The sequence below is a fragment of the Podarcis raffonei genome, chromosome 15 (assembly GCF_027172205.1).
Source record: "Podarcis raffonei isolate rPodRaf1 chromosome 15, rPodRaf1.pri, whole genome shotgun sequence".
Lineage (NCBI taxonomy): Eukaryota > Metazoa > Chordata > Lepidosauria > Squamata > Lacertidae > Podarcis > Podarcis raffonei.
The window spans coordinates 38102211-38246389 of record NC_070616.1 but is presented as its reverse complement, the minus strand read 5'-3'; the positions used below and the strand labels follow the sequence as shown (position 1 = coordinate 38246389).

The 144179-nt window shown below is 46.1% G+C and overlaps 3 protein-coding genes and 1 long non-coding RNA gene across 4 annotated transcripts; all 4 read left to right on the top strand.

Moving 5' to 3' along the window:
• Positions 1-7111: 7111 nt before the first annotated feature.
• On the top strand, positions 7112-11977 carry LOC128402858 (neuropeptide FF receptor 1-like). Its single transcript, XM_053367261.1, has 3 exons — positions 7112-7428; positions 8583-8682; positions 10325-11977. The coding sequence occupies exons 1-3, from the start codon at positions 7131-7133 to the stop codon at positions 11214-11216; spliced, it is 1290 nt and encodes a 429-aa protein (XP_053223236.1). The 5' UTR covers positions 7112-7130; the 3' UTR covers positions 11217-11977.
• Positions 11978-73841: 61864 nt separating this feature from the next.
• On the top strand, positions 73842-95577 carry ADRB3 (adrenoceptor beta 3). The gene is made up of 3 exons (XM_053367276.1): positions 73842-75489; positions 86676-86742; positions 91137-95577. Exons 1-2 carry the CDS (start codon positions 73856-73858, stop codon positions 86713-86715), a joined length of 1674 nt encoding a protein of 557 aa, XP_053223251.1. The 5' UTR covers positions 73842-73855; the 3' UTR covers positions 86716-86742; positions 91137-95577.
• Positions 95578-99766: 4189 nt separating this feature from the next.
• Positions 99767-109013, top strand: LOC128402873 (uncharacterized). The gene is made up of 2 exons (XR_008327794.1): positions 99767-100169; positions 108853-109013. It is a non-coding gene; the product is annotated as an uncharacterized LOC128402873 (long non-coding RNA).
• A 2450-nt stretch (positions 109014-111463) lies between these two features.
• On the top strand, positions 111464-125834 carry GOT1L1 (glutamic-oxaloacetic transaminase 1 like 1). Its single transcript, XM_053367278.1, has 9 exons — positions 111464-111741; positions 114009-114190; positions 114462-114588; positions 116921-117033; positions 118254-118346; positions 119807-119957; positions 122020-122185; positions 123283-123425; positions 125306-125834. The coding sequence occupies exons 1-9, from the start codon at positions 111630-111632 to the stop codon at positions 125509-125511; spliced, it is 1293 nt and encodes a 430-aa protein (XP_053223253.1). The 5' UTR covers positions 111464-111629; the 3' UTR covers positions 125512-125834.
• The last annotated feature ends 18345 nt before the right edge of the window (positions 125835-144179 follow it).

Genomic DNA, 144179 nt, shown 5'->3' with positions numbered 1-144179 from the left:
ATAAAGGGACTGTATATTCTCTTGTATTCAGTTGGAGCTGAGGTGGATTAGATAGGCATGGGAGCTGGGAGCACAGCACCTCCTTCTGTCTCCAGACTGTTCTTCTCTTGACTAAAACAGACTAGGCATGATTAGATCCCTCCTGCTGCTGCTGCTGCTGCTGCTGTTTAAACCTATCTGTTGTTCCTGTGATGGAAGCATAGAATGTTAGAAGCAAAGTTGATTCCTCTCTCTGCCAGCCACAAAGGAAGATCCCTAGATCACTGCAGGATGCAGGTAAGGGGGGAAATGTTGTGGAAATAAATTCTAAATTTTACATTTCATGTCAGGAAAATTGGATCTGTCTTGTAAATGAGTAGTTATTGAAAGTGATGCAAAATTAACAGTTGTCTCTCCAGAAGCAAAGAAGAAGGAAAGGGGACAAACCTTGTATTATTTATATACAGGGAGTGTATGGTATATTCCTTGGCTTCATTAACTGTTTTTGCCTGCTCTCATACCTTTGGGACATAACAGCCAGTCTTTAGTTTCTACAATTCCCTTCTTCCCCCAGCCTTGGGTAAATCCCATTCCATGGACCATGAAACACATTTTCAGATCAATGTAGGGCTGCTTTAGATCAATTTGTGGGTTGGATAGAGAACACAATCTAATGGTCATTTTCTTTTTTAAAAGAGAGCTCACTTATATTGTTTATTTGTTTATGGCTGAATCCAGGGCTCTGTTACAGCATCAGCACCATCCCTGTTATTGTCGTACTCTAGCCATGTGAATGGTGCTTTACAGAATATAAGAGGATAGGTGGTGATCAAGGAGCTTACAGTCTGAAATGGAACATGGAAGGATCAATGGAGGAAATGAAGGAGTAGCTGGGGTTAAAAGCGGAATGGATCTGCCAAGTAAGCCCCATTTTTAATATTGGATGTATGGGACTATGCTGGACTTACTCGGTAAGAAGGAAAATTAACTCTGCACACTTATTCATAGTGCTTTACAATCATCGTCTTAACAATCTTTACAACACCCCTATAAGACAGATGAGCATTAGAATCCTCATATTGCAGATGGGCAGAGACTTTCAGACTGTCGCTCTTTCAGGGTGAGATTCAATCACATACCAGCAAATGCAATTAAAGTTGGCTTGGTGCTCTTGTGCAACAAACCACACCCCCGCATGGGAAAATAAACTAGAAAATGTGGAATAACACTTGCCTTATGCAAAATCATATAACTTCAACACAAACAAATCAGCTTGAATGCTCAGCAAATATCTGACGGTTGCCTGCCATCCCTGCAAACTTTGTGCAAACAATTAAGCGTAAATCACCCATCAACACATCATATGGATGTAGCCTTAGTGGCTGATCTATTGCAGCAGTGGCCTATTCTAGGAAATCTGGTACTTGCAGAAGGGCAAATAAATGAGCAGAAAGGAAATTTCGACCCATACTGATGATCACTCAAGAACGCCAATGGAGTGAGGCAGAAGCCTCAGTCAGAACTGCAAGGGTGCAGTCTCTGACTGCCTAGCCACTGTGTCAACATCAGCAGCCTGCACCTGGATCATCTAGCCAGTCAACAACACTGAGCTTCCATGGTACTTACTTGCGAGAATGGCCTCTGCCTGCATCTCTGCATCCTGGGCAGTTGCTGTTAGTTAGTTCATGGCTAGGGGATAGGAGAGATTTCAGTCAAGGGCTCCCCACCCTGCCTGACAACTTACCTTTATCCACTATATCAGAGATGAGGCACCTGTGACCCTCCAGATGTTGCTGGGACTCCAACTCCCATTGGCCCCAGCCTGCATTGCCAGTGGTAAGGGACGATGGGAGATGGAGTCCAAAAGCACATGGAGGACTCCTGATCCCTGACCCCTGCACTGCTGCCTTATGCCTGCTCTCAGACTTTTATACCACTTAGTGGTTTGGCAAAAGGAACTTTGCACCCACCCACTGGAACCATTTAAAAAAATTAATATTCCTGATTCTTCACACTGGAGAGCTGGCAGCAAATACAAATTCAGGGCCTGGGTCCCCAATAGCTCAGTTTCTGCCTTGTATGACATCTGATTGCTTTTAGCACTTGTTTCCTCCCCCCCCCCCTTGAATTAATGCCCTGGCAGCTTTGGTTCGGTGCTTTATCTGCTATTTTGTTGTTGTTTACGGGGCTTCCAATCCTGCTGTTGCTTTGTTTCATGTTTTTAAAATATTTATATCTTTGTTAGCTACCCTGAGGCTTCAGTGATTAGTCGCAATATAAATCTTGACACAAATAAAAATAAATCAATGGAATAAAATGTGCTCCAAATGATGAGTCGCTGTTAAGACTTTTGCAGCTGCCTTTTGGGGCCAGGCAGGGTTTCTGGAGGCTCTTCAAAGGGTGCAATGCGGAGACCTCATCTGGACACTGCCAAGGCATGTGTGAATGTGGCCAGGTTGGAGTGAGGATAAGGTACCAACCTAAAGTCAGGAAACCCATTTCAAGCCATCTGCAAAATTACTTTACCAAAGGTGCCTCCAGACCATTGCTATTGTTCAGGAAGGATTACAGGACATACCTGAAATTTTGTTCTTTAGTCGTCTTAGTCGTGTTCAACTCTCCGTGACCCCATGAACCAGAGCATGCCTTGGAAACTCTCACTTTCTTCTCAAAGCTTTTCCTTTTTTATGTCCATGGAGTTTTCCTGGCAAAATACTGGAGTGGTTTGCCAGTTCCTTCTCCAGGTGGATCACATTTAGTCTAATTATTATTATTATTATTATTATTATTATTATTATTATTATTATTACTATTATTATTTATTATTTATACCCCACCCTCCCCGGCCAGAGCCATGCTCAGGGCAGCTAACAACAGTAAAAATTACAATAAAAACATAATGGGGCGGGGGAACCCAATTTAAAACACAGGTTAAAATGCAATTTAAAATGCAGCCTCATTTTAAAAGTAGCCCATAGATCAAAACCATAAGGGGAGGGAAATATAAGGGTCAGACTGAGTCCAAACCAAAGGCCAGGCAGAACAGCTCTGTCTTGCAGGCCCTGCGGAACGATGTTAAGTCTCGCAGGGCCCTAGTCTCTTGTGACAGAGTGTTCCACCACGTCGGGGCCAGTACTGAAAAGGCCCTGGTTCTAGTTGAGACCAATCTAACCACCTTGTGACTTTGGACCTCTAAACTCTCTGCTATGACCTGTCTGTCTTGGGTGGCCCTGCACGGAATAGCTCATAGTTTCTTGGAGTTATTCAAGCCCCTTCGCCACAACAAGGCAGTGATTCATGAAGGGGACCAGAAATTTAGGTTTGCACAATTGAAGTGGAATAAAGGGCTCTGTTGTCCTAGTGCAGGGGAAGTGAGCATGAGGTCAACAGGCCAATGTTGACCTGCCAGTGGTTCCATTTAGGCCCATGAGCCCGTTTTCCTGAAACCACACCCGGCTATTAATCAGCAGACATTACCCAAACCAGACAGAAAGCAGGATTGACATCCCTGGATGCCAATCCTGTCCTGTTTGGGTGCACAAGGTTCCCAGCTGGATTTTGGGTGCTTGGGAATCATTGCACAAGGGATTTTGGCAGGTGGGTGGGATAAGCTGTATCTGAGGTTGTCTTTTTCTGCACCTGCTCCAGTTTGACAATATTCATGTCTATTTGCTGTAACCAGAAACGTGTACCACATTCCATGTGGTGTTGCACTATGGAGTCAGAAAAAACCCCAATTTCCTTCCCACTGGAAACATAGGTAAAGGGTAAAGGGACCCCTGACCATTAGGTCCAGTCGTGGCCGACTCTGGGGTTGCGGCACTTATCTCGCTTTATTGGCTGAGGGAGCTGGCGTACAGCTTCCGGGTCATGTGGCCAGCAGGACTAAGCCGCTTCTGGCGAACCAGAGCAGCACATGGAAACGCTGTTTACCTTCCCGCCGGAGCAGTACCTATTTATCTACTTGTACTTTGACGTGCTTTCGAACTGCTAGGTTGGCAGGAGCAGGGACCGAGCAACGGGAGCTCACCCCGTCACAGGGATTCGAACTGCTGACCTTCTGATCGGCAAGTCCTAAAACAAACATATCGTGTCATGAGGAGCAGACTGCATGCTCTCACCCCAAAATTCCAGGCATACTCTTAGAGTTCCTTGGAACGCAGAGATCAATGATCTGGTGCATCATTCAGAGGTGTGCTAAAGGGTCATTGGCAATGTTGCAGAAGATCGTGTAGAATAGTTGTTTGGGTTTATGGCTGTCACTAAGCCATGGGTACATGCACGTAAAATGTTGCCATCAGTTTCCTCAGTGCGATTGTGAGGGGCCTGGGGTCTGCCTTTTAGAGTCTGTGATGGAACTGCCTGCATTTACAAAATGTCTAGGTTTGCTGCAACATCTTACTTGCTTACAAGAAATACAGAGATCACACAGAAAAGCACTGACTTTGCTTAAAGAGCAGTCAATGCATTTCAAAAATCTAAGGCAAAACATGGAATTGATTGGGGTTTATTATTATGGGTTGCATCCAACACTAGTCATATTCAGAGTAGACTCACTGAGATGAAATAGAGATGACTAAATGATATCCATCAATTTCAATAGGTTTACTCTGAGTCAGTCTTAACTGACTACAACTCTATAATACTTCTATCTCTAAAGCCTTCCTTCTATTTCATTCTATCCTATCACACAAAATATTGGAGTAATTAAATGCTTGTTTGGTTGGTTTTAAAGATCTGTACCTTGCAATTCAATCAAACTGATGCCTTGATGGTTTATAATAGATTCAAGAGTACAGTACAAAGCAATTAAGAGACGATTCAAATCAGCTCAGCAAGACATTTGCTTAATAAACAACATAGCTATATTCCATTTAAACAGCCTGAGCAAAACAACATTATGTTAAATAACCAAATCTATCCATGCTTAATCATTTTCTGATCTCAGAACATGCACTTCCTTGACATGGAATTCAGGTTTTTAGGTTCAAAATCTGGAGTGGGGGCAGCAGCTGGCATGCAGACAGCCCTATCTGAATAGAATATCTGGTCTTTCCACCTTGCCCTATAGGTCGCAGAAGTACAGGCTTCTTGATAAATGCTTATATTGCCAGAAGAGCAAGGCTTTTGATTCTTCCATATGCTCTTGCTTCATCTCAGCCACCTGTGTTCAGACTTGAGGAAAAGGAAAGTGCACTTGGTTGCTGGAGAAAAGCTTTTGTGCACTTTCAAAAATTAGTTTCCCTTGAAATACTAAGAAAGTGACCGACCGCTGAGAAAGAACACTCCTTTGACAAAGATGTGTTTTTCTAGACCTGGGAAATGTGATGGGGAGATCTGATCTTCCTTCCTTCCTTCCTTCCTTCCTTCCTTCCTTCCTTCCTTCCTTCCTTCCTTTCGACACCTGCTTATTAAACAGGAGAATAATTACAAGGCTGAATGGCACCCACCCCCAGATAATTGTAGACCGGTTGCTTTCATTAGGTACTTAAGCTAATTAGACAAATAGAGCAGCAATGGAATGCCAGTTGTGGTGGGCATTAAGTCTTCACTCCTGGGTGCATTTCCTCTTGTTCTTGTTCTTCTCATTAAAATCTTGCCTGGTGATTAAAAAGCTGTTTACCTCATTTCAATGCATTCCAAATTAAGCTGTCCATATCGTGGCAGGTTTCCTGCAAGTGCCTCAGAGTATGCAGTCTCTGTCTTCAGGAACCATTTAAACATCACAGCAGTAGAAGCTCTCAGAAAAACCACTGCCCCATTTGCACTGCTTCATGGGTCAGGGTCAGCAGTGGGGTCAGCACCTTGGACAGCTGCCATGGCTCAACTTGCTGAAGCAGGGCCATTTGCTCACATTTGCTCTGGGGGCTGGCTCTCGCTATATGGCCTAATCCTCAGAGTGTCTGGGTGCCATGTTGATTTCCAAGAATGACCCCAATGTAGCATTACTTTGGAGGAATTATGGGAAATTATAATGGCAGCTCCCAACCACTCAGTGCTGCTTGGAGTGCTACTGTGCCCATGGCTACTACCCGGTAAGCTTGTGAAGACCCACGAACAGAGTAAGGGGTTCACCAGAGGATGCTTTGCCCACTGCACTGTTAAACCTAGAGCCAGTCCTGGGTGGTGTAAAAATGAAAACCTATTACCAAAAACATTAGGCCTATTTACGTTTTTGTTTGCTTTTAATTATTCATTAAAATGTTTAAATATTGACTTCCATCAATACGTGGGCTGGTTACAATTAGCAATTAAATGAATGCCATAGTTTAATATGTAATAATAAAAAATAGAGGTGCACAGTAGATCCGGATGGATTCAGGGGGAATTAGGGGCTTGTCAGAGGTGATGCAGGATTGGTATGGAGCAGTATGAGTTGAATGCTTTAATCCAGAAAGTGAATCCCTTTTAGGTCTTCCCACCCAAACATCAACTTTAAAGGTGCCTAGTACAAAAGTCCCTGGGCCTATTTGTCTGCAATCTGGCAGGGGCACCTCTCTCATGTCTGCAGTTTTCAGATGCATTGCTGACAGAATGACAAGGTGGATTTGGGCACAATGTTGCTGTGTTTGTCTGTTTGTTTTTAGCTGCAACAAGGCCATTCTTCTTCGAGATGGCACACAGGCTGCGGAGAAGATGGCGCTTCCCTGCAGCAATCGCAGTAGAAGACCTGCAACTGATCTGCATGCCTGCAAGCACCCAGAAAGCACTGCTCTGCAGTTATTCCCTCTGGAGAAAGAGAAGGAGCCTCATCAGGTGTTGGATGGGATGGGCAAAACAAGAAGTGACGTAATGGGTTCCCTACGTATGTGTATGTCTCTGGGGCAGCCTTTTCAACATCAGTTGTGAAAAGCCTAAGGCAACTGATGTTCTGCTCTGCAGGGGTCAGCCAAACAAGGGGAGGTTTAGGCTGGAAACAAGGTAAAATGGGACAATGTACAGTTTGGCCCCAGGGCAGGACGTTGCCTATGCTCTGGGAAACACAGTTGTTTCAGCAATGAAAAAGCTGAAGCGGAGCCCTTTCATAATAGTAGCACAAGCAGGTGCATCCCAATTTTGTACCTGCAAGGCTCCCCTTATTCAAACCATCCACGTTAACTTGTGATTTCTCTTTCATGTTTCCCAGGTGAGAGCCAAATTCTTGCCACACTATGGAGACCCCTGAAGGCAGCACTAACCAAACAACCTACTCCTTGGGAAATCCCAAAAGGAACATGACTTATTCCCCATACTACTCGCACTCACCACCTGTTGCCGCCATCTACATTGTCGCTTACCTGTTCATCTTTGCCTTGTGCATGGCTGGGAACAGCCTGGTTTGTTTCATTGTACTGAAAAATAGCCGGATGAGGACAGTCACCAACCTCTTCATTCTCAACCTGGCCATCAGTGATCTGCTGGTGGGCATCTTCTGTATTCCTACCACACTAGTTGACAATTTGATCACAGGTAAGCGAAAAGGTGTGGGGGGCATAGGATGGCTAAGTGCAGCCCCTTGGTTTCTGGGGGAAAATTCACCTTCATGGCCCCTTGCAATCTTCCCAGAAGCACATGGTTTGCTGTGGGTTACATGGACCTTTGGCTTCTTATGTTCTTATGGGGAAAGAGGGAAATGTTCCCAGATCATGTGTTGGACCCAGGCTAAGTTGGTTGCACTTACCTCCCACTGGATTCAAGGGGGCAAGGTTAGTCAGGGCTTAAATTCAGCCCCATTTATTCCAAATGAAACTAATTTCAATGGGTAACTTTCAATAGTCATACTCAGAGAAGACCCACTGAAATCAATGCACATGACATAGGTTTAATGGGTCTACTCTACATAGAGCTTAGTTGGCTACAACCCAACTGGCCTTGATCCAACCCCACAACACAATGAAGGGTGGTTTAGAAATGTAATTATTATTAATGATGGTGATGATGATGATGATGGTGTAAGAGCTGATTCGTACAACCCTCACTTTCATGCTGAATGTTGACTTGACATCATGATAAAACAGAAAGCTGCTTGGAAGAGTGGGACTTTGAGTAGAGAATAATAGTAATTATTATTTATTAAATTTGCATATTGCCCTATACCCGCAGGTATAAAATCACAATATAAAAACACAAAATAACATAATCCTCTTTGAAAGGCACCAAAGTTAATGGCCATTGTGTGAGTGAATTTCCATAGTTTTTGGCTATGCACAGTGTGAAGAAGTCCTTATTTTTGCCTGCCATGAATGCTTCAACATTCAGCTGCATGGAGTCCACGAGGGTTATGAAAGGAGAAAAACTTTTCCCTTTCCACTTCTTGATGCCATGCATAATTTTTTACAACTCTACCATGTTAACTTTTGCCTGCCCTTTTTTCTAAATGGTCAGCAGGGAAAAGATTAAGCATCATTCTCTCCTGCTGCTGTGCAAATCATAACCTCCTCTAAACTGCTTCTCACTTTTTGAAAAGCAGCTGAGCCATGCTGGAGATGTATTGGTGATGAGATGTTCACAGTGGACAGAGACCACCTGCATGTTAAATAGATAGAATCAGCTGGTAAAACTAGTCTCTCTCTAATGTCTGATGAACTCTGTCTCATGGCCCCCAACTTCTTGCTTCCTCCTAGGATGGCCTTTCAGCAACAGCATCTGCAAGATGAGCGGACTGGTGCAGGGCATGTCTGTTTCGTCATCTGTCTTCACTCTGGTGGCAATCGCTGTGGAAAGGTAAGAAAAAGGTGAGGTCCTAAAGCAGGAATGGGGAGCAGGAAGCACTCCAGATGTTGGTCTCCAGCTCCCAACAGCCCCGGCCAGCACGGCCAGTAGAAAGGGATGATGGGAGTCAGAGTCTAGCAACATCTGGAGGGCCACCAGCTCCCCACCCTTGCCAGAAAGGGAGAACACACAGGTTTGCTGTGGGATCAAGCTCAGTTCCCATGCATGTTTTGGGGCCAAGGAAGGAGGAAAGTGATGCCCATCACCCTTCTTTCAAACAAATGAGCCAAGTTCCATAGGTCAGATGCTTAATGTGTTATGAGGTGTCTGTTCTCAGTTCAGTGGATAGGACTGGGTCAGCTCACCCATATGACCTGTCCATGGGGACTGTCACTTGTCCCATGCAATCACTGAATATGTCACCCACCCCAGCAGCAGTGACCCGACAATCTGTGAGCTGTGGTGAGGGAGGCTTAGCGGGTGGAGATGCTGAAGACCTTGAGTCCTGATAAAAGGGTATTTGCTTGGCCCCTTCCTGGTCAGAGTCCTATCCTGAGGCCAAATGATGCTAAGTGGAAACAATAAGAGATGGAGCACTTTATTAAAGGAAATACAGGCGTTTGGGACTGCCAAATTTATTGTGACAGCAGTCCTCCTGTGTTTTAAATAGTTGCATGACTGACAGCAAAGTAGTAGGTCTTCCCCACTTGCTCCATCCTCATGTTGGACACAGTGTCAAGGAGCTTATAAAGCTGCAGGACTGAGAATGAAATGCCAGTGACATGCTATGATGTGGGATGAGACCTTGTGGGATGGGACCTTGTGGTGGCACCCCATCTACGGAATACAATTTATTCACTCTTCTGTGCTAAAGGTCAAGGCATTCATTTTCCCAATCATCTGATCAACACCCCATGGTACCTCATTTCATTAACATGGTGCCCTCTGGCAGTTGTGAAGTTTCATTAGCCCCCAGCCAGCACAGATCTGGAGGGCATCAGATTGGTGAAGACTGGATTAGAGGATTCATCCACCATTTTAGAATGTTGTATCATTTTACTGTTGTTAGCCGCTCTGAGCCCGGCTTTGTTTGGGGAGGTCGGGATATAAATAAAATATTATTATTATTATTATTATTATTATTATTATTATTATTATTATTATTATTTCCTTTGCATGTAGGTTAATACTGTTGAGCATGAGCAGTTGGGGGATAGAGATAATGTTTGAGGTAGCGAATGAGTGTTGTGGTTGCACAGAATGGATGGTGAATGAGGCATGTGGGTTGGAATTTTACATTATGCTGCCTTGTAATGCTCTCCGATTTCATTGATATTAATAGTGTGTTTATGTATGAATATTTGTTTTGCAAAGTCTTTTCTGCATTTATATTTATTTACCTGGTGTAAATCTGCATTTATATTTATTTACCTAGTGTAAACCACTTTGATATCTCAGACAGGAGGCTGTCTATAAATGCAAATAATAAACAAATAATCTTAAATTATGGTGGTTGAGGCCAGCTTAGCCTCTTTATTTCCTTGCCCCTCAGAATGGCCCATTTGGGCCAGATAGAAGCGTCTTTTTTTGTTCCTCCCTTCTTGAATAGTAATCATTCCCCTACTTGTATTCTTCCTCCCTTTTTCCTCTGCAGGTTCCGCTGCATTGTCTACCCATTTAAATCCAAGCTCAGCCTCTTCCAGGCGCTCAATACCATTGCCATCATCTGGGTACTGGCCATTACCATCATGTGTCCCTCTGCTATCAAGCTCACAGTGGCTCAGCAGGAGGACAGCTACATGGTATACAATGGCAATCAGAGCATGACCTACCCCTTGTATTCATGCTACGAGGCTTGGCCCAATAGTGAAATGCGCAAAGTCTACACCACTGTGCTTTTTGCCCACATCTATGTTGTCCCGCTGACCCTCATCACATTCATGTATGGCCGAATTGGCCTCAAGCTGTACAGGTCCTCAGGCCCAGTGAGTCAGCACCAGGTAGTTCACGAAGGTCAGTGCAACATGGCGGTTTCTAGAAGGAAGGTGAAGGTCATCAAAATGCTTGTGCTCGTGGCTCTGCTCTTCATGCTCTCCTGGTTACCCTTGTGGACACTGATGCTGCTCACGGACTATGCCAAGCTGGATGAGCAGCACATAAATCTCCTTGCGAGTTACGTTTTCCCCTTTGCGCACTGGCTGGCATTCTCCAACAGTAGTGTCAACCCCATCATCTATGGCTACTTCAATGAGAACTTCAAGAAGGGCTTCCAGGCAGCCTTCAAACTCCAAACCTGCTCTGATGAAATGGTCCATCAAGGGGTCTATGCCGAGCGGACAACCGTCAGCACCAGTGGCTTTGGTACCCGGAATAAAATCTTCACTGATGGGGAGTCCTCCGATTCAATGTGCTTGAAGAACCTGCCCCCTCAAGCTCCTTGTGGCCCACAGGCTGGACATGGCCAGGGACAAGGACCAGGAATACTGCTGCAAGATGTCAACGACATCACACCCCTGAGCAAAGTTTGCAAAGCTTGGGATGCCTGAGGAGGGTTGAATCAGCAGAGATTTTTCTGGGATCATTTCCGTTCCTGCATTTGCCTCACATGAATGGATGGGAATATTTGGGTGGCCACTCATTCATAATTTCTGTGAACTGAGCATGCTGTGTGAGTTCTTTCTGCAATTATTAGAAAGACACATATGGAGGGAGTTTGTCTTCCCTTGCCTGCCCCCAAATCCTGTATTGGAAGCCCAAACAAATATGGATTTAAAAAGAGAACAGAATTTTTCATTTATTATTTCCCCTATTCAGCCTGTTGCTTTATTTTTCTTTCTACGTACATACCCTTAAAGCATATTCAAAGCACATTCTTTCTCTCAAAGAATTCCAGGCATTGTAGTTTTGAAGGGTTGCTGGGAATTGTCAATTCTGTGAGGGGTAAACAACAGTGCCCAGAACTCTTTGAGGGAAAGAAAGTGCTTTGAAAGTGCTTTAAAGGTACAATATGTACGCAGCCTTCTAGCTTCAAGTCTGGCATTCTTTTCTACTTTTCCTGGGTGCATATTGGGTGAAAAAGGAGGATTTGGATACAGAACATCCAAGCTCTTCTCATCTGCCTTGATATGCCCTGATTTGTCATTTTTTAAACCCCCTATGGAGCACTGCTGGTGGTACATCTGCACCGGTGGACTTTTTTGCCAGTGTGTGATGGGGGCTTCATTTGGCGTTCAAGTGCCACCCTAGTGGTGTGACAACATGTTTTAAAGATCCCATGACCCACCAGAGGCTGGCTGATGAGCTGCAGGATAGTTTCGTAAATATTTTTCTGCCCAGTTTTGGACATTCAGAACCCAAGTGTATAACACCAGAGATGTTGCTAGATATTGAAAGGATTTTGAGCAGGGGTCAACATAGCGCAAATTTGCAGAAAACAAACAAGTTATCATTTATATGCGCAGGTGTAAACCTCTGAGCAACTTTCAGAGAAAAACCAAGAACTTTTAATGGAGAGTATTCCAAAGAACGAAAGTGGCTATTGTTGTGTGAAGAAGTTAAGAGGTGCATGTTGTGGTCACCTTAGTGCCAATGCTTAGCAATGTCAAGAACAACACTGTGCTTTCATGTTTCCAAGGAAGAATCTCAGTTACTTGTACAGTCTATAACACAGGGAAGATAGAGTAAAGGGAACTGGAGGCTATGGCTGTCTGGAAGGGGCTGGGACCCTTGTACCACTGAAAACTGGTTGTTCAGCACCCCGTTCCCAGCTGGCATCCTGGGCTCTGTCTCAGCCTAGACATACGGTCTTCAGAGATAACTCCCTGATGCTGTCCTTGTAGGCTCATACTGGTTCAATGGGGATACTTGGATAGGTTTTGCATGAAATCTCTCCCCCCCCCCAATTTTTTAAAACTGATTTTCCAATATTATAACGAACACAACAACAACAACAACAACAAATTACAATATCAAAAAAGAAACAAACAAACAAGAAAAATATTTATCTTAACTGCTATAATCCCACTTTTGTTATCATTGTTGAGTGACTTCCTCAAATCCCCCTGGCTGAGTTTCCATATAGCTCATTGCAGCAGTTTTCCAACACTATTTTCATATAAACATTTACTTCTTCAATTAACATCTTTCTTTCTTTTTATTTTGACTTCTATCCATGATATTATACAATTTCACATGTTTAAATCCTAGGCCACTCTGTTACTCACAAGTAATTCTATTTAAGTTATCTTAACATATTTAGCTAAACAGTCTTTAAATTTCTTCCATTCCTCTTGATGCTCCTCCTCCTTCTGGTCGCAGACTCTTCCCGTCAGGTCGGCTAGCTCCCAAAAGTCCATCATCTTCATTTGCCATTCCTCTACTGTTGGTACTTCTTGCAAGGTTTTGCATGCAATCTTGCCAGCCCCAAATATGGTACCCACCAAATTATGTTTGTACAAACACACACACACACACACACACACACACACACTTGTGCAAAAGGAGTTGTGAAAATGCAAGGCACCACATTTTAACTCACACACTGAACTCGTGTCAAAACTACGCAAACTTCATTTTATCCTCCCAGATGGGAAGTCAGGGGGAACTTTCTCAAGACAGATCATAGAATCATAGAATGGTAGAGTTGGATGAGACCCCAAGGGAAATCTAGTCCAACCCCCTGCAATGCAGAAATCACAACTAGATCATACATGGCAGATGGCCATCCAACCTCTGCTTAAAAACCTCCAGTGAAGATAGTCCACTGCTTTTGTTATAATGCACATGCTCTGCCAATATTTTTATCTGATGCCATTTTGGGAAGTATATTGCTAGCTATTGTAGTGCATCGTTTAATAATTTTTCAGTATTCATTTGTACTGTGACTGTGACACAAAGGTGGGACATAAACAACTCATTTGTATAAATAAAAAAGTCATTCCTAGCAAGATGGGCTGATAATTACATGGAAATTGGACATTCTCATCTCATAGAATGGGGGGTGGCTCACACTTTGTCAACTGAAGGGTGTATATGTGTCTGTCTACAAGTCATGAAATAACTGTAGCTGGTAACTCATTAAAATAAGAGTACAAAATCTCATTGCATATTCTGCGTGTTTTGTTTGTGTTTGGCTAAAATAAGTAACACCTCTCTCTCCGCCCCCATTCCTTGTCTACAGATCCCTTTTAGACTTTCATTGCACTTTGATGATTTTCACTTGACCTCAGAAGATGATGTTTTTTATGGGCAAAGAGAAAGAAGATGGGATTTAGGGCTATGCAAACTATGGCTGCATACATACCATACAGTTAATGCACACTTAAAGCAGACTGTGCCCAAGAATCCTGGGAACTGTAGTGTGTTAAGGGTACTGGGAATTCTAGCTCTTTGAGGGGTAAACTACAGTTCCTAGGATTCTCCCCCCCCATTTGGCAAATGGAGCTTTAAATGTATGGTGTATATGCATCTACAGAAGCAAACATTTAGCTGTGCCAGTTCAACAGCAACAACAGTTCTGTATGCTCCTTGCCTTCTCTCCCCCCCCCCCCCAGTCTCAATGAGCAACAGTCGCCATTGATGGAGTGAAAACCAGAAAGGAGGGAGAGAGAATTGTGAGAGGGATTCAGAGATGCCTGTGAAGTGTGTGAGTGTGTGTGTGTGTGAGAGAGGGTGACAGCGAGAGAGAGCATTCTGGGATATACATGTTAGAATTCCTGCTCCATAATTGCAGTCATGGGATTTTTGTCTATCATATGATGGTATATGTTTTGACTCCACAGAGTGGGAAGTGACTGAGACAGGATGTTTGTGTTCCGTGAAGTGGGACTATTGCCTTTTGTTCTTTTTCTCTTTGCTGCTTGATGTTAGAGAGAGAGGGAGCCATGTTGCAGTGCTCCGTGTGTGTTTATATGTAAATAAAGTAGATTAGCCAAAATGCTGAGTTGCTGAGGTCTGTTACGCAAGCTGCGAAGACTCTGCAGATCCCTAAGTGTGCTGGTGTCAGTTGGCATCGGTCGCTGTGATGTTCAGGCAGAAGAAAGCTTTTGAAGCTCCCGAACGAAAGACCAGGAGGGAGATAACATGCCAGTCGGGCATGTGTCTCTGCCAGGGTCCTACTTGAGTGTAGGCTGAACTCCTGACAATACAGAGAAAATGTGGTTAACAGCTAAAAAGAAAACGGCGAGTTTAAATTGTAGCAGGCATGCTTTTCCGCAGCTAAAATGTGATTTGGCCTCTTGTTTTAAATACGAATGTCAGAGTGGTCCTCAGAGTGATTTGAGAGTTGCGTGCCTTTGCAATGCCTTAATCAGCTTGCATTAGTTACTCAAGTGAAAAGAAATTGGCTCCAGCCAGTTCCTAATCATGCCAGTGGTGCTTCAGACACACTGCAAATCAGTTCCTCCTCTGGGCTCCACTTCTTCCTTCTGCTGCCCACAGCTCTTCAGGGATGTGTCTGATTACCTTTTGTGCTGAGTCTTCTTGAAATTCACACCCTTGATCAACGAACTCTGAACAAGGGGAGGGAGGGAGGGAGGGAGGGAGATGGGTGTTGGGATCAGAGCCGTGGACATGTAAGAGACAGAAATAACTAGGAAAACACACAAACTCACTTTTTGGCCATGCAATTGTTAAATTCGGCTCAAGGGAAATATGCACTAATGTGGACTACAGTGGTACCTTGGGTTAAGTACTTAATTCATTCCGGAGGTCCATTCTTAACCTGAAACTGTTCTTAACCCGAAGCACCACTTTAGCTAATGGGGCCTCCTGCTGCTGCCGCTCCGCCAGAGCATGATTTCTGTTCTCATCCTGAAGCAAAGTTCTTAACCCGAGGTACTATTTCTGGGTTAGCGGAGTCTGTAAGCTGAAGCGTCTGTAACCTGAAGCGTCTGTAACCTGAAGCATATGTAACCCGAGGTACCACTGTATTAGGGGTGGGGGGTGGGGAGAAGTGACCTTAGGCTCAGGGTTCAAATGTGGCGATCCAGGGCCTCTCTATCTGCTTTCAGTCAGCGTAGGCAATACTTAGCTAGACCAATAATCTGAATCAGTGCAAGGGAGCTTCCTAAGTTCCTAAATTCTTTTTCATACAACACATAATGAATTGGTAGAAGTTGCTGCCTCCAGTGGTGGAGATGCCAACTGGCTTGGATGGCTTGAAAAGAGGTCTGACTCAGTATAAGACAGCTTCCCATGTTCCTAAGTATCAGCTTTGGAGATGGGCAAAAATGGCACTGGGACAAAAGGGTTGATCTCCTACCCCTCCAGCCCCAATCAGGAATGTGCTCTCTCCCTATGGCTGCTGTATGAAAGAGATTTGTGGCTGTCATGTCTAGTTCAGCCTTGAGCAAAGGGGGAGAGTGTGAGCCATACTACTTTCAGGACCTCAGTCATACTGCAGTCAGCAGGATTAAATTGTGTGGGCCTGCGCACACACCATGCATTTAAAGCAGACCCACCCAAGAACCCTGGGAACTGTCTCAACAGAGTGATACACACACTCTGATTATCTCCTGCTTGGGCTACTGCAATATGCTCTATTGAAGGTGACTTGGAAACTACAATTAATCCAGAATGTGGCTGCTAGACTGGGGACTGGGAGTGGCTGCCAGGACGATATAACACCAGTCATAAAAGATCTACTTTGGCTTCCAGTATGTTTCCAAGCACCATTCAAAGTGTTGGTGCAGACCTTCAAAGCCCTAAACAGCTTCGGTCCTGTATACCTGAAGGAACATCTCCACCCTCAACACTCAGCCCAGACACTGAGGTCCAGCTCCGAGGGCCTCCTGGCATTCCCCTCATTGTGAAAAGTGAAGATACAGGGAACCAGGCAGAGGGCCTACTAGGTTTTGGTGTCCGTCCTGTGGAACGCCCTCCTATCAGATGACAAAGAGAAAAACAATGGCTTGCACTGTGCTACTGTCAAAAGTCTATGTCAAAAATGCATGCAATTATTGACCTCATTTGCTGCTTGCAAACTGGCAGTAGGAGACATCAGAAGCCCCAGGCAGTGGGCAATGAGCACAAAAGCTTTGTGGAGCAGAGAGCCAGGAACTGGTTGCATTTAGGATGCTCCTGGAGGGCCACCCTAACCTCAGCATGAGTTGCATAAGCAGAATCTGCGCCTTTGCTGAAAACCTCCTTTATTTATTCCTGTTGACAAATTGGCAAATACAGGATTATGCTAGTGCCTAAGGAAAGGGAAGCATTAGCACCAGAAGCAAAGCAGGGGCATAGCGCTGTTTGCCAGTGGCCGGGGCAGGAAGGTGCTCTTCCCCTCTGCTCGCCAGTCCTTGCTTCTGCCAGGTGGTCGCCCGTGTGCTGGGCAGGGCATGATGGGCATGCGGTGGGGATCTTTGGGGGGGGTGCCTGGTTCACGCCCTCCTCGATTGTGCAGCCAGCACCCCCCAGGCTACACCACTGAAGCAAAGCACAAGGCAGGTGGTCAGTGGAAGATGCACTTGTGGCAAGGATGATTGGTTCTACTCTGATTGAGGTTCCGGTTTCTTTTTGAAAGTACACAGGTGTTCTAGTTCACTTTAAATGTTGCTTTTGGCATCGGTCTGTCTCGGGAGACAATGGAGGAAAGTGACTTTGTGGGTGAGGCCAAGCTGTTGGCAGGTTGCAGTGCCTGCAGAGGCTGATGTAGGAGAGATGCGTTTCGTTGCAGCTGGGGCAGATGAAGGCGTCCTGTTTTGCTGCTGCAAATGCCCCATGGTGTTTAATTGTACAAACCCAGTGCTTTTTCCCCTTGGGGGACACAGGGGGACACATACCCCTAGACATTTTGTGATTCTAAGTTTGGCCTCATTGAGGGGCAGTATTTCAATATGAGTAGGAAAATGAGAGTACCCCTAAACATTTTTAAAGAAAAAAAGCACTGTACTGTACAAACCAAAAAATCCAGGCATGTACACAAATCCCTCCCACGGTATGGAAGCACTCTAAGTAGGCACCCTAATAATATTGCCCATGCTGGAATGTGACCTTTGAGCACATAAGGTTCCCGACCCCTGGCCTAGTGATTGTCAGTTATCCTAGTGCCTGGGCATTCATTGGCCAGAACACTGGAAGGCGGAAGCAAGTTTTCTTCCAGTTAAGCCAACGGGTAGAAAGCTTCAACCATTTTATCCTCATAACATTCCTGTGAGGTAGATTAGGCCCTGAGGTGGTAACTGGCCTCAGGTCATACCATTAGCTTCATGGATGAGTGGGACTTGAATCTGGATCCTCCTCATAGCCTTAACCATAGCCTCTAACCACTACACCAAACTGCCTCTCATTTTACAATGCAAGCTGTAGCCCCCCCCCCCGGTGCCTACAGCCTTGGGTCAATTTTACATTTGCCAGTCTTATACTGATGAGTCACCAGACAAGCAATATTCAGCAGCTGATACTTTCAGATGCAGTGCAAGTTTTGAATATGGATTGGAGCTGGAAATAGCTCTTGCACAGTTAGAAGTATATGAACAATTGCTCATTCACAAATGCTGCTACCATTTTGGGAAATACATTATTGGGTGTTCTATAGATAGGAGAGCAGACCAGTAATGTGTTTAAACTTCCCTTGGAAGCCAGAAAATTGTGTCAGTTAAAACAAGGCAAAAGTGGGTCAGGTCCCACATCAGCCTGTTCACTTCAGGCTTTTTCCTGTACAAATGAGGTTGGGGCAGGTTCAGAGGTGATGTCTTGCTGGATCCCCTGCAGAACATTTTATGAACTAGCAACAGAGACGGCCCATCCATGAGGGAAAGTGAGGCAGCGGATTCAGCCTCCAAGGAATTCATTTCCTCCTGCTGCTGCTAAACAGTGCCGGATTTACGTATAAACTAAACAAGCTATAGCTTAGGGCCCCATTCTCTTGGAGACCCCCTGAAAATTTAAAGGAAAACAAAACTGGATGTACATTTCCAAAATATAAGATAAAAAACAAATAAAATAAAACCTACACACAGCAACAGTGTTTTAATGTACTTCTTCTTAATTGTATTTCAGTTCAACAATTACTTCGAGAAAATACATATTTTGTTATGTGCAAATGGCTTTAGATACCTATTAGGTCCATAAATTACCATATAGCATATATTCAACACAAAAAACAGAGACAATTTGTTGTTGACAAAGGACAGCTGGACATATAAAGGGCCCCATTACCTTCAGTAGCTTAGGGCCTCATCAAACCTAAATCCAGCCCTGCTGCTAAGACACACTCCTTGGAGCTGGGGTCCCCAAACTAAGGTCCGCAGGCCAGATAAGGCCCAAGGGACCCATTTATCCGGCCCGCGGTGGCCCCCGCTGCCTGCTGCCGCTGCCCGCTCTTACTGGCGCTGTGCTGTGGATGAAAGTGCTTTTGCACTTTTGAACAACATGCCCACTTAAAGATAAATTAGGGCTGCCAACGTCTGTGGTTCCTGCGAGTCAGCCAAATGTCCAGAAAAACCTGGATGTATGGCAACCCATTGGGGAAGTGTGTATTTTCCTGTAAATAAAAAAAATAAAATAAAAATTCTTGGCTCAACAACTTTGGCCAAAAATAAAAATAAAAAGCAACCCTAGATAAATAAACATAAAAACAGCCTTTTTTTGGTAAGTGAGAGGGAAATGCCGTAGAAAGTGCAGGATAAAGATTTTTTGACAGAAAGTCATATAAACCTCTGTGCAAAGAAATAAGGATGATATTGCTGCTGCCTCTCTCCATGGCATCTTCTGGGTCAGTGGCCTTTTATTGGCAGCAAATATTATTTATTGGTAATCTATAGGTAATCTTTACTAAAATGAAAGGACAAAAAGAAAGAGAAAAACAATGAAGGTAAATTTTCTTGCAGAAATACAAATGAACGTGTTTGCAATATTTTGCTAATATTCTCCACTCTGAAAATTATAATTGCACTGCAAACCAACAAGGGATTATAATCACCATTAGGTGTCATAGACCCTTCTTAAGTGACACAGCAATTAAAATTTATAATTGCCACAGTATATCTATAGGCCTTTAGTCACATCATTTTAATTATTTTAAGAGATGGAGGCTTTTGATTACACCGAGGTTACAAAAAGCTTGTGTCTTTAATTACCTGAGCACTGCCTCTGGCTCTGGAAACTGATGTCCAAAGGAAAACATTAATTTTCGTTTCAGATTTGGAAGAGAGAGGAGAGTTCACTTCTTGGATAGTTCACACCAAACACTACAAAAGAGAAGCAGGGGAAAGAATTGGAAAGGTCCATCAATAGCTATTAGCAACTACAGCTAAAAACAGAACTTCTATAGATAGAATAAAGGTCCCTTTCGGAGTGTGGGAGGCTGGAGGCTGCTACCAACCTGCTGTGCACTGGGTCCCTTGCCTGGAGCATTAGTTATGAATGAATGACAGAAACAGAGAACTGGGATAATGGGTGTCCTTCTGGGGGCTCACTCAGCATGGCAAGTCATGTTTTTCAAGCTAATATTACATCCTGTTTTTGTGGCACAGCAGCTGCGCAAAAACACTCCTGTGCTCAGATTCTCACGTCTCCTCAGTTATTTGTAAAGCACTGATTACGCGGTTGGATAGCACAGGAAGAAAAGAAGATGGGACATTTCAGGTCACCTAGCTCAGGGGCAGCCAATGCATGTAGCATCACAGAAGAGAATTGTATCATGAGGAGATAGGATGGCTGTGTCATCAGTTCTCCCTTGAAGGCCTAAAACGCCCAGACCTCGCACTGCTTGCTATTAGTATCCCAAACTTGTAGGAGTTAATGTGAATCTGTATATTCAAGCATTTATTCAATAGAAAATAGCAGTCTGTCACATGGTTGGTAAAGTATGAGAAACAATACACTAACTGGGAAGATCAAAGTTTGAAACCAGCTGGCCAGTTATCTTTCATAGATAAGGCATCAGTTTGGCCCACGCTATGAGAATATTTACAGTAGACCTCCCTTTCCCCCAGAAATGCATAGGGAATGTTACAGTGATGTATAGTCCATGTGGATGTGACAAATGTGCCAGGCAGCCTTGTCAGCATAGTGCAACACTATATAAGAGGGAGCCAGGGAGCTAGAGGGGAAAACACACCTCCAGCCAGCTGGAGGCAAGACCCAGAGCTGAGGGACCATGTCCTTTGCTGTCCAAGAGTCTGAACAATTGAAGGAACGTGAGCAGCAGGGTTTTGCTTGACAGCCCGTTGCTTGGCTCATAAGCTAAGCTGGCAGAGTGTGCTGCTTCGTGCATTTATAGAAGCCAGGTCTAGTAATTACGGTTTCCTAACGGCTAGCTTTGCCCCAGCCACACTGGGCAGCTTCCAACATATCTAATAATAATAATAATAAATAAATAGACAATAAAAACTTCACTATACAGGGCTGCCTTCAGATGTCCTCTAAAGGTTTTTAAGTTATCTCCTTGGCTTGGGGCTTGCATAACTCCATACCCTCCAACATTTCTTTGATGAAAATAGGGCTGTCCTAAGGAAAAGCGGGACATTCCAGGATCAAATCAGAAACTGGGATGGCTTCTGTAAATCTGGGGTTGTCCTTGGAAAATAGGGGCACTTGGAGGTTTGAGATACAACTTTCATTGACCCTCCATTGCACCCTCCTGGAGACTTTTTGCCTGTTTGAGCCTGCATTCTTGAACTCTGATAATGCCTTTTGGTTTCCTGAATAGAGGCCAGAGAGTGGTGGGCAGGCATCTGTAGAAGCTAGCCAGCTGAACCAAGGTAAGATTTACATGCATTGCTCTGTCCACTTTGGCCTCTGACACCAGCTACTACTGGAAAGCCCAGGAGGGAATGTCGCTCTCAGGCTGAAAAAAGGTTCTCTGTCCCTATCTATATAATCCCTTTTTGTCTGAAAATTCCATAAGTCACTGCAGGAAAGGGTGAAATGGAAACCAATGCATGCCATTTTCTCTGCTCAGAGATGGCTATGGAATATTTAGGGCTGGGCTAAGTTTTGAATGTGCAGGCCCATTTCCAAGAAGGAGGATGAAGATGAATCTAATGACTGACATAGCTAAGTTAAGATCAGATGCCAGCACAAGGTGTCACCATGACAATAAGAACCATTGCCTTTGGATTGCCTTAAACATGGGATTGACATGAATCACACCATCACCCGCGGTCTTGTATGGCTCCTACCATGTGGCTGCCAAGTGCAGAACTGAGGCAGGAGGGGGGTGGGGAGAGAATGTCACCCAGCCTTAGCTGTTCAGACTTCCACTGAGCATCTCCCTTGTCCTGGGCTCTCCTTTCATCCCAAAGTGAGAAGCTAATAAATGTCACCATGTCCAAGTTTAAGCTGATGAGTTCACTAAGGAAGTAAAATGCCAGGTATTGCTCATGGTACTGTCAATTAGCCCACAATATTGTGGGCTTAAGAAAAAAAAGTGCTTAGAACAGATATAGATCTATTTTATCCTCTTTCTTGATTTTGTCAAGGAAGGCCTTGGAGAAAGAGTCCTCCAGAAATTGTAGCTCCAAGGAGGAGGTGGATTTCCAAACTGGTCTGTCCCGTGGGAGTTCATCAGCACGTGAGCCTCTGCCACCAAACTCTGATGGCTGGGGCAAAAACTCTTTAGGGGACCAAGAGAACCCTGATGAGAGATCACCACAGCTGTAATACACTTGACCACTTCATTAGAGACAGCAAAACAAACCATGGTGCTGGGTTCACATGTGATGCCAAACCACAATTGAAGCAGACCAGCTATTAATGTGGAGTCAAGTCACAGTAATATACCATAACAGTTGTGGTCTCCAATTCCTGTCATGCAGCAGATCTGCCTGCCACCGTCAGTTCTCCTGAGAAAGGCATTCACCACCCTAAAATGTTTCCAAACATTCTAGAGATTCCAGCATGAATAAGCCATCTTCTAACAACTTGCTACCATATTGGTTACTGTAGCCATTAATGGACAGTAACATTTTTATCCAATGTCCAAACTCTAATGAAGGCCAAACAAACCATGGTGTTGGGCTTAATAATGCCAAACCATAGTTGAAACAAATCAAGCTAACAGCAGACCATGGTTTGTTAGGAGTAAACCAAAGAAACTGCTGGGCATGGTTGAAATACATCACTGGCCATGCCTTAATGAACCATGAATTAGCATTATGTGCAAACAAGGCCAGTAACAGAGCAGATGGATTCACAGGTGCAGTACAAAGCATCTCTTGTCTTCATTCTTATAGGACTTTTTAAAGTTGCAACCTGCCTATCTCACAGCAACAGACAGCATTAGACCAAACAGAAAGGAAACAAAGAATGCCAACTATCTGAAAGACATTCTTCTCCCAGGAGCCTTTTCCTTTCACACACACAAATCCTGCCTGAGCCTGTGATCTTGACTGGAAATCAGCGATAACTCCCCCTACCTCCCAAGGGAGCTGAAACTAGTATGATAGAGGCATTGTGGAATGTAGTAGGCAAGTGCCCTATTGGACCTGGCGGATTGCAGATTTGTGCAGTACTTCTGAAAGTTTGCAAAGCCTGTCTGATCAAAGAAAACAGTAGGAAAAAATGTGTGTGTGTACTCATCCTGGGGAACAGTAACTCCAATCATATATCATAACATTACTATAACATTTTTTTTACCGTAACATTTTTAAAGAAGCTATGGGCTAGTCAGCAGTCACTTTGAAGCTTGCTTTGGGGCTAAAACTTCAGTACTGTTTGAATTTCTGGAATTTTATTATCCACCCCCCCCTTTCTTTACTGTGTGTGTGTTTGTAACTGCCTTTAAGCCAACTCGAATTCCATACTGCATGCTAAAATTGTCCTTTTGGAACTTGAAAAGGATTTCATTCCTTACGCTGCAAGATTCAAGCAGCCTGGCCTGGAGGATTGGTATCTGCAGGGCCTGCAAATCTCAGTTCCCCCCCAAACCCTGCTTTGTGAGATGTGCAGCATGCTACCAGAAGGGCCAGTTCAGGGTTAGTGGGGTGAGGGGAACATATGCTGAGGTAAAAAGAATGCCAGATTTGCATAAAACGTGCATACAGTGGTAACTCTGGATGCGAACGGGATCTGTTCCGGAGCCCCGTTCGCATCCTGAAGCAAACGTAACACGCGACTGCACACCTGTGGGTTGCATTTTGCCGCTTCCGCACATGCGCGTTACATCATTTTGAGTGTCTGGACATGCACGAGTGGCGAAACCGGGAAGTAACATGTTCCGCTACGTCTGGGTCACCATGGAGCGCAACCCGAAAACACTCAACCTGAAGCATATTCATCCCGAGGTATGACTATGTTAATTGATATGTACAGTTGCAAATTTAGAACTACAACCTCACTGCAGTGGGGAAGACTATGGCCAGGTGGCCTGTGGCCCTGATCAGAGTGATGTCCAGGTGCTAAATGCTGAGGGGCAACTTCAAGGTCCCTCCTGCTCTTTGTTCTTGGGGGTCTTTATCTTTAAGCCAGACTTTGCTCTTCAAGCAAAGGTCAGCCTTTGATAAATAGTACACATGAACACACAACTAAAGACCCCTCTCTTCCAGAAAGCTGCTTCCCACAGAGGCCAACGTGATGCCTCTTGGAGGTCCACAAGTGGGACACAAAGGGAGCAACCTGCCCTACTATTTCCCTCCCTGCAACTGATATTTCATGGCACACTAAGGTGTTGTGTTGCATCCTTGTAAATACCCTGATGGTACTCCTGGTTTTGCACGTGTTAGTTACTGAATGAATTGCTGCTGTATAATACTAGATAAGAATCACCAGCTCCTATGGAGAAGGTACCATTGATGCAGGTGTAAACAAGGAGCAAAGCACACCTTGTGTTCATTAGGGTTTGTTTAAGCATGGGGTACCTGGAGGGGGGGATTTGTGCAGTTGGAAAATCTGCTTTTTAAAAACCCAGTGGCTTGCCCCTTCTGTACATCAAAATGCCATTTAGCCACCGTGACTAAAAGCCACTGACAGACTCCATGAATTAGTCTAATCTTATTTTAAAGCCATCTGATCAGATCTCCCAGCAGTGAATTTCATAAATTTCATAAATTAATTACACCAGATAACCCCAAGGGTTATTGTATGTGCATGTGTGTATATCTGCTACATATTTTGGAAAGTGCTTTGTCTGTCCATTTGTCTGTTTGTTGTCTATACATTTGAACACCTCTTCGGATAGGGTCACCAAACTTGGCATGTGGGTTCCCAAGGGGTGGGGGTGGCACTCTTCTTAAAGTTTGAGTTTTGGCTGCCATTTTGAATCAAGATGGTGGATTGAAATGTGACTTTGCCTACTTTTTGGGCATAGGGTCAGCAGCCTCTCCAGATATCATCACCAAACCTGGCATGAGGGTTTCCATTTTGAATCAAGATGGTGGACCAAAACAAGATTTTGGCATGACTTTGCCTGTTTTGGGACACATATATTTGAGGGTGGGGGAGAGCCTTCTAGCCAGCCAGCCATTTCCCCACAACCTGCAACAGGTCTGAGGAGCGTCTGGGCATCCCTATGTTACTGCACTGCAACTATTTCTACCATCCCAGACCGTTGGCAGTGTTGGCTGGGGTTGATGGGAGTTGGAGTCCAACAACGTCCGGAGGAGCACAAGTTCCCCATCTTCCCAGATAGTTCTACAAGGAAGCAATGTTGTGCCTGCTTCATCAGGTTTCCATCATGCAGTGTAAATACTATTCTGGTCATAAGAACACACTTCAGAATGTAAGGGAGAGAGGTTGGGTATGTGGCAATTTTGTCTTCTCTGGGCATGAATGTGCATGGGAGGAGGATGTCCCCAAAAGAGACAGATCTTCTGTGAAAGGGAAAATGATGTGAAATGTTCCAGTTTGACAATGTGTGGGTCATATGGATCAATTGCAATTTCCATGGGGAATTACTATCCTCCATTAGGGACCATCTTGTCAATTTCACATATTCCCATGGAACAGGGGTGGCCAACTCCAAAGAGACTGCGATCTACTCACAGAGTTAAAAACTGGCAGTGCTCTGCCCCCTTTTTAGGGGTTCAGGTCAAAGTTGTTGAGGTTTTTGGGGGGAGGAAGGAGGCCCAGTTTTGGAGGGGAGCCAAAGCTTTATAGCTTCCTTAGGGGGAGCCAGTGATCTACCAGTAGATCACAATCTACCTGTTGGGCATGCCTGCCATAGAATAAAAGCAGTGGGTGGATGTGTGGACTGTTATGAAAAATATGTGTATTGTTAACATTCTATTTTTCCAAGTTTCACTGCTATACTAATTGGAAGAGATGGGGAGTGTTAGGGGTGCTTTACAGATCACAAAGACAGTGGCGTAGCGTGGGTTGTCAGCACCCGGGGCAAGGCAAGTAATTTGCGCCCCCTAACCCGTGGATTTGCGCCTCCTAACCCGTGGATTTGCACCCCCTAACCCGTGGATTTGCCCTAACCCCAGATGTTGCGCCCGGTGCGGCCGGCCCCCCCTGCACCCCCCACGCTACGCCACTGCACAAAGAGAACAGGTCCTTTGCCTGATGAACTTACAACCTAACATTAAAAACAGAGAAAGGGAAGGCAAGTGGAGACAAGACCAAGCATGGAAAAAATGTGCTGAGGATTGGTTGCAGGCTTAGAGCCCCTCCAGACTGTTCTCCCTCCCGGATATTTTCTGCAACATTGATTGATTGATTGATTGATTGATTAAACTTATATCCCTTCCTTTCTGCCAAAGGAGCCCAGGACAGCGAACAACAAGCAAGAATACTCTGTTTAAAAACCACCCATGAAGGAGCGTCCACACCTTCTGAGGTATTCCTTTCCACTGCCAAACAGTCCTTACCATCGGAAAGTTCTTTCAAATGTTTAGTTGGAATCTCCTCTCTTGCATTTTGAATACAGTGGTTTGGGTCTTATGCTCTAGAGCAGGAGAAAACAAGCTTGCTCTCTCTTCCATGTGGCAGCCCTTCAGATATCTGAAGATGGCTCTCGTATTGCCTTCAACGGAGTTCCCTGCTATGTACACATAACAGTATCCTCAAGTTTTCATTTTGGCCAATAGATGGTGGTGGTTTGCTGCTTGTCTCAGGACAAGAGACTTTGAAGGTGGCACTATCTTTAGAGTTTGGCACTTGGGGTCAGTTTGTTAATGAAGTGGGAATAGTGTTAATGCTTTGGCAGTGGCAGAAGAAAGCATGGGGTGGGATGGCAGAGAGAGGGACAGAGAGCTTGAAAAAAACATTTGTAAAGAACTATGAAACAGTTCAAACATGCAAAATCACTGGAGATGTTGAAAGGAGGTCTTTGTAAAGGTAGAAACAGTTGGACATCACACTGTTAGATTATTATTAATGCAATAAATGAGTAAAAGGGGTGGAAAACAGGGTGGAAGGAGTTGCACAATATTTGTCTACATATTTTCTAACTTGCCTAATGCAAAACAATATTGTGATGAGCATGGCACTAGAGTTAGTGCTAAAAACAAATTAAGGCAGGGCACCTCTTGTGGGAGTGTTGATACACAGAAATAAGCCAACCCATATGTCTGTATGTGCCTGTGTTTTCTTCCTATGTGCACAAAAATGTATGGTTGGCACCACGCTGCCATTCACATGGTTACCAGAATGCAGCTAACCAACTCCACTGTGATGGAGTTGGGTCAGGTGGCTCAGGCAAGCTGTTTAACAAGGGCGGAGGGAGAGCTTCACAGAGCAATTGGGGCAACTGCTCTATGAAGCACCCCCTCCCCATGTAAAATGCAGTGTGGCTTAACAGAACACTGGGGGAACACTTCAGAAAACAACTCTCTGAAATGCTTTCCTTCTCCTTTAAAAGGTTGGGAGGGGGTGGAGAGCTGTGAGTGGAGGGGCTTTGGTTGAACCAGGAAGGGATAAGAAAAAGGTGGATGAGATGTAAAGGAAGGGTGATTTGATCAGGTGTAGAGTAAGGAAGGGTTGGCTAGTTGTAGGGAAGGGGGTTGACAAAGAGATTAGCAGGAAGGCAGGTTTGGTGAGCAGTAGTGGCATTCCCTAGTTTACATACACACTCGTGCGCGCGCGCGCGCACACACACACACACACACACACACATACACACACACACACACACAGAGCGTTATCACGCTAATGGTGGAATATATTAAAGGTAAAGGGACTCCTGACCATTAGGTCCAGTCTTGACCGACTCTGGGGATGCGGCACTCATCTCGCTTTATTGGCCGAGGGAGCCGGCTTACAGCTTCCGGGTCATGTGGCCAGCATGACTAAGCCGCTTCTGGCAAACCAGAGCAGCACACGGAAACACTGTTTACCTTCCCGCCGGAGCGGTACCTATTTACGGTATCTACTACCACTTTGACGTGCTTTCGAACTGCTAGGTTGGCAGGAGCAGGGACCAAGCAACGGGAGCTCACTCCGTTGCGGGACCTCGAACCGCCAACCTTCTGATCGGCAAGTCCAAGCGGCACAGTGGTTTAAACCACAGCGCCACCCATGTCCCTAGTCTATACAGTACTTGCCCCCAAAGAAGTAGACCATACCAGATAGCCATCAGCCTAGGGATAAACAAGATCTATTCAGAACAGTGAAGCATTGAATTGATGGAATGCCGATTCTAATCTGTGTCATTTGTTGTGCGAATAATGTCGCAGAGTTAATCTGGAACAGAAAAGGGATTAAGATATCTTTATACAATGAACAGGAAATAGTCACTGAAAATAAACCTTACCCTTTTCCTATCCTTTAGCCACCCTGGCTGTGTGAACAAGAGGAATTCTGATCAATGACCTTTAGGTTCAGATATATATGGGACAGGACAAGCTTTGGATGGAAGAGTGCTATGGGTCTCCCTCCTATCCTTTAGGAAAGGGAAGTGGCTCCATGGTCGAGCTACTGATGTGCATGTAGAAGACCCCAGGTTCAATCCAGATAGGAGAACCCTCTATGTCTAAAGTACTAGAGAGCAGCTGCAAGTCTCCGTAGACCAGAACTGGGGAACCAGTGGCCCCCCAGATGTTGTTGGACTCCAACTCCCATCAGCCCCAGCCAGCATGGCCAATAGTCAGAGAGGATGGGAGTTGGAGTTCAGCGACACCTGGAGGATGGGAACTGTATTTTCTTTAAACTCTTGAGAATTGTAACTCTGTGAGGGGTGGACGAATGTTCTTTAGGAGAATCCATGGGCTGTAAAGGTATACTCCGGATGTGGCCATTAAAAAATGAGTCCAAAAGTAAGAGGGTAACATTCTAATCTTTCCACTTCCAGTGTAACGATGTATAAAACGGAGGCTGAGAAAAAACAAAAACCCTAACGTAAGAGTCTTGGCTGAGCTACATGTTCCACAGAAATTGTATCTGCAAACCAAATCTGATCCTGCCTTTGGCATCCAAGTACCGTATTTTTTGCTCTATAAGACTCACTTTTTCCCTCCTAAAAAGTAAGGGGAAATGTGCATGCGTCTTATGGAGCGAATGCCGACTGTGCAGCTATCCTAGAAGCCAGAACAGCAAGAGAGATTGCTGCTTTCACTGCGCAGCGATCCCTCTTGCTGTTCTGGCTTCTGAGATTCAGAATATTTTTTTTCTTGTTTTCTTCCTCCAAAAACTAGGTGCATCTTATAGAGCGAAAAATACGGTAACTGCTCCTTTTCTTAATACAGAGCAATGAGTTCCTCTGTTTTCCAGTATTCTGAGAAGGGGGGCATCCAAGGGGAGCCAGCTTGGGGACGCTCCAAAGGAGGCCACCCCTCCAGCTCAGTGAGCATTGTGATGCCAAGAGGGACATTTCTTCAAGGCCCCAGATGGTGATGCAATTATCAGGGAGGGGATGGCACAGGAAACGAACACATCCTTCAAAAAGAGGATGACATCAGCCTTGATCCCTCAGCCCTTGAAAGCCACTGAGGCTATGAAACTAGAAAGGCCTGCCACCATTTCCTCCTCTCAGTAAATGGCCAATTAAGAGGTCAAGGAACCCTTTGAAAGGGTGAAGCCGGAAGTCAGTAGGAGCCTTGGCAAACCAGAGGATTTTCAAGTGCTGCGTATTTTCAAGGCTACACAAGGTCATACTCCTATAGATTTGTTGTGTTCCACAGCTAAGACAGCAGTTCAACAAAGATATTGAGGTGGTGTGAAATCTATCTATCTATCTATCTATCATCTATCTATCTATCTATCTATCTATCTATCTATCTATCATCTATCATCATCTATCATCTCAGTACTGCAAGGACTGGGCTGTGTGGGCAAGAGACTGTGGTCAGGAAGGAGCCATAGGCAAAGCCCATACATGAGACTACAGAGTAATTCATAACCAAAGAGCAATCCAGGAGGCAGGTTTGAGTAGCAAACCAGAAATGTTGGATGGAGTATGTGCCTCTGGCTACCACTTGCTAGTAGTCCCAAGTGGGGAAAACTGTTCTGCTTGCAGGTTTCTCTGGTTGGCCGGTGTGTGAAGAGCATGCTGAACTAGATGGACCATTTGCTTGATCCAGCAGGCTCTTCTTATGTTCTTAGTAATCGGGCTGAAAGAGTTGAGGATTCAGAAACACACAGGAACTCTGAGGGACTTTAGTGCCCAAGCCAGGCTCTACAGGAAGGCCTAGTCCTCCTTCTCCAGGATGATCCAGGTGGGCAAGGTACTTCACTGAAAAACTGCCAACTGCAGTTCACTGGCTCACCATAAGGAAAAGCTCTCCATAGCTCTGACACATATGCCTTTTATTTTGACTATTAAAGACTCAGTTGTTATTCATTTCTTTAAAAATGACATTCTTTTCAAGTCATTTGTTTAGATGTCAGTTATTTTGTCACTTTGCTGCTGCCTTAGATGACAGTAGTTATAGCAGTGCTGTATTCAGCAACTACTCCTTTATTCTTTTTATTGAAGTCTTCACAATACAATTAAAAGAACAAACTACTCTACAAGAAATAAAGGGGGGGGGAGAAACGGAAGAAAGAAGAAACAGAAAAATAAACTACAAAATCCTCTCTCACCATTTTCAGCAACTACCCTTGATGGCTGCCATTTTGTTTTCTAAGAATGCCTTAGATATTGCATCATGCTGTGACTTTTTGGGGTGGGTAGGAATGGCCGCTACCACAAAAAATGGTGGTTTGTGCTGGTGGTTGCCATCCCCCCCCCACCAATGTCCTGCTAGGATTTGCCGATCAGAAGGTCGGCGGTTGAAATCCCCGCAACGGGGTGAGCTCTCGTTGCTCGGTCCCTGCTCCAGCCAACCTAGCAGTTCAAAAGCACGTCAAAGTGCTAGTAGATACCGTAAATAGGTACCGCTCCGGTGGGAAGGTAAACAGTGTTTCCGTGTGCTGCTCTGGTTTGCCAGAAGCGACTTAGTCATGCTGGCCACATGACCCGGAAGCTGTAAGCCGGCTCCCTCGGCCAATAAAGCGAGATGAGCGCCGCAACCCCAGAGTCGTTTGCAACTGGACTTAACTGTCAGGGGTCCCTTTACCTTTACCCTTTTAAAGTCATATCATTAGATTTTAACTTTTGCTGGATCCAGGAATTAGAAGGGACTGAGGCATACAGCCTAACACAAAAACTACTCCACCACCCCACCCTGAAAAAAACCCCCACTCACTACAGAACGTTCCTATGTGAGGATTTATGCTGCTATATTCCCCAGATCACAGCTCTTTAACATGTACCACTGTTCTGTACTCCTAAAAGTATGTATGTTCAGAGACAGCTGAGAAACTTCTAGAGATGTTACGCCTGCTTCCTTACCCTCTGGCCTCCAGTTTTTACTATTTCCCCCCTCCAGCCAGCTTCTTTAAGACTCCTTTTGCCAAATGGCACCTTCTTCTGCCCTCCCTGTGTGTATATACAAAAGGGAGAATATTTGAAATACCTTTTCCCGTCTCTCTCCCTTACACAATGCCCTGTGCACAGTGATTTATTTCCACCCTCACATCAGCTCATGCCCCTGGCATCCTGGGCTTTTGTCTCCTGTGCCGGTGTGGGAAATTAAGGATGGAACCAACCCAAAAGGAAGAGCCATTGTTAAGGATCTTGGGTGTACCATTCCTGTACCAGCCTGGCTCTGCTCTGAGCTAAATTGGATCTGCAGAGATTTGGCATAAACAGGGCCAAGAAAGAAAACAGTTACCAGCCTTACAGGCAGAGTTCTCATGGAAGGAGTCAATCTGTGTACAGGTTGCAGCATAAAATTTCTGTTTCTCTCAGATTCTCATTCTTCCATTCTTAAGTTCACTTCTCCATATTTCCAAAACTGCTGGAAAATTCAGAGAAGTGCCCATTGAGAAAGGTGTCTGTGTTTTGGTTCGCAGATTGCTTTGGAAAGCATGACTTAGGTACATGAACTGAATCAAATGTATCTGCTATCCCTATGTACCACCTCAATGAAGTGGGGAGGAGAAGAGATGACTAGAGCAGAGACTTGCCTGCACTTTCCCCTTCTGCCTACAAACGTGTTCAATTATGGTCAGAACTTACTTAAAGTTTTGATGTTCTTTTGAGTCCCTCCTGCAAAATAATGACAGTCCAGTGGCTTGCACCATGACATATCTATATTGCTCAAATAATGTTAAAACCTGGAAGCATTCTTGCTAGGGACTGTTGGGAAAGACCTGCCAAGGAAATTTAAGAATATCTTTATGAATGCGACAACAGCGGCAAGAGTCTTAATAGCACAAGGATGGAAGAATGAGGAAACCCCGACTAAAGAACTGTGGCAAGAGAAACTGATGGATTAGGTGGAACTGGCGAAATTGACACACAAATTGCGGGACAAGGACAACTGTGACTTTAAAGAAGAATGGGAACCTTTTACAAAGTACTTAAAGAAACAACAAAATGAATTGGACTCCTTGGCAGGTTTTGAATAAACACTCACAAATTTATTAATAATAATACATAGACAGATGTTAAGGATCTTGACAATTTTACAATATGCAGAGAATTATAAGTATGGAAAAACCAGAGAGAGGAGCTGAGGGAAGTCCGGGGTGTGTGTTCTTTTTTGGAAAGGGGGGAAGGGAAAAATTAGGGAAAAATTTGTTTAGGACATGGGATTTTGGATCTTAAGTGAGCTTGGAAAGCCCTTGACACAACATGTTAAACTGAAAGATGAGTTGTTGTCAATTGCCTATTCCTTATATTCCAATCATGCTTCTTTATTTTTGGCAACCAGCAGTGTGTCGCAGTGTGCAAAAAGTGTGGTTCACGATCCCCTTTGATTCTCACATCCCAGCTGTCCCATGTTCTTATCTGCTTTTCCCATGGAAATGTGTTTATCTTCATTGGGACTAAAAAAGAAGGAATGCCAACAGGGAAGATTGACTTCGGGTCATTTTCATTTGTGTGTGTGTGTGAGTGCCCCTCAAAATATAAACTTATTTTTTTCATTACTAAGAATAGCCTGTTTCATTCTTTTACAAAGGCTGGCACTTCATGAAACAAATTCCATCCGGCATGATAAAGTCCAGCTCAACGTGTTACTGATGAGACAGACAAACAAGCTGAGGGAGAAATGCCTTCAGGGGCAACAACCACATATTTTAGTGGTTAATGTCCCAAAAGACAGGTACTTGGGCTCAAATGTACCTGGAAGCCACACACCCTAAACTACCTAAATCTGCCCCAAAACAAGTCAGATCAATGGGAGGTGGGGTGGGCATAGCTCAACATGCATTGTATGCACTGACACCCAGGTTCAATCCTTGGCATCTCACCAGGTAAAAGGATCAGGTTGCAGATTATGGGGAATGTCTCTGCTTTGAATTCCAGACAGCCGCTGCCAATCAGAGCAGACAATACTGTGAAAGATGGGCAAAGAGTTGAACCAGATATAAAATATTTTCTGATTGGCCATTAGTCATCTAGTCAGTATTATCTGCTCTGACTTTGACACCTCACCTTACGTCAGCTCCAGTGAGAACTCACTGCTGGTGTTTGAAGCCATGTACTCATGACATTAGCCCCAATCCATATCTACCTGTACATTCTTGAGAAATACTGCAGTTTAACTCATCATGAGAGGGTTCTAAGAGGGATTACAAAATGGGTCCATTTTGATGCTGTATGGCAGAGGTTTTCAACCTTTATGAGTCCATGGCTCCCTTAGCCAACTACATTCTTTCTGTGGCACCCCTGTGGGGCCCAGGAGCCCAGTTATGTCACCCCTTGCTTGCAGAGCTGGCAGCCTCTCACCCTTTTATGAACACCCTCCCTTGTGAACTGTTCCCTCAGCCTCTTCTCTCTACTTGGGAGTCCTCTGGGCAGCCGCCGCTGCCACTGCTGGTCTCTGAGCTGCCCCCCTGCCCCAAAGAGAGGTGCTGGCAGGGACTGGAGGAATGGCGGAGACCGCCTCCCCCTCCTGCCCCCCTCCAGGGAGGAGAAAGAGGAAGACAGTATAGATTTACAACAGGGGTTTGAGGGAGGTCGCAGCTCAGAGGCAGATGAGGGGGAAAGCTGGGGAATCTTGAGAGGGCCGGAACAACACCCAGCTGACACATTGTCATTAGAAAGCATTCCAGACCCTCCTTCTCCCAGAACCCGGAGAGCCTTAAAAGTAGGAGAGCAAAGAGTGCAAAGACAGAAGGCACAGAGCAGCACCTGTAGAAGTGACGAATGAGGAAGTGGGAGAGACCGGGGCGGTGTGTGTGTGTGGAGATCCACTTGGGACAATGCCATTATCCAAGAGGTTGGATTCTATAGCCTCTCTGTAAAGATTGAAATAAAAAAGGGCGGTAATAATAATAATAATAATAATAATAATAATAATAATAATAAATTTTATTTATATCCCTCCCTCCCCAGCTGAAGCTGGGCTCAGGGCGGCTAACAACAATAAAACAATACAAAAGTACAACACAAACAACACTCTAAAATCATTCATTATAAAATTAATTAAATTCAAGCCACTGGCCACCATTGGGCCAGAGCTCCGCGAAGATTGCCGAGGGAGGGAGTCAGGCTGTGCCCTGGCCAAAGGCCTGGCGGAACAGCTCTGACTTGCAGGCCCTGCGGAAAGATGTCAAGTCCCGCAGGGCCCTAGTCTCTTGTGACAGAGTGTTCCACCAGATCGGAGCCACGGCTGAAAAAGCCCTGGCTCTAGTTGAGGCCAGCCTAACTTCTCTGTGGCTTGGGACCTTCAAGATGTTTTTATTTGAAGACCGTAAGTTTCTCTGTGGGGCATACCAGGAGAGGCGGTCCCGTAGGTACTTTTCCTTGTCTTTATACTTTCCTTGTCTTTATACTTTCCTGGGTAACCAGCCAGGAGCTGCTGACAGCATCTTGACAGGTGCCTCCTCACACTGCTCCACAGGGGCCTGGGATTTGTCTATCCATTCCCAACAGCAAGGACCGGCAGACTGGCTGGCTGGGCTCCCTCTCCTGCCTGCTTGCTTACTTTGAGGCCACTTGGCAACCAGCACCCCCTGGCCAGCCCCAGAGGACCATTTGCCTAGGCTGCTGCAACAAACAGCTGTGCAAGCCTTTGGGCAGCAGACGCAAGAGGGCATTAGAAGAGGAAGGGAAGGAAAGAAAAGAGGGACAGTGTCCAGTGTTGCCCGTGGCACCCCTGGCCATCATTCAAGGCACCCCAGGATGCCATGGCACACTGGTAGAAAACGCCTGCTCTATAGGCACCATTTATATGCTTCATCAATAAAAATAGGATTCTGCATAGTGCCCCGGTGACACATGCCTTGATGTGGCCTTGCTACCTCATTGCTACATGACTCTTCCTTTCAAAATCTCCCTTTGTGGGATCTGTTTCATTATGATTTCTGCAAAAGTGTACTCGGCCTTCTGTTTATTTCATTTCAACTGCAATAATGTGCTCCGCACGGTCATCAAATTTTCGTTTCTTTTATTGTTCTGTTTGAATGTTGTTGTTTGTAAAAACATAATAAGCATACTTCCCCCACCCCTATCCCATTTGAAAGTGTAAGCCATGTTCACTTTGCATTTAAGATGAGGTGTGTACATTTGAGGCAGCCATTGCACATGTGCAGGTGGCGGCTTCATAAAAAGGGCGTTGGCAGAGAGTTTGCAGAAGTGGGAGTGCGCATCAAGTGTGTACAGCAACATGCAAATGTGACTTGAAACACGGGGGGGCGGCAACCTCCCTACATAACCTTAAGCAGCAGATTTCCCCATTACCTTCTCTGTCATCCTTTTATTCAAGGATGCCAGGGATTGAACATTAGATTTTCTGCATGCAAATCAAGTTCTCTACTGCATCTGGTATCAAATCAGCTGATCAAAGATGCAGCCAAAGAAAATCAGATGAGCTTTGCTGAATCAGACCAAAGAGCCAGCCAGGGCAGCTATTGCAGAGCTGAATTTTGCAGGTTTCAGGGGGACGGGGAGATAGGAGGAAAACCCACACACCATCTGAAGATTGTATTATTACAGAGGCTCTGTATTTTATTATAGAGGCTCTTATACAGTCTGTTAGGGCAAGAGGTGATCAGAAATTACATACTCTCTTCCCTGCTGATTTTATTTTACCAGATACTTTTAAACAACCAGTTGCTGGACAGGTGGATTTGCTTGGAATGCTGTTAGCAGCAACAAACACACAGACAAATGAACAGGAAGACGGCTGGTTGTACACTGGATGTACACTGACTTTGTGCCATATGCACTAGAATCTTTGAAAAATCTCCACGGGCATACTGTCATTTAATAAATAATCCACGCCCTTGTACCATTGCATGCTATGTACCATTGAATGCCACAGTGACTGAATGCTGTCAGATATCACATTGGAATGATTTCCCCACCCCCTTTCCTTTTCCCTGAAAAGCTGAAATGGTTGTGCAACCATCTTGATCTTAGAAGCCATCAATCACTTTGAATCATAGAATCATAGAGTTGGAAGAGACCACAAGGGCCATAGAGTCCAACCCCCTGCCAAGCAGGAAACACCATCAGAGCACTCCTGACATATGGTTGTCAAGCCTCTGCTTAAAGACCTCCAAAGAAGGAGACTCCACCACACTCCTTAGCAGCAAATTCCACTGTCGAACAGCTCTTACTGTCAGAAAGTTCTTCCTAATGTTTAGGTGGAATCTTCTTTCCTGCAGTTTGGATCCATTGCTCCGTGTCCGCTTCTCTGGAGCAGCAGGAAACAACCTTTCTCCCTCCTCTGTGTGACATCCTTTTATATATTTGAACATGGCTATCATATCACCCCTTAACCTCCTCTTCTCCAGGCTAAACATGCCCAGCTCCCTTAGCCATTCCTCATAAGGCATCGTTTCCAGGCCTTTGACCATTTTGGTTGCCCTCCTCTAGACACGTTCGAGTTTCTCAGTGTCCTTCTTGAACTGTGGTGCCCAGAACTGGACACAGTACTCCAGGTGAGGTCTGACCAGAGCAGAATACAGTGGCACTATTACTTCCCTTGATCTAGATGCTATACTCCTATTGATGCAGCCCAGAATTGCATTGGCTTTTTTAGCTGCCGCATCACACTGTTGGCTCATGTCAAGTTTGTGGTCAACCAAGACTCCTAGATCCTTTTCACATGTACTGCTCTCAAGCCAGGTGTCACCCATCTTGTATTTGTGCCTCTCATTTTTTTTGCCCAAGTGCAATACTTTACATTTCTCCCTGTTAAAATTCATCTTGTTTGTTTTGGCCCAGTTCTCCAATCTGTCAAGGTCATTTTGAAGTGTGATCCTGTCCTCTGGGGTGTTAGCCACCCCTCCCAGTTCGGTGTCATCTGCAAATTTGATCAGGATGCCCTTGAGTCCATCATCCAAGTTGTTGATAAAGATGTTGAATAAGACCGGGCCCAAGACAGAACCCTGTGGCACCCCACTAGTCACTCTTCTCCAGGATGAAGAGGAACTTGACCCCATCCATCAATCACTGGCTGCACCATTACGTGATTATGGAAATGGATTTGCAGGTTTATAAACCACTTTGCAGCCAAAGGCTACTGAAGTACTGTACAATAAGAGAAAATGCCAAAGATTGCAGAACAGGCCCTGTGATTGAGGGGAGCAGGACTTCACGACGTTACCATGCCATGTCCACGCACTTCATAGCATGATCATGTGCAGCTGCTGCCGAACATGCGGGGGGTCTGACCCCTGCATTGAAAATTTGGGGAGCCTTGGCCCCCCAACCACCTGTACTTGGCTAGTGTTGCAAACTCAATAAATGAAAAGCACTAAAACAATTTCTGCCATTGTCCAGTTAATATTCCCTCAGTTGACTGGGCTCCATTTCATAAAATGATCAGTGAGACTGAAAAAGTGAGAAGTTACCAGCTCGGTAACTTCTACTCGAAGTAGACCTGTTTAAATTAATGAGCCAAAGCTACTCATGTCCATTATTTTCAATGGGTCTACTCTGAGTAGGACAAACATTGGATACAATGCCTAGATTTTCAAAGGCAAGCTAAAAGCATCACTTTAGGAGTCAGTTTTAGAACATCTCCAGGTTTTCTCTTTCAGACTGATTTCCTCTCAGCAGCGGTGACAGATGAGTTGACAGATTTTTGGCAGGTATTTTAAGAGGCATTTTGCCACTGCACAAGTGACAGAAAAGAACTCTGTTATGGAAATACGGCCTCAAGGAAATGCCATGATGACAGTACTTGGTGATGTCTGAGATAACAGCTTTGGCAGAGATAAACACAGAAAAAGCCCTTTGTTTGGGATAGGACAGACCCAATGGGGTTAACCCATAGCTGCACTGTTTTTGTGGGACTTTGCCAAGTGCTTGGGGTCAGGGGAACAAAGCAGCCTGAGGTCAAAATGACCACTCTAAGCTCTGATGGCCACTCCAAACGGGTAACACCAATCTCTACATTTTCAGAGAGACAGGAGATATAGAAGGGGTGGGGGTGGGGGAGTGTATATGACGCCTTAGTTCCATGGTCACCAATGAGATCTTCCCCTGGTGTCCACAGAGCTTCCAAGTCCACTTCGCATACACTCCCTGCCCCTTTGGTCACCGAGGGGATGAGTGTGGTTACCCTTCTCTCCATTGAAAAGTACACAGAGCTGAAGGAGGGAGTAGCAAGAGTGACACTCTTTCCCACTTCGTCTTTCAGCTCTGGAAGTGCTTTGGAAGGCTCAGATGAATTCTAACTTGATCTGACTTTGAATAGAGAAGATGCTGCTGATGGTGCTAGCTCAAAAATCCATAAGTGCCCCTGGCCTATAAAGGTTGTCTACCTGTGTTTTAGCTTATAACTGTAGCATGTCTATAATCCTAGGGCAGGAATGACAGGGAGGCAGTGGCCCTCCAGACAGTGGTGTAGCATGGGGGACAGAGGAGCAGTAGCCCCGGGTGCAAAATTCTGAGGGTGGTGCAATCAGGTGCCCCCACGACAGGCTCTCTCACTGAGGCTGTGTGGCTGAGCTCCTGCAACCTTCCCAAGTTGCATGGAGGCAAGCTGTGCCCAGGCCTGGCCTTTGGGGCAGTGCCACTGCCGCCACCCACTGAGGAGGGGGGGGGGAGAGGAAGGCAGGAAAGCACTCAAGGGAAGAAGGGGCTGCCACTCTCCAAGTGGTGTTTCAAGTGCTGACTGCACTGCAGTTAGCTCCAAAATCCGAGACATGATGTTCCTGCTGATATAATCATCATCCCGGAACTTCAGGTGTCTTCTAAATGTCAGGTAGTAGTTTATTCCTTTGACATCTGGTGGGAGGGCGTTCCACAGGGCGGGTGCCACTACCGAGAAGGCCCTCTGCCTGGTTCCCTGTAGCGTTGCTTCTTGCAGTGAGGGAACTGCCAGAAGGCCCTCGGCCCAATGAAAGAGACAGTATCCAGTATCACATGGCCAGATCTTTCTTCTACGCCAAGCATGAGGAAGAATGAGATGTCCTCACTGTCTCTTCTTGTGTGGTGGTGATTTGGTGGACCTATGCTGAAGGGAGGAGCTTCTCTTCTCAGGCCATGCCCCTCACCAGGCCTCTTCCACCTTGTTTTCTCTGTTCATTTTTGCTCCTCACTGGGCTCCCCTCCTGGCCCAGCTTGCCTGTCAGTGAATGTTGGCCTTAGGCTTAGAATCGCTGAGTGAAATCTTAGGATGAGGAGCTGGAAAAGGGTAAATGTCTATTTTCTACTTGGCATGAGAGTCTCTGCTATTTATTTATTCATTTTATTTATAGAACTTATACAGGGCAAGCCAAAGACATTTTGCTGATTGAGGCAATGGACAAGATGGCATTGCCTTCTGCATTCCATGCACAGAAGCCAAACCAGCCTGCATGTTGAGTCTCCAACCACATCTGCGGCATACATTAAGGTTACCAGATTTTTTTTCAATGAATCCGCGGACACTTTTCAACTTCAATGGATTTTGTATGGGGACTGATTTGTAAATCCAAGGGCTGTCCCAGGGAAATGGGGACGTCTGGTAACCTTAGCATACATATAAATCTGTATAATACCATTTTAAACAGTAATGGCTCCCCCTACCCCACCCTCCGTTACAGAATCCTGAGAACTGGAGCTTGTTAAGGGTGCTGAGAGCTGCTAGGAGACACTTATTCTCCCCACAGAGCTACAGTTTCTAGAGTCGTCTAATAACCAGTTCCTCTTTGTAGGGAATTCTGGGAGTTGTGGCCCCAATCGTTCCCCTAACAGAATCTTCTCCCTGATCTACCAGGCACCATCCCTTTGCTTCTGGTGGAGCCTAAGGAGTTCCGGCAACCCTATCAGTTCTTCACTATCAATTGTTCTCCAGAGTCTCTCAATCAGTTTCCTAATGCCCAACCCATTTCCCTGCCAAGCTCCTTCCTGCTATTTGTACTGGTATCCTGATTCTTCCCAGTGGGGCAGATGCCATCGCTCTGTCTTGTGGGGACGGCTTTGCGTGACAAGATGCTCCCCCCATGACCACCACACTTTTCAGGGTGGGGGAGTGTTTATGGCCTCTTGTGAGTGCAAAGGGACTGAGCTTGGACTGCCACGGGCAGTGAGGGGGAGTTCCTGCTGGCCAATGCGCTATTATCTCCAGTACTTCCACCAATACTAACTGGTCTGCTAATTAAAAGTGAGTTCACCCGAGACAGGAAGAAAAAATAGTGAGGGGAGCATAAACATCCCCTGTTCCGTAAACAGCCAGCTACAAAGCAAAACAGAGATAGTGACGGCGAGGGAAGTGGGCACAGGAATTATCCTTTCCTTTTTGTGATGCAATTGGAATGTTGCTCCCTTTGTAGCTAAAGAGCCGGCTTCTCTTCTCAGGCACCAAAGGACCTGACCTTTGCTATGCAAGTTTGCCCCACCAACACCACCATCACCAGCTCAGGGCTTCTGAAGGCACACAGCAAACACCACCCCACAGAAATGTGTGCTGAGAGCCACATAGATAGTGTTGATTGCATGGCATTTCCTGCACACACACACACCCATTTTCTGTGTAGGGATTTTATTAAACTCTGTACTGTATGTTGAGATGCACATATGCTTCTTTTGCCTCTGCTTTGTCTTCTGACTCAAATAAACAACTCAAATAATTTAGATGCTGGAGTTAATGGACTTGAGGGGCACCCTTTAGCCCACGATGTTTTGCTGCTTAAGCCATGGTGGTTGGGACTGCTCCACCAATTTCAGTTTGCCCTTGCCAGCCAGAGTGTTGTGGCTGCCTCGACCATGGTCTCAGTTTTGCCCTCGTGGAACTCTGGAGGGAGAGGATGGGAGCAAAACTAGCATTGATTGATGCTGCCTGTCATTGGCTCTGACTCCATCTACTGTTGGTCTCCTGGTCTTTCACAGTGGCGTAGCGTGGCATAGTCCCAGGCACATTTTTAGGGGGTGAAATCAGGCGCTGCCATGACGGGTTCCCTCTTCGAGGGAAGCCACACCTGGGCCCTATCTTCAGGGCTGGGGTGGCAGCAGCAGCAGCTCTTTCTCCTTAGGGCCACCCTTGGGCCAGCCGAGAGGGATCAGGAGGGCACAGCTGCCAGCCGGCAGATGCTCCACTCCTGAGTCAGGCCATGCAACTCCCAAAAGAACTGCTGCCTGCCATTTAATACACTGCAGGTGCTGAAGCTCATCCTGAATGCTTGATAAACTAGCAATTGTGTCTGGGACCTTTTGCATGCAAGCTGCTGTCTTTTCCGAAGAACAGAGCTGCTGCAAGTACCTCTTCTGCAAAACCCACCTCCGCCCCATCCCAGTCCACTTCTTGCATCCCATTGCCTTCCAAATGCGACATCTCCAGTAATAGCTGATGATGACAGGATGATGCAGCAGGTGATTGTGGAAAAGCCTGGATTTTTAGTTTTATTTAATTTCTATATCTCTTCATAGATTTTAAAGTATCTCTATGCGGTATGCAAAAACAAACAAACTCCGAAGCAACAACAGACAACTTAAACGAAATTTTTTCAAAAATGCACAGTTACATATAAAAATGCTACATTAATGCATTTTAAATAATACATATCAATCAATATCCATTTGTTTTCCTTCTGATACATGCTCCCTCTCAGCCTTCTGAGTTCTCACTCAGGGCCCAAACAAACTCTCAGCTCACCCACGAAAGTTTCACAATGTTCCCGGAAACAGCAGACATCACCCTAGTCTCTCACTCCAGACTTCCTTTTTCATGGGCAGGCCCAAGGCAGATGGCGCTTCCTCAGGCTGCCCGCTGCTGTGCCCCATTCAGTTGCATGCTCCACACTCAGTTCCAGGTTTGTTGCCTTTCCAAGCAGGTCCAGAGGATGGGAAAAGGGACACACACACCCACTGACTGCCCTTTTTTTACCCTCTGTCCTCTCCTCCTGCTCCCGCTGCTCAAGGTGTTGGGAGCCCATGTTCCAACATGCCAGGGACTCCTCAGATCACACAGCAAGGCCCCTCAGAATAGCATTCAGTTTCTCTTCTTGACGTCAGCCTGATGAGACACTTCTGATCTGTGCCAAACTTACATTCCTCTCTGTTTGCCAGCCACAATAGCATCCAGTTTGCCTGCTTGCCAGCCCGTTTGGCACACAGATAAATGGTGCCCCAGTAAACAACCTCATCCTGCTCTCAGGAAGCTCCCACCCACTCAGCCAGCCTCCACCTGCGCTGCCAAGAAGTTAAAGGAAGTGAAGCATCCTTACCAGAGATGAGAGTTGCCAGCAGATGTCACTGGGCCTCAGCCTGACAAAGAATTATCTGCTCCAAGGTTGAATTGTAGCAGGAGTTGTAAACCGTCCCCACCAGACAATTTGCTGTGCAACAAGTGGAGAATACAGTGATACCTTGGATTAAGAACTTAATTCGTTCTGGAGGTCCGTTCTTAACCTGAAACTGTTCTTAACCTGAGGTACCACTTTAGCTAATGGGGTCTCCCACTGCCGCTGTGCCGCCGGAGCACGATTTCTGTTCTCATCCTGAAGCAAAGTTCTTAACCCGAGGTACTAATTCTGGGTTAGTGCAGTCTGTAACCTGAAGCGTATGTAACCTGAAGCATCTATAACCCAAGGTACCACTGTATCTGACTGCTGCATCTCAAGGTTATGGGGGAACAGCATTCATACATCTAGCCTAGAAACTCAAAACTCTTTAAGGATACAGATGGAATGATCTCCATCATTTTTAAAAATGGGAGAGGGCTGTTACAGAGCATCTGCTTTGCATGCAAATGGTCCCAAGTTCAGTCCTTTACCTATCCAGGGAAAGCCTGGGAATGTTCCCTGCCTGAAACCATGGAGAACCAGACAAAACTGGCCTAGACGAGCCAAGGAACCAGCTACACATATTGCAGCTTCCATCCTATAATCCTAGTAGTATCCCACCTTTTCTCCAACAAGTTCAGAGTGGCACACGTGGTTTGACTCCACCGCTGTCATCCTCATAAAAAACTCCTTAAGGGAGTCTCAAAGAGTGTCATTGGACCATGATCACCCAATCAACTCCATGACTGAGTGGATTTCAACACAGTACAGTGGTACCTCAGGTTAAGTACTTAATTCGTTCTGGAGGTCCGTACTTAACTTGAAACTGTTCTTAACCTGAGCTAATGGGGCCTCCCGCTGCCGCCGTGCTGCCTGAGTACAATTTCTGTTCTCACCCTGAAGCAAAGTTCTTAACCTGAGGTACTATTTCTGGGTTAGCGGAGTCTGTAACCTGAAGCGTATGTAACCTGAAGCGTATGTAACCCGAGGTACCATTGTACTAATATCTAGCCGTTACATGGCTGCTCTGAAGCCACCAAAACATCTCCCTGAATGTTGGTGTTCCTGATAATCTGCTAATATATCATTCTTCCAGATCCTTCTTTCGGAAAATTGCACAGTGTACATGTGCTGCTTTTTTTCTTCTAATTTTAACGTGTGTATCTAGCTATGTCTCCAGTTGATGACCTGGAATGCATCAAGAAGCAGGGGTGTAGTTAGGACAGGGGTCAGCAAACTTTTTCAGCAGCGGGCCGGTCCACTGTCCCTCAGACTGTTGGGGGGGGGGAGTGGACTATATTGGGGGAGAAATGAACAAATTCCTATGCCCCACAAATAGCCCAGAGATGCATTTTAAATAAAAGGACACATTCTACTCATGTGAAAACACGCTGATTCCTGGACTGTCCGTGGGCCGGATTGTGAAGGTGATTGGGTTGCATCCGGCCCCCAGGCCATAGGTTTCCTACCTCTGAGTTAGGAGATAGCCCTAGGTCTTTTGCACTGAGACTTCCTGAATCTCCTGCTCCACCCCCTTATTTTTAACCTTGAAAAGAAAAACAACACATTTATAGGGTGGTTCCCCCCCCCGAAAATCACTTCAATATGCAATTATATATCTATAAATTCGCATATTCAAATTTTATGCACACTTGTGTCCTGCACATGTGACCTGAGTCCTTAATGATCTAGCAGCAAGTCACAGAATACTGGATAGCACTTTATGAAGCCCACTGATTGGAGAACTGCAGCAGATTAGTGAGGAAATTGCAAATGGTGTTCAAGTTGACTAACAACAACACAAATAACAATAACACATATTATAACACTTTTTTAAAAGTCCAAATGGAAATAAAATGCAAAGTAATAGAGAAACATAAAACAAATGCAAGTTAACCAATTAAAAAACCGCAGTTAAAATCCATTGCATCCTGTTTTCTAAGTCAGCTCATGGATCAGAGGCCTGTCTAAATTTAAAAAAGGAACTGTCAGCGCTGCCCAAGGTCCCAGCTCACACAAGACCAACGCTGCTTCTTGCTCAAGTTTAAAAGTCTTTATTGAAGTTCAGTCTCATTTCCAGACGTGCAGCGCGCAACGCTACATCTATCCGTCAGACCGTAGAAGTCCCATCTGAATCTCCGCCCCCCTGACACCAGCTTAAGATTCTAGCTTTACTCCACCTTTTCCTCTGTTCCTTCTTTCTCTGGGTCCTTCTGCTAGTCGGAGTCTCTGCCCTCCGAGATTCTTCTGACGCTGATTCTCCCGACTCCTCCCCCCCCTCTTTCGGGCTTTAGGACCTGGCTCCCAATCCGGGTTTTCTGCTGTCCCGCGCTCCTCCACATTTGAACTTGGCGTGCGCGCGCAGCCTCCCACTTTCCTTCTGACCGTTACACTTGTGTCACTGCTCCCCCTTTCGGGGAGGCTAGCTGGACCTGGCCTTCCCTCCTTCTCCCCACTCCCCGATGGAGGAGAAGATGGTCCTGACTCACGTGACTCTTCCCCCCCACTGTGCTCTGGTGGGGAAACTGGCCCTACTCCTCCGCTACTCCTTTGGGACTCCCCTCTGGTTCCTTGTTTATGGATCGTCCCCTCTGGGATTCGCCTCGCCCTTACCATAGGCGCCCTCTCCTGGGAATCTTCTGATTCGCTGGAGAAGCTCATGGAATCTCTCGGTCCACTGTCATATTCCCCTACGCTCCCCTCTGATTCCTCTCCTCCGCTCTCTATCTGCTCTCTCCCCTGCTCTTCTGCTCCTGAGCCTCTGACAGGAACATAAGAAGAGCCCTGCTAGATCAGGCCAAGAACCCATCAGGTCTAATATCCTGTTCTCACAGTGCCTTGGGGAATCCCACGAGCAAGGCCTAAATGCAACAGCACTCTTCCCCACTTGTGAGTCCCAGCAACTAGTTTTCAGCATCATGCCGCCTCCAACAGTGGAAAATGTATTTGTCTGCTGGCAGAAGGTAAACAAAGACAGGACTAGTAGGACCTTCCTTGAGAAGGAATTCCAGAGCCTAGGAGCAGCCACCAAGAAGGCCCTCTCTGACGTTCCTGTCAAATAATAGAATGGAGCTGGGGAAATCAATTGGTTCCATATATATATCCATCCACCATTCCACTGCAGACCAACTGAGGATAATCCTAAGGCTGGTTGAGATGTTGACACTCCACTCCAGGCTTTTGAAAAATGTCTGTTTATCCCCCATCCTTTCCTCCATGCAAGAGAACAAGCACAAATTCACACACACACACACACACACTCTTAAAGTTAATCTCCATATGTGCAAGAACAACAAAATCATGAGGCATGTGGACAGGTTAAAAATAGACTCCTGGCATGGGAGGGCAATTGCCAATGGACAAGGAGTTTCACAACTGCTGGCCAAGCAGGAAGAGATATCAGAGATGTATTTCCCCCCCCATTTCATAAACAAAGCTTTGAGCCCAGGATAAACAGTTGAAACCCTGTTGTTCTCTCTTTCCTAACTTGGGGGCTTTAATGATGCGAAGAAGCAGAAAACACCCCTCCCCCTCCCATTCTATAGCATGGAAGCATTTCTTGCTTTTTTCCTCTGTCTCTAGCATCCAGAACATTCTGTGACGGAGGAATGTCACTTGCAGGAACAATTGCTCTGCCCCTCTTTGACTTAGTTCCAGCTGGAATGACCAGGCCATTCTGAAAGACAATTGACAGTGTTGAAGAGGTTTCTGCTGGAATTGCAATTTAGGTCTGAGGCACACTTGGACCGGCCCAACTGTTAGGTAGGGTAGGGTGGCTACACATCACCAAAAAGAGGAAATATATCACCAGAAGACAAAAGATGAGAATGACTTATATAACATTTGCATGCACTGATGACTATGAAGATTTGCACATTTGGAAAGAATTAGTATAGTTTAAACAGAAATACATATCCTAGTGTGTAAGACCTGTGTGCCTCTTTGGGTTGGCTGTGCGTGTCCTCATTGTTGATGGATAACTTCAAGGGCCATGCTGGTTTTCTTTCTAATGTTTCTTTTTCTGGACCAATTGGACTTGGACAAAACAGAGCTGTGGGATTACTCCAAGCTGCAGCTAAGCCTTGTTGTTGTTGTTTAGTCGTTTAGTTGTGTCTGACTCTTTGTGACCCCCTGGACCAGAGCACGCCAGGCACTTCTGTCTTCCACTGCCTCCCGCAGTTTGGTCAGACTCATGTTTGTAGCTTCGAGAACACTATCCAACCATCTCGTCCTCTGTCGTCCCCTTCCCTTGTGCCCTCCATCTTTCCCAACATCAGGGTCTTTTCCAGGGAGTCTTCTCTTCTCATGAGGTGGCCAAAGTTTTGGAGCCTCAGCTTCACGATCTGTCCTTCCAGTGAGCACTCAGGGCTGATTTCCTTCAGAATGGATAGGTTTGATATTCTTGCAGTCCATGGGACTCTCAAGAGTCTCCTCCAGCACCAGAATTCAAAAGCATCAATTCTTTGCCGATGAGCCTTCTTTATGGTCCAGCTTTCACTTCCATACATCACTACTGGGAAAATCATAGCTAAGCCTAGCTTAGCTAACCATAGCTAAGCCTAGCCACCATTTTAATTCCCCACTGCACTCCCAGCATAATGTAGTTGTGGTAGAGCGTCTGCTTTGCCTGAATAAGGGCCCAGGTCCAATCCCTGGTTTAGGAATGCTTCCCAGTGCAAGAATTTAGGGACCCAAGTCTATGGGCTCACCCCTGAGGAAGAAGACACAAATGATTTCAGCTTGGGATGCCAGGGCTATCACACACCTGCCAGGTAAAGATTTTTTTCCCCTACCAGAGAAAGGAAAAACAACCAGCCCAAGGTCATCCAAAATAAATAACTGTTGGCATGCCCTCAATTCTGATTCCAGCATTTCTGGATATCAGCTTAGTGCTTACACTAAACATGGCCTCTGCAGTTTTTCTTGTCCCCTCCCCCGCCACGCATTCTCTACATAGTATTTTGGATGTACAAAATACATGACAACCTTTATTTGGGGCTACCACTAGTCTTTCTCACAAGATGGGGATGCCACATTTCCAGATGTGCATATAATGGCAGTGCAGCACATGTGGATGGCTGTGAGAAATGTGGTTGCCATATTTCTTATGACTTCTAGTTTAAGCCTGGAAGGACAAATACCAACTGCCCATTATACAGTGATCTAAGGTTTCCACTGCCCTTGCTACACTTGAACGTATTTTTTTATATAAACACCAACTTCACATGGATATCTGTACGGACACCTGGTGGGCTTATATTGACTTATATGTCTAATTTAGATGGAAGTACTGATAGCTACTGTATTCTCAATGTGCGTTGACAGTGTGCATTGCTGCCTGTTTCTCTGTCCTTTTAAAAAGATTCCTTTGTTGTTGCTTTCCTCTGTTAAATTTGAAAGGTTTTCGCCTAGAATTCCGCCGAAGGAGCAGGATTTAAACCCCACGCATCAGCCAATGAGTGGGGATTAAGTCCCACACAATTTGTCTCTGTGCCCTTGTTCTATACTGCTAAGAGGTATGCGCAACCAACACAGCATAATCTGCACACCATTAGATGATGTCATGAAGCACACCAGCTGTTAGGCATGGCTTAGGGGGGAATGGCATTGTGGGCCAACTTGGACTCAAGGAGGTTCCCTACCCTGGTCTAGGTATTCACTTTCAGACTGCATAAAAACCAGTATGAGTTGCTTATGTGTAATACAGTGAAATAACTTTTTAAGACAATTAAATAAATGTAAACACACCAGGCTACCTCTGTTTATGTCCGGGCTTGTGCAATGATTTCTGCTCTGCACAATTTTTGGCTTCAGACTATTAGTCTGATCATGATTAATTTACCCCACTTTGGGGACTCTGGTACATACATTTTGCAGCTGTGTCTGGGAATTTCCTCAGCTCAGAAGGGTAATGCAGTGCTATTCGTTTCAGCCATTCCCATAGACGCCTTCGGGATTTCCCAATTCCTTGCATACAAAGCTCTGTGGGAACAGCCTACTGAACAGCAATAACATCAGGGCTCTGACCCTGAGCCAACAGCGCACTGAGCATGTGCCCTGATGCTGGCATCCCCAGTGCAATGCAATGCACCCTCATTCAGGGATACGAATTATAAAGTCTTCTCATGCAAGTCTGTGGAAAACAGGAAGTGTGTGTGAACTATGGAGGGAATGCCAGAGGCATTTATAGATTGTTATAGAGTGATGGCTGGGACTGAAAGAAGCTTCAAAAGGCTGACACCCTGGATGAAGGCATCTGGAGGGAACCACATAGCCCCCCCCATCCCCCCGGATGTCCTTTTTATTGCACATTCATGATGATTTGTGCTTATGGTGCTACTGGAAGTTTATACGTGAACCCACTTTCAATACTGTTTGTGCCTGCAAAAGTTTCAGGACAGACCTACTGCTTCATTTACAGTCAATGTGCGTCTCAAAGCTTCCTGCTAAAATCTTGTATACCACACTGACTATGTTCAACCTCTGTTGCCAGAGGCTTTATGCCACTGAATACCAGTTGCTAACAATCCCAGGTGGGTCAGAGTGCTGATGCTCTCAAATCCAGTTTGTGGGCTGCCCACAGCATCCGGTCAGCCATTATGTGACCAGGATGCTGGACCAGTTAGGTCACTGACCTGATCCAGCAGGCTTAGCTTATGTTTTTAAATGTTTCAGGGTTGAGCTTAGGAAAATGCTTCATAGCAACATGGGCTCAGTCATAACCATCGGAATTACAGCAGGGGCAGGGAGATTTAACCACCTGAGAAAGGGTTACACAGCGAAGAAAAGAGAGCTGGGAGAGAAAAAGACTGAAGTACCTTTTGCTGGCTTCTATACAGCCAGAGGGACGCGGGTGGCGCTGTGGGTTAAACCACAGAGCCTAGGACTTGCCGATCAGAAGGTCGGCAGTTCAAATCCCCGCAGTGGGGTGAGCTCCCATTGCTCGGTCCCTGCTCCTGCCAACCTAGCAGTTCAAAAGCACATCAAAGTGCAAGCAGATAAAAGGGTACCTCTCCGGCGGGAAGGTAAACGGCGTTTCCGTGTGCTGCTCAAGTTTGCCAGAAGCAGCTTAGTCATGCTGGCCACATGACCCGGAAGCTGTACGCTGGCTCCCTTGGCCAATAAAGCGAGATGAGCACCGCAACACCAGAGTCGGCCACGACTGGACCTAATGGTCCCTTTACCTTTATACAGCCAGAAGCCTGGAGGCAAGAGAAAGAAAAGGCAGGAATAGGGGACTAGTTATTTCCCATTTGCTACTGAGCTCCAACTCCCATCATCCCTTACAATTGGCTGTGCTGGTTTGGGCTGATAGGAGTTGGAGTCCAACAATATGTGGATGGAGACAGGTTCCCCACCCATGTCAGTGGTGGCTGGTAACATTTTGACCTGGCAAAGCTGCAATTTTAACCTTTCTGTTTTCACTGAAATAGGACTTGTACAGCACTTATTTAGGAAAACATGCCATTGTACACACGTCATTATCTCCTCAGTAAAAAAGAACACCTTAATTATTCTCTGCAAAGGTATAGACAAGGGAAGGACTTTCATGTAAGTACAATTTTCAGACACGATTGACTTCATACATCTTATTTAGAAATTAAACCTACATGAGCAGTGGTGAGGTGTGGGGGAGGGCAGGGGCAGTTGCCCCATGGGCAAAATTGTTTTTTTTTTAATTCATGTATTGTTTACACCTACACGTCCATTGCCAAAGAACTAAATAAGCATACAAAATCTGAGGAAAACTTGCTTCAGTTCCATGAAGTCTCCCCAAAATCAATTAAACTCCTCCCGTATCTGCTATAGTGTCTGTGCTGATGGAGTAAGAGCCATGCTAGCAGGACTGAATCTCCATCAGTCACGTGTGTTTTTTCTGCTTAGCTATACTTTTGTATTAGGATTGGCTGAGCGGTGCAGATAGCTGATTGGCCAGAGAACAGGAGATTAACAAATGCAGTACTTCTGTAAACCGAAGAAAGTATAAAATGTGTGCAGAAAGAGATTTGAGATTTTGAGGAGGAAGTGGTTAAAAACTCCTTGACCTTTTCAGTGGGAGGGCCACGCCCCAGTAGCCCCAGTGGATCAGCCTTCACTCATCCATGTCTTAAGATGTTGCCTTCTGTAGAGTAACCCTCAGTTGGTGGGTTACAGAAGGGCCAGTTGTTGTGGAGCCTGCAAGGAAAGTTGCATGGACAGGTTGTGGATGTAGGTAGGATGACAGAAACTGCTTCTTTACACCATGCATGGTTAAATTGTGGGATTTGCTCCCAAAAGCGGCAGTGATGGCCACCAAGTTGGGTGGCTTAAAAAGTGGAGTAGGCAAATTGATGGAGGACAAAGCTATAAATGACTACTAACACTGATGGCTATGTGCTGCCTACATTGTCAGAACTAATATCAGTGTACTGGAAGAAGCAAAGATCACCAGTGTTGAAGCAATGATTCTTCAACATCAACTTCGTTGGACTGGTCATGTTGTGTGGATGCCTGATGATTGTCTTCCAAAGCAACTACTCTATTCTGAACTTAAAAATGGAAAACGTAATGCTGGTGGTCAACAAAAGAGGTTTAAAGACTGTCTCAAGGCAAATCTTAAAAAATGTAGTATAAACACTGACAACTGGGAAACACTGGCCTGCGAGCGCTCCAGTTGGAGAACAGCCTTTACCAAAGGCGTCATGGGCTTTGAAGACACTCGAACTCAGGACGCAAGGGAGAAACGTGCTAGGAGGAAGGCATGCTTGGCAAATCCACACCACGATCAACTCCCGCCCGGAAACCAATGTCCCCACTGTGGAAGGACGTGTGGATCCAGAATTGGCCTCCACAGTCACTTATGGACTGATTGTTAAAACAGTGTTTATGGAAGATAATCTTACTCGGCTATGAGTGATTGCCAAAGAAGAAGAAGAAGACATTGTCAGAGGCAGTACATCTCTAAATACCAGTTGCTGGAAACTACAGGAGGGGAGAGTGCTGTTGCCCCCAGGTCCTGCTTGCAGACTTCCCATGGGCGTCTGGTTGGCCACTGTGAGAACAGAATGCTGGACTATACGGGCCACAGGTTTGATCCAGCCAGCTCTCCTTATATTTTTATGTTGAGATATATTGGATTTTTTCACTTTAATTGCAGTGATTATTTCTAAATAAACATATAAACTACCACATGCAAACCCTCTTTTATCCCTTTCCTCTGGCAATGTATAAGCAGTTGCCCTACCCACAGAATTGCTCCCATCTATGCAGTTGGGTGGCGCTGTGGGTAAAACCTCAGTGCCTAGGATTTGCTGATCGCAAGGTCGGTGGTTTGAATCCCCGCGGCGGGGTGAGCTCCCATCGTTCGGTCCCAGCTCCTGTCCACCTAGCAGTTCGAAAGCACCCCTAAGTGGAAGTAGATAAATAGGCACCGCTTTATAGTGGGAAGGTAAACGGCGTTTCCGTGTGCGGCGCTGGTGCTGGCTCACCAGATGCCGCTTAGTCACGCTAGCCACGTGACCCGGAAGTGTTTCCGGACAGCGCCGGCTCCCGGCCTCTTGAGCGAGATGAGCGCGCAACCCTAGAGTCGGAAACAACTGGCCCGTATGGGCAGGGGTACCTTTACCTTTTTATGCAGTTGGGCTGCTGAAACATCCCCCAGCAATGCAAGACTTTCTTAGGATAAACAGCACCAGTATCACTGGGGAACCAGTATCACATGTACAGAGCATCTTGTGGAGGTTTACTGGCTACAGCCTTCCTGGGAGAGACAGTACCCAGTGGGTTAAAGCTGCATGCAGTGTTTTTTATGTGCTGATGGGGAAATATGATGACAGATCATTCCAAACAACTTCAAAGCTAAATGCAATAGGCTAACATGGAAACTATTCCTAAGGGTCCAGCAGACGAAACCAGACTAATTAGCGCACACACACACACACACACACACACACACACACACACACAAAACCATTAAAAGAGGAAGCTCAATCCAATGCCAAAGGCCTAGGGTTTTGATTGGCTCTGAGCCCATCCACATCAAACCACATGGCTCAGCTATTCTCTCACCATCCATTTAACGTACCAAGCAGCCAAAGGGGATTTGGGGCTAAGTTTGTAAATTAGCATTTCTCTCCTTTTCTATTCCCCTCCACAAAAAAGGAACACAAATTGCTTTCTCTTCAGAGACCTCAAAGACCTACATCAGGCCTTGAGCTGACGTGAACTTTATAAGCTTCCATGTTGACTTTTGCTTGTCAGATCAAAGAAACTACAATGACACAAGTGGTGGCTGGTTCATTTCTCAGGCTGACCTCATGTCCAGGCGTATGATTCAGATGGATTTTTAGATCTGGACTTGAAATCAATGTTGCAGGGCATTCAGAAGGAATCTTCTTGGACTCAGTCTTGCAAAAACAGGGCAATGGCCCAGAATGAGCTGCCAGCCAAACATTCTGACCAGCTCACAAGGAGGGGCTTGCCACTTGTCATTCATATGTCACTCATATGCCACTCACATGGCGTCAAGTCTACCTTCCGTTCCCACTAGAAATGTTTTCCGTTGCTTGTTCTGGCTCACAAGTAGCTGTGAACAGATTTGCAGAAAAGCTATGAAGGCAGTCCTTTTATAATCTATTACTCACAGCATCAGTGGCACTGGCTTAGCATTTGGCATTTAAGAGTCCAAATGGACCTATTTGATCTTTACTGGCTCAACAGCCAGTGTGGTCTGGTGGACAGGAACATGGAAAGCTACCAAGTCCGATCACTGGTCCATCTAGCTCAGGATTGTCTACAATGATTGGCAGGGCCTTTGAAGGGTTTCTGAAAGGGAATATTCCCAGCCTTATCTGGAGATGTCAAGAATAGAATCTGAGACCCTCTGCATGCAAAGCAGATGCCAGACCCTCCAAGTGTCCCCATCTTCCAAGGATGTCCCTGATTTAGAGAAGCCGTCCCCATTTCTAATTTGATCCCAGAATGCCCCACTTTTCCTTAGGACGTCCCTATTTTCACTGGAGAAACGTTGGAGGGTATGGAGTTATTTGACCCCCAAGTCGTCTGTATAGGGAAGTCTTTTTAAATGTTTAATGTTTTATTATGTTTCTATATATGTTGGAAGCTGCCCAGAGTGGCTGGGGCAACCCAGTAAGATGTGTGGGGTATAAATAGTAAAATTCTCTTTATGGAGTGGGGCGTCCCTATTTTCATCGGAGAAATGTTGGAGGGCTCTACCACTGAGCTATGGCACTTCCCAAAGTGTCAAGTCAAACTTTCCCTGTCAATCAATATTGCTGTCAATGAATATTGACGCCATTCATTTATTCAGAATGCACACAATTCCCCCTGCCCCCAGACTGCAACATTCTTACATTTTCCAAGAAATCTTCTGTTGCTGGAGAGGAGGACACCATAAAGTGCAATAGCAAAGGGGGTTGCAGTGATTATTCACAGAACTGTATTTGGTAGTAATGTGGTAAGTGACTTGTCTTATAAGCAGAGATTGGAACTGGCCACGTGAGCAGGTGAGGAGAGAGTTAACATCCCCCCCCCTTGGTGATCAGCACTCCGTCCACCCACATCTGTTGCTATTTGCATTTTTAACTTAATGATCAGAGATATGGAACCTATGCACCTCCAGATGTTGTTGGACTACACCTCCCATCATCCCTGATCATTGACCTTGCTGGCTGAGGTTGTTGGGAGATTTAGTCCAATTACATCTGTTGCCAACCTAGCAGTTCGAAAGCACCCCTGGGTGCAAGTAGATAAATAGGGACCGCTTACCAGCAGGAAGGTAAACGGCGTTCCGTGTGCTGCGCTGGCTCGCCAGACGCAGCTTGTCACGCTTGCCACGTGACCCGGAAGTGTCTGTGGACAGCGCTGGCTCCCGGCCTATAGAGTGAGATGAGCGCACAACCCTAGAGTCTGTCAAGACTGGCCCGTACGGGCGGGGGTACCTTTACCTTTACCTTTTTACATCTGTTGAAGCACAGCTTCCACATCCCTGGGTTTGACCCTAAGCCAAAAAGAGGTCAGTTCATGCCAACTTCATCAACTCACCAATGCATTAAAATGTTCTCATGAATTGTTCTTGTAACTGCAGGTTTTTTTTTAAAAAAAAATCAATAATAATTCCCAAACCAAACATAATTTTTATTAGTTAGCCAAGGGCTGTTGATACTATGTAAAAATCACTCAGAATGTGATAAAAACCTAAAACGTAAAATCTAATCTTCCACACTACAGCAATACCAATAAACAGTGGCACATTACAAAAAGGAAAGGAAATGCAACATATATTTGTAATTTAACTTGGCACTTTTAACTCAGATTTAGCACCCATGTCTCCTCCCTCTCCTTTTCTTCCCTCTCCACTTCCACTGTTTCAAAAATCATAGCTGAGTCAGAAATGAAGATTATTCTGCATCCTTCAGGAGTCTTATTACTCAGGCTTGCTTCCATTCCTGAGATATCACAAGCAAAATCCAGCACTCGGCAACCCAGAATTCATCTTCTTACTATTTACTTTAATCTTATGAAAACAATGGCCAAGTTGCAGACAGTAAGGTGTCAGTAGCCAACATAACACCAAGATGACATCACCACGAGATTCACTCCAATCAGATAGGCTTGCAGCAGCCTACCCCCCCCCGCCCCCCTGCTCCCCCGTTACTAAAAATCTCCAGTTCATGCCCTGCTGGACTTCAGAGTTCTGGGCAACCCTACAGAGTTCTCCTGTCCCAGGCTCGCCAGAGGTATCTAAACCACCATAAACGCAGTTAGGGACTGAGATCCACAGTAATGGTTGGAGCTCTTTAGCTCTATGGAAGAATACAGCTGTGTGTTCTGCACCTCCTAAGCTAGGGCCCCTCTAGATGGTTGTTATGTACTAAGCTTGGTTCCTAGAACAATAGGCAAGTAGGAGCCTAGAATGCAACAACTGATTGGCTTGCAGGAAAAGACCAATCAGGCTCCAGGAGGGAAGCAGAATCAGCCAATCAGATGGGACTCATTGTGTAAATAATGTACTGTATATAAAAGCCTGAGGTTTGGGGGGCAATTCACTGTTTTACAAGCTGCAATAAAGAGCATGAAATCACTACAGGACTCTGAGTATATTTCAATGGGTGTTTTATTGAAACCAGACGGGCACCTACAGTTCTGATACATTGTCATCTCTTCTGTTCTGCATTTCATAATTGTTATGATTTTTAAAATGTTTTTATTGTACACCGCCATGAGTTGGCAGTTTAAAAAAAATCTTAAAAGTAAAAATGAAATAGATAATGCTTAATGTAACAGAGAATTTGGCTATTACAAACCTGGTGAAGCTCCTTTGTATAACCTGTTAGCACCTCTTGCTAAGCAAACATTAAAAAATAATAATTATGAATTAACCTTGATCACAATCATCTTTGTTTAAGGGTATTGTCATCTCTGGTCGAAGCTGTGTAAATAGAGGCCTGGAGTAGGAAAAGTCCCCTCCCATTCTTTTCCACAGCAAGCTTTTTTGCATAGCCAGTGGTGGTCAACATCTCCAAAGGGCTGTGTTAGGGTTAGGTCTACCCCTCAGCCACAGAATATTCTGCCAATGTTTGGCTGTAAGAGGAAACAGCCAAAAGTTTACTAAAATTTAAGACATATAATAAAAGAGACAGTGATGACTATCAACTTTAAAAAGATGGTCAGACAAATTCATAGAGGATAAAGGCTATGTTCTGCCTCCAGTGATTGAGGCAATACACCCATGTAAGTTGTTGAGAATCACAAGCGGAGAGAGAGCAATTGAGTTCAGGTTCTACTGGATATTCCCATAGGCTTCAGCTTGGCCTCGTCCAGGGTCCTTCTTGGGTAAATGCTTACTTTGGAGCATGTAATATTATTATTAGTAGTAGTATTAGCATTAAAGAAATTTATATACCACCCTTCATGAAAGGCCACAGGGTCATTTACAACATAGTAATATAAATGTCATAATCCAAATGCATATCATAATATTCATAAAATAATAACAATGATATAAGCTCCACCCTGCATAATCGATCGCAAGATGCGGTGCACACACACCATTTGAATGGCAATGCCCATCAACTTCAGGGGGAAGCCATCTCAAATATTTTATTGCAGGGGCCCAAGGGACCTCAGCCTCTGGGAGTTGGCTCCTATGGTTCCCAGGATTCTTTGTGGGAAGTTTTGAATGTGTGTTAAGCGTGCTTTGAATACATGATGTGGATGTGACCTTACAGAGCACGGAGGGCCACAGAACCCTTATCACCACCTTTGTGACATCATTGGATACAACTCACTGCATATTAAACAGAATCTTGCTGATAAATTCTAAAAATACATTTAGGACTGACCCCCACACTTCAACTGTAGTGCGCAACGTGCAATGTCCTCTGAAGCCAAATGAAACATGAATGTTTCGTACTTTGGGTAATGTACCAGATTGCTTCCTCCTGCCCACGCTGGAACAGTCCTATGAATAAAGAGGACTTGGAGACTCCGGTCCACCCCTCGGACATTTGCAAAAAGCCCACGTTCTACTTACAAGCAACCTACTAATTTCTTTTCCAACTGAAATGCCTCTCCTTTCTTCCAGTGACAATTCCCAGAGCTGTTGGCCAAGGAATGTATGAATAACAAGTGACATTACCGCTTCTCACTGGGATTCCATAGCAACACTCCGCAGTATGTTCTCAATGTTCCAGGATAGAGAGATCATAGGAGAGCAATCTTGCAACATCTTGTACTAGATATACATATAAGGTTCCAAGGATCTTCACATCTAGTGCTTCTTCTTTTTTTCACATTTAGCAAGAGAAGAAAGGACATCTGCACTAAGCCCAGCTGTGTGAAACAAGGCAGGGTTCCTCCTATGTGAAAAAGAAAAAAGAGTGCTGTATTGCTCTCTTCTTCTTTCCAAACAGAAAACAGGAAATGGGTCACTTGTGCTGCATTAAGAATGGACATTGGTTAGATAGGGTGATACTTCTAACTGAACCAGCTGCAAAAATTGTTTGGCTTCATAAAACTGTTCATCTGCCACTTAGACCACTGAAAAATAGCTACAACTAGATACTGAACAGAAGAATGTGAATCCATCATAAAAAGAAAAATGCAGCTCATCATCAGGTGTGTAAAAGGCGAAATAGAGCAATAAAGGACTGGGAGCAGAGCAGAGCCGGGGCGGGAGAGTGCTAGAGTCCTGTCTAGTCAAGTTGCGTAGGATCAATTCCAATCTGTTACCTCTGAGGATGTGGACAGGCTGCTTGGACGAGTGCAACCAACCACCTGTCTCCTTGATCCTTGCCCATCCTGTCTTATAAAAGCTAGCCAGGAAGGGCTGGGCGATGGGTTTTGTGGGGTGGCGAATGCTTCTCTCTGTGAGGGAGCCTTCCCAGACCTGCTGAAAGAGGCAGTTATCAAACCACTTCTTAAAAAAACCATCTTTAGATGAGGCCAATATGGCCAACTATCTTCCAGCCTCAAATCTTCCATTCTTGGGCAAGGTGATTGAGTGAGTGTTTGCTGAACAACTCCAGGCACGCCTGGAAGAAGCGGACCATTTGGATCCCTTCCAGTTGCACAGGTTTATGATCTCCGGCGGGCTAGGGACAAAGGTGAGAGCTGTTTCCTAGTTCTGCTGGATCTCTCAGCGGCTTTTGATACCATCGACCATAACATCCTTCTGGACCGCCTAGAGGGGCTGGGAGCTGGGGGCACTGTTATACAGTGGTTCCACTCCTTCCTCCTGGGCTGTGTTCAGAAAGTGGTGTGGGGGATGAGTGTTCAGACCCCTGGGTTCTCACTTGTAGGGTGCCTCAGGGTTCTGTCCTCTCCCCCATGCTTTTCAACATCTACATGCAGCCGCTGGGAGAGATCATCAGGGGTTTGGGCTAGGTGTTCATCAATATGCGGATGATACCCAGCTCTACCTCTCTTTCAAATCAGAACCAGTGAAGGCAGTGAAGGTCATGTGTGAGTGTCTGGAGGTAGTTGGAGGATGGATGGTGGCTAACAGATTGAGGAAGAATCCTGACAAGACAGAAGTACTGTTTTTGGGAGACAGGAGGCAGGCAGGTGTGGAGGACTCCCCAGTCCTGAATGGGGTAACTGTGCCCCTGAAGGACCAGGTGTGCAGCCTGGGAGTCATTTTGGACTTGCAGCTGTCCATGGAAGTGCAGGTCAATTCTGCTGTTTACCAGCTCCATCTGGTATGCAGGCTGAGACCCTATCTGCCTGTGGACTGTCTTGCCAGAGTGGTGCATGCTCTGGTTATGTCTCACTTGGACTACTGCAATGCGCTCTATGTGGGGCTACCTTTGAAGGTGACCCAGAAACTGCAACTAATCCAGAATACGGCAGCTAGACTGGTGACTGGGACTGGCCACCAAGAGCACATAACACCAGTCTTGAAAGACCTACATTGGCTCCCAGTATGTTTCCAAGCACAATTCAAAGTGCTGGTACTGACCTTTAAAGCCCTAAACAGCCTCAGTCCAGTATACCTGAAGGAGCGTCTCCACCCCCATTGTTCTGCCCGGACACTGAAATCCAGCGTTGAAGGCCTTCTGGGAGTTTCCTCACTGCGAGAAGCAAAGTTACAGGGAACCAGGCAGAGGGCCTTCTTGGTAGTGGCGCCCACCCTGTGGAACACCCTCCCACCAGATGTCAAAGAGAACAACAACTACCAGACTATTAGAAGACATCTGAAAGCAGCCCTGTTTAGGGAAGCTTTTAATGTTTGATGGATTACTGTATTTTAATGTTTTGTTGGAAACTGCCCAGAGTGGCTGGGGAAGCCCAGCCAGATGGGCGGGGTATAAATAATAACTTTTATTATTGTTGTTGTTGTTGTTGTTATAAAGGAAATGAGAAAAGTATGTGTGATGGGATGGTGAGCTGCTTGTGCGTAAAATCCTAGTCCCTCAGAGTTTGGCTAAGTCCACAAACCTCTGTCTCTGACGGAGCTCCTTAAGCATGGCTCCATCAGTCGCTCGTTGAATCGGACAGTGGGCGTTTACGGAACTTCTTCCAGCATAAAAGCTCCTTAACGGAAACGCGTCTTCTGGACTCTCGGCGTGACAGTTTCCGGCGAGGAGTGGGTGTCCCTACAGGAGGTCCTGAAACCTCCCCACTGTTTTCGCTTGAAGTGTCTCTGAGCCCTCCCTCCGACTCACTTTCCCTTGGAACTCCACTTCTCCCCCTGCTGGTCCCCTCCTCAGCTGAATGGTCTCTCTCACCCTCCGTGAGCCCTTTCACCTCCTGCGTCTCAGATGGCAGTTCCCTGACATCCACCTCCCCTCCAGGGCCCCCTTCACCCCCTTCCCTCCCCTCCTCTGCGGGAGGCGAGGGAGCAAAACCCCTGAAGGAACCTCCCTCATCTTCCGAAGTTTCGAACACTTCCCTCCACCTCTTGCTGTTTCCGGTTTCCAAGTACTCCTCCTCATCGGAGTCTGTTCCTCCTTCCAACTCCGATTCCCTGAATCCTTCCAGTTCCTCCTCATCGTCGGTGGTGCCAAAGTACTCCCTCCGGAACCTCGCTACTGGCTGAGGTTTCCTGGGGAACCTTTGGTGGAACGTTTCGATCAAGATCTCGTCACGGACCTCCTCTGCCGTCACCCAGGTGTTTTCCGACTCCGGTTCCCCTTCCCACGCGACCAAATACACCACCTGATTACCCTTCCACCTGGAGTCGATGATCTCCGCCACATGGTTGCTGCTTTCCCTTTCTTCTATGGCTGGCCCCCGTGTGGATACCCCCTCACCTTCCCCCCTATATGGTGACAGTAATGACCTGTGGAATACTGGGTGCAGTTTCATGTGGTTCGGTAACCGGAGTCTGAAAGCCACTGGGTTGACCTGTTGGATGACCTCAAATGGTCCCAATCTTTTGGGTCTCAATTTCTTGCAACCCCCCTTGAACGGCAACCCTTGGGTTGATAGCCAGACCTGACTCCCCACCCTAATGGTTTCACCTTCCCTTCTGCTCTTGTCTGCCTGCCTCTTATATTCTTCTTTGGCCCTTTCTAAGTTGAGTTGGAGTTGACGATGGATCGCTTCCATTTCTTCTACAAAATGTTCAGCGGCCGGGACACTCCATCTCTCCCCTCCTCCCCCTGGAAACGCCCTGGGGTGGTACCCATAATTAGCCAAAAAGGGGCTCATCCCGGTGGACACATTCTCTGCATTATTGTAAGCAAATTCCGCTAGCGCCAACTTTTCGACCCAATCGTTCTCTCTGTCATTGACATAACACCTCAGGTATTGTTGGAGGATACCGTTTGCCCTCTCCGCCTGCCCATTGGTCTCAGGGTGCCTGGCAGTCGAAAAGTTGACCTCTACGTGCAACAAGCTCATAAGTTTCCTCCAGAATCTGGACGTGAACTGTTTCCCTCTGTCGGAGACCACCCTCAAGGGGGCGCCATGCAACCTAAAAATATGTTCTACAAACAATTTCGCTGTCTCTTCCGCCGTGACTGCATGTGAGCAAGCTACAAAGTGACCCATCTTAGTTAACAGGTCTACTACGACTAGTATGGCGGTTTTCCCCTGGGATTTAGGCAGATCAGTCATAAAATCTATTGATACCGCCTCCCACGGTCGTTCTGGTGTGGGTAACGGTTCTAATAACCCCGCTGGTGCCCGCCTTTCTCCTTTGGCTCTCTGGCATTGGTCACACCTTCTCACATACTCCCGTACATCCTCCCTCACCTTGGGCCCCCAAAACTCCCTGGTCACCAACCACATGGTCTTGTGTTGCCCAAAATGCCCCGCTGTGGGATTGTCGTGCAGCTGTTTGAGTACTCTCCCCCTCAATTCCCCTTCGGGTATATATAGAGCCCCTTTGTAATACAATGCCCCGTTTCTTTCTTCAAAACCTCCGGGGTCTTCTCCCTCTCTCCTTAAACCTCTGAGCTTATCCTGGGCGTATTCATCATTTACCGTTCCCTCTACCAGTTCTCTTTGCCCCACCCAGGCCGCCCCACACACCCAGTGGTCCTCTGGGATAATATGTCTCTCTTCAGGCGCTCCTTCCCCCTCCAAATATTCAGGTTTGCGAGAGAGAGCGTCCGCTCTGATGTTTTCTGGACCTGGCACATAGCAGATTTCAAAATGGAATTTGGAGAACTCCTGGGCCCATCTCACTTGTCGTTGGTTGAGCACTCGTGCCGTTCTCCAATACTCCAAATTCTTGTGGTCCGTACACACTTGCACCTTATGCTGTGCGCCAATTAGTAAGTGTCTCCATCTCCGGAACGCTTCGTGAATGGCGAGTAGTTCTCGGTCATATACGGTGTAGTTCCTCTCGGATTTGTTCAGCTTACGCGAAAAGAAGGCACACGGTCTCCATTCCGACTTATTGCTCCCTGGCTGAAGCAGCACCGCCCCCACCGCCCGGTCTGAGGCATCAGTTTCCACTCTCATGGGTTTTTGTAAATCCACATGCAGGAGCTGTTCTTCCGAAGCGAACGCCCTTTTCAATTCCTCAAATGCTTGCTCCGCCTCCGCCGTCCAAACGAATTTCTTCTTGCTGCTTAGACAGTCCGTGATGGGAGCCGTTAAGTGGGCAAAGTTCTTGATGAATTTACGGTAAAAGTTCCCAAACCCTAAGAACCTTTGCACATCCTTTTTCGTTTTCGGTGTCTTCCATTCCAGCACCGCCTGGACCTTGCCTGGATCCATGGCTAATCCCTTGTCTGATAAGCGGTACCCCAGGAATTCCACCTCCTTGGTGTGAAACTGACACTTCTCCAATTTCACCCACAGCTGGTTTGCTTGCAGCTGGCTCAGCACTTCCCTGACATCCTTTACATGCTGTTCCTCATTCTCTGAATATATCAGCACGTCATCGAGGAAGGCCACGCAATTCTTGTAGAGCAAAGGTCCCAGGACATGGTTCATGAGCGATTGAAAACAGGCGGAGCCTGATTGCAATCCGAATGGCATAACGAGATATTCAAAAGCCCCCAAAGGGGTGAACATGGTGGTTTTCCATTCATCCCCTTTCTTTATTCGTATCAGATTGTATGCCCCTCTCAGGTCCAATTTCGTGAATATCTTTCCCTTCCTCACCCTGGTCAAAATGTCATCAATCCTGGGCATGGGGAAAGTCACTGGTTCTGACACGGCATTTAGCCGCCGGTAGTCCACTACAAGCCTGGGTTTATCCGTGTTTTTTTTGTCCACAAAAAACACTGGGCTCCCCCCCACCGCTCTGGACTCTCTGATGAAGCCCCTCTTCAGGTTTTTATCAATAAACTCCCTTAACTCCTGCATTTCCCTGTCTGACATGGCGTACAGCTTGCCCACGGGGAGCTGGGCCCCAGGGACCAGGTTAATTTGGCAGTCAAAGTCTCTATGCGGTGGTAGTTTATCTGCTTCCCTTTCGCTGAAGACCTTGCTCAGATCAGCGTATTGTTTGGGCACCTTCCCTTTGTCTGCCACTTCCGTCCCTGCTAGAAAGGCTTTTGCCCCATCTGGCACCTTTCCCTCTCTGCAATGTTCCAGGCAATGTGCTGACCCAAAGGAGACCACTCTCTGATGCCAGCCCACTAGCGGGTCATGCAACGCTAGCCAGCTCATTCCCAAAATGACGGGAGCCCCTCCCAGGGTGGCCACATTGAACGCTATCCTTTCGGTGTGCCTGGCCACCCTCATAACCATTGGGACGGTCTGTAGGCTAACTTCTCCTCCCAACAGCTCCCTCCCATCGATCGTGGTCACCTGCAGGGGGTTGCTTAAAGGGAGTGTCTGTATCTGGTGTTCAGCTGCAAACTCCTTACTCATAAAATTACAGGAGCTGCCTGAGTCCAACAGCGCCTTTGTCTTTAGTGGGTATCCGTTTGCCAGCTCTAGCAACACCTCTATTACTAGGGCTGGTCTTGGAGGTTCCGGAGTGGGCACTTTTACTGCTCCTTGGCCTGGCTGCAGTGCCCCGACGGTGGCAGCCAGGCGTTGGCTTTTACTGGCTCCTGGACTCCCTCCTCCTTCCCCCCAACAGCTCCCGCCATCCCTTGCCATTCCTTTCGTTGCGGGCAGACTCTGGCAAAGTGACCTGGCTGCTGGCAGAGATAACATTTCTTGGCGCGCTCCAATGGTCAGCGCTGATTTGGTCAGCTGGTCCATAGACTCCGCCCTGGGCGCCCGGGAAAGTTCGTCTTTCACCGCCGAAGAAAGCCCTTCTTCAAAGAGCATTTGAATGGGTTCCGCCGATAGGTCCCATCCCAATTTATGTATCAACATTGTAAACTCAGTCCAGTACTCACGAACCGATCGGCTCCCCTGTTTGCAAGCCATCAATTGTCTGCGCACCAGTCCCTGTTCAATCTCGCTGGAAAACATCAAATCCATGGCGCGAAAAAACTTCCTCGTGTCCTTCAGCATTTCGCTATTCCCTGCCATCAGGGGTCTAACCCAGTCTCTCGCCCCCCCTTCGAGATGGCCAATCACAAACGCCACTCGCGATGCCTCGTCGGGAAAGTCGTTAAACTGCAGCTCGAGAGCATACTGCATCTCTGTCCTAAAGGCTTGATAGTTCCTGGGGTCCCCCCCCAAACTTCTGCACCAATCCTGGCATCTTTCTTGCTAGTGGTGCGCCTTTTGTCTTATCTGCATCCTGTGCCCTCCTTTCCTCTAGCCTCGCCGTTTGCAGCGCTAGCTGGAGCTCCAACACCCTGTACCTTTCTTCCAGGCTTGGACCCTCTCCAGCTCCTCCTGCTCCCCCGGCTCCGGCTGGGTTGCTCATGATGCCTCTCTGCACAAGCTGCTTTCAGGGACTGTCCGATTGCTGTGATGGGATGGTGAGCTGCTTGTGCGTAAAATCCTAGTCCCTCAGAGTTTGGCTAAGTCCACAAACCTCTGTCTCTGACGGAGCTCCTTAAGCATGGCTCCATCAGTCGCTCGTTGAATCGGACAGTGGGCGTTTACGGAACTTCTTCCAGCATAAAAGCTCCTTAACGGAAACGCGTCTTCTGGACTCTCGGCGTGACAGTTTCCGGCGAGGAGTGGGTGTCCCTACAGGAGGTCTTGAAACCTCCCCACTGTTTTCGCTTGAAGTGTCTCTGAGCCCTCCCTCCGACTCACTTTCCCTTGGAACTCCACTTCTCCCCCTGCTGGTCCCCTCCTCAGCTGAATGGTCTCTCTCACCCTCCGTGAGCCCTTTCACCTCCTGCGTCTCAGATGGCAGTTCCCTGACAGTATGCTTGGTGAAATTATGTATAAAACACAATATCTATTATCCCCAAATATATTTTCCCAGATTTCCTCTCCCCTTTTTGTCTTTGCTAAAAATCCAGTTCTAGAGTATTGTGTTCTGGGCACTGTGGTTTAAGATGGATCTTAATAAATGGGATCATATCCAGAGAAGACAAAACTGGTGAGGAAACTGGAGAAAAAGGGCACCATTGCTATTTTGGGGTAAGATTCAATCACATACTGGCAAATTCAGGTTACACAATTATACTTTGAGGTTTCCTTAATAAGCTCTTTAGTTTCCTACATTGTTTCTGCCACCTCTTTTCCTCTTTGATGGTCTTTGGGCAAGGCTAATTCAGTCCTCACATAAACATTATGGGAAAATATTCACAACATTCCCTGTTTATTAATATTTATAAACAGAGTTTCGTCAGGCCCCCAAATATTACTATGGCTCAAATCCTAAGCACTTTTGCTTGTGAGGAAGTCCCACTGAACTTAGTGAAGTTTGCTTCCAAATAGATGTACACAGAATCAGGCCACACAAGCGTGGTGGCCATACTCCTGTCTAACATTTGCCCATTGTCAATCTGAATGGCTGTCAGAGGACAGTCCTCTATTTGAAGGGTTATCAGATCCAAGACTGAGGGCTTAACCACATCATCTTCCCTCCTCAGGGAAACATAATCTTTAGTGCTGAATTGGAACAAATGGCCATTAGGTTTTCCATGGATTGCCATTTGTTCCGATTTAGCACTAAAGAGCAGGTTTTCTGGGAGAAAGCAGCAGGTCAAGAGGAAAACCATGTGGGAATATTAATAATATCCTTCCTAACTTGCGCTAGCAAGTTCCTTTACTTAGCAGAGTTTACATTCGCCTTCTCAAACACAGCAAAAAACTAGTTGAAAACTCGTGTGAGTTTCTTAAAACAATACGTAATTCAATCTGGCTTGTCCGGATTGAAATGTGTTGTAATATTTTTCTGGCAAGACCTCTTGAATCCCTCCTAAATGAATAAAGACACCACAGTCTTATTCATAAGCAATAAAAAGAAAGTTTACTCACAATCCCTGGAGGCAGGCTTAAGGCTTAAAGTTACAAGCATATACAAACAGGTTGACCCCATATGTGGGTTGACCTGATGACTGCAGTTAGCAGTCCGGGAAGTTTGCAGGATGAAAGGAAGATGGAAAAGAGAGAGAGTGGCAGCATGCCTTGTCCTTTTACCAGGTCTGGAAAGGTCACGCCCACCCACTAGTCACATGCAAGAAAGGATGCTCCAGGCCAGGAGGAAGAGGAAATTTTGACTGGCTGGACCATACATTCCCTTGCATGTCCACTCTAGGAAAACAAGGAATGTTGCACTTGACTGCTCCCAGTGGATTACATCCCACAAACCACTTCCTAGGCACAGGACAAGTGAAAGTGTGAATGAGCCCTAAGGAGCATAAAATGGGCCAAGAGGATGTCCATCAGCACTAAGCACTTGGGCAGCAAATGGAGCAGATGCAAAGGTCACCTGGCCACAGTCTTGTTCTCACTATAGAGAGATGTATTTTAGTAGATATGTGTTACTTGAGAAACTGTCTTATTCATACCCAGTAGGTCCAGAGGTTTTGCAGGAGAGTCTCCAAAATATCTGAAGCCCACTCCAGAGTAACTCAAAGCAGGGCTTTCTGTTTGGCAACCCCTCTTCTGTTGAACAGCATCCCTGTTGAGCTACGACTGGTGCCCAGTACCTGTACTTTCCAGAAACAATTGAAGACAATGTTGGAAATGTAAAGAAAAGGAAGGTACATTTTTTCACCTTTGGTGGACGTGCCCGAAGATCAAGGCATTCTGGGAAATGATCTATAATGAACTTAAAAAGGTATTTAAATATACCTTCACTAAGAAACCAGAGGCCTTTCTCTTGGGCATTGTTGGCCAAGGGGTGTTAAAGACGGATATAACTTTTTTTATGTATGCTACAACAGCAGCTAGAATACTTATTGCGAAGTACTGGAAGACACAAGATCTACCCACACTGGAAGAATGGCAGATGAAGGTGATTGACTACATGGGCTTGGCAGAAATGACGAGCAGAATCCGAAACCAGGGAAGAGAAGCAGCGGAAGAAGAATGGAAAAAGTTTAAGGACTATTTAAAGAAATACTACAAAATTAATGAAAGTTAGAATGATGTTGGACTGGAAAGTAAATGGTTACTATTAGCAATGGTTAAGACAAGGAGAATAAGGAAGATTAGCTTAAATTTAAAGTAAAATAAGGGAAGATTTGCTGAGTAATTGATTAGAATTTGGAATACAGAAAAGGGAGGCATGAGGAAGTCGAGGAAGAAAGGTTTAAGAAATTAGGATATGAAATGATACTTGTTTTTTTTGTTTTTGTTTTTGTTATTGTTTGTTTACGTATTTGTCGTTGTTATGTTTTGTTTGTGTGACTATAAAAACTGTTTAATAAAAATATTTAAAAAAAAACAGAAACAATTGAAGACATTTCTCTTTCCCCAAGTTTTTTACAGATGGATGTAGAAGTCTCTGCCTTAGGTATGCATTTTGTATTATCTTCAGTTATTCTCTGTACTGTTTAAACCTTGTGTTAGCAAGGTTTAAAATAACTTATTTTTTAAAAACCACTAGAGGCTTTTCTATTAGGCATTGTAGGTGCTAAAAGGGAGCAGAAAATACCGGTACTTTTTTGTATGTGATGACAGCTGCACAGATGTTGTTAGACCAGAGATGGAAAGAAGATAAAGTCCCTAGCAGAGAGGAATGGAAAGATGAAATTGTTGGACTATCACGAAATGGGAAAACTGACCGGAAAGCTCAGGAACCAGGAAGACCAAAACTTTAATAAGGAATGGGAAAAATATATATGTTGCCTTAAAGACCACTGTAAGCAGTTGAAAACACTAGCAGGACTGTAATAACGCTTGTAATGTAATGAGAACTTTGGATATAATGGAGTTATAAAAAAACTTGGTTTTGTGAAAATGATGCAGTAGAAAAGGTTTAACGATGGAGCCCATTGGAGGGGAAGGTGGGAAGTCCAGAGATTCAGTGGAATCTTAACAGTGGCTATTTCATGGAATGATTGTAATTTTGAATATGTAAAACCAAATAAAAATTATTATAAAACATAAACCTTGTGTTAGCTGTTAATATGTGAAAGGTGATTTGTGAAGATGTGGATGGTCATAATTTCTAAATTTGAATGTATACCAAAAAATAGCAGATGCAAATGTTACGAAAATAGGTGTCCTCTTTGGTAATTCATTTCCTCTCTCGAACAACGGGCTTTCTCTTTCTTGAGGCTTAACATCCATGGCAATACCAGCCTGCAGTCCAGCAATACTGAAGTCCATCTAGGTCCACAGGCATGGCCAAACTTGCCCCTCCAGATGTTTTGGGACTACAATTCCAATAATAATAATAATAATAATAATAATAATAATAATAATAATAATATTTTATTTATATCCCTCCCTCCCCAGCCGAAGCCGGGCTCAGGGCGGCTAACAACAATAAAACAGTACAACAGTACAACACAACACAACACTCTAAAATCATTCATTATAAAATTAATTCAAATCAAACCAATGGCAACCATTGGGCCAGAGCTCTGTGAAGATTGCCGAAGGAGGGAGTCAGGCTGTGCCCTGGCCAAAGGCCTGGTGGAACAGCTCTGTCTTGCAGGCCCTGCGGAAAGATGTCAAGTCCCGCAGGGCCCTAGTCTCTTGTGACAGAGACCACTGACCACTGGTCCTGTTAGCTAGGGGTGATGGGAGTTGTAGTCCCAAAACATCTGGAGGGCTGAGTTTGGCAACGGCTGATCTAGGAAGAGACTTTGACTTGAACCTTACACACATTTACCTAGTAAGCTGCATTGAACACAATGGGATCTTCTTCTGAATGAACATGCCTAAGATTGCACCACACAGCTGCAGCTGCCTTAGACATTGACACAACTTGGCATAATGCACAGAGACTGCAGAGGCACTGTACCTTTAAAGCACATTCTTTCCTCCAACGAATCTGGACACTGTAGCTCACTCAACACAGAGTTGCCATTTTCGGCAACTCTTTACAAACCTAAAATTGATAAAATAGGGTTTTAAGGCTTGTGCCTGGCAAGGCTCACTTGAGGTTGGGGCTGTGCGTATTTGGTGTAAGGAGATTCACCCGGTGCTCCTGTCTGAGACTGCTTTATTTAAGACAGGGATGGGGAACCTTGTGGCTGGGAGCTGAATGTGGCCCTCCAACTTTCTCTGTCTTGGGAGTCTCTCCAGCCAGACCCCTCCTCAGCCCTGATTTGCACATTTCTGGAGTGTTTTTGGCTGGCTGGAATGTTTCCTTGAACCCGTAATGCCTTTTGCTTGCCTGGGAGGAGGATAGAGAGGTGTGTGTGTGTGTGTGTGTGTGTAAAAGGGCAAAATTTGCATTTGTTGCTCTGCCCATTTTTGCATCAGATCTTGCCCAACAGTGACATACAGCCCTCAGAAGGTCGCTCCAAAGGGAATGTAGTCCTCAGGCTGAAAAAAGTTCCCATCCTCTAACCTGCAGATTCACTGGCAGTTTTGCACAGAGCTCTGTGTTCTAATCCTGCCAGCTCCAAGAAGAGGCAATGAATCTGCTCCAGTGTAAGAAACTTGCAAGTCCTTGCTTTGAAAACAAACTTGCTCACCTATGTTCAGAGAAATGTCTGTTTAAAAATAACCTTTAAAGTATCCTTTTAGGGTGAAACTTTGCTACTTTGCTATCAGGAAAAATAATAATACAGAGCTTCTTCCTCAGAGCTCAGCTGTTCTCCAGGACCTTGACACTTTGGGTCGCACCCAAACCATAAATTTCGGAGCCAGTGTGGTGCAGTGGTTAGTGTCAAACCAGGACCTAAAGGACCAGGGTTCAAAAAAACCCTTCAACCAGGAAGTTCCTTTGGGCCAGCCACTGCCTCCCAACATCACTTACATCACACAATTGTTGTGGGAATTAAATGAGGAATGGGAAAACCATGCACACCAACTTTAACTCCTTGGAGAAAAAGGTGGGATATCACTGGTTACATTATTTTCAAATAAGAGAGGTTTATAATCAAGATTAAAAAATTGGTTTCCAGGTGGAAAAATCAAAGCTGGAAACAGAATTGTTGGGACCCAATGCTAAGATATTGTCAAGAATGTATAATTTGCTGTTGAAATGGAGTACTGAGGAAGAAACGGTAAAATCTGCTATGATTAAATGGGCACAAGATATTGGTCCTAATATTTTGTTTGCCGACTGGGAGCAGTTGTGGACCACTGGGATTAAATTTACGGCATGTAATGCCTTAAGAGAGAATATTATGAAAATGATGTATAGGTGGTACATGACCCCAGTCAAGCTTGCAAAAATATACCATTTGCCCGATAATAAATGTTGGAAATGTAAGGAGATTGAAGGTACCTTTGGTGGACGTGCCCGAGGATTAAGGCTTTCTGGGAGATGATTTATAATGAAATGAAAAAGGTATTTAAGTATACTTTCGTGAAGAAACCAGAGGCCTTTCTCCTGGGCATAGTCGGCCAATTGGTGCCAAAGAAGGATAGAACTTTTTTTATGTACGCTACAGCAGCAGCAAGAATACTCATTGCAAAGTATTGGAAGACACAAGAATTACCCACCTTGGAAGAATGGCAGATGCAAGTAATCGACTATATGGAAATGGCTGAGATGACTGGCAGAATCCGAGACCAGGGAGAAGAGTTGGTGGAAGAAGATTGGAGGAAATTTAAAACTTATTTACAGAAGTATTGTAAAATGTATGAATGCTGATGACATTGAATTAAAATGAAGGGGTTCTAGTAATAAGAGATAAAAATTTGAAATTTGGGAGGTAAAATAAATAAGGATAAAGCAGTAGGATACGAATTTGCTGAACTAATTGTTAAAAAGGGATATAAAAAAGGGAGGCATGAGGAAGTCAGGAAAATAAGTTAATTGAAGATGAATAATTGGAAAAGAGTGATTTGTGTTTTTCTTATTCTACTTTTTGAGTGTTGATTGTCTTTTTTTTGTTTTCTTGTTAAATGTTTGTATTTTATGTATCGTGAAAGTTTGTATTGTTGTGTTTTATATTTTCTTTGTGTTTTTATTGTTCTACTTTTTTATTGTTAAACTTAATAAAATATTATTTTTTTTAAAAAAGGTGGGATATCAGTGCAATAAATAATAATAAGTCTTGTACCGTTTCAACAGTCACAGCTTCACCCAAAGAATCTTGTGAACTATAGTTCGCTATGGGAGCCGACCTCACAGACATACAATACCCAGCGCCCTGTAAAAACTGTAGTTTGCAGGATTCTCCATGACTGTTAAAGTGGTATACAAGTGCTTAAATGTGTGGTGTAGATGGGACTTTGTTCTGTAATAATGGTGTCCAAAGAGACTGGAATTTTGTGTCTTTCTCCAGAAAGTGAGTGAGTCTCGCCAAATGAACATATGCCTCTATTTTTGTCTTCTTATTTACACTGTACTCAATTTCAGGAGCCAGGCTTCCCCCCCCTTCCCCCCCTTAGGGGGAAGATAAACTCTTTCATTGCCCAGGAGCACTCATTAACTTGTAAAGTGAGCTGGGACATTATTTGTGGCCACTGTTTCTAGCTGTTCTTGATGCCTCCCGCTCTTAACCCTGTCATGATGGAAATCAAAGAGGAAGGCAAATCTGTGTGGCAGAAGCAGCTCACCAGATGGGGCAGGGCTGCTATGCTAGTTTGTCAGCAGGTGGGTTGCTGTTGCTTACCCAGCAAGTAAAGGGTGTTGTAGCAAGGGACATAATTGTGGTGCAAGCACATCAGCAGGAAAGGTAGATTGGTTCTGTTGGTGCATATTTTTATGCATATTGTATTATTTACATGATGTTAGGCGCTCTGAGCCCGGCTCTGGCTGGGGAGGGTGGGGTACAAATAAAAAATTGTTATTATTAATTTATTATGTGTACTGTGCTGACTAGGGTGTCAGGTCAGGAGCATTCCAGACCCTGAGATTTCATGGAGTGGGCCCTGGAAACGGAAGTTACTGTATTTTTCGCTCCATAAGACACACTTTTTTCCTCCTAAAAAGTAAGGGGAAATGTATGTGCATCTTATGGAGCAAATGCAGGCTGCGCAGCAATTGTTGAAGCCAGAAGAGCAAGAGCAAGAGCTGCTCAGTGCCTCTTGTTCTGCTGGCTTCAGCGATAGCTGTGCAGCTTGCTCTGGCTTTTCAGGGAGGTGGGAGAAAGGACAGAGGGCAGCCCGTCTGTCCCTTCTCCCACCTCCCAGAAAAGCCAGCAAGAGCCGCTCTATCTTTAAAGAGCGAGTGTGTCTGCGGCTCTTGCTGGCTTTTCTTGTTTTCCTCCACCAAAAAATAGGTGCTTCTTATGGTCGGGAGTGTCTTATAGAGCGAAAAATACGGTAATTGGAAGAGGGGAGCAGAGGTGGGCAGGCACAGCCACCCAGAGTATCTATGCAAGAGTTTTTCAACCTTGGGCCCCCAGATGTTGTTGGACTGCAACTCCCATCATTGCCTGAAGCCAGCTCCCCAGCCTGGGGGATCCTTGCATCTTCCATGCAGAGGACCCGATCAAGCCAGCACAGAGGTTGTTGAGACAGGAGTGTGTACATGCTGAGAATGTGGGCATGGGAGAGCACATCTTTGTTGAAGACTCTGCTCTGCCATGTGATGCCCAAAATCTTCCAGGCATGTGGATGTTGTGCATGGCTCACTTCCATAAAGCAGCACGCTCAACACGCAGCCTGGTAGACCTTCATTTTGGTAATGGATGCACACAGATTACAACTCTGGGAGGCAGTGGCGTAGCGTGGTGGGTGCAGGGGGGGCCGGCCGCACCGGGCACAACATCTGGGGGTTAGGGTTAGGGGGCGCAAATCCACGGGTTAGGGGGCGCAAATCCACGGGTTAGGGGGCACAAATTACTTGCCTTGCCCCGGATGCTGACAACCCACGCTACGCCACTGCTGGGAGGTGGGTTTGACTGGGAGAGAGACAGTCCCAAAATCGCAAACTGAGCGAGGATTTGAATTGCAGCATCCCCGACAGTAGCCTGGCATTGCTGCCTCTCCGTTATCTCACTCTCCCACTGGGCTGAGGTGAATGCGCACAGTTCTCTTTTCTGTTTCTATTCGCGAGACATCCGTGAAATGCCGCAGTTCCACGCTCGGCCTCTGGGGACACACTTGGTTCGCTCCGCTACCCATCATCGCCCACCAGCCTCGCCATCACTCCGACCGTCGGTGGTACCCGGGGGTCCGTCCGTTTCTCTCCCACGGGGAGTTCCCACTCCTCTGCTTTTTGCTTTGTTTGCGCTAAAATGCGATGTGATGCTGGGAAGGGCCGGAGGTGACAAAAGCGGACAGTGAAAAGTGGCTCTGCCCCGAAGCCCCGGAAGGGGAGATCCCGAGGGAGCGAACGAGAAACTGGGGGATCAATCCGTTTGCTTTAAAGTAGGAGGATGTGTAGGACTATGGCTGGCCGACACACAACCACCCGCCCCAGCGCCATCCTTCCAGCGGTCTGCAACCCGGGAGTCTTAGAAGGAACAGCCAAGATGGGAAATCTACGGCCCTCCAGAGGCTGTTGAACTCCCATTAGCGTCAGCCAGCACGTCCAGTGGTCAGGGATGATGGGAGCGTGTAGTCCAACAACTCTGAAAAAGCCAAAAATTTGCTTCCCCTCCCATTCCTGAATTCTAGAGGGTTTGTAAAGCACTATCGATGCCGAGAAGAGCCCTAGAGTAATGCGAGGGAAATGCAATTTCTTCGCACGTGGGGCAACGCGTTGCAGCTATTTCAGTGCAACTTAAATTTGAAAAGTGCTGGAGTGCGGGTCGATCTCTGCAGTGGGAGAGGCGGCTTTGTAAAAGAAACACCACCCTGTTAGACGTCAGCGCCGCTCGCTCTCCTTCCCGCAGCAGGCTCGGGGTGGGGTAGGGCGGAGATGCAGGAGAGCTGTGCCCGGGGCGTGTCCCGTCTCTCCCTCCAGGCTCCCTGCGCCTTTAAGGACTCCTCCTCTCAGCAATCCCCACCGAAGGGGAGGGAGCCGTCCCTGCCGAGGCGCCTTCCGTCTCCCCAGGAGCATGGGCTGGGCTGCCGAGCCAGAAGCAGCGGGCCAGCAGTGTCCGACGCGCGCGGAGCCCGCTCTCCCTGCGCGACAGTGGCGGAGCGCGGGGCCGTCCAACTAAAGCCGTCGAGGGGCTGCCTCCCGCTAGGCGCGCCGAGCTTGGCTCCCGTCGCCGTCTTAGCCGCGATGGCTCCTCCTTGGCCGCCCAACGGGACGTGGCTGGGGGCAGCGGGCGCGGCGCCGTCGGGCAACGGCAGCAACTGCTCCGGGGCGGCGGGCAGCCTGGGCCGGCAGGGGGCGTTGGGCGCCGCTCTCAGCCTGGCCGTGCTGGTGACGGTGGCGGGTAACCTGCTGGTGGTGGTGGCCATCGCCAAGACGCCGCGCCTGCAGACCATGACCAACGTGTTCATCACGTCGCTGGCGTGCGCCGACCTCATCATGGGCTTGCTGGTGGTGCCCCCGGGGGCCACGCTGGTGCTGAGCGGCCGCTGGCCCTTCGGCACCACGGGCTGCGAGCTATGGACGTCGCTGGACGTGCTGTGCGTGACGGCCAGCATCGAGACCCTGTGCGCCATCGCCGTGGACCGCTACCTGGCCGTGACGGCGCCGCTGCAGTACGAGGCGCTGGTGACCAAGGGCCGCGCGCGCGGCGTGGTGTGCCTGGTGTGGGCCGTGGCCGCCTTCATCTCCTTCCTGCCCATCATGAACCACTGGTGGCGCGACGGCGCGGACGAGGAGGCGCTGCGCTGCTACGAGGACCCGCAGTGCTGCGACTTCGTCACCAACATGCCCTACGCCATCCTGTCCTCCATCATCTCCTTCTACGTGCCGCTGCTGGTCATGCTCTTCGTCTACGCGAGGGTCTTCGCCGTGGCCACCCGGCAGCTGCACGCCATCGAGAAGGACAAGGGCAGGTTCCTCCAAGACGCCGCCAAGGGCTCCCGTCGCCGGAGACCCTCCCGGCTCCTGCTGGCCATCAAGGAGCACAAGGCGCTCAAGACCTTGGGCCTCATCATGGGCATCTTCACTCTCTGCTGGCTGCCCTTCTTCGTGGCCAACATCCTCAAGGTCTTCGCCAGGACGCTCATCCCCGACCAGCTCTTCCGCTTCTTCAACTGGCTGGGCTACGCCAACTCGGCCTTCAACCCCATCATCTACTGCCGCAGCCCCGACTTCAGGTGCGCCTTCAAGAAGCTCCTGTGCTGCCCCAGGAGCGCCGATCGCCGCCTCCACGCGGTCTCCAAGGACCTGCGCCGCTGCCCTTGCGCCTTCAGCCCCCGGGCCCCGTCCGAGAAGGAGGGCGAGCCCATCGCCAAGGGAGCCAGAGAGGAGGACGAGGAGGAGGAGGACGAGGACGTGGGCTCCAGCAGCGCCAGCAGCCGCTCCAGCAGCCGGACTGGCGAAACGAAGCTCTTGTACCTCGCCAGCAATGGGCACGGCTGCGCGCAGCGCCCCCTGCGGGAAGCCCAGCTTCAAGGCACGCAGATCACTTTGTGCCCGCAGCTGGAAGAGTAGGTGTCAGGAATGTGTCCGTGGGATGCGGAGGGAGGGGTGTCTTGAAGATGTAGGGTAAGGTTCCTCCACCTAGTGTCCGCCAGACGCTGTTGGACTACAACTCCCATCAGCCCAGCCCATTGGCCATACTGGCAGGGGCTGATGGGAGTTGTAGTCCATAACATTTGGTCTATAGCAGTGGTGGCCAAACTGTGCCCTCCAGCTGTTTTGGGACTACAGCTCCCATCATCCCTAGCTAACAGCACCAGTGGTCAGGGATGATGGGAATTGTAGTCCCAAAACAGCTGGAGGGCAAAGTTTGGCCACCACTGGTCTATAGCAATTGAGGGAGGGGTAAATACTGCATCTTGTTTTCCAACAGTATGCCACAGGGTGGTGTGGGAGGGGACTGAAAAGGGAAGGAATCACATGTTTACTTGGAAGTAAGTCCTGGTATGTTCAATGAGGCTTGCTCCTTAATTAGCACGTTATGAATTGTACCCATCATACTGGGACGGGTGCCCAGAAGGCTGCATCATGGACTGATTACCCAAAGCTTAGACTCTTAAGACTTACAGCAGGTGTAGAGAACCATTGGACCTCCAGATGTTGTTGGACTACAACTCCCATCAGCCCCAGCAAGCAGGACCAATGGCCAGGGGTGATGGGAGTTGCAGTGAAATCTGGTGGGCCGAAGGTTCCTCACCCTTGCCTCAGAGTTTATGCTTTCCTTGAAGAAGGTGTCAGATTTAATCTAGCATTTCTTCCGGTTAAAGAAGTCAGGTGTCAGGTGACGGGGAAGCTCTGCTGGAAAGCAGTCAGAGTAGACAGCCTGGAGCTCTGGGAACAAGTGATCTGAGTGGGTATAAGGAAGCTTCCTGTGCTATTTCTCTACTGCAGCATTTCAAAGAGCTGCACACTTGAAGGAAGGGCTGTGACTTTATGGTAAAACATGCTTTGCATGCAGGAGGTTTTCTATTTAATCCCACGAAAGCCACTGTCAGTCCATGTAGACCATACTGATCTAAATGGACTCATGACCTGATTTGGGATAAGGCAGCTTCCTCAGACCCTCTGCAGTGCTTTCTTTCATTGTCAGTTCCCCCAATTTTTCTTTTTGGTCCTGCAGTTTTCAAACATGATGCTGTGTGTGTGTGTGTGTGTGTGTGTGTGTGTGTGTGTGTAGGGCTCCTTCATTTGTTTCTCTTTCCACAGAGATAATGGAATGGTAGGAAGTTGCCCCACATTCAGAAATTGCAGGATTTTCCTCCTAACCTCTGAATATTTATGTTCAGAAAGATCAGGACCCAAATGCTCCCAGCCCATGAAGGTGGGGGGTCCGAAATTTGTCTAGCTAACAATGGGGATGCTGTCAGCCTGTCTGCATTTGCTATATGCATGGTCTAGGGGAATGGATTACACAGGAGCAGGTGAAAAGCTGGATTGGGGGCATCTGATCCTGCCCCCAATTAGCCTCCACCCTTGATATAAGTGAATACCTGGATGTGTTAAGAGTGTGATTGCCATGGTAGGTGCTGAGCACAGTGTAAATAGCCCCTGGATTCAGGGAGTTATAAGCGCAGCCAAGACTGTGAAAGGGAGTTAGTGCAAGAGTAGGAATGAGGGATGGAGAGGAACCATATCTGGTGTCACAGCTGAAGGCACAAGCTGTGTGCACATTATCATTACTCTGGCTCCAGTGTGCTCTCACCACTGGTGTTTGAAGCTGTGTACACATGACATTGGCCACAATCCACATCTATCCTGGACTTCCTTGAGAAATACTGGGGTTTGATGTGTTTCCCCTCAAACCAGTTCACTTTGCAGTTAAGCTGAGGCGTGTACATTTGAGATAGCTGGTTGACATGTGCAGATGACAGCCTCCTGAATAGGAATTGTCGGGAGGGGTTTGAAACCAACAGGTAGTTTGCACTGGGTGAAGACATCCCCCTCCCTCTCTGATGGGTTGCAACATTTGCAACATGCAAATGTGACCTGAAATGCAGCCCCAGGTGGGTGGCTGGGTGGGGGGTTGCAATCATGTTTCGTTTTAAGTCTCTACTGTGTAGATAGCCGCAGTGAGTTTATGTAGTTGGGTGGTCTCCTTGCTTTGATCTTGGCTTTGCTTACTGAAACTTTCTAGTACATAGGTAGGCAAACTAAGGCATGGGGGCTGGATCCAGCCCAATCGCCTTCTAAATCTGGCCCGCGGGCAGTCCAGGAATCAGTGTGTTTTTACATGAGTAGAATGTGTCCTTTTATTTAAAATGCATCTCTGGGTTATTTGTGAGGCATAGGAATTAGTTCATTTACCCCCCCAAAAAAATATAGTCTGCCCCCCCACAAGGTTTGAGGGACAGTGGACCAGCCCCCTGCTGAAAAGGTTTGCTGACCCCTGTTCTAGTACTTTCCATTCTTTGGCTGTTGTGCTGCAAGTTCCTGTATATTAGAAAAATGGAAACGTTCAGTGCATGTAAAATTCAGCCTCCAAAAGAAAATCTGGCTGGAGGGGAGGGAATATGACACAACCTTGGGGGGGGGGCAACATACTCTATATGTTGCACAGAATGTATGTATAGGAGCACCTACCATTTTTGTTAAATAAAGTACAGAAATTTGGAGGGGGAGAATCTGGAGCAGAGACAGAGGCGAATTTAGGGGACCCACACTAGGCGCCAGGCAGAGAGGTTGCTGCAGGGGACGCTGCAACAATGGGTTAGAATGGAAGGCAAGGGGGGGGGGTGCCAAATTTTGGTGCTGCACAGGATGCCACTGAAATTTGAAAGCCCAAAGTCTGTCACTGGCAGAGATGTGGTATGTGTCTATGCATGATTGTGTGCCCTCGATCCTTCTCCCATTCCTCTTTTTCTACTCCAAGTTGCACCCCTTACAGTATTCCCAATGCCTGTCAATAGCCTTTCAAATGTAATATCATTTCACTTTGGGTATAACCACCCATCAGTTCACCCTACAACTTTCCCCCAGGAAAATCTGTGGTTTAGCACTTATTCAGAACAAACGGCAATCAGATTCTCCACAGATTGCCATTTGTTCTGATTTAGCACTAAAGAGTGGTGTTTTTTTTAGGGGTATTATCATCATCATCATTTAGTTATATATACCACCCCATATCAAAATACCCTAGGGCTGTGTACAATATTAAGAACGTATTTTACAGAGCATAAGAAAAACAATACAGAGCATTATAATAGGCAGTGTACTAATAAAATCACCCTAACAGGAAAGCGGCAGGGCAAAGGCAGAACCACTTGGATCCATGCCTAGAAAATGTGGGACAAACAGAAAACTGCTTGGACCCACGAGTCAAGCGGAAGTGTGGACGAGCCCCTCAACAAGAGGTTGAGCATGCCAGCTTAATTAAGCAAATGATGAATGCAGGGGTGTGTCCCATTTCACTGCGGCGCGTAAACTCATCTCCCAGCTCACAGAGTCAACTTGACCAGTTTCTGGAAATGGCAAATGAGGAGAGTTTTGCTGTGCTCAGGTCTTGCTTGCTTGCAGGCTTCCCACCAGCATCCGGTTGGCCACTGTGAGTACAGGATGCTGAACTAGATGGGCCTTTGGTGATGGTCCAGTAGGTCTCTTATTGTGTTGTGCTTGGCTTTGGATACTATACAGCAGGAACCATGTATTTCTTCCTCAACATGATGCGGTTAGCTGGTGTAGACTGAGTTGCTATGCAACTTATCTTGCAGCTGCTGTCATTTTCGAAGGCAAAAGTTCACACATCTGTGTTTTAAATACAGATGAGGTAGTTCCTCACCCCCTGCTGTGTTTGGGGAAGCAGAGCAGATATCGTCTATGACAGCTTCCAGTCTTTGCTGTCCCTCCGTTCCTCTTCTTTCACTGCCAGGGACAAATTAAGAGGATGAATGTGCAAAATCCAGCATCCATCTCAGCTTCCAATGAGAACAAATCTCTTTGCATCTTGGTTGCTCACCCCAGGCAACTTCTACTTGGCACACTCAAGTGGCAAGTGGTATACTGTAGATGCCTTTGGCCCCTTGTCACCCAAGACACTAAAACAGATGTGGGGAGACAGTCGCCTCTAGATCAGGCATCCCCAAACTCGGCCCTCCAGATGTTTTGGGACTACAATCCCCATAATCCCTGTCCACTGGTCCTGTTAGCTAGGGATGATGGGAGTTGTAGTCCCAAAACATCTGGAGGGCCGAGTTTGGGGATACCTGCTCTAGATGCTGTTGGACTCCAGCTCCCATCAGTCCCAGCCAATGTAACCAATGGTCAGGGATGATGGGTACTGAAGTCCAACAATACCTGGGGGCGGGGCACAGTCTCCTCATTCCTGTGCTAAAGGGTGCCTATGTCTCTTATTTGTGGCCTGTTTCAATCTTGCTAATGTGCAATGAGGGCACATTGTGTGGAAGACCAAGCAATTATACCACTTCAAACAGCCATAAGGTAAAGGGACCCCTGACCATTAGGTCCAGTCACGGACGACTCTTGGGTTGCGGTGCTCATCTCGCTCTATTGACCGAGGGAGCCAGCGTACAGCTTCCAGGTCATGTGACCAGCATGACTAAGCTGCTTCTGGCGAACAAGAGCAGCGCACGGAAATGCTGTTTACCTTCCTGCCGGAGTGGTACCTATTTATCTACTTGCACTTTGATGTGCTTTTGAACTGCTAGGTTGGCAGGAGCTGGGATTGAGAAACGGGATTCGTGGGGATTCGAACCTCCGACCTTCTGATCGGCAAGCCCTAGGCTTTGTGGTTTAACCCACAGTGCCACTCGCGTCCCTCAAATAGCCATAGCTCCCCCCAAATACTGGGAGATGTAGTTTGTTAAGGGTGCTGAGAATTGCTAGGAGACTCCAATTCCTCCTGCAGAGCTTCTGTTCCCAGAGTTCCCAAGGAATAGGGAATGACTTTGAAACCACTCTGAGAACTGGACTAATTTATTAGGGCTTGTCTTCTGTTTCTAGGAAATTGCCCTCCCCCCAGATGTTGCTGGATACACCCCCAACCATTAGCCATTCATCCTTCACCCAGCAGGTGCATCCAATCATGTGTTTCAGGGTGAACATTGACATGTGTAAAGGGGCATTCTAAGTATGGTATATTTGTGAAGAGTCACAATGTGGCTGTAGCTCCCTGGCAACTCATATTCACAGGTTCATAGAAGGCGGCTTTATCTCTCCATCCAATCCAAGTGTGACTAACTTTTGGCCCTCCAAATGTTGTTTGACTAAAACTCCCCATCAGCTCCAGCAAGCATGGCCAATAGCCAGGGGTGACAGGAGTTGTAGTTTTGCAACATCTGGAGAGCTACAGGTTCACCACACCTGATCTAGCTCAGGACTAGCCAACGTGGTGCTCACCAGTTGTCACTGAGCTACAACATCCATCATCCCTGACCATTAGTCATGCTGGCTGGGGCTGATGGAAGTTGCAGTCCAAGAGCATCTGCATGGATACCAGTTTGTCTACTAGTCCAATATTATCTAGTCTGACTGGCAGTAGCTTTCTGGGGATTCAGACACAGAAAAGCCTTTCTCATCACCTGTGACTGATCTACTTATAACTAGGGATACTTTCCAGAGATTAGGAACATTGGGAGCTGCCTTATATAGAGTCAGTCAGTTTGCCCATCCAGCTCAGTATTTTCTAAATACAGTCATACCTCCGCTTACGTATCCATCAGCTTACGTAAACTTCAGAATACGTAAGCAGCAAACCTGGACGTATATTTCCGGGTTTTTGCTGCACGCACATGCACAGAAGTGCTCTACCGCCACACATGCATGCACAGAAGCGGTCTCTCCAGTTGTGGGATCCGACCGGAACTCTGGAATGGATCCCGTCCACAACCGGAGGTACCACTGGATCTACACTGTCTGGCAGTGCCTCTATTTCAGGTTTCAGACCGGGCTCTTTCCCAGACCTACCTGGAGATGTTGGGGGTTTAACCTGGGAGCTTCTACATGCAAAGCAGCTTCTCTACCTGTGAGCTATGCCTCTTCATCAGTTTAGCCATATAAGTTAACCAGACTTGGGACTTCCCTATTAAGATTCTAAGACATTTAACTGGTAGTATTTTAGATGGCATAGTACTATCTCAGGACTTTAAAGACACAAACAGGGTGGATTGGTTTTTGTGTTCTTAAAGTTGGAGCTGGATTTTAAAGTGAGGGCTGCTGTAAGTCTGAGCTCTTAATCTGATGTCCCAGGACTTTTTGCACATGCTCTTCCATTGAGCCATGGCCCTTCCTACATCTCAGAGTGTGACTCAGCCCCAATATATCTCAGCGGGCAAAGAGTCCTTTGGTCCAAACTATACATTTCACGCAAATGTCAGCGGGAGAAGCCTGCTCATGTTGGGGTGGGGTGAACTGGTGGCAGGAGGACCCTGAGGAACATAGGAAGCTGCCTTATACTGAGTGAGACCCTTGCTCCATTGAGCCCACCATGGTCTACCCTAGCAGGCAGCATCATCTCTAGGGATCTCTCCCATCCCTACGTGAGAGATGCTGGGGATTGAACCAGAGTCCTTCCAGATGCAAAGCAGATGCTCTACCACGGAGCTACAACCCTTCCCCATCTCCACCCTCCACGCCCAGGGCTTCAAATGTGTGTTTGCCCTGGTCAGCCCTCTCAAAGGGCACATACACATAGCATGACAATGTGCATTTAGTGCTGGATGCGAGTGCTTTTTGGGGGTGCTGTACACATGACATCATCCCCAAGTCATCCCTGGCCCGCGCTACTTGCCAATCTAAAGTGCATTCTTTTGGGCTGGGTATCATTCATTTTGTGCCAGTAATGTACTTCTTGAGCACTTGCTTCCTGGCTGAGTACTATACAGAGAGAACTTTCTTGGGTTCCTTATACTTACCAGTCCCCTTCAAAATAGGATGCAGTACAGTAACTCTGTATACCAATATAGTATACCAACACACCAAATTCTAGCTCCTCTCTTTTGAAAGGTTGGGGGAAATGTTTTTTTTTTTTTTTAAGGACTGTGGAAACACTAATTGAGAGGTGGAAATTAGTGAAAATGTGCTCATCTGCGTGTACAGATGACACAGAAGTACAGTGGTACCTCGGGTTACATACACTTCAGGTTACATACACTTCAGGTTACAGACTCCGCTAACCCAGAAATAGTGCTTCAGGTTAAGAACTTTGCTTCAGGATGAGAACAAAAATCGTGCTCCAGCGGTGCAGCAGCAGCAGCAAGAGGCCCCATTAGCTAAAGTGGTTAAGAACAGTTTCAGGTTAAGTACGGACCTCCGGAACGAATTAAGTACTTAACCCGTGGTACCACTGTAGCTGCTGCTTTAGATTAATTATAGGTAGGTAGCCATGTTGGTCTGCTGTAGTCGAAACAAAAGAAGTGTGCATGCACACGAAAGCTCATACCAATAACAAACTTAGTTGGTCTCTAAGGTGCTACTGGAAGGAATTATTATTATTATTATTTTGTTTCACTTTAGATTAGGTTATTGTGCAAAGGTGGGTTTACTTGCTAGCCACTATATGCAAGGGCAGCCTGTGAAAAAATGTCCTTTGTGTGTTTCAAAGGCTACACATGTGCACAGCCTAAGTGGTTTCTTCAGCAAAAGGAGGATCTTGGCATACATTGCTGAACTGAGAACTTATTTATTGCTATTTGATTTGATTTTTATCCTGGCATTTTTAAAAAAGTGAACAGCTGTATTTTTATCACAAGCTTTCCTGCTTCTACCCCCCCCCTCTGCTTACCCTCCCCCTCCCTATCTGTGCACATTTACAGATTGGGCATAAATTACAGAATAGCTTCGCTTACATCCAGTGTCCATATAAAATGTCAAAAATAGGCCTATAGGACATCTCAGCATACTAAAGTCTGCAAATAAGATATTAAGAATAGCATTACTAATAAAGAAAGAAACAAAAGCACATTCCGTTCTTAACACTGCACTGAGCTTGCTTCTTAGACTCTTTTAGAATATCTTGAAATGTATCTTCTTCCTGGAGTCTGAAATATCAGCCCCATTTGTAAGCAGAAAGTTCCCAAAGGTCTCAAAACCAGGGTTCAACAGTGGGGACAGTCAGCGTCTTTCAGTTTTATAGGAGGATAGGCTTGGACACCAATATGTGTCTGGACTGTGTCCTCGTCTCTTCAACGGACAGCTCTGGTTTGAGGCAAACATGCCCCCACAAAAGGGTGCATGTCCTTAATTTCCAATGATTCCTCTCATACCATGTTGCATGCTGCTTTGAAAGCTGGAAAAACAAGATGTAAATAATGGGGTTTTTTTCCAGTGCTAGCCCTACTCAGAGTAGACCCATTGCAGTTAATGGACAAAGCTAAGATAGGCTCATTAATTTCAGCGGGCCTGTTCTGAGTAGAACTTAGTTGGCTACATTGCACTGTGACAAGCGCTTGCATTTATTCCTTTATTTCATTTTACATCCTTCCTTTCTTCAGTGCAACCGAAGAAGTTCCCAGAAGGTCTTCTGTCTAGATCAGGGGATGGAGAACCTCATGCCCTGAGACCAGCTATGGTCCTCCAAGCCTCTCTTGTCTGGCCCTCATTACTCCCCCTACACCACACAACCCTCCTTGGCCACAATCCACAGAGGCCCTGCTTTGCACCCCAAGTGTTTTTGCCTGACTGGAGCATGTCTTTGATCTCCAATAATGACTCTGGATGGAGACTAGAGACGGCCGTGTAGGAACTAACCTATCATTACAAAGGTACAATGGTACATCTGTCGCTCCATCCACTTTTGCCTCTGGCCTTGCCCACTGTCAGTGTGGCCCCCACAAGGCTAGGTGGCCCTTGGGCTGGAAGATCTCCCTACCGCAAACCATTTAGCTTTAGCTGTTAGCCTATATAGAGCGAGTTGGAAGAGATCATGAGGGTCATATGGTCCAGCTCCCTCCAAAAGGAGGAATCTTTTGCCCAACGTGAGGCTTGAACCCACAATCTTGAGATTAAGTCTCATGCTCTACTGCCTGAGCTATCCCCCCCACCCCAACACACACACTTCAAGTGAGTCAGACCATCGACCTCTGGAGTTTAATACTGTCCTTTCTGAATGGCAGAGCTGACATACTCTGTCTGGAAATGTCAAGGTTTAAACCCTAGGCATGCAAAGTATGTACTCTGCCTCTGAACTAGGGGTCTCCACAGCAACATCTTCAACCCATTACACTATTTCCCCCAACTTCCTCAGTACTTACAGTTACATTCTTTCCCTCACCTCCTCATGCCTCCGTACAGATGGCCATATGCATTTCGTTCTTGTGGTTGGGTATTTTTGCATCAATCTCATGCTGTCTTCTTGCCCGTACTTCTAAGTTTGATCTTATTTTCTGGGGAAAACAGGGTTGAGGGGGTTGATTTGCAGGTGAGATCATGAAGCAAGCCATGTGTATATTTTTCTAAAAGGAGCCAGCCACTGAAAGAGGGTACCTACATGAATGGATGCGTGCATCCAGGTGCAGTGGTACCCAAACTGAAAAAGTGGGCTGGGCTAATGCAGTGTAACACATCTAATGTAATAAGGGTCTTCTGGATCAGGCCAATGGTCCATCTAGTCTGGTATCCTGCTCTCACAGTGGCCAACCAGATTTATTCATTTAACAAAATGTTAATGGGGATAGCTCAGTCAGAAGAGCGTGAGACTCTTCTTAATTTCAGGGTTGTGGGTTCAAGCCCCACATTGGGCAAAATATTCCTGCATTGCAGGGGGTTGGACTAGGTGACACTTGTGGTCCCTTCCAACTCTGCAGCTCTATGATTCTATATACTTCTGGAATGCAATCAATCCTAAGTGGTCCAGTGCCGAGGGCCTTCTGGCGGTTCCCTCACTGAGAGAAGCCAAGTTACAGGGAACCAGGCAGAGGGCCTTCTCGGTAGTGGCACCTGCCCTGTGGAACGCCCTCCCACCAGATGTCAAAGAGAACAACAACTACTAGACTTTTAGAAGACATCTGAAGGCAGCCCTGTTTAGGGAAGCTTTTAATGTTTGATGCATTAAAGAGGTAAAGGTACCCCTGCCCGTACGGGCCAGTCGTGTCCGACTCTAGGGTTGTGCGCTCATCTCACTTAAGAGGCCGGGAGCCAGCGCTGTCCGGAGACACTTCCGGGTCACGTGGCCAGCATGACGAAGCTGCTCTGGCGAGCCAGCACCAGCGCAGCACACGGAAACACCATTTACCTTCCCGCTAGAAAGGGGTACCTATTTATCTACTTGCACTTAGGGGTGCTTTCGAACTGCTAGGTGGGCAGGAGCTGGGACCGAAAGACAGGAGCTCACCCCGCCGCAGGGATTCGAACCGCCGACCATACGATCGGCAAGTCCTAGGCGCTGAGGTTTTACCCACAGCGCCACCCACGTCCCTATTCAGAGGCATACTGCCTCCCAACTGTGGATGTGGAACATAGCTGTCCTGGCTAGTAGCCATTGTTAGCTTTATCCTCCATTAATTTGTCTAAGCCTCCATGTTCCTGGAAGGAAATTCTGTAGTTTAACTATGTGCTTTGTGAAGAGGTGCTTTCTTTTGTGTATCCTGAATCTTTCAGCATTCAGTTCCACTGGATGTTCCCAAGTTCCAATCTGCTCATCTTCTGCATGACAGCTGTTCAGACATGCCTCTTCCTTACATGAATACCAGTAACACATTGAATAAAACTTGCCAGTTTTTGGACACACCCCTCAGAGGGGCCCATTTCAGCTTAATAAATTTATCTTAATAAATTTCAGAAGACTTTTTATGGGTAGCAATGTGGAGCAGTGGTTAGAACGCTGGACCAGGACTTGGAAGGACAGGATTCCAGTCCCTACTCAGCTATGAAGCTCACTAGGTGACCTTGGGCTGGTCAAGACTGAGACAGCCAAACCTACCTCACAGGGTTGTTGAGAGGGTAAAATGGGGAGGGCCACCTTCACCTGCATGGGGGAAAGGTGGGATACTGTGTATGTATAACAATAAAATAAATACAATACGAAATGTGCCCATGACAGACTTAACAGAGGACGAGAGAGAGAACACTTTGAGGATTTGCTCCACCGGCAAATCTGCTCTGATCAGATGCAACTTGTGCTTTAAAACACCTGCGTCCAACAAGACCCAGTTCTCAATGCTGTAAAAGATTGGCTAAGAAAAAAACCTGACTGGTAAATTAAACTGTTTTTATTTTTGTTGCCTTTTTCTTTTTTTAAAAAAAGATTTCCCACCAAAGAAGTGACAGATTGTCCTAGAATGTGAGAGAAGGAAGAAGCCAAAGAAAATACAGTGAGTATCCCTTTGAAACTCTGAGCCAAATATGCAGGTTGTTTGATAGATTCTGCCTTTGAACGCAGACTCAGTTGCCTTTGCTTTGGATAGATTATTACAATCTGCTATATGTGGGACTGCCTTAGAAGATTGTTCAGGGTGGTATGTGTTCTGTTAGCTGATGCTCTAAGGATGCAGTGGTGGCAGAAAAATTACTGATGGGCCAATAGTGGGTATAACCTGTATTTCAGAAGTGGGAAACCTCTAGCCCAGGAACCCAGTTTGGCCTGTTAGGTCAATTTTCCCAGCCACGTGACATTATCTGCAACTTAAGGGTTGCTGCAGGTGGAGACGCAGCTGCGTCCTGTGACTGGAAAACACAGTTGAAGTCCCTGTGCATCAACTGAGGGTTGGGCAGTTCAAACTTGCTTGCTTACGGTGCTCAATCTAGTTCTCCAGAGGGAACTCACTGGTGCACTTGAACTCTGCTCACTACTTTCCCTCACCCCTGCAGGCCAACTTTGACAGGAGGACAGAACCACCCACTTGTCAATCACTTGACATCATTAGATTGCCATGTGTCAAAGTTGGCCCATGGAGTGTGTTGAGGGAGATAAAGATCTAGCCTAGTAGGCCAAAAAGGTTCCCCACCCCTGCCATATTTGGTCATGCAATATAAACTGGGATCCTCTCCTTGGGGCTGCTCTGCAGTTGAATTCTTCTTACTGTACTTGCAGTTGAATACTTCTTACAAGGTACTGTGTACCTTGGAGTACCCCCAGAAAAGAAGCCCTGCTTGAGCCCTAGATGGAGGATAGAGAAGTATGTTTGTGTGTGTGTATGTGTGTAGAACCTAGGCTACTGTTCAAAGGTAGTGTCTGCATTCATGACTGCACCCACTTTTGCCTCTGGCTCCACCCACCACTGGCATGCAGTCCTGAGATCGCTGCCCAGAAGGAACTGTGGTCCTTGGGCTGAAAAAAAAGAATAGAAGTGTAGAATGGCAGAACTGTCATCTAGATTCTAGTCCATCCCCCTGCAATGCAATAACCTCTTGCCCAAGGTGGGGCTTGAAGCCACAAACCTGAGATTAAGAGTCTCGCTCTACCAACTTGGTTATAAAGATCCTCATGCCTGCTTTGAGTTCTCCCATAACTACTTGGAGAAGATGGAGATGGAAGCTGGGACCTCCTGCATATAAGAGCTAATACTCTCCCTCTCAGCTCCAGCCCTTCAGCTGAGGAAGCAGGATTCCAAATCCCTCTCTAGGTGATCTGATACCATGTACAGTTAACACTCTGAGTTGGAGGGCAGCTGCACAAAATGGGGAGCCTCCTCTGCTTGTGGGGGCTCCCTGTGCTTTTCAGAACCCTATTCCCCCCCCCAGGGTTCTGAATCATGCCCCCGTTCATTTGAAGAGGCTCAATGACTTCTTGGCAAGCTCTTTTAGTCATGCTGTAAGATGCAAATATTGCACAGGAATGGAGAAAGCTGTCTTAGTTAGACTATTAGCTCGGTATTGGCAGCACATCTCCAGTGTTGAGTAGGGGGTCTCCCACAGTCCTACTGGAGGTTGAACCTGGGTTCTTCTGCATGCAAAGCAAATGTTCTGGCCCCAAGCTATGCCCTTTCCCCATCCTTCGTTTAACCATGCACATTAATCAGACCAGAGGGCTTTTCTACCAAGAATTCAAGACATTCAACCAGTCGTATTCTTTAGACAGCAGGAGAAACAACCACAGCACAATCACAGAACCTTCAAGAGAGACAAACAGGCTGGACAGTTTTTGTTTTTTAAAGTTGGAGCTGGATGGATGTTTGGGCTGCTGTAAGCCTGAGTTCTTAATCTAAAGCTTTAGTGACTGCATGTGGATGTTGGACTGGACAAGAAGGCAGGCCAGAGGCAGGGATCGTAAGTACAGGGAAAACATCAGAAGCGCTTTCTGTCCTCAAGCTTACCCAGAGAATTTTATCTTTCCTGCTTACACTCATAATCTTCTTAGTGCTCCCAGGATCCAAATGCCATATTTGGAATTTGGAAGGCATATCTGATTTTGTTTTGTGCCTGAGGCTTTTAATTTAAGTTGCTTTGGTGTTTTGTTTGTAGTGAGTGACTAATAAGTATTATTATTAGTTATTATTATTTAAATTGATATCCTGCTGTTCCTCCCAAAGGAACCCAGGGTGACAAAAACATTAACACCAACAACAGCAGTCTAAAAGCATTCTAAAAACAGTGATCTCCGGTTGACAGGAAGAGTGTTTCTTAGCCATCAAATGCCTGGAAGGTTTTCAAATTCCTCCTGAAAGGAGGAGACAGATGAACCTCACCTGGAAAGGTTTTCCTCAAACAGGGAGCTGCCACTGAAAAGGTCCTGTCAAAGGCCCCTGGGGACCAAGAAACCCCTGCTGGTGGCGGCGGCACCACCACCACTACCATTTCACCAGCTGGTTGTGGAGATGGTTGAAATTGGGGAAGCCACTGTTTTAGGTGCTCTGCTCGTGAGTCATTTGTATGCCCATACTAACACCTTGAATTGAGCCCAGTTGTGGTATGGTAGCTCTGTGGGGGTGAATTACAGTTCCCAAGATTCTTTGGGGAAAGTAATGTGCTTTAAATGTATTTAAAGTATTACTGACTTTCAGCATTTGATGGCTGAAAGACACTGTTACTGGCAGCCCTGAGATCACTGTTTGTTTTTCAAAAAATGTTTTATCATTGATGTGTTTTCTGCTCTGGGCTCCTTCAAAAGCAAGGGTGGGATATAAATTAAAATAATAATATGAATAATCCAATGTTGTGGTTAGAGTTTCAGACCCAGACCTGGCAGAGCAAGGTTCAAGTCCCCATTCTTCCATGAAGATCACTGGGTGATCTCAGGCCAGTCACTGCCTCTCAGCCTCACCTTCCTCTCAGGGCTGTGGGGATTAAATGGGGGGGACGGGACGACCACAGATGCCCCCTTGAGCTCCTTGGAGAAAATGATGGGGTATTAATGCAAGGAATAAAATAATAACTAAATGATAATGTTGTGAATGTGCCAGGTTCCCTTGTTGGGCTGGGGATTCTAAAGGGCACATTTAGCTGAAAAATGCATGGGAGGAAAACCCTTCAGACCTTCCCACTCAGTGGAAGGAGGATAGGAGTCAGGGTAAAGCAGTTGTGGGTAGGGATTTTGCGGTTGGGGACAGTTGCTCCCATTCTCGTTGTGTGACTGCCTGCATCCACAGAACACATTTATTTAGAAGCCTCTTCGTCAAAGAGCTCTCTAAGCGATGTCCAGCTAAAACTGTAGATCAAAGACAGCTAAAATCCACAGAATCATTAAAAAGGCAAATCTTCATAGCATATTTTCCCTTAAAGTGCAGATAAAAATAAGCCAGACCTTTTAAACCAACTTTGACACATGGGTGAGACAAGCCACCTGTCAGTTGCCTGGCAGCCTTATGATCCAGCAACTTCTCTACCTTCGCCATACCTGATACCATATATAACATCAGACCTGGGGGAAGTGGGTTTGGTTTCAGGGAGAAACGGCCTCGTGAGTCAAATCCTCATCGAGTTTTTTATATATTGCTGTTTGTCCAAGGCCCCCAAAGAGGTGAATAGATTAATACCCCCCAAAATAAAATAAAAGTGCATCAAATAGAAACACAAAAATACAAAAAATAAATCTGGTAAACCAATGAATAAAGATATAGAACAGGAAAAACTCAGGCGCAGCATGAATCACACCTCGTGCATTTGTGAGTCGCATTCCTGCTCTCACCGCAAATGCCAACTGCCCATCACAAACCGTGTCCTCAACAATAGGGTTCTCCCTGGAAACAGCTGCAGCTGTGGCAAAGTTCTTACGGTTGCTGCCTGGGAGCAGTCTTGCCTGGCTCAGGTTCCCCAGTCCCTGGTCTAAAAGGAAATAGTGAGGGCGTCTGCCTAACATCAGTGTGCAGAGAATTCCAAAGCACAAGAGTGACACCTTGCCCAAATGGGACTCATGTGTACATGATCTCTTGTCTTCTTGGTTTACTCGTTTTCATGGCTCTGCAGGTACAGGGGCAAGGGGCCAGCATTTTGCTGGAGTAAAATGTGTGTCACCTTAGAATTGCTTTTGCTTTCGTTGGCTTTATGCCTTAGCTTGGGACGGAAATGGTTTACGGTTTATTTCCCCCCGAGAGAAATCCACCAGGAGCTCTGAAGAACCAGTTATGCAATCAATCCACACACACTTGCTTATTGATTCCAGCTCTGTGGGTTTGTTTGCCTTAATGAAACCTAAGCCTGGCTTGATTTGTCAATGACAGGCTAAATTGCTGTGTTGGATTAGAGTCTGTTGTTGTCTTTGATGGGAATTGACGTGCATCAGCAAACTGTTATTTCCCTTTTCAAACTCCTTTTTCTTCTTTATTTTCAGGACAGCAACGCAAGCTTGGCTGGGAGGGGTCTGGATCTCCTGATCGCCAAATAATTATAATTGACTCTACATCAGTGTTCAGAAAAGAAGGAGGAGGAAAAACTCCCTTTTTAAAATAACCAGTTTGTTCCTTTTGTGTTCAGTTTGGGGAATGGCTATCATGTGTTCCCCAGAGACAGTCAAGTTGCCGTCATCTGATAGGGATACTCCAGAGGAGGGTATTTTGGTTGAGAAAGGACAGGAGTAGTTACTCTGGATCCCAGAATCACCAGCTATAATTTAACTTGCTAGTTAAATTACAAATCCTAGAAGCAATTCTGTCCCTTTAATACTGTTTCTCCACCCAAGATGTTCACTGCTGGTTTAACATGGAACTTACACTGAGGGAATACAAGTTCTTCATCCATAGTCCGGCTATAAGCCGCTTCTATGGGTGCCTACTTGACATGTATAGATGTCTGTCTTTTTGATGCTGACTCAGGTATTTTGAAATGCACACGTCATAATTCCCCTTTCCTCCAGCAGCCAGTCATTGTGAAGAAGGAACAACAACACTTTAAGCAAGTCACGATGGCTGGATGAAGCCATTCCTTAATGCAGTTTCATACTTACAACAGAGGCAGCGAAGGTGTGTCCTTCCTGACGTTGATGTCGTCCTTCTTCCAGCAGCCATAGCAAGCATGGCCAATGGTCAGGGATGTTAGGAGTATTTGGAGGGCTCCAGGTTCTCTGCTGCTAATCTACCAATAGGCAAACATAGCAAAGGTGGGAGTAGGGATATGGATTTTGTCATGATTGGTTTTGATAGTGATGATCAAGGATCAAACAAGGGTGAATATGGAATCATGCTTCAAGACAGCCATCTCCAACCCAATGCTTTCTAGATATTTTGGACTACAAGTCCCATCAACCCCAGTCAGTGGACAGAAATGATGGGATCTGTAAAATAAAATATATGGAGGGCACCAGGTTAGGGAAGACTGTTTTAGGTACTGTTGTTCTGCAGTGATGGCAGAGAATTAACAGGGGTGGGCTGTCTTATCACCACATTTCAGGGTTTCCAGCATTTCAGCTGGTCGTTTGATTTGCAGGTGCTAATTTGCAGGTGCTAATGTTTATAGCAGTATGCCGTCAAAAGCTTCCCCTGCTGATTCTTAGGGGCTGAAACCTGTAAAGCAGGTGTAGGGAACCAGTGGTGAACTACAACTCCCATCAGTCCTAGCCATTGCCCATATTTGCTGGGGCTGATGGGAGTTGTAGTTCAGCAACATCGAGGCTGTTTCCCACCTGCCTGGCTAGGCAGCAACCCTGCTATAGCTCAATGGTAGAACACATGCTTTACACACAGAGTGTCCCAAGGTTCTCCAATTCAGCCATCAGGTGACAGCTGACCTCTGCCAGAGACCCCGGAGAGGCACTGCTGGCCAGAGTAGACAGCACTGGGCTAGATGGATCAATAGCCTTTGCTGATAGTCATTTCCAGAAAAATTGCATCTGTTGGATTTCTCTCTCATGCAGTTTCAAAATCCCAGGGTGGGACTGAGGAATGACAGTCTAGCTGCTGTGAATTTTTGTGCCCTATACTGCTGATTGATCCATCTACAGTATTTGTCTGGTCCAACTTTGACTGCATACTTTCACCATATAGCTGCGACTTCCAAGGGGCCAGATGCAATTCATCCAAGCCTCTTCCAATCCAACAGATTTGCCGTCAAGAAGCTATCCCATAAGGACATAATCTCTCTCTCTCCCTCTGTTGAGCGGCCAGTTTCAGAGGAGAACAAGGATCCTCTTAGCAGAGCTTTGGCAAAGGCCCTTTTAGCTGTTTAGAAGAGCAGGAAATATTGGCACACATAGCTTGCCAGTCAGGAGTGTGTGAAGCTGCTTCTGTTGACATTTCCTGATCTACACAACTGTTAGATTCCCGTGAGTTCTGATGTCTCAAAGCAGTTGGCGGCATTTTAGAATGAGCTACAGAAGCTGCAGCAGCTGCCAGTCAGTATAAATAAGGGACCAACAGGGCCGGCCCACCCAAGAGGCAGACTGATGTGGTCACCATGGGTGGCGGAATGCCATGGGGCAGTGCCTGCATGGGCAACCCCACCCATCCCTGGAGAAGGAAGGAGAAGTGGTGGCATCGTCCGGCAGGATTTTGCTAGGAGCTACTGCAGCTGTGTAGGGACACAGGTGGTGCTGTGGGTTAAACCACAGAGCCTAGGACTTGCCGATCAGAAGGTCTGCGGTTCAAATCCCCACGAAAGGGTGAGCTCCCATTGCTCGGTCCCTGCTCCTGCCAACCTAGCAGTTCAAAAACACGTCAAAGTGCAAGTAGATAAATAGGTACCACTCCAGCGGGAAGGTAAATAGCGTTTCCGTGCGCTGCTCTGGTTCACCAGAAGCAGCTTAGTCATGCTGGCCACATGACTCAGAAGCTGTACGCCGGCTCCCTTGGCCAATAAAGCGAGATGAAAGCCGCAACCCCAGAGTCAGCCACGACTGGACCTAATGGTCAGGGGTCCCTTTACCTTTACCTTACTGCAGCTGTTCAACCCCAGTATGCGAGATGACAGGGGCAAGGCACCTTCCCTCTTTGCCTCAGGCAGTGAAACAAGATAGGCAGCCCTGGGGACAAAGATGGACCAGTTGCTAGAAAATGCAAGGGAGAGTGGTCTTGTGCTTGGGGTCTGCTTCTAGGTTTCCCACAGGCATTGGGCTGGCCACTGTGAGAACAGGATGCTGGCCATTGGCCTCATCCTGCAGCCTTTTCTTATGTTACCTCTGAAACAATCTATAGACTCTGATGCTTTGCACTAGTTCAGAAGCCACCAATTCAAATTAGAACTGCAGACTCAAAATGCTTTTCTTCCCTAATGTACCTACTTATATGCAAATTCCATAACTCATCTGAAAATGTAAAGTGCCTGTGAAATAGGATTAGTCCAGTGCCAGTGTGTTTGAGATTGTAATTATTTTATCATTGGCATTTATTTCATACGAGTTTTGACAAATCTGGAACGTGTTAATTCAGTTGAAAGGTGCAGAGATTGCAGCGAAGGTCTTCCTTGGAAATTCATTTCCAGTTCTATTTATTAAAATGAATAAAAAGCCCACAGCCTAATCGAAATGGAGTTGAAATGGATCCTGTTTGAAATGTATGCCAATTTGCATTTCAAATACTTGCAATTTAAATATCTGTTCAAGTCCATGAATATTTATATTTGATCCATGAAGATAATCACCTTTTTTTTACTGTCAGTCCTTCCTGGGCCAGAGAACAGCTCTGTAAAATCCCCAAAAGCAACCACAGAGGGAATGCCTCTTGTATTAAATTATCTACCTCAGAAGCCAAAGCTTTGGAGTTCTGCCAAAGTATTAGCTTCACATGCACTCTTCCTCCCTTCTTTTGGTTTTCATATTTTATAATATATTTGGGGGAAATTCACTAGAGCACTCTGTTAAGCTTAGTGGAAGAAAGGGTTAACTACGACGCTGTTTCTCTAGGTGGTGTCAAGGGTCAGCATGGTCAGGCCCACTGACAAACCTCCTGAACTGCTTCTCCTCTTCACCATTGCTTGTTCACCTGCCTCTTCTTCTGGCCCAAACAATGCTGGGCAATAAGTGATGGAAATAAGGGTGGGGGGAACTTGCAGCTCTTCAGATGCTGCTGGACTCCAGCTCCCATCCTCCCTGACCATTGAGCATGCTGGCTGGGGCCTGATGGGTCCTTGGAGTCCAATAGGGTCAGGTTCTTTCCATTCTTGCTGTGGAGTACAGACACCCCATGGAAAGTCCTGTCTTGGGGTGGTACCTTTGCATGCAGGTCCTCAGTGCTTACTACATACAGTTGCAATAGAAAAAAAGGGACTCCCTGCACTTGTCATGCTTAGGTAGCAAGGAGCATTTGGGCAACTCCAGCTTAATTCTCACTCCTGCAGTTCTGTGCCACTAGAATCAGGGCTTGCTGAAATTCCCTGGTCCTCACCAACTAATAAGAACTGAAGGAACAATGGTGGCTGGTCCCTGTTGGGATGGAAGGCAGGGAGATCAACATTAGGTGGCGCCATAGCCAATGACAGGCACAGCCAACTCATTCTACTTTCGTCCCCAGCCTCCTCCCTGCTGACTTCTACAAGGGGAGCACTGGGGCAGAAATAATTGGTTATATGTAAGAACACAGGTGGGTGGGAGCTGGCTGAGGGCAGTCTCAAACGGATGGTGCATTTGCCTTAATGGACAAGCTGCTGACGGAGGAGGAGGAGATGTCCTCTGTTGTGCCTGGCCGTCTTATACCAATGGCATTTTGGATGGTGAATATAAATGTTTTTTAGTTACTGTACTTCTGCCCCACCTACCCTCCTCTTACCAGCGAAATACCCATCAAAGAACTCTTTAACCATCAATGTATGTAAATTTTGTAAAAATAAAATAAAAATTAAAACTTGAAAACATTGTGAGTGTTGAGAAGTCTTATTTACAATCAGAAGCAGCCATGCTCACATTTCAAATCCTGGCTTTGAGGTTCATTGGCACTTTTGAGAAGTCTTTTATAAGGGGCCCTTGGGATTAGGGCAGGGGTGGAGAGGATGTGTGGGTCTCCCGGTATTGCAGGCTTATAACTCTTGGGTTTGGGGTGAAATCTTGGCCCCACAGGTTAGGGATCGTTTTGTGGGGTGCTGTGAAACGTGGGGTTTTCACCACCAAACATTGCAGGGAGGGTTGTCCTTGTGTTTGGCACCACTTTGGAGTAAATGGGACAACGTTGGTTTATCAGAGAAGGAGTCAAGGGGTCATTTTGTGGGGTGCCCTAAAACATTGGGTTTTGACCGTCAAACGTTGTAGGGGGACTTCTGCCAGCGTTTGGTTCTGCTTTGGAGTGACTCGGATGACAGGGGGTTTTCAACAAAATATTGACCCCGTGGGTTAGGGCGCTGTGGGGTTTTCACTGCCAAACATTAAAGGGGGCCTTTCCCTGGCGTTTGGCACTGGTTTGGAGTGAATCGGATGACGTTGGATTTTTGGCGAAATCTTGACCCAGAGATTACCGTAATAGCTTCATGCTCTGCTTTCTGAGCCTTCTGAGCCTTGTCACACGCTGACAGCTTCTAGGAGCCACAGGTGAGAGCTGGGTGCAGGGTGGGGGTCACAGGTAGTCAAACTACTACCCCAGGAGGAGCACAGCGTGCCCCCCACCAGAGACATTACTTCTCCTCTAAAATCCTATACACTCAGTGGTGGAGCTTCAAGCTCCGGCGGGGGCGGAGAGCAGGCGGGGGCATGGCTGGTGCGCGTCCCAGGGCCATGGCACACATCCTGGGGGTGTGGCGTGCCGCCTGCGGGGGCGTGGCCCCCAGTGCTTTGGGGGGGCCGCCACGATGACACGCCACCGGGATCGTGCAGCCGGGGGGCGGTATGCTCCCCCCCGCACCCCTGTTCCTCCGCCAGTGTATACACTCACTGTACACTTGTGTTTTGGTCACCTTATCAAGAACAAAGTTCTGCTGCCATCTGCTGGATACAGGTTTCTCTTCACGAAACACAAGCTAACTGGATGACTTAAAATGGACACGCATCCTTCCACTCTGTGCCCTTGAGTACTTTCACGTGTCATAAAATCAGCTGCAGTCCAGATGGGACAGCACAGTTAATGTATAAAAGCCGCAGCCATGAGCTAAAGCGGAAGCTACATTTATTTCCCTTCCTGCAAATGGGTAATAGGCGATAAAGTCATAAGAAATTTACACCATGTGAGCTCATCAGTTGCTCATCATCTAGCTAAAGGCTGCCAACTTTTTAATTGGTCCCTGTAACCATTTATTTAACTGCCATTTAATCTGCAGCAGTTAAGACAGGAACTCGGGAACTGTGATGTTCCAGATGTTGTACTCCCATCAGCCCAGCCAGCAGAGCCAGGAATGATGGCAGTTGGGAGCCTAGCAACATCTGGAGGGCAAAACGTTCTGACCCATATTTACTGTGGTAGAGGGCAAGCTCTGATATGCCTTGGTATGACTAGAAAGGAACTCTGCACATGCTCAGAAGTGCTGGCATTCTTGAGTGTTCAAAACAGGTTCAAGTGGCATGCTGCATGTTGATGGACATGTGGGGGGGGGGTTCCTTCCCCTGGAATGCACCCTGCATGCAAAGCATCTGCTACTGAGCTGCTATGGTGGCAGCAGAATTTTAAAGACATGGGCATGTGAAGGGGTTGAGAGGACCAGAGCTCATTGGCTGTTCTGTGCTAAGGACAGCCATTGCCGGTTGAGAGTAGATGACTGAACAAATAGCCTGTTCCTCATTTTCCAAAAGGAAACACAAATCCTAGGTAAAGCACACCTGGAACCCATGGAATCTTGTGGCGGCGTGTATCAGTATTTGGGGGAAAGAGACAAAGTTTGTGTGTCTCCTACATCAGGCTTAATTTTAGCCCTTCAGAGGCTTTTAGCTTTTGTTTCACTTGTTGGGCATGCTGTTCTATAAGCTGCTTTTGTGAAAAGAATTAAGAATAGATGTGTTGGAAATTTGAGTTTATAGCAATAATTATAGTAACAAAACGCATAATTAGAAAGACTTTAGAAAACCATCAGTCGAGGTCAAAGGAAGTCTTAGGCTGTGATAGCCAAAAATTTCAAAATGATGTTATGTTGTAAAAACTAAAACATGTGTAAAAACTAATAAAAAATTATTATTTTTTAAATAATAATTTTAGCCCTTCAGAGGCTTTTAGCTTTTGTTCTACTTGTTGGGCTTGCCATTCTATAAGCTGCTTTTTTCTAACCTTACATATTCAAAAGTGGCGTACAGCTCATTGAAGAACCAGCTACCATTAAACACGATGGCTCTCACCATTAAATACAGAGGCACTAGTAATGATTTCAAGCTGGCAAGAGTAAATTCTCAAAAAGGCACCGTCAATCCCATCCACGACCACCTGTTCTATAGGGGAAGTCCTTGCCTGAACCGTGCCAAACCTTGGCCACCGGAGGCATCTAGCAATGGCAATGCTTATCACAGGGATGGGGAACCACCAGCCAGCCTGTGAACCAGATGCAACCCCTGGGGTCTCTGCATCAGGCCCAAGGCATCCCCTCCTTGCTCATCCCCTTCCCTGCTGAAATTATGCCTATAAAATGTAGGGCAGCATGTTTGCCTGTTTTATCTGATTTGGGGCTTGGTCCAGCACTTGGTCCAGGACGTGGGTGGCGCTGTGGGTTAAACCACAGAGCCTAGGACTTGCTGATCAGAAAGTCGGCGGTTCGAATTCCCACGATGGGGAGAGCTCCCATTGCTCGGGTCCCTGCTCCTGCCAACCTAGCAGTTTAAAAACATGTCAAAGTGCTAGTAGATAAATAGGTACCACTCCGGCGGGAAGGTAAACGGCATTTCCATGCGCTGCTCTGGTTCGCCAGAAGTGGCTTAGCCATGCTGGCCACATGACCCGGAAAAACTGTCTGCGGACAAACGCCGGCTCCCTCGGCCAATAAAGCGAGATGAGCGCCGCAACCCCAGAGTCGGTCATGACTGGACCTAATAGTCAGGGGTCCCCTTACCTTTACCTCTACCAGCGCTTCCAAGTGGATCTGATTTGGTTCTGAGCCCAAAACCAATTAGGAGATTCATGCAGGAGAGAAGGAGCTGCACGAAGCTGCCTGTACATCTCTCTCTTCCTGCTCCCTGGTCCTCCCCATCAGACTGCCCTCCCCTCCCATTTTTTAAAATTTTTTTTTATTAAATAAATTTTATTAACATATAAAACACATACATATACATTTACACAATTACACAATACACATACATAACACACTACCTTATATTCATAACATAAAACATACCTACATTACTCTATATGATACCTGCCTATACTGTACATATCAACATAGCTACACACCTACCCCACATGGACACCCACCAAGTGACTTGACTTCCAGCCGCTCTTGTTGCGCTACTTTATTTTTCCAACTAGCTTAAACACATTTCATTACTTCTTTAATCTCTTCTTCTATCTTAACTTTACTCTGCTTTCACACTAATCATTTCCTGGATTCACTGAATATCTGTCAGAAATTCTACTTTTTCCACATAAATTTTGATGTATTCCTTAAAGATAGCCCGCTCTTTATTCACTTATTGTACCATATCTCCTCTTATCCTCCCTGTTAGTTCGGCAGTATGGAAGTATTCCATCATTTTAGATAACCAGTATGTTTTAGTTGGGACGCTGCTGCTTTTCCAATTTTTGGCAATCAATAACCTTGCCGCCGTAGCTGCATACATAAATATTGGTCTGACCGTTCTTTTTATTTCCTCTGACATGAGGCCTAGGAGAAAGGATTCTGGGTTTTCTTCAAATGAAAATCTAAACATCTTTTTCAATTCGTTATAGATATTTTCTCAGAATCTGTTGACAGTCCCAGATCAATCTGTGTGGACCCAGTGTGATTGGGGGATACCTCAACTCAATACAGCCAGCGCCTGGTTCAGTGCTGGATCCACAGGGCAGCTCTAGAAGAAACTATTTTATTGTAGCCAACTTTTAAAATAAAAGGAGCCAGTGTGCCAGTTTTCAGCATCGAGTTCTTCTTACAAACACCAGCCTTTGCTGTCATTGTGACATCACTTCCTGCTCTTGCTTCTATTCTCTCCACCAACATCCAACTTAACTGGCACAGAACTCTTTGTGCTGTTGAGTCCATTGGCTGCGCTCCCCTACTAAAGGAAGGCTCTCTGCGCAACCCAGGACATTTCTTTCTCCACTCTCCTCCTCACCAGTTTGCCCAGAGCACTTTTTGTTAAGGGAAGGAGGCGATGCCTTTCAAAGGAGCACAATTGTGTTGCTGTTGGTTTTTCTACTTCGTCCTGCCTTGCAACTCCCTTTTCCAAGGCTATGGACCTGGGGACTATGGGGCGCCAGAAGTGGATTATTCAAATGAAGCAGACTTCGGGGAGAGCAATTATGGTCAGGACGTGGAACAGTATGGTCCTGAAGCTGCAGGAGAAACTGCAGCTGAAGCACAAGCACAAACACAAGCACAAGCAGTAAGTTGTGTTCATTTATTTCATGTGTAGTTTATGCTCATTCCCTAAGTGAAATTCAGGACCCTCTAAGTAGCGGATGATAAATAACATGGGAACATAGCAACCTGCCTGGCACTGAATCAGACCACTGGTCCATTTAGTCTACGATATTATCTATACCATGGGGATGCAGGTGGCACTGTGGGTTAAACCACATAGCCTAGGACTTGCCGATCAGAAGGTTGGTGGTTCGAATCCCCGCGACGGGGTGAGCTCCCGTTGCTCAGTCCCTGCTCCTGCCAACCTAGCAGTTCAAAAGCATGTCAAAGTGCAAGTAGATAAATAGGTACCACTCCGGCAGGAAGGTAAACGGCGTTTCCGTGTGCTGCTCTGGTTCACCAGAAGCAGCTTAGTCATGCTGGCCACATGACCCGGAAGCTGTACGCTGACTCCTTCGGCCAATAAAGCGAGATGAGCGCCATAACCCCAGAGTTGGCCAGGACTGGACCTAATGGTCAGGGGTCCCTTTACCTTTACCTTTTATTATCTACCATGACTGGCAGCAGTTCTCCAGGGTTTCAGACAGTTTCTCCTAGCCCTACCTGGATATATTCTGGGGGCTGAACTTTGGATCTTCTGCGTACAAAGCAAGAGCACTGCCACCAAGCTATGTCCCTTCCCCGAAGTTCCAATATCTGGGAATACCTCTTGAAAGGTGGCATATAGGTTAATTGAACCAGTATTCCTCAACCTTTTCCAGCTCAGGATAAACGTTTAACCCAAACGTGCATGTGGGGACCCACTTCTTAATCATTATTTTTATCATATATTTGTATAGTTGGTAGCACTGCTGTCGCAACCCACCTTTGCCAAGTAGTGGGTCCCAACGCTTCAGTTGTAGACCAATGCATTAAAACAAATGGTTGCTTTTGGTATTTTGTAATTTGGTTAAAGGGGGAAATAAAAAGAGAATTCCTTGCATGTTTAAATCCAGGTTTGGGGCCAGTACTCTTTGTTGAAAGGGGCCCAGCAGAGGTTTAAAATAACAAAATATGCAGCAAAATAAAGCTTGCTTTAAAATATTCCTTTCTAAGTTGCTTCCAAAGCCCCCCACTTCCCTGAGCATAGAAAGAAACCACATGCAAGTTAAAAATGATTTACTTACAAACTTTTCAAAGGTCAGATTCATGTGCTTTTCCATATAGCAGCAAGGAAAGTCAGGCAGTAAAACTTAGGTTAGTTCCAAAATGGTAAAGGTTTCTAAATTATTTGTATAGAAACACAAAGATGGCTTTCCTAAGCTTGGAGCATCCAGCTTAGACCTCCTTACTGGAAGGGTTCTCATGGTGGAAGAGAGAAAGAACAGAATTGGGCAGCCCTTCCTCCCAAGCTAAAGGGGTTTGACTTAGCTATTCAAGGCAGAACAGCTTACTCTATGGTCTTAACCCCTTCATGTATTAATTAGAGTTAAGTATGTTGGCTATATGAGGCTGATTTATCCCACACCAATAACCTGGACCAAGTTGTCTTACCTACCAAGAACTCCAAGCGGAGCTCAGCCTTTATTATGGCATACCTAGGTCCAGTTTGGTGCTTTCCAGATGTTTTGGATGAAAACTCCCATCAGCCTCAGCTGGAAGGCACCTGACCGGGGAATGGCATGTGAAAGACTGTGCCACCTATTTTTTAAGCACACCTCACTGTTTCATCATTGAGTTTTCAAGGTGGCTGTTCCCTCATGGGCAGCCTTCTGTGAGCTGCATGCTAGTTGTGGGTGGGGCCAAAGGCAAGAAGTGGGTGGAGCAACAGATGGTGACTCTTACTGGTTTAGCTACAATGCTCACAGTTTAAGGACATATTCCAGCCAGGCAAAAGCACTTGAGAGGGGCACACAGCAGTCTGGTGAGGTATATGGCCCTGGGGAAAGAAAGACAGGGCTGGGTGGAGATTCAGTTAGCCCCTGGTCCTGAGGTTTTCACTCCTGTTCTAATTTAGATGCTCATGGAGTTTGTCTGGGGACCTTGGGAGGAAGAGATCATGTCCTCCCAGGTTTCATGATACAGAGGCAAGGGAAAGTTGAGTGTAGTTGGACATGCACTCTGAACGGATTTCAAAAAGCTTAAGGAACTACTGGGTGAGATTCCGTGACCAGAAATATGCCAAGAGAAGGTAGTCCAAGAAGAACTGGAGTTTTGTAAAGGTGAAATGTTGAAGGCACATATGCAGACAATTCCAACAAGAGAGAAAAGAGGGAGGCACCTAAAGAAACCAGTGTGACTGCATAAGTTGCTGTCAGGTGAGCTGTAATGTCGGGGCATGTATGAGAAATTGAAGAAATTTAAAGCTCAGTGTCTGAGCACCCTTCTTTTTGCTCTGGAGCTTTCCACACAGAAACCTGCTATTTAAAGCCCAATCTTAGCAAACATAAATCCATTGAAAGCTTGAATTGATGTTTGCTCCAATTCAGCTTTAAAGAGCTGGTTTTCATAGGGACAGCTCAGCCCCAGCCATGTGCACCCTGCCCTGAAAGTTGCCCAAGAGGAAGTGTGAACCTCTAGCTGGAAAATAGTCTTGAATTGGGTCAGTGGCATAGGAGGAAAGCACTGCGAGTCCTCCCCCACCATCTCTCAATTGCAGCATCCTTTATCAAGACTCAGGGGAAGGTGGCTGCCTCCACTGTCATAGTGAGCACCCACAGTGTGGCGCCCAAGTCAGTGCCCTTGCGCCTGGGAAGACTGCAGGTGTGGCCTGAATGCACCAGTGCCTTTCCCTCTGGTGCTTCACAGCAACTGGTGTTGACAGGTGTACTTCCAACGCTATGCAAGTCTTCTCAGATGTAATCTGCCCTGGGTTTGATGGGGCCTTTCTCAAGGATATGGAGCAGGCATCTCCACACTCAGCCCTCCAGATGTTTTGGGACTACAGTTCCCATCACCCCTGACCACTGGTCCTGTTAGCTAGGGATGATGGGAGTTGTAGTGCCAAAAGATCTGGAGGGTCGAGTCTGGGGATGCCTGATATAGAGGATTTTGTTGTTGTACAGCTATTGCTCTTGTCAGTCAGGTGTGGCCTTCCAGATGTTACTGAGCCACAACTCTCATCATCCCTGGCCATTGGCCATGCTTACCATGGCTGGTGTGAATTGTAGTTCCACAACATCCGGAGGGCCAGTCTTGCTGCAAAGCAAGAAGTAATTCATTTCTGACGTTAGTGTGCTGGGTGAGCGCGTGGCTATATATAGGGCTTTTTTCAGCTGGACCTCACAGGAACTCAGTTCCAGCACCTCTCAGGTGCAATAGCATCCCAAAGTTCTTCTTATGTCTTATTAACTTCAGCTACTTCTGCTTTAATTTTCTCTTCTTGCTTTTTAATCTCCTTGACTTCCGTTTTAACTTTTTTGGCCCCTTCTTCCAGATTCTGCGTACGTTTTATCATATCTTTCATCTGCCCCTTCATTTCCTTAACTGTTTCATCAATTTTTTCCACTATAACATCTATCTTTTTGTCCACCAGCTCCAATTTAGTTTCTATATTTTTTTCACTTTTTTGTATCTCTGATTTAAGTTCTGTCTTAAGATCTTCAAACATCTTCATCAGATCTCCTTTAATATCAGGTTCTTGTCTAGAACTCCTCCTTTCTGCTGGTGTCCCTCCATCAGCCTTCTTCTGGGTATATGACATTTTATAAATTTAATTAAATTAATTTTATGATTTTTAATGCAATACCGAAGTTGACCACCAGGGAGCAGCGTCTGCTTTAAACCTAATGTCAATGCTGTTAGAACTGTCTTTTTATGTCTGTCCAATAGGGGGCGTTTCAAGCTTATCCAACAAACATTAGTCTAGAGAAATTCAAATAAAAACCAGACCCCAATAAAGTCTCAAAATCTTCCTGCCACTTGTTTGGCCAAATCCAAGGTAATAATTATAGTAAAAAATAAAAGAGCATACAGGAAATCCAAGATATAGTCTTAAAATTCATTCAGATCCTTCCAATCCTTAAAATCACGATGGCAAATAAAAACCAGGAGAAAATACATCCACAAATCCTAACATCCAAAAAACACACCCAAAAAAGAACAAATCCCAAAAAAGAAGACCCCTTCCCAAAAGTAGGGGGGGAAAGTAATCCAATCCAAATCTGCGAGGAAGAGAGAAACAGCTACAAATTCCTTCCAGTGTCCCAAAAATAAAATAAATTAAAATGGCGTTGTTTTCTTCTGAGAGAGAGTTGAGTTACCGGGGTGTGTGTGTGTGTGAACATAAATCCTTTACGTAAACTTTCTCAAATCATTCAAATTATATCCAGTTCCAGACTCCAATCAAAACTCCAATCAGACTCCTTATTTTAAACAGTACTACCCGGGTAAGGGTGTAAAAATAGCTGAAAAAAGAACTCAGTTCCAGCACCTCTCAGGTGGGTCCCGGCACCTCTCTGTTGCTAGTATAAGAGAACGAGGGAGGTGTTCGTGGTGAGTTCCAATACCTCTTTTTCTGGAAAAATAGCACTGGATATGTTATAAAGGGCTTTTGTTGGCAAAGCTAAGTATTATGTTCATGCAGGAGATCCAATTAGTTTGATTTTGTTTTTATTGAAATATAGCAACTGTTTCCCATAGTTGTCTTCCTAGCAATTACCACTGACCACCCTGAAGTTCCCCCTCAGGGTTGGTAGTTGGCACGCTTGGTCTCCCGTCAATGGCTCCTTCCCATTGCTGCTGCCATCAGCATGGCTTTGCTGCTGTTAACTGCCATCAGTCACTCGCCTCTGCCCATCCCTCCTCTCCACAGGTATTCTGTTTACCTGGTGGCACTGACTATGGTCAGTTCCATATTAGGGATGGGTGATTCCATCTCTTCCTCTCAATTTCTCAAAACTTAAATTCAGCTCTCTACAATAGTTTGGGATTGCTTTTTTTTTTAAACAAAAGTCCTCATGAAAATTCAGCAGCATTTTAGTGCTAATTTATCCTAATGTACTCATTTTTGTAGGCTGTTTTGCCTAATGTACTCGTTTTTACAAGGCTTGTTTCCATAATAATTATATTTCCACTAATGTAATGCATGTTGATGTTATTTTCATTAATGTATGCATTCATCTGTGCATTTCACCCTACAATTTGCGTTTTGGATACAATACTTGGCTGGAAAACTGCATTGCAAAATTCAGACAAGTGTGGATTTCAAATGACAGTTGTGTCTTGATTTGCATATTGTTCCAAAAACTATGATTAGGTTGATTTGCCTTTAAATGCAAACTAAATTGCATTTCTTCCCCTGTCCCTCCTTCTGACAGCCCTTCTCTGTATCTGAATGATACTGCTTTGGCTGCATAAGCAACAGCCCAAACCCTGGACGAGGGAGAACTAGCTTAATAAATCCTATAGTAACTTGGCTGTTGGATATGGCAAGACATTAACTGTTGTAAAATGGTTGGATGTCAAAATGCTGATACCGAATATCACCTGGCCAAATATTTGTGCAGCTAACAAATTTTCAGAGTTTTTAAAGTCTCAAGAGTTCATACAAGACAATTTTAAGTGGTGATGATTTCAGTTCTGTTCAAAACACATGGGTTTTAGATCCTACCTTAAAAAAATAATAATCCCGGAAGTTGCTGTTTGGCATTGAGGTTTGACTTATACTGTGACCAATGAATTCTGATTCCCTCTGCTGGCTTCTTTGGAAGAGTGGGATATTTTGAGCTGATTTCTGTAGCAGCATTTCAAGACAGGCTCCAGTGGACTGAGCAGAAGAGACCGAGAGTGAGTCCTATGGTCAAGGAAGTGGCTTCTACAGGTGCTGTAGAACGAAGTGAGGGGCAGATGGGGCTCATCCACTAGCTCATCTAGTAGAAGGAAAACTCTGACCCTAAACCTCCACTGCCTTGTGGGACGTATTTGGGAAAAGAAAAGGCTATAAGGAATGTTGTTGTTGTTTAGTCGTTTATTCGTGTCCGACTCTTTGTGACCCCATGGACCAGAGCATGCCAGGCACTTCTGTCTTCCACTGCCTCCCGCAGTTTGGTCAAACTCATGCTGGTCCAACACTGTCCAACCATCTCGCCCTCTGTCATTGTGCCCTCCATCTTTCCCAACATCAGGGTCTTTTCCAGGGAGTCTTCTCATTAGGTGGCCAAAGTATTGGAGCCTCAGCTTCAGGATCTGTCCTTCCAGTGAGCACTCAGGGCTGATTTCCTTAAGAATGGATAGGTTTGATCTTCTTACAGTCCATGGGACTCTCAAGAGTCTCCTCCAGCACCATAATTCAAAAGCATCAATTCTTCGGCGATCAGCCTTCTTTATGGTCCAGCTCTCACTTCCATACATCACTACTGGGAAAACCATAGCTTTACAAATCCAGAATGGAGTCCCTAAGACGGTTCAATGGTGTTTTGTACACCTCTGCCTGGCATCTCCTTCAACCAAGCTGCTGCCAGATATATTGCTCTGCTTTTGTTTGGACCACATCAGCAAGTCCGAGAGGGGTGGTGGCCTTGTTGTCTGGGCAACCAAGGATCTCCATACACACCATCATGGCTTGCGCCCCAGCACTTCAGTGCTGCTAACGAAGTGGTTTGACTTCACCCCCAGAGGTGCACTCACTCCATTGACCCTTGAGATGGACAGATGCCAACAACAATGTATTTCAAGCTAGCTGTTGAAGATTAATGTGGTTTTAAAAGAAGCAGCAGCAACTTAACTGACGTAAAAGAAAGAGGTGGATTTGCCCTGCCAGACCTTAAATTGTATTATGAATCAGCAGCATTCTGCTGGTTGAAAGACTGGCTGCTTCTTGAGAACACGGACATTTTGGATTTGGAAGGTTTCAACAATGTTTTTGGGTGGCATGCATATCTGTGGTACGACAAGGTTAAAGCTCATAAGGCATTTAAAAACCATATTGTCAGGAAATCTCTGTTTAATGTCTGGATAAGATATAAAGACTTGCTAGAAAGTAAAACCCCAAGGTGGTTGTCACCTATGGAAGCTAAGGCTCAGAAAAAGCTCAATATGGAGGCCAAATGGCCAAAATATTGGGAAATTCTGGAACAAGAAGGTGACAGATTGAAACTGCAGAGTTTTGAAAAATTAAAAGACAAAGTGCGAGACTGGCTACATTATTATCAAATAAGAGAGGCCTATAATTTGGACAGAAAAATTGGCTTCCAGGTGGAGAAATCTAAATTGGAAACAGAATTGTTAGAACCAAAAACTAAGATTTTGTCAAAAATGTATAACTTGCTGTTGAAATGGAACACGCAGGATGAAACGGTTAAATCAGCAATGATTAAATGGGCGCAGGATTTAGGTCATAACATTATGTTTGCCGACTGGGAGCAGTTGTGGACCACCGGTATGAAGTTTACGGCATGCATTGCCTTAAAGGAGAATATTATGAAAATGATTTACAGGTGGTACATGACCCCAGTCAAGCTTGCAAAAATTTATCACCTGCCTGACAACAAGTGTTGGAAATGTAAAGAAGCTGAGGGAACATTCTTTCACCTTTGGTGGACATGCCCAAGGGTTAAGGCTTACTGGGAAATGATATATAATGAACTCAAGAAGGTATTTAAAAGTACCTTTCCTAAGAAACCAGAGGCCTTTCTCTTGGGCATAGTTGGCCAATGGGTGCCAAAGAAAGACAGAACATTTTTTATGTATGCAACAACAGCAGCAAGAATACTTCTCGCCAAGTATTGGAAGACACAAGATCTACCCACCGTGGAGGAATGGCAGACGCAAGTGATTGACTACATGGAGATGGCTGAAATGACTGGCAGAATCCGCGATCAGGGAGAAGATTTGATTGAACAGGACTGGAAAAAGTTTAAGGACTATCTACAGAAATATTGTAAAATCTTAGAGTGTTAATACGATGTGGGAAGTGAAGGTAACAGGGTTTGTGTGACTTGGTTAAAGGTGATTTAAAAGAAGAATGTTAAAAAGGATAGGGGGTTATGAACAGAACATTATTATGTCATAGCATATAAGAGGAGATATGGATTAAAAACAAAGACATAATAACTAGAAGAATGTAAAATTAAGTATGGCTCAAATAAGGTTTTGAATTTGCTGAATTAGATAAAGAATAAAAGAGGATAAAGAATAGATTCTTAGATAAAGAATAAAGAGGAACACAAAAAAGGGGGATGTGAGGAGGTCAAGACAGAGGGGTATGGAACTTTGGAAATTTAAGAAAAAGGGTTTTTCATTTTTCTTTTCTTTTTTCTATTTTTCTTTGTGTTCTGTCATATATTTTTGTTTTTATACTGTTTTCGCTTTTTATATGAATCTTATTTATGGAAATGATACATTTTGAAATGATGAATTTTTTTGTTTTGTAAAATCTTAATAAAAATTTATTATAAAAAAAAAAGAAGCAGCAGCAAGGATAGTCATTGTGGTGCCGTCCACATGTTGAAGAACTGCAGCTCCCACCACTTCTGGCTATTGCCCATGCTCGCTGGGGCTGAGGTGGGCTGCAGTTCAACAACACCTGGAAGGCCATAGGTCCCACAGCTCTGTATGAAAGCATTTTTGCCCCCTCTTCAGCACACAAAGCTCCCAGATGGGATGAATAAGGAAAAAATAGAAATGAAAAGGTGGCAACAGCAGTTAGCACCTTCAAATTGGGAATCTTAAGTTTGTACCAACTTGAGCTCTCAAAACTGATCTTTTGCTGTATCCCCCATCCTTAGGAAGAAGAAGCTAATCAACGATGATGTCCCATTTCCTCGTTGTGGCAAGCATCGTCTGGAGAACAGCTTTAGATGGTTCCAAATTCTACCAACAGTTTATATTATGGAACGGTTATTAAATATTTGTTAGAGGAGGAAAAAAAGCTTCTTCTCTTCCAGTCTGTGCCATGAGGTCCTCTTGGTTTGGCGGCATTCTGTGGTTAAAATATTACCAATCCACTATATATTTTGGAAAATTGTTTGTCCATATACACTTGATCTTAGCCAAAAGGCTGAGAAGCCTATGTTTTCTATGCATTCAGATGTCTCTCGAGATATCATCTCCAAATTTGGCACGAGGGTTCCCAGTGTGTGTGTGTGTGTGTGTGTGTATGTGTGTGTGTATCTCTGGCTGCCATTTTGTATCAAGATGGCAGACTGAAACATCACTTTGGCGTAGGTTCAGCCCCCTCTTGAGATATTGTAACCAAACTTAGTCCAAGGGTTCCCGAGGTGGGAATGGTGGTCTTTGCCAATGTTTGGATGATGGATGCCATTTTGAATCAAGATAATGGATCAAAATGTGACTTTGTAGTGACTTAATCCTTTTTTGGCATAAGAGGTCCAAACTACACCAATATGGACACCTCTGAATGTTCCACACACACACACACCCCCCATTTGGTGGGTCTTTACCACATTTAGTGGGACAGTTCCAACCTGCACCAATTTGGATGCCTCCTAAGAGATCATTATGAAACTTGGCACAAGGGTTTCTGAGGTGGAAGTGATGGTCTTGAATGCCAGACACCATTTTGAGTCAAGGTGGCTGACCACATTAACCCTAAACATTAGCTCTCCCTCCCAAAAAGTTGATTTGAGGACAGAGCATGTACTCCCTGGGTCAGGGTAGAGCCCTGGGTTCGTTTGTGCATGCATGTGTGTGCACAGCGCCCAAACTCACAAATTACACTCTTACATTCTTCTTCTTCTTCTTCTTCTTCTTCTTCTTCTTCTTCTTCTTCTTCTTCTTCTTCTTCTTCTTCTTCTTCGTCCTCCTCCTCTCTATTGGTAAGCTGTGTTTGGATGGTATACTCAAGCAAGTAAGCATTAGCAGCAAACATTCATAATACAGTCATACCTCGGGTTGAATGTGCTTCGGGATGAGCGTGTTCGAGTTGCACTCCGCGGCAACCCAGAAGTAATGGAGCATGTTACTTCCGGGTTTCGCCGCTTGCGCATGCACAGACGCTCAAAATGATGTCATGCGCATGCACAGAAGTGCCTAAACATGACCCACACACGCGCAGACATGCGGACACGGGTTATGTTTGCTTCTAGATGCGAACGGGGCTCTGGAACGGATCCTGTTCGCATCTAGAGGTACCACTGTACTAGAACTTGGAGACATTGGTGGAAACTGAATGTTGGAGGATTCAGGACCGACAAAAGTAAGTATTCCTGCATGCAGCACACAATGGAATTCGCTCCTGCAAGAGGTAGTGATAGTCACTATGACCCAAGGTCACCGGATGAACCAGTGATTGATTGATCCTAACTAGTCTCTAACAACTGCACCACACTCCTCCGTGCAAAAAGACTTCTGAAATAATTATGATAAGCTGAATTGGGACCCTTTGAAGGGTGTGTGTAAAAAATGGCACATTTTATGCAATGTGTTACTGGTATTCATGCAATGAAGAGGCCTGTCCGAAGGGCTGCTATGCAGAAGATGAGCAGATTAGAACTCAAGGACATCCAATGAATGCTGGAAGATTCGGGACAGAGAGACGAAAGTACCTCTTCACACAGAGCTTAGCTAATTGATGGAATTCATTTCCACAGGAAATAATGATGGCCACCAACTTGGATGGCCTTAAAAGATGATTAGACAAATTCCTGGGGGGTAAGGCTGTGTTCTACCTCTACTAATGGGGGCACTCGGGTCCTGCTTGTGAACTTTCCATAGGCATCTGGTTGGCTACTGTGGGAACAGAATGCTGGACTGGATGGGCCTGATAAAGCAGGGTTGGTCTTAGGCTGTTGAACGTAATGTTCACCAGGGGCAAATAAGGGTCATTCTCTATGCCTGGGAGCAAAGAGAGCTACCCCCACTGACAATGGCCCTATCTGCACTATACATTTGAAACAGCATCATACCACTTTAGTCAGTTATTACTTCCTCCCCCCAAAAATCTGGGAACTGTAGTTAAGGGTGTTGAGAGTTGTTAGAAGACCTCTGTCCTGCCCCTGGATCTACCTGTCTGGAATTTGGCAGGGTTAACCTTCTCTTTAGTCTCTTTGCTTTTGGACTATCCTTGGATGCATGGCCATGAGTTACCACACTGAACTGCTGCACTTCAGAATTTATCACTGCCCTAAGCATCAAAAAGTCTGATCTGGGTCTGATCAGGCCCAAATCCAGGCCACCCAATTGGATCTGAACTGAATCGGGAAGCTGCGGCTTGCACAGCCCTAACTTTCACGCAATGGCAAATAACTTTATACGGGGGTTTTCTCCCCCCTCTCCCCTTTGGTAGAGGAGAAGAGAGGGAGCAGTCCCAGAGAATCATGCATGTTGGATTTTACTAAGTGGGCTATTTTCTATCCACGTCCTTACTTTGGAATGTTTGAGTTTAAATGCACATGGTACCCCAGGAAACAATTGTCTTACAGTTCCATGAGATGGAGGGTCAATGTGGGTTCTTCTGGAGGACTTTAAGCAAGTATTTTGGCCCCACTGTTTGAGCAGAAGAAGGTGCAAGTGAAAGCTTCATTTATCTTAGCCAGGCTGGGCCATGGCGACTCTTTCGGTTTTCCTTGATGTTCCATTAGCCAAAGCAGCAGACGTTCCCTTGGATGCGTACAGAGCAGATCCTTCACCCCAAAAGGTGTGCCTTGGCCATGCAGGTAGATTTCCTAGCCAAGCCTAGCTCCTTCCAACAATAATCTGTTTCAATAGGGAAGGTTGCACAACTTAACTCCAATGTTGTCACAGGGGAGAACATTCAGTGACCATGGTGTTGTAGATGTGAGGCACATAAGGGAATCAACCTTTTTCTGCTCTTCTGAGGTTAATGGCTTACTGTTTCTTAGCCACCCAGACGACTGTGATTTTGAGAGGCAAAAACATAAGACATATAGATACATTAACCTAAGTGTACAAAGCACTTTCCAGAGGACAAGAGGACAGTCCCCTGCTCCCAAGCGGCTTCCAGTCTTAAATTATAATGGAATGGATACTGTAGATGCAACCGAGGAAGGGGAGCAGAGGGAAGCAATATGTGGTTGTTAAAGTTGCATGGGTGTTTAGTTCGTTCCAGTAGTGCATGGGAAGTCGAGGGTTGAGCCAACAGAAAAGGTGGTGTCTGGGGAGGGCTTTGAGGGAAGCTAGCACCCACAGGATGGCAGTGATGCCATGGGACGCAGGTGGCGCTGTGGGTTAAACCACAGAGCCTAGGACTTGCAGATCAGAAGGTCGGTGGTTCGAATCCCTACGACAGGGTGAGCTCCTGTTGCTCAGTCCCTGCTCCTGCCAACCTAGCAGTTTGAAAGCACGTCAAAGTGCATTACATAAATAGAAACCGCTCTGGCAGGAAGGTAAACGGCGTTTCCGTGCGCTGCTCTGGTTCGCCAGAAGCAACTTAGTCATGCTGGCCACATGACCTGGAAGCTGTACGCCGGCTCCCTCAGTCAATAAAGTGAGATGAGCACCGCAACCCCAGAGTCGGTCACGACTGGACCTAATGGTCAGGGGTCCCTTTACCTTTAGCACCCACAGGAGTTCTGGGAGGGACTTCTGAGCATACAGACAGAAAGTGCAGAGCCTTTCTATATTTTGATTTTATATCTGAACACCCACTTTCCAGCAGGGAAGTTAGCTGAAAGCAGCTCTGAGTGATTAACGAAGGATTAACCAATATAAAGAACACTTCCTAATTCAGAACTACACACCCCCCCCCAAAGATTCAGTAAGCACAATGAATGAACCAGAAGTATAATTCATATGCTAAACAAATCAAAACAGTATCAGTTACATAAAAAATAAATCATATATGCCAGGAACATCAATCAGCCTACAGCATAAAACAAAACAAAAAAACTCCACTAAGCAGGCCATTGTCATCCAGGGGGGATGTCTCATCTAGGGGGAATACACACATCTCCCACCTCTCACCGGGGGTGGAGGGCAGGTTTGACCAACAGATTCTCACCCTAAGGCAGAAACCAATTCTCTGAGTGCAGCCAACCAGCAGGCAGACTAACTCCACATAGTAACGGCTAAAGCCGGGGGCGGAGAGAGAAGGAGATATTTTTTAAAGTATGCAACACCCCACACCCCTCCTGTTTCCTCATAGACACAAGATCCACAGCAGCAGGCTTTTGAGGGAACAGGAGAACTCTGGTCTTGGGTTCAAATCCCCACTCAGGTTCGCCAGGTGTCCTTGGGCCAGTCTCTGCCTCTCAGCCTAACCTACTTCTTAGGGTTGTCGTGGGGTAAAGTGGGGAGGGGGAGAGAACTGTATATGCCATCTTGAGGTCTTTGGAGGAGAAGTGGGACCTAAATGAGTCAATAAAGATAAGGGTGGTGGAGCTCGAGACGTGAGGGTCATGGGTCGGGCTGCATTAGGATGTGAGATTGAAAGTGAGGGTGCGAGTTCATGGAGAGATTCGAAGATAATGACAAGGAGCTTTGTGCTAGATCCAGGAGCCAACCAGAATCCAGTAGCAGAGAACTGAAAAGTGATGCATGTCATCAGAAGGGCAAGTTGGGGCAGGTGAATCTATCAATATCAGTTTCTCATTTCCCCCAAACTTAAGTTCAGATTTCCACATTTTCATAAAACGTTGAGATTTTTGTATTGTTTCAGAAAGTATGAATTAGGTAGGTTTGCCTTTAAATGCTAACTGGAGCAGATGTCACCCCCATCCCTAGTGATGAGAGAGGCACATAACTTTGGCAGCAGACACAAGCTGCAAAGGCACAAGCTGATAATGGAGAGAGAAGGCCATATTTTTTCAACCGTCAACAAGATCAAATCATTTGGAACCTCCAAAATCCCTTATGGATGCAGAACTGAAACTCAGCACGACCAAAGCGCATGGGTGTGCCCTCCTGTTTTTGCCTCTGAAATGTTGGTGGGTACAGCTTACATCAGCACTGCCCTTCTTCCCAGGCTGCCAGACAGATCTGGAGGAAGTTTGGATCCCACCGGTGGTAAAACGAATCCTGCTTCAAATTCCTGAGGATCCAACCCTGAACCACGAATACCTCCCGCAGCTCGGAATTTTGGAATTCACCCGAGCAGCCATGGAGCTAGCTATCGGCAAGGACAGCCACGCTCTCCTAGACAACAGGGTAACAGCTTTTATCAGCAATAGCAGCTAAATTAGAAGTCAGCTCCGTGCTAATTAAGCCATTCTGTACACAAATTAACCCTGTGCTTATCCTGTACCTTAGCTTCACTTATGTGGTCCTCCTGTCTAGAGATGTTGGAGAATTATGACAAAAACAGAACTGGGAGCTGCAGCAGAACACGGCAAATGCAGGGCAGAATGGAAGTTGATGCCTTCTTAAATCCCTACTCTTGTCCCGTCTTGACTTACCCCAAACTTTCCTTTGTAAATAGGCATGTGGTGTTCAGACAAATGGTGGAACCGGAGCCTTGTGGATTGGAGCTGAATTTCTGCACCATTGGTACAAACCCAGCTACTGCACAGCTCCAGCAACTGTTTTGATCGCCGCACCCCACTTAGGTATATAAATTGTTGATTGTTGTTTTTCCCCCAGCACCACTTTGAAGCCTAGCCCCACAGTTGAAGCTGCAAGCCCATGGAAAATGTTTCTGTGATTTAAAAAAGAATCCCAATCTGTAGCAGTGCCAGCCACACAGAAAACATAATCTAGAGGGCACACTCACACCATATGTTTAAATAATAATATGATAATAATTTATTATTTATACTCCGCCCATCTGGCTGAGTTTCCCCAGCCACTCTGGGCGGCTCCCAATCAAGTGTTAAAAACAATACAGCATTAAATATTAAAAACCTCCCTAAACAGGGCTGCCTTCAGATGTCTTTTAAAGATAGGATAGCTGCTTATTGCCTTCACATCTGAAGGGAGGGCGTTCCACAGGGCGGGCACCACTACCGAGAAGGCCCTCTGTCTGGTTCCCTGTAACCTCACTTCTTGCAATGAGGGAACCGCCAGAAGGCCCTCGGCGCTAGATCTCAGCATCTGGGCTGAACGATGGGGGTGGAGACGCTCCTTCAGGTATACAGGACCGAGGCCGTTTAGGGCTTTAAAGGTCAGTACTCCGATACCACTTTTAAAACTTATTGCTTTCCCCGAAGAATTCTGAGAGCTGTTCCATTCTACCCAACAGTCCTGCTTTGAGTGAGACATCCCAGATTCACAGTAGCTGCCCCGGCTTCTGTTTGAAATCCTGGATTCCTCACCTCCTCATCCTTGTCCTTTGGGGCAGCCTCCACAACCTTCTCTGCCACTGCTGTACTCCCAGAAGCGGGCACAGCACATCTGGAAGTACACCTCTGAAAGCGGGCACACCAATTCCGGTGGCCAGGGAGAGGCCAAGTAGGCTCAAAGATTGGAGCGAAGATCAGGTGGATGGGTGGGGGTGAGAAAGAGCGTAGAGATTGGGCAGGGAATGGGCGAAAGAGTGGTGAGATCAGGCAGGGAGGATATGGGAGGGGTGTTCTGCTTTGCCACCCTGAAATGTTGGATGGTATGTAGTTCAATAAGGGTGCTGAGAACAGGTAGGAGACCCCTGTTCAGAGCTGCAGAGCTACAGCTTTGCGAGATGAGGAAGCAGCCTCACTGTCATCACATCCAAGCACCCACTGCAATTCAGTTAAGAGAGATTTAGCTCCTAAATCAGGCCATTACAACTGCCTCCAAATTTGAGATGCTACTGGATATCATGTCCTACCGTGGGCCTTACTTAGGCTGCTATCACTTGACAGTGGCAGCAGGAACACTCCAAGAAGTTGCCATTTTAATTTCCCACAATGCCCTGGGACACCCAAAAACCATATCATTACAGGGCATTGCAGGAAATGAATACACAGAATTGCAGCCCAGCTGCCCTTGACATGAGGGCCCCTGGGCAGATGTCAATGTTGGTAGGCACTGGGCCCCTGGCAGTTGCCCTGGGAAGCTCCAAGCCAATGTATCTCATGTATATATGAAGCTGCTTTAGACTGTTAATCCATCTTTCCTGATATTACCTAGTCTGACAATATTGCAAAGTATTGGCCAAGACCTTTGAATGCCTGAGATGAATGACAAGTTGACCCGCCCAATATAATTTCGCATGCAGAAGCTAACCAGGCTGGCACCTGGATCCTACTTCAACACTGCCTGGCTTCATCACAGCTGAGGGCGGTATGCTGCCAATTCTGCCTAATGATGGAGCCGTCCCTGACACTGAGTACCGTATTTTTCGCTCTATAGGACACACCCCACCATAGGACACACCTAGTTTTAGAGGGGGAGAACAAGAAAAAAAAATATCTCCCTCTCTACTCAACAGAGCCCCTTCCATTTCTCCTCCCGCTTCGCTGAAGGGGCGCTGCGCAGAGAGGGAAAGCTGCGCAGCACCTCTCCAGCGAAGCAGAGACAGGAGAGCAAGAGGGATCAGAGCGCACCGATCCCTCTCGCTCTCCTGGCTTCAGCGAAAGCAACGCGAAGCCTCCGGAGCGCGGCGGGAGCGCTCCCGCTGCGCTTCGGAGGCTTTGCTTTTGCTGAAGCCATGGAGCCTGCATTCGCTCCATAAGATGCACACACATTTCCCCTTAATTTTTGGAGGGGGAAAAGTGTGTCTTATAGAGCGAAAAATACGGTATATCTAAATGGGCTCAGGCAGAGGTCTTTCCCAGCCCTTCTCCCTGACATCATTTAATTAGAGAATGAATCTTGGGCCATCTGCATTCAAGCATGTGCTCTACCACTGAACTCTGCCACATTCCTCATCTCTTACATGCGAGTGCATCCCCCATTTTCAACCAAAAAACAAAGCTGGCGCAAAACAAAGCTCCCACAAGCTTCCCCCTTCTATCTTTTCAGACAATCTTGGTTGCATATTCCAAGTTGCTGGCTTTTCAGACATCCGTTCTTACCACTACTGGGATCCCATCAAATTGACTGTCGACACAGAAGGGTTCCTGGAGGAGCTGCAGGTAATGTCCTGAGAATAAAAGACTACTGTACTTGATCAGCCAGAGCTAGAGATGGATTGCACTCACCCTTACAGATTCTTGCAGTGAGAATGCTGGGATGAAACCAAGCTTGCACTGGAAGCTGATGTGTCTGCGTGGGAAAGAATAGGGAGAGAAAGGAACTGCTAGACCATCCTTTCTTGCCTAGCCTGTGCTGACCTTCCTCCATGTGCTACACTAACACCCTTAGGGTTGCTTGCCCCACCAACAAGTAACTTTGTCTTAGCCTGGCCTACTTCACAGGGATGGTGTGTGCACTCTGACCCCTGCAGAGGAAGGGCAGGATGCAAATGTAATTGATTAAATAAATACAGCCTCCTTCCTACAGCAGTGCCCATCCAGTTGTCAACAGAACACAGGAAGCTGTGTCATCTAGCCTAGTATTATCTACCCTGGCTGAGCCTCAGTCTGAAGTCTTCCTCATTGTCTGCCTCCTGATGCTGCTAAGAGATGCTTGGCCTTGAAAAAGGTCTATAGCTCAGTGAAGGAGGCAGCTGCCTTATATACAGAAGGTCCCAAGTTCAATCCCCGGCATCTCCAAGTAAGGCTGGAAAAGACCCTTGGCTGAAATCATGGAAATCGGTTTCAAGTAAGCATAGACCATACCAGTTATGGGCTCATCCACATGCCCTCTTCCCCTGCCGCCTTCCCCTGGGAAGACCCAATTATTATCACTGAATCAGAGCAAACATCATTTTTCCCAGATGGAGGTTTGCTTTGACCTTGTGCCAACGAGTGGGCTTTTTCCCCTGGGAGGAAACCATGGGGCAGGAGGAAAACCTCTCAGACCCACACTTTCTAACCTCAGGGCAAATGCAAGTCTAGATGAGCCCTGAGATGAGTATAAAGCAGCCTCCTTTGTTCCTTTGTAACACAGGACCTCTTGTAAGCAACACATGTATTCTGACACTGAGCTATAGTGTCGTGCCCCTCACGCTCATGTGCCCGATACAAACCATCGCTCCTGTTCTGTGTCCCTAGCATTTTGTAATCAGTAGTGCACTGCTTCTGAATGTGAAGGTTTTATACTTAGGAATGATAGCAACAGCCATTGATAAACCATAACATTTGCCTCACGCAATCCCAGTTTTCTTCCCAGACTTCTCCCCCACCCAACGTCTATGACCCCCAGTGTTTCCAATCAACATAAGGTGTTGACTGAAGGACTGGTTTGCTTTCAGGGTGCACCAGAAGGCTCCATCGTGTTCCTGCATGCTCCTGAGGAAACTGGCCTGACACCCAAGCAGTGGGAAGAAGTTGCAGCAGTGATGGAGGTAATTATAGGAATCCATTAGAGAGGTCAATGACTGGACAGACTAGGAATATGGAAGCTGCAGCCTTCCTAATGTTCTTGGAGTCAAACCACTTTAAAAAGGCATGGCTTCCCCCAGAGAATCCTGGGAAATGTAGCTTGTTAAGAGTGTTGAGAGTTGTTAAGAGACCGCTGTTCTCCTCAAAGAGCTACCATTCTCACAGTTCTCTGGGAAGAGGGATCGATTGTTAAACCACTCTGGGAACAGTAGATCCATTAATGGAATAGAGGTCTCCTAACGACTCTCAGCCGCTTAACAAAGTAAAGTTAGCAGAATTCTTTGGTGGTGGAGACTGTTCAAAGTGGTATGATCAGGCACAAGCAAACTCGGCCCTCCAGATGTTTTGGGACTACAACTCCCATCATTCCTGACCACTGGTCCTGTTAGCTAGGGATGATGGGAGTTGTAGTTCCAAAACATCTGGAGGGCCGGAGTTTGCCTATGCCTGAGTATGATGCTGCTTTAAAGGCATAGGACATATGGGGCCTGTCTGATAGTGGGAAAATGGAAATTTGTTGGGGAAAAGGGCATAGTATGGAGTGGAGTGGTTAGAATCCTGGGGAGAAGCACTTGATACTCAGTTTGCTTCAGGTCCCACTTGTGAAAAAAGATAATGTGCAAGTATATCCCATGCTTCACTGCAAATAATTATGCCATCCCCACTTCCAAGAAGTGTTTTAGGGCAGAATGTTAGGGTTTTTCTTTTTCTTTCGATGAGTGGACACTTAAGAGACTTCAGCTCTGTTTGTAACACTGGCTTGATTTACAAATTTACAAGCAAATCACAGCGGAGGCAAAACAGGCCCTCCTCCAGCAGGCTGCACATTCACCAGAGACTACACCCCAAAATCTTTCCCTTCCATTAAAAAAAAAAAACACCTACTGCCTGCCTGTTTTCCCCATGCACATTCTGTGACCCCACCTTGCAGGTGAATTGTGCATTCAGGAAATAACATCAAGCCATTAGGAAGAACATTAAGCTTCCTTAGTCAAATCCTAGACACCCATCAAGAGGCACTTTTAAGCAGCCTTGTAAATAAGACCATAAAAGTCACTAGCCTGCCCAAAAGAACAACACAAAACCTCTATTCTGCTGGAGCTCCAGTCCTCTTACAGCAGCCTGCTATATTTTTGTGCTAGGCATGGAGAAGGGGGCTTCCCTGCTCTGATAGCAAATTTGCTTTGTATGCTGGGCTACAGAGAAGGAACAGAGTGCTCTATCCATCCTCCTTTAGCTCCCTCCCTCACTTCTATGGAATTCCGTTTACTCACCCAACAGCAATTCCTTGTCACAATTGCCAGGCTAGTGTTTCAATGCAAAGCTGTTTTTAGGTAAACCCATAGCTATAGTTCACAATAATGCCACCCAAATTCACAATGCATCTGTTTCTTCTCTCTTCCCACCTCTTTTGGGTCCTTAGAAAAAGCACCTCTTCCCCTTTTTCGACATCGCAGCTCAAGGACTGGCTTCAGGAAACTTGGACAAGGATGCCTGGGCAGTGCGGCATTTTGTAGCAAAGGGATTTGAGCTTCTGTGTGCTCAGTCTTTTTCCAAAATGTTTGGCCTATACGGTAGGACTCTAATGGTCACACTAAGTGGGTCTTAGGCAGACCAAGCATCTTGGGGGAGGGCAGTGGAATCACAAGAAACCCCTTTCACGTTGAACAGCAAAAGCATGCATAAGAGGATTGTGGGACCATCCCAGGTAACGTCGTCCCCTATCACCGTATCAGGAACCTGTGTTACCTTGCTGCCAAATCCATTGCTGCTGTGTGCCATAATAATAATAATAATAATAATGTATTATTTATACCCCACCCATCTGGCTGGGCCTCCCCAGCCACTCTGGGCGGCTTCCAACAAAATATTAAAATACAGTAATGCATCAAACTTTAAAAGCTTCCCTAAACAGGGCTGCCTTCAGATGTCTTCCCAAAGTCTGGTAGTTGTTTTTCTCTTTGACATCTGGTGGGAGGGTGTTCCACAGGGCAGGCGCCACTACTGAGAAGGCCCTCTGCCTGGTTCCCTGTAACTTGGCTTCTCACAGTGAGGGAACTGCCAGAAGGCCCTCGGCGCTGGACCTCAGTGTCCGGGTAGAACGATGGGGGTGGAGACGCTCCTTCAGACATACTGGACCTTTCCCTTCCATTGATGGCATGATGCAGGGCTAGGCAGCACAGCTCTGCAGCCCCCTCACATATGCTCTCAGTGCATGAGTTTGTCACTTGCATTTAAAACCTATCCGTCATCATGGGGTCTCAGGAGCTGTAAGAAAAAGCAGGTGTCACATAGTTGTGAAGGCTGCCTGGAAGTCCATGACTGCTCTGAAAAGAGATCATACCTATATTTAAACACTAGAGGTCCTCAAAGACAAGAGAAAGGAGTTCAGAAATTAGCGAGTAACAATGAGCGCACACACTTTGAGTTATTCTCTTCTTTTTCTGGTAGTAATCCTAGACTTCAGCTTGCTACATCAATGCCCAGTTTATATCACATTTATGCTTGTGATGATTTTATGGAGTGGTTTAAAAATCCACTCCTATTGTGTGCCATCCAAAAGCGCTTCCAAAATTGGATTGAATGGCAGGGGTAAAAACTGACTGATCCTCTTCAGGAACTAATCACATAGAAGAAGAGCCATAGCTCAGTGGGAGGGCATTTGCTTTGCATGCAGAAGGTTCCAGGTTCAATCCCCAGTATTTCTGATTTCGGCTAGGAATGTCCCCCACCTGAAGCACTGGGGAGTCACTGACAGTGTAGATTTCGGTTTATTAAATCCCACCACAAAAAGCCCCAAAGTGATTTTACAACCAGTATAAAAATCCAATGATAAAGATGCACAAGCATATTAAAAAATAATAATCATAATGCAGACTTCCAATCACTGGTACTGCCCAGTGCCTAGTAAATCAAAACCCTGCCTGCCATAAGTGGGCCTCTCTGGGGAAAGCCTTTCCTATATATATTGAGCTATTATAGAAAAGGTATGTTCTCTCATTGCCACCCTCTGAATGTCCTTCATGTTGTTGTGGGTGAACATATCAGACGACACAGCGATTCTTCAACAGCTCTTGTTTATTCAGAGGCCAGAACAGAACAGAACTGAAGGGCTCAGTCAGCCTGCTTATATAGAGCTCCAATACAACGTTACTGTAGCAACTTTCTAAAACTATCCAATCACTGAACGTCACTTTCGATCCTTCATTTGCATAACTATCTACAGTATCCCCCTGCTGGCCCAGGGTGAGAACTTCAGTACATAACACTTCAGAGGTGGCATACAGAGAAGGGGCTCAGGTGACGATCTCAGGGTCCGGGCAGGTTCATATGGTGAAAGTGTAGACGACGTATGGCTGATGGTCCTGAGTGGACTGACTCAATGTAAGGCATGTTCCTATATTCTTTTGAAAGCTTGGGTGGGTTGTCCTCTGGACTGGCAGCCTCAGGGATACTCCCTGCAACTCCCACCAGCCGCAGCAATTTCTGAATTTGGTGGAGGAATAGGAAGTGTAGTCTGAAGCTATTCTGTGGGGGGGGGGGAGCTGGCTGTGTACGCATGTAATTGATTCGTATACAATTGATTTGGCAACGCCATCTTCAACATGCCCTGTTCCCTTTTGCTATTTCATGCAGAGGAGCGGGTTGGAAATCTCATTGTGGTGACGAAAAACAACCAGACACTGATCAGAATCCAATCCCAGCTGTCCAAGCAAATATGCATGACGTGGTTTAGCCCCACCAGCTTGGGGGCAAGGGTCATCGCAATGGTGCTGACCAGCCCTGCACTGCTGTACGAGTGGTAAGAAGGAAGGCAGGTAACTCCGCGGTCGGGGCTTGTATTGAACAAAAAAAGCAATTGTCCAATACAGACTGCTGCTGTTTTGTGAATATTTTGATGCACCTGTAATGAAGATATTTCCCAAAATAGTTTTGCACAATTGCAATTGTGAGTGGGAAAAGGCAAGAGAAAAGAGGGAGATGAGTAACCCAGGCAAGGGTTGAATAAATATTCTGCAGGCACCAGTGCTATAATAGCATTCAGTGCAGGAGTGAGGAGCCTGCAGCCCTCTGGACTCCATTTCCCATCAGTCCCAGCTAGTGTGGCTGCAAGTGGTGCCAACTATGATCACCCGTTTTATTTGCCTGGACATTTAAAATGTTGGCTACGCTGTTGGTTTGCTCTGTTGTGTTAACTGGTTCATGAACTGTTTTATTGATTGTTTCGTTTTTGTTGCATTTTTGTATTTTGTCTTGGTATGGTTGGCTTATTCATGCCTGTAATATTCTGCCCTGGTGCCCTTAAGGATGAAGGGATGATCGGGAACATTTAAAAGCACTCAGAGATCTCATATACAGATTATTTCATTAGTATCAAAAATTAGGGTTGTCCACTTGTCAAAAGAAATCAGGAATGATTAATTTATGGGTGGTTGACTCGTTCATTCATCCACTCTTTAAATCTGCATAGATGCCTATACATAAGACCAGCTGCTAAAGCAAAAAAGCCTCTGTCTTTTTTAGAGGATTCGTGGACATGTCACAGCAGGTACTACTGTGAAAGGAGAAATGCCTCATTCTTAAAATCTATAGATGTCTAGATCCAGGGATTGGTTTGATTCTGGTTTGATATCGTAATTTGTATGGATTGCTCAAACCACAGTTTCTTGGTATGGATATCAAAAGGAAACTGTGGTTTAACTGAACATTGAATTAAAGCATGAAAGCGAAGGGAGGAAAGAAATAATGTGGGAGTATGTGGACACATGACTCATTCCTAGTTCAACAAACTTTAGTTTGTTGGGCTGTAATCATTATGTCTGAACCAGACTTCACAGCCGTTTTGAGGAGGGGGGGGGAGGGGATCTCATGCCGTATCTTTTCTATCCCTGTCCTCAGGAAACAGAGTCTGCTGAAACTAGTAAAGAGAATTATGCTGATTAGAGAAAAACTGAAGGAAAAGCTGCGTATCCTGGGGACACCGGGTTCCTGGGAACATATCACAGCCCAGTCAGGAGTCAATAGCTTTGTCGGGCTCCTCCGTATGTATCCAATAAGCCTATTCTCTTGCCAATGGAAGCCGGTCCATATGGGCAAATGGGACACTGCTCCATCACTTTGGTCTGCCTTAAGTCAGCCCCCACCTGGCTGCCTTCTTACTTAAAACCAGTCCAGAGGCTGGAGGGAGTGGCTATCTGCTTCCTCCTCCTTTGATTCAGTGTTTGCCTTGTAGAACTCAGCAGAGAGAAGGATTTGTGTGGACAAATCTAGAATTAGTTGGCTCTGCCTGTCATTGGCTCTTGCTCTGCCTACTGTTCACCTCCCTGCCTTCCTCCCTACAAGGCCCAAAGGGCACCAGCCGCCATTGTCTGTTGCTGAGCCCAAGACAGGTCTGCATCTGGACTGTGCCCTTCCTAAGCACTAGGCTCAAACCCTACCAGGGGTATGTATCTCTCTTTGCTCCCTGCTTCGCCATGGTGAGTTGCCATTGATCTGGATGCATGGTAGAGGAGCCACAGGACTGCTTCACTGTGTGTTTGGCGTGGTCTGTTCACCTGGAAGTAACTTCCATCTCACATCTCTAAACTGCCCTTAAGAGATAGAACTCAAATAACGTGTTGAGGAGGGGAAATCACAGCCTCTGTACTGTTTTCTATATGCTTTTTAAAAGGTGGAAGTTGGAGGTGCAACAAACCATTGCAGCATGAAGTGCTTTTGTTCAGGGTTCCAGTCTCTCCCATTTGTTCCCCTTCCCGTGGTTTTCTGTTTTGTTCCCCAGCAGTGAGTCATAATTCTGTAGCCACTGAGCACACTCATTGAGCTGTTTCCCAGTCCCCCCGGCTACTCTATTCCCATCCACTGCCCCATCTGTCTCCCAGATCATTCCCTATTCCTCCTACTCTCTTGGTCACTCCCCTTTCTGTTCAGCTGCTCAGATGCCAGTCTGCAAACCAAAACAAATTTGGTCCCCATCCCTAAGCAGAACATCAGTTAAGGTGCTTGTGCATGTCAGTGGGAACCCTGAGTGCACCAGATTCCTACTGAGATTGAGAGTCTATACACGTGCGACTTCCTGGCTCACATACCACTCACAGGGCAGAGCCACCAGAAGGTGGAGGTGAAGACTCCACACCTGCCTATAAGAGATCTTGGGATGGGGGCCATGATCTCACTTCCCTCTCTAACTTTTGTTTATGTTGTTTATGATGGAATCAGAGGTTACAAGTAATTGGGGGGCGGGAATCATCCCCCAGACCTGCAGATTTCACCCCAGAAACATGTATTGAGGTGTACAGGTCCCCAAATCTTTGTTGGATTGAGGTGGATGCTTTTAATATGCGAGTCATGCTTCGAAATGTTTTCATTCTAAACAAAATGTTTCTCCACAAAGTCACGATTCATGAATGATTACAAAAGCTTTGGATTCTGCACTAATTAAATTTCCCAATTAGCTAGCTGTATTAGAGTTAAATAAGAAATTGAAACGTCCACTTCATTCAGACTGGGCATGGAAATGAAGCAAGTTCTCCAGTTCAGAGATTATCTGAGTGAGCAGGCAGAATCAGGAGAATGGCAGGATCATTTTTTGAAAAATAAAATAAGTTAGATTAATGGTTTTATTTTTTCTGCGTCTGCTGCCTGGAATCCTTTGGGAGGAAGGGTGAGATATAACTTTTTAATCATCATCATCATCATCATCCATTACACTGGGGATGGGGAATTCTCGAAGCTGCAGATTTGCATCACGTCAGCCCTAAACTCTGTAGCCATTCAAGCTAAGTAAACGCGTGCATTATTTGTATGCATGCTTCATTTGCATCCTGTGTGTTTCGTAATTCTTTTGAGGTTGTTTGCATTGATGTGCCTTTTGATCATAGCTGGTTTTATGCCCAGGCCAATACTGTTACTTATTTCCTGCCAGCTTCCCAAGTGGATTTCCTGGCGCAGCACAAACATATCTACCTCCTTGCAAACAAGCAGATCAACATCTGCAGCATTAATTCAAAGAACCTGGACTATGTCGCACGGAGCATCCATGAAGCAATTGTGACCACGATCCCTCAAATCCAAAGTGAGCTCATGGAGAGTTCGAGTGAGAGCCATGAACCTTCAAGAGAGTCCACCTGAATGATTTTTTAATAGGTGCAATAAAACTTTGTTTTGCAAAGCCTCTGTATAAGATTAGATCAAAGGTTTTTGTTTGGACTTCAAGCCATGAATAATTTCTAAAAACATAATCTCCCATTCCGGATGCAAAATGTCAAGTTTACTACCCAGCCACCGTTGATCATTAAAACAATCTGTCATGCTTTACTACAAAGACATCAAAAGCCACCTTTTCAGTTATGTATTTGTTAGCTAATTTAAACAACAAAACCCCTTTTCTTGATTTGATTGCTTTGCATCACTTTCAAACTACAAGTGATAATTGCTGCACATAGAAAACAACATGTCAGAATGAAGGCTCTGTTTAGATCTGTTCCCCCCTGACATCTAGATTTTTAGGTGGTGGGTCAGAGAATGACCTAAAAGTCTCTAGTACAACCCCCTGTTGATGCAGCAGATCCACAGCTGCAGCATCCCTGATAGGTGACCATCCAGGCTCTTATTGGAAACCTCTGCTGAAGAGGAGTAAACCACCTCCCAAGGCAAACTGTCCCACACAGCTTGTACCATCAAGAAGTTATTCAGAAAGTTTAATCAAAAACCCCTGTTCTTGCCATTTGAACAATATATGTTCAGATCCTGATCTTTGGAGCAACAGCAATCGACTTTGCTCCATCTACCATGTTACAGCACTTTAAATATTTGAAGATGACTATCATATCACCAATTAAGACATCTTTTATCCAGGTTGACCATAACCTGTGACTTCGACCTCTCCTAATAGGGCATAGTGTCCATGCTCTTCATCATGTTTGTCACCCTCCTGTGGACGCAATCTAGCTTCTCTGTGTTCTTAAATATCTGCGCAGAGAACTGAACACAGTACAGTGATTAAAGATTATCTGCACTTACTTTCATCTGCATTTTCCAGACATGGCTCACACTTTAAAGCTCTGTGTCCAAGTGCCACACTATTAATGGGGGGGAGGGGGAAGCTGGGACTGCATACCCTTTAGTACTCTTAGAAAAAAAGCACTGCTTGTAGTCCTAATCCCACTTACCTGGACGTAAGGATGGACAAATCTGCCATTTTATTCTCTAATGAAATTTAGGGATACAGTGGTACCTCGGGTTAAGTACTTAATTCGTTCCAGAGGTCCATACTTAACCTGAAACTGTTCTTAACCTGAAGCACCACTTTAGCTAATGGGACCTCCCAGTGCCACCTCACAATTTCTGTTCTCATCCTGAAGCAAAGCTCTTAACCCAAGGTACTATTTCTGGGTTAGCGGAGTCTGTAACCTGAAGCATATGCAACCTGAAGCGTATGTAACCCGAGGTACCACTGTACAGTGGTACCTCTGGTTGTGAATGGGATCCGTTCCGGAGGCCAGTTTGTTTTTTTGTTTTTTAAAAAAAGATTTTTATTAAGGTTTTACAAAAAGAAGAAAGTTACAGAATAAAAAAGAAAAAAGAAAAAAAAGAAAGAAAAAATACTAAAAGTACAAAAATACATAGAAAAAAAATACAACGTACAGAAAAAATAAATAGAAAATAGTTAAAAACAAATCAATCTTTCCATATCTTAAATTTCATTTACTTATTTCCCCGACCTCCTCACACCTCCCTTTTTTGTATTCCCGTTCACATGGTTAATTCAGCAAATCCTTACCCTCTTTCTTTTTATCTTAATTCTATATCTCAACATATTATAACTTTATATTTTCATCCAATATCAATCCATTTTTACATATTCTTGTTAACCTGGTTGCTAAGGCCGCTTGATTTCAATCCAACATCATTTTAACATTCATTAATTTTACAATGTTTCTGCAAATAGTCTTTAAATTTCTTCCAATCTTCTTCCACCGACTCTTCTCCCTGGTCTCGGATTCTGCCAGTCATTTCCGCCAGTTCCATATAGTCTATCACTTTCATCTGCCATTCTTCCAGGGTGGGTAAATCTTGTGTCTTCCAATACTTTGCGATGAGTATTCTTGCTGCTGTTGTTGCATACATAAAGAAAGTTCTATCCTTTTTTGGCACCAATTGGCCGACCATGCCCAGGAGAAAGGCCTCTGGTTTCTTCAGGAAGGTATATTTAAATACCTTTTTCATTTCATTATATATCATCTCCCAGAAAGCCTTAATCCTGGGACACGTCCACCAAAGGTGAAAGAATGTACCTTCATTTTCTTTACATTTCCAACATTATCGGGCAAGTGATAGATTTTTGCAAGCTTGACTGGAGTCATGTACCACCTGTATATCATTTTCATAATATTCTCTCTTAAGGCATTACATGCCGTAAATTTCATACCTGTGGTCCACAACTGTTCCCAGTCAGCAAACATAATGTTATGTCCAACGTCTTGTGCCCATTTAATCATAGCAGATTTAACCGTTTCATCCTGAGTATTCGGAGGCCAGTTTGCAACATGAAAAGAGCGCAACCCACAGCGGCGCATCTGCACACGCACAGGTTGCAATTTGCCGCTTCTGCGCATGCACGTGACATCATTTTGCGTGTCTGCGCATGCGCGAGCGGCAAAACCTGGAAGTAGCCCTTTCCGGTACTTCCAGGTCACTGTGGGACGTAACCTGAAAGAACGTAACATGAAGCAAGCATAACATGAGGTATGACTGTACTTTGTTACCACAGAATCACAGAATTGTAGAGTTGGAAGGGACCTCAAGGGCAGCGGTGGAGCGAGCTGATTGGGCGCCTGGGGCGGTGCATGTGCCCTGTGCCCAGGGACGGGGCCAGCCACCTGCGGGGCAGGGCCAGCCAGGGCAGGGGGGCCTCTGGAGTCTGCCTGCCTCCTCCCACTCAGCCGCCCTACAGCTGAGGGGGAGGCGGCAGGCGGACCATTCTACTATTGAACAGCTTTTACCATCAGAAAGTTCTTCCTTTTGTTTAGTTGGGATCTCCTTTCTCATAACTTGAAGCCGTTGGTTCAGGTCCTAGCTTCCAGAGCAGGAGAAAACAAGCTTGCTCCATCTTCCATGTGACTGCCCTTTAGATATTTGAAGATGGCTATAATATCTCCTCTTTCCTAGGCGAAACATACACAATTCCATCAATTGTTACTCATAAATCCTCAGGAATATCCCACCTTGGCCTGCCTGAGCCACAGTAACGCCATCTTATGTGTGATGTCTGTCTGTTTATAGAAGGAATTGTCCTCCTTCTCCACGCCAAAATGCATCCCCTTAAAAGAGATGTTTCTTCTTGGTTCTGGGTCTCTCTTGCCTCCCTGCTAGGAGGGGAGGGAACTCTGTTGCAACAGAAAAATAAAGATCTGCTTTGCTTTCACTGCATCCTACCGCCATCCTTTCATCTCTGACCGCTCATGGACTTAGGGGACTCAGTCCCTTGGGGAGTTGGGCAGCAAAAGCCAACCCCCCTATTTTTCTATATCAGCGCAAATCATGATGAATGCACCAAAAGAAAAGAAAAAGATGTACTGCGTAGGCGTTTTGGATTTATATCCCTGCTTTATGAAACTAAGTGATTTGGCTCATTTTGTTTGACAGTATCCGATAATCCTGGATGATTCTTTTCTAAGTCCTTCGCTTGCTGAGCTAGTCTGTGTAGGCCCATGTCATGATTTTCTGAATGTCTCTGTGTGGCTTCTGGATGTAGCTGTGTGAAATTTCCCCTTTCCAAGCCTCTTTGCTCAAGTGCTTGATCATTTGCTCTGGCTGCCTGATTGGTTTTTGAGCAAGAGCAGCAGGAGTCCTTCCTGGGCTCTTGTTGTTGTTCTCCAGGATTAGCTTTGTCTCTCGTCTTGTGGGTTTATGTATTTGCCAGCCTATTTAAAATTCAGTAGTGCCAGAAATGCACACTGAGATTTGAGCAGAAACCAACAAGAAGATGACCAAAATACTACAGCCCCCACCCCCTGCCAGTTTGTTTGTTTATCTTCACTTTCTCCATCAAACTATATGGCTCTTTCTTCCATCCCAGCAACGGCGCATGGCCCTTCGAGGGTCTTGATTATACATGCGGGAGAGAATGATCTAGTGGACCAAAAAGGCATTGCCCTGGCCCTTGCTGCAGGGGCAGATATAAAAAGCCTGCATGTCTTGTACCTGACAATGACTATCGGCTGGTCCAGTCTCCTACCCCGTCTTCACTGGAGAGGAGCTTCCAATCCCTCTCGCATCAATTTTGCTGTGGAAAAAATTAACAGGGCCATGCTCAATACCATGCGGCAAATTGGTGGGTTCTCTATCCCACATCCCACCATCACAGCAGATAGAGTTGACCTATTCCGGGAGGATGGAGTGCACCTGACCCCACTGGGTAATGACCTCTGGCTCCACGACTTGTGACGGGTCCTTGGGGACTGGATAGACTGCAGGGTTTGATTGGTCCTCAGTTGTGGGACTTGGCGGCGAGGCCCCTTACGGCCTCGGGTGGTGAATTTTAGGCCTTGGCAAGGTAGCCTTTAGTCAAACATCAAGTTTAGTCAAACATTCATGCTCCCTCCCCATGTGGCAGCACTTGCAGAGCCCATTAAAGGGCAAAAACCGGGAGTCCCTGGCCCTAGAGCAGCATGTAGGTCAAACTCCCAGAACGAGGTCGGTGGAAGGGCATGCTGTGTAAGTTTGCGCTTTGCAGTCCCCTCTCACTGAACCTCATCTGCCTGTGTATCCTCAGCCAGGTGGGCTGAGAGGGTTACCTGTCAAGGCCTGTCCCAAGTTTCCCATTTCTGAAGTTCAATAAAGTTATGGCCAATTTGAACCCATACTCTGGTCTCTTGTCTCATCGTTTGGGGTAAAGGGGTAGGCACCACAGACAGGGTTTAGCGCGTGTGCCCGCAAACTATATGGCTCTTTCTTCCATCCCAGCAATAGAGTCATGAATAGAAGAGGACGATTCGGCAAGTGTGGCTTTTCAAAGGGCCAAGCTAACAGCAGTATAGTCAAGGGGAGATGAAGAGGAGCACAGCTCTGGTCCTTTTTCAGAGCAGGAGTGCTGGTATAAACTGCCCAGTGATCTTCAGATGAAGGCTGGTATAGAAATTTAATAAAATAATGCAAAATAACCATCTGGACCTGCAAGGTAATTGGTATCTCAACTTGTTCTGGCAAATGAATGAGGCAATAATGAAACTTTCAAGTTTGCCTGTGGCTGATTGCCATAGGGTTGGGTTGCCAACATGGTACCCTCCAGATGTTCTGGGACTACAACTCCCATCAAGCCCACTGGGATAGTTGGTAGTCTAAAACGATTGCAGATATAGTCAAACAATCTCTGAAGGGCATTCCATTGGGTATCCCTGGCATAGAGGAAGTAAGAGGATTTATTTATGGGTGTTGATCAATGAATTTTCCCATGTTATGTTAGTCACGTTGCATTGGTCACAGTTTATTTGCCAGAAAACTTTTTTGGGGGGGCCACAGTTGGACCATAAGCTGGACACTTGCCCATGTTAGTTCTTTATGCATACTGCCATGGATTGGGGGGGTGTTGATTCATACTTCAAAGGAAAACACTTGTCCAAGTTACAGATAGGTTTTTGAAGTTGCGAAACCTCACAGAGTGTTTGTTGTGGGGAAGGAAGGGAAAGGAGATTGTGAGCCACTTTGAGACTCCTTAGGGTAGTGATAAAGTGGGATATCAAGTCCAAACTCCTCCTCCTCCATGCTAAGCCTCCTTAGATTCACCACCTGCCTCATGCCTTCTTTCAAGGTGTATGGATGTGTGGGTGGGGAGGATCATCTGAACATCTACAACCGTCCAGCTCTACAGTTCAATCATGGATGCCTTAGCTGAGATTCCTGCATTGCAGGGGGCTGGACTAGATGACTCTTGGGTCCTTTCCAACCCTACTGTTCTATAATTCTACGATGCTGTGATTCTGGAGGGCTCCTGTTTATCAGCTGTGAAGTGTTGAGATGCCATGTCATTATACAGCTAATCATCAAACTGTTGTTTTCCATTTAAAGCATTTTAGGGCTTATTTGGGCCTGGTGTGATGGCCTGGGATTCGGATTCGGACTCGGAGGCTGAGCCTGAGGAATCCCAGCCTGCACAGGAGTCCCCGCCTCCAGAACCAGCTGAGCTGGGGCTGGGGCATGAGCCTGAAGGGTCCTCACCTGTGTTGGATCCTCAGGTGCAGGCACCAACTGAGTCTGCTCTGGCTCCTAAAATGATGGAGGACCCATTGCCTGCAGGTGCTCCACTCTCAGCCCCGTCAGGGGAAGCTGAGGTTGCCTCTGGGTCCGGTAACCCTCCAGCCTCTCCTGAGCTGCAGGGGCTCAGGGCAGAGAGGCGGAGGGAACTAAGTTCCCGCAGGAGGAGTGCTCACCTCCAGGCCAGGAGAGGTGAGTCACCTGTGGACCAGGGCCAGCCTATGCCTCAGGGCAGATAAAAGCCAGCCAGCCCCAGTCCCAGGTTGCGGGAGCAACATTGTTGGTAGCCTGTTCCTGCCTGCACCCTGTCCTGCTCTTCTGCCAGAGTTCCTGACCTCACCAGACTCCCTGCCTTGGACCCCGCTTCAGCTTTGATGGACAGCCTCCATACCGCACCCTCGACCTCGGACTGGACTCAGACCTTGCCGCACGGTTAACCCTCAGGACCAGCACACCTAGTTTGTATTTTTTATGTGTGTGTGTGTGAAATCCTGTGGCAAGGCTAGTTAACTGAGTGGTTTCTATGGCAACCTCATGGGCCGTGCCTGAAGCAGAGACCGAGAAGATCAAACAATGGGAGGCAAGCAAATTGCAGAGGACCAGAGTGTGCTAAGTCTGGAAACGAGATGTCCAAGAGAGAAGCGTCCAAAGTGATACTAATGAAGAGAAAGGACTCAACAGCCTCTGCCCTCAAAAAAATGAGGGTGCGCATATTTTAACAACAAGGCAGGAAATGAGGAAAGCCAATAAAGTAGCTTTAAAAAAAAGTGTTCAGAGAAAATAACTAACAACGTGTCACCAAACTCACAACTTGTGTTGTTTCACTGAACAGTCTCCCCGTGAAGTTGCAAGTACTGAATGTTCTCAAGGGCACAGAGAACCATACACGTCATTTTGACACCTCGCAAAGGACATTTATGTATGTTCTGTTTTCTAACAATGCAGAAAAGGACAAGAATAAGCAGAGGAGGAGAAGAAGAGTTTGGATTTGATATTCTGCTTCATCACTACCCTAAGGAGTCTCAAAGCAGCTAACAATCTCCTTTCCCTTCCTCCCCCACAACAAACACTCTGTGAGGTGAGTGGGGCTGAGAGACTTCAGAGAAGTGTGACTGGCCCAAGGTCACCCAGCAGCTGCATGTGGAGGAGTGGGGACGCGAACCCAGTTCACCAGATTATGAGTCTACCGCTCTTAACCACTACACCACACCGGCTCTCTGATGGATGAATCTGTCAATTCCGTCTTCTCTCTTTCTCCTTTTCTCCAGTCTGCTTCCACATCAGGCATTTAAAGCACTTTATCAGTAAAAACAGAAGAAGATGCGTTGTTGGATCAGGCAAATGGCTCATCTACTGCAATGCGCTCTACGTGGGGCTACCTTTGAAGGTGACCCAGAAACTGCAATTAATCCAGAATGCAGCAGCTAGACTGGTGACTGGGAGTGGCCACTGGGACCACATAACACTGGTCCTGAGAGATCTGTATTGGCTCCCAGTACATTTCTGAGCACAATTCAAAGTGTTGGTGCTGACCTTTAAAGCCCTAAACAGCCTCAGTCCAGTATACCTGAAGGAGCATCTCCACCCCCATTGTTCATCCCGGACACTGAGGTCCAGTGCCAAGGGCCTTCTAGCGGTTCCCTCCCTGTGAGAAGCCAAGTTACAGGGAACCAGGCAGAGGGCCTTCTCGGTAGTGGCACCCGCCCTGTGGAATGCCTTCCCACCAGATGTGAAGGAAATAAGCAGCTATCTTATCTTTAAAAGACATCTGAAGACAGCCCTGTTTAGGGAAGTTTTTAATATTTAATGCTGTATTGTTTTTAACACTCGATTGGGAGCCACCCAGAGTGGCTGGGGAAACTCAGCCAGATGGTAAAAGGTAAAGGGACCCCTGACCATTAGGTCCAGTTGTGGACGACTCTGGGGTTGCGGCGCTCATCTCGTTTTATTGGCTGAGGGAGCCAGCTTACAGCTTCCGGGTCATGTGGCCAGCATGACTAAGCTGCTTCTGGCGAACCAGAGCAGCGCATGGAAACGCCGTTTACCTTCCTGCCAGAGCGGTACCTATTTATCTACTTGCACTTTGAGGTGCTTTCGAACTGCTAGGTTGGCAGGAGCAGGGACCGAGTAACAGGAGCTCACACCGTTGCGGGGATTCAAACCGCCAACCTTCTGATCGACAAGTCCTAGGCTCTGTGGTTTAACCCACAGCGCCACCCGCGTCCCAGATGGGCGGGGTATAAATAAATTTTATTATTATTATTATTATTATTATTATTATTATTATTATTATAGTCTAGCATCTGGTTCTTGTGCATGCCAACCCCATGCCTATGGGAAACCTGCAAGCAGTAATGCCAGACACACTCTCCCCTCCAGTTTCAAGCAGCTGGTATTTTGAAGCAAACTTGCCTCTGACCATCACAACAGTGATGGTTCCCCCACCCAAAGAATCCTGGGAAGTGTAGTTTTTAAGGGTGCTAAGAGTTGCTACAGCTACAATTCATAAAGCATGTTACCAGCCAATCCCTCTTGCCAGGGAGCTCTGCTGCACACCCTAACTCACTGATTTTTCCTGACAGTGGTGTATCCTGAAACTGGGATCTTGGAACTCTTTCTTGGCTGGTTGCAGAAATGGAGAGAGGTATGTGTGCATATACAACCCCCTGACTTTTGTGGGGTTGAAATGTAATCTATTGTGGCACATTCTGGGAGATGTTATATAATGAACTGAAAAAAATGTTGAAAATAACTTTTTTCTTAAAAAAAAATCAAAGCTTTCCTTCTAGGAATTCTAGGTGCCGAAATACCAACAGATCAGAAAAGACTATTTATGTACGCGACCACTGTTGCTGGGATGTTACTAGCCCAAAGATGGAAAGAGGACAGAGTCCCTACCAGAGAAGAATGGCATGCTAAGTTGGTGGACTATGCCAAAATGGCAAAAATGACCGGAAGAATCAGAAATCAGAAAGACCAAAACTTTAATAAGGAATGGGGAAAATATATAATTTCCCTTAAAAATCATTGTAAACAATGACAATTATTAGTAGGATTGGGATAATACTTGTAGGTTAATGTTGAATTATGGTTGTAATGGAGACTTAATAGATTTGGATTAATAGAGAAGATGCAGGAGGAAAAAGTTAACTAAGGACCCACAAAGGGGAGGAGGAAAGTCCAGAGGAATCTACGGAATTCTCTTTCTATTTTGGTTGTTTGACCGTTGTTTGTAAATTTCAAAATTTGAAAATATATATATATATATTTTTTAAAAAAAGAAGAGATGAAATCTAATGTACAAAAGGAAGACACACATCTATTGCTCCACTCACTTCCTCCCCTGCCTTGCCCAGCGCTGGAATGTGCCCCTGGAGAAGCTATCTACATTGGAAGGTAGCCTTTGGGCTGAACAAAGTTTCCCACCCCTGCTGAACAGGAAGCAATTGGAGGCAGAAATCATGAAAATAAAGTCTGAGTATATGTTATAGAAAGATCTTGACAGTGCGGCCAAGCATTGTAGGATAATATTGATGTTTTATGTGCCCTTGTGTAGAGCCACCATTTTAGTTGAGCTTCCATCTGATTGTAGATTTTCTTGTTTTCCAGTAGTAACTTCATTAGCTCTCCCTAGATGCATCTCTCTTGCTTTATTATGTTCATCTTATGGCACATGTTTCTCTCCCCTGTTGCCTTTGTATTTCATTCCTAGCAAACGTCATTGTTGGCATTTTGCTTCTCTTCAAAAGACAGACGCTATCAACGTGACAGTAAATTAGATAAGATGTCTAATTAGCATACTTTATTCATACTTATCCCAATTGCAATTATACATAATTTGCAATTATTCACAGAATTGGATTTTTATAAAGTGCAAGAATATATAGTGTCCTCAAGTGGGTAGTATTAGCAGTGGCAAATGTATAAAGATTTGTTTTCCTTCGTTTGTATTTATATTCCCCCATGAGGGAAGGTTGCAGAGTCTGGGACTTCTTAGTTTAGAGAAAAGGCAAATAAGAAGTGAAATGATAGAAGTTTATAAATTGATCCCCGGCATACAGAAAGTGGATAGAGAAAAGCTCTCTCTCTCTCTCAGGTCACAAGAACTCATAAAGGTAAAGGGACCCCTGACCATTAGGTCCAGTCGTGATCGACTCTGGGGTTGTGGCGCTCATCTCTCTTTACTGGCCAAGGGAGCCGGCGTACAGCTTCCGGGTCATGTGGCCAGCATGACTAAGCCGCTTCTGACGAACTAGAGCAGCGCACGGAAACACCATTTACCTTCCCGCCGGAGCGGTACCTATTTATCTACTTGCACTTTGACGTGCTTTCAAACTGCTAAGTTGGCAGGAGCAGGGACTGAGCAACGGGAGCTCACCCCATCATGGGGATTCAAACCACCAACCTTCTGATCGGCAAGTCCTAGGCTCTGTGGTTTAACCCACAGCGCCACCCATGTAAAGCTGAATGTTGGAAGATTCAGGACAGATAAAAGAAATAGTTAAACTATGGAACTCATTCCCACAAGAGACAATGATGGGCCCCAGTGATGGTACTATTAAGTGTTGCTGGGGATGGTAACTCTGTGCTCAGAGGGAAATAATGTGTTTCAATGAGGGTTTTGGGGATTTTTTGGTGTTAAAATCAAGCAGTGTATACATTCTATGAAATACAGTGGTACCTCTGGTTACGAACGGGATCCATTCTGGAGCCCCGTTCACATCCAGAAGTGAACGCAACCTGCGTCTCCGTGTCTGTGTATGTCGCTATTTGCTGCATCCGCGCATGCGCGTGACATCATTTTGGCCATCTGCGCATGCGCGAGCAGCAAAACCTGGAAGGAACGCGCTCCGTTACTTCCGGGTCGTCGCAGCACGTAACCCAAAAATCCTCATCCTGAAGCTACTTCAACCCGAGGTATGACTGTAAAATAAATCAATGTCCTTTAAAGGTGTAATGTGTGTGCATTCTTAAAGCACACGACTTCCCCCAAAGAATGCTGGGAACTGTAGTTTCTCCATCACAGAGCTACAATTCACAGAACCCTTTAAAGAACTACTGTTCCCAGGATTCTTTGGGGGAATTGTATGCTTTGTTGTATGTGCATAGGATGTGCTTTAAATGTATGGTGTAGACCTGCCCACAGTTTGTACATTCATAGCTTTTTTTCAGACATTCTGCCAAGTGCTCTTTTAGTGAGGCTACCTGCCAGGAATGTGAACAAACCTGCTCACCCTTCTATGGTCATTTGATGAGCATCTGAATTGTGGAGGGCTCATGTTAGCTCCAGGGTTTCCTTCAGCATGTGCCAAAATCCAATTGTTGTCTCCATGTGCCATAATAATTTTGGGATGGTGCTTCCATAGAGAGCTGATGGGTTTGGATGTGGGATACTCAGATTCAAATCCCTGCTCAGATGCAGTTATTTGAAGTACAAAAGCTCCAGCTGGGGTCAACCCTGAGGAAGTTGCCCTTTTGCAGTGAGTGCCCACACGTGGAGAAGACCATCACAGTACAAGCTGTGACTGGTATGACCCACACTGTGTTTGGGGAAAAACACTAACAAGAACCTTTGTGTAGTGTTCCCGTCATCGTGCACTTACCAGAGTCCATCAAAATCCATTAACAGCAGAGGTTATTGTAAGAAGAAAGGGGAGAAAGCCTTTGAATGTCAATCTGGAGATTCATTAATGCAGCGAAAATTAGTCACATAATTCACATCCGGCTCACAATGGGAGCAATTAATCATTAGAACCACAGCTGCGCCATACATATACCCAGAAGCACACATCAGACATGGGAAGCTGCCTTATAGCACACCAGAGAGTTGGTTCATCTAGCCCAGTATGGTATGCTCGGACTGGCAGCAACCAACCAAGTCAAGATCTTTCCCATCACTCACTTGCTGGCCCTTGCTTCTGCATGTGTCTGGGGCTCCCTGACTGCCTTCTGCTTTTGGATGTAGTTGTGGATATCCATAGCTAAACAAATAGAAACAGCTCTGCCTCTTTGCTTTCTCTCTCTAGCAACCTTATATCTTCCACTGGATTGACTACCTCGTTCACCCTAGATTTTGTATGGGATGACCATCTTTTCACAATGGTGACAGATGGGTATAAATCGTTTTGATGCAGATCCGCCATATTTATCTCCCTCTCCTGGGATGGGGGCTGGATGCACTGGCAATCGCCTCCTTCCTTGAGGTTAATGCTGGGTTTTTCCAGGTTGGAGTCCAGAGGGTGAAGTTTCAACTTCAGTGTCCAGGGCTGGAGTTGGTTCCAAAAGTTGGCCTGAATCCTGTGTTATAGGCATCTGTTTCTCAGGGGCGGAGCTGGCCACTCGGGCGCCCGGTGTGGCGCACATGCCTTGCGCCCAGGGGTTGGGGCGAGCCGGGGATGGAGGTGGGGTGAGCAAGGCACGGTGCGCTGCACAGAGCCTCGCACGTCGTGGAGGATCTCGCTCAGGCAGAGCCGCTCCTGGCACGCGCGGGGGCGGCGCGAGCGAATCCTGTGCGGAAGAGCACGAAGAGCAGCGCGCACGGCGCCTCCGCTGCCTACGCACACACGGACCCTGCGCGCCCCGGGAGGAACCGGCTGCGCCCTCGCTACCTCCTCCTCCTTGCGCGGCTCCTGCTCGGGCGAAGAGGTCGCGGGCGAAGGTCTCCAGCAGCGCCGGATCACCCTCTCGCGCGCTGCCCTCCAGCAGCAGCCACGCGCGCGCGATCCATCAGCGGCTGGAACTCGTGCAGCAGCAGCGGAGCCTCAATGAGAGGGAGGCAGCTGAGGGGAAGACGGCGGGTAGACACAAGCCCCACGCTGCCATTTTGGGCAGCGCGGAGCCTGCGCCCAAGCCACAGCCCGGCGTTTTGTCACCTCCCTCAATGGTGACACCCGGGGCAGCCCGCACCCTCCTTCTTACGCCACTGGGGAGACTTGCTCAGAGGAGATCAAGTTTTGGTGTTCTGCACTGATTATGGCATTGGGTTCCTCTCGTTGGTTGTAGGCTAAAAGTAATTTGATCTTGTCTTGAAGATTTTATATGAGACTGCTCTGATTTGTCTATTTCATCTGCTTCCATCCTCTTGGCCCTGATATTCCTCCAGAAACTGTAGGACTGGTTCATTTGGGTTGGCAGCTGGTATACTGAAGGGCAGAGGCTGAGCAATCTCATATAGAAAAATCCTTGTCTTTCTTTTAACCTCCAGACGATCTAACCAGCAGCACTGAAATGATTTTTTCTACCATTTCCCTGAGAACCTTCTCAGCACATTTGATTTCTAGTCTTCTGGGTTGTTTTTGGTTTTGAATCTTGACGACCCCCACCCCCCAATTACCTTCCCCTGTAAAAGCAGGGCTGGGTTCAGCAGTACTCTCAACCTCCTCAACTGATCAGAAAAAGGCACAACAGCATCTTGGTTTGTATTATCATTGTATTTCTAGGGTTTCCAAACATTGCAAGAATTGCAGAAGTAGCATCGTTAGATCAGAACAACAAGCAGCATTCATCTAAGATGCCTGCTGGGCCCAGGAAGGCTCTGCAGGAAGAGGACCCTGGTCTGGCAACCGCTCTCCATAGAAGCGGCTCAGTGATACTCTAAACTTCTTTCTAACTAGCTGGGTGTGTGGATGTGGGTGCACATTAAATACATATAAATACATTTAGGTTTTTATGTCATCCAGCTGCACAGAAGGTTAACTCTTTCTGAAACAGTGATGGTGGTGGAGGAGGATGAGGGGGGGAAAGCTTGCCAAGGAAAAACTTGCTTTGCCATCTCTCTCGCTACTTCCTGAAAGTGGCCAGATGGTCACATAATTAGCTGGCTACCAGGGCAATATGGCCACCTGCTAAACAAGATTGTGTGCTGCCAGTGTACATTTGCTATGACCATCAGAGCAAAAGAAGCTCTGTGTTTCAATTGCTACAGGAGCCCTTTGGAAACATTCTAGAGATGCAACTTTCCCAGGAGGGCAGCAGTTGTGTGGGCTTTGCTGTTCTCTGTTGTGCTCCCTTGCCAGTTTTGTTTCTTTGCTGTTGAAAGGCTGTCATGCAAATCACTCCCTCTCCATGACCACATTTAACAAGATCTCTATCAAAAGAGAGCTAAGTGGTTTCCTTGGGAATTAATTATGGAACTTACCTGAAGTGCTGTACTCTCTGCAATATGGCACCAGTAAAACATTCCAGTCCATGCTGGGCTTCCAGCAGCCTCCAAAGCTGATGTACCAGCACCAACAGCTTCACAGCTCCATGAACTGTTTTCACATATGTCCCCTAGGTTTTGGAAACAGACATTATGCAATCATTATGTTTCTTTAAAATGGGTTTTGATCTAGCACAGACAGTGTCCCCCAGGTTTTCAGAACAAATATGCTAAATACAACCCCAAATACAAACAAGGAAGAATGCAAATCAGATGTATGTTTGCAAGGCTCATGATACCCAACGGAATTGGGGCTTCTGGAATTCATTTCCAGGTTTTAAGTCGGCTATGTATGTTGTGGGTCAGGGGTTGGGAAGTTTTGGCTCTAGAAATGTTTCCTTTCATGATATAATAGTTCTTCCCCTTGATGCCCCCTTTTTCTTTTTCCTTCTTTTCCTCATTCCTTAAAAATATGATGGGTTGTGTGTTACAGATGCCCTGTTGGCAGTGTAGCTAAATTGCAGCTAGGAAGCCAAATCATGTGCAATACTGACTCTTTTCTTGAAATTAGAACAATGCCCAAACACTCGTTAAAATATTCAAAAGCTTTTGCTCACAAAACATATAGCTAAAGAAGAAGATATGCAAAGTATTTACCGTGTTTTTTGCTCTATAAGACTCACCTTTTCCCTCCTAAAAAGTAAGGGGAAATGTGTGCGCATCTTATGGAGCGAATGCAGGCTGCACAGCTATCTCAGAAGCCAGAACAGCAAGAGGGATTGCTGCTTTCACTGCGCAGCGATCTCTCTTGCTGTTCTGGCTTCTGAGATTCAGAATATTTTTTTTCTTGTTTTCCTCCTCCAAAAACTAGGTGCGTCTTGTGGTCTGGTGCGTCTTATAGAGTGAAAAATACAGTGCATTCACGTGCTAATGTAAGCATGGGCTTAGTTTTACTTAGTTGAAAAGTGTAGCTTCTTCCTGTCTCTCTCTCTTTCCAGGACTTGCACTCAGCCTTCTGTCCATAACCCATCTTGGCCATGCAGTTCCTTCTGAGATGTTTCCACTTTCTCCTCTCAGCTCACTTCTACTTCCTGTTTCTTTGGGAAAACATCAACTTCTGTACTTCTTTGTGTCACATACATTCACACAGAAACATTAACTCTCCTCTCCTCTATAACGTTTAAAGAGACTTATCTAACACTGTCTCTTTTTTGTGTGTTCATGGCGATGCAACCAGTACAGTCAAGTCCCAAACAAACACCGAAAACAAAACGGAAAAAGTTAAAAACAACAACTCATCTACATTTCTTCACAAAAGCACTGGAAATTTGAGCTCAAAATAGGTCATTTTTCTCTGCCTGCTTCCTAGCTGGTGCTGGTGAGAAGATACTGTCCTCAGAAAGGGACACCTGCTTCCATTTCTAAGACAGTGACAAGAGCTCCCTGGTAGCCAACATCCAGATGTTGTTGGATTCCAACTCCCATCATCAGCGGACAACCTGGCCAATCGTCAAGGATGATTGGAGTTGGCCAGGGCCAGCCCAAGACATTTGCCGCTTGAGGCAAAACAGAAAACGGCATCTCTTTGGCCTCTGCCCCCTGCTGCCACCGCCTCAGTAGACCACAGGTGGTCTGGGGAAGCCTTGGTGCAGTGAAGGTGGCGGGGGGGGAGGCCAGAGAGGAGCAGACAGCAGTGTACAGGTGACAAATGCAGGAGGCAGCACGTGGAACACACCTGGGTCCCCTGGATCTGCTGGATCTCCCAGCTGTCTCCATCCTGCCACCTGAGGCAACTGCCTCACTGAGACTCATGGTTGGGCTGGTTCTGGAGCTGGGAGTCCACTGACATCTGGAGGGTGGCAGTGAACTAATGCCAGTGTCCTGGAAGAAGCAAAGATCACCAGTGTCAAAGCAATTATTCCTCAACATCAACTTCGTTAGACTGGTCATGTTGTTCAGATGCCTGATTATTGTCTTCCAAAGCAACTACTCTATTCCAAACTTAAAAATGAAAAGCGTGATGCTGGTGGTCAACAAAAGAGGTTTAAAGACCCTGTCAGGACAAGTCTACAAAAATGTAATTTAAACACCAACAATGGGTAAACACTGACTTGCGAGCACTCCAACTGAAGAACAGCCTTTACCAAAGGTGTCATGGGCTTTGAAGATGCCCAGGTCAAAAGGGAGAAACATGCTATGAGGAAGGCACACTTGGCAAATCCTCACCATGATCAATTCCCGCCTGGAAACCTATGTTCCCACTGTAGAAGGACGTGTGGATCCAAAATAGGCCTCCACAGTGACTTACAGACTCACTGTTAAGACCATGTTCATGGAAGACAATCTTACTTGGCTACGAGGGATCGCCAGAGAGCCATGTTAGCTTACCCTCATAGTTTTAACATGTCTCTGATGTGTCAGTAGGATGTGTTTAAAGTAAGAAATAAGAGCTTCTCAGGGATGGTGGGTTTTCTTGCCTCTTAGCTTGGTGCACCAGATTTAATACTGAGCTGAGCAATTTACAGATAGTGACCAAATGCTATTTTTGAGCTCCTGCTTCAGGCTTTTCTTCCCCATTTTGTTTCTTCCTTATTTCCTGATGAGCTCCCTCCTTGTCTTGTACCTGCAACGGGGAGCCAGGAATAGCTAAGGTTTTCCGTGAGTGTCTATACTTAACAGTGAAGGTGACTCAGCTGTTGTGCGATGTGTGAAATACTCTCTGGTATACTGCTAAAGTTCAGAGAACAGACAGAAAATCCCTTTCCAGGCTACATCCAATCGCCCTACATTACTTAGTTACACCTTTGGATCCTGCCATTACCCTATGCATTTTTCATCTTGTCCTTGGCTAAAATCAATTAAGGGGTGTAAATTTGTTCTGCCACCTCACACAAGGAGGAGGAAGAGGAAAAGCAGGGGGAACTTGATAATGCCAGACAAATTCACAGTCATTACTGTCCCCAGCAGCAGGATGTCCGGGAATCATTATAACTTGTGACTGACCCTCCCTGCTGGTAGCATTCCAAAGGAACAAAATTAATGTTGGTTTTAGGGGCTCATTGGTTCTGCTTCTCATCTTTAATATTTTTGCCAGGCACGAAAGCATCCTTGAATCACTGGTGTCAACTTCGGGGGCCCTGGTGGCCCAGGCACCCACATGTTTTTTTGCTGTGGGTGCCTAGGCTCCGCCTTTGCCACCGCTGCACAACATCGCCTTACGTCTGGCGCTCCAGCACTGAGGCGGCAACTGGACTGGGGCCTGCACCTCCGCTGTGGGGCCTCTGGAGCACATCTGTGACTGCAGCAGGCCTCAAAAGAGGCCCTGAGGTGGAGGCCCTGGCCCAATCGTCACCACGGTACTGGTCATGGTGTCACATAGCGCCAACATCATGACATGTGGTGTAGAGTGCACAAGCTGGTCACACAAGATGTGGGTGTGCTTGCCTTGAATTCTGCTAATGCCTTTTCCTTGTCTAAATGGTGTGTGTGCATATGTGCAGAAAGTGGCTTACTGCCCAAGGTTATATATATATATGTGTGTGTGTGTGTGTGTGTGTGTGTGTGCGCGCGCGCGCTTGTGTGTGTGTGTGTGTGTGTGTGTATTTGTTGCTCCACCTGCTTTTCCTTCTGGCCCTGCCCATCACTGGACCTTGAAAAGTTGTTCAGAAGCAAATGTGGCCCCCAGGCTGAAAACAGTTCCCCACCCCTGTTTTAGCGGCTTCTGGAGGCCAAATTACATGATACACATAAGTGCATTTCATCTCTTCTTCAACACTGGAAAAGAAATGTTTGAGACGTTTACAGGACAGTGTGGGTAAGGGCTGTGTAATCCTTTGTTTTCTGACATTTCTGCTCAGCATTATCCTCACAAGCGGGCTTTTTTCTCCAACGGAAATAATGTTGACTCTGAGCAGGGAAATGGCTGGAAGGGAAAGGATGAAGCAGCTCCTCCTTCCTGTTTGACACACAGAGAGAAATTCATAACCTCAGAGGTGGTTTTCAGTTAAAGTGGTACCTCGGGTTAAGTACTTAATTCGTTCCGGAGGTCCGTTCTTAACCTGAAGCACCACTTTAGCTAATGGGGCCTCCTGCTGCCGCCGCACCGCAGGAGCGCGATTTCTGTTCTCATCCTGAAGCAAAGTTCTTAACCCGAGGTACTATTTCTGGGTTAGCAGAGTCTGTAACCTGAAGCGTATGTAACCTGAAGCAAATGTAGCCCGAGGTACCACTGTACAAGGAACAAAAGCACTGGGTACGTACACATCAGCAGCTATTTTCAAGTCTCATTCTTTATTTCGCTGGACAGACCAGAGAGAGGGCAGGGATGTCTCTACCTGATGCACATCATCACCTGATTCGTTTCTCCACGCCAAAATCCAGTTCACAGCAGCCGTCATTAGTGCAT

Excerpts from the sequence above, each read along its gene's own strand:
- LOC128402858 (XM_053367261.1), top strand. The coding sequence starts at position 7,131 with ATGGAGACCCCTGAAGGCAGCACTAACCAAACAACCTACTCCTTGGGA. Across the intron at positions 7,429-8,582 it reads AGTTGACAATTTGATCACAG|GATGGCCTTTCAGCAACAGC; the intron begins GTAAGCGAAAAG and ends GCTTCCTCCTAG. Across the intron at positions 8,683-10,324 it reads GTGGCAATCGCTGTGGAAAG|GTTCCGCTGCATTGTCTACC; the intron begins GTAAGAAAAAGG and ends TTTCCTCTGCAG.
- ADRB3 (XM_053367276.1), top strand. The coding sequence starts at position 73,856 with ATGCAGGAGAGCTGTGCCCGGGGCGTGTCCCGTCTCTCCCTCCAGGCT. Across the intron at positions 75,490-86,675 it reads TTGTGCCCGCAGCTGGAAGA|ATTTCCCACCAAAGAAGTGA; the intron begins GTAGGTGTCAGG and ends TTTTAAAAAAAG.
- GOT1L1 (XM_053367278.1), top strand. The coding sequence starts at position 111,630 with ATGGCGACTCTTTCGGTTTTCCTTGATGTTCCATTAGCCAAAGCAGCA. Across the intron at positions 114,191-114,461 it reads ACGCTCTCCTAGACAACAGG|GCATGTGGTGTTCAGACAAA; the intron begins GTAACAGCTTTT and ends CTTTGTAAATAG. Across the intron at positions 117,034-118,253 it reads GGTTCCTGGAGGAGCTGCAG|GGTGCACCAGAAGGCTCCAT; the intron begins GTAATGTCCTGA and ends GTTTGCTTTCAG.